Consider the following 144,179-nt stretch of genomic DNA (forward strand, 5'->3'; position numbering starts at 1 on the left):
AACTGCGATAACTCCTGCGTCCACCATGAGCACGTCTTCTGGTTAACCCTCTTTTTCCTAGAAGACTTATATGACGCTTTTATTATAGCATTTTGAATATAGTTCACTTGATGAGAAATAGGTGAGGTTTCAAAAGAAGCAAGTTTCTGTTCGTCAAGGTCCAGAAGAATGGAAGAGTCAAAAGCATTCCAGTCAATGTTTCTGATGGAAAATCTTATTAATTCTGGCTGTGAGAAAGTGTGTGAAGATGGAACGGTAGAATCAGGGGAAAGCATATAATAGATGACTCTATGGTCACTGGTGCACCAGTCCGTATACACGGTCCAGTCAGTAAGCCGCAAATCGAAGTGAGAGTTTGTCATCGTTATATCTATATTAGATTCTCCTGCATAACTTGAGAAAGTATGAGGGTGATTAGGCTTGTTGTGAATTGAAACACAATGATTAATTATGAACTCCTCCAAGAGAAGGCCACGTGCATCTGTAGAAGAGCTGTGCCAAAAGTTTGATTTTGCGTTGACGTCCGATGAGATCAATATATTGCTGTTCGGTCCCAAAGTATTTATGACAGTCTCTAGGTAAGCAAGAGAGTGATTAAAGTCCTCCGATGGAGGGCAGTAGAGAGAAATTAAGTAAAAATTCATTACGGAGTGTGTGACAAGAATGCAGGTAGAGAACTGAGTGCAAAATCCATGAAGAACCGTGATGTCTAAAGAGTCATTAAGAATTAATATACAAGATTTGGGATTCTGGTCAACGGGTTGTATTATTCTCATTTTTAACGAGTAACCCAGGATTTTAGACTGTGGTCCAGACTGGACGCGTGCAAAATAAGGCTCTTGTATAGCGACAATGTCGATACAATTTGTCTCGGCAGAAAGCCTAATCTCGTCAGCTACTGCCCGAGATCGCTGCCCATTTATCTGCGTAATCCTCAGACGGTCTTTCTCGAATTCGTGGATGTACGATGTGAACAAGTTACTGGATGTGCCATACTGCCTTCTCAATTTCCTCATTGCTCGCATCGCCGTTCTGCGTGTGTACATCGCCGTCACGAGGGTCAACGAAGTGGTTGCGGGGATTATTTACGGAATGCACGGAATGAACTCCATTTGCGATATTAGCAATGTTTCCGTAGGCGGCCCATCCGTCTGAAATGCTGTGTGTTCCTGGAAGAATATGGGCACGAATTCTCTCTTGTAACGTTGGAGCTCTTCGATCCGCGACTTCCACGAGAAAGCGTTTTCCGGAACCTCTCTCAATGCCTCCAAAAATCCAATGATCCTCACGCCACTGCCCTCTATGGTACTTACGGTGGAAGTACTTGGATTCATTGATCTCCACAATTAGTGGCTCTCCACTAGCATCGAATCCACCAATTTCGCCGGACTGCCTTTCCACCCAGCTTTCACATTCATCACGACAAAAATTGCATCAGTTCGGAATCGTATGTTCACTTTTGATTCGTGCTTCGTGAGCAATAGCGTGTTGTGGCACACCCAGAGCCCAAAAGTAAATTAGACTTACCAGCTGCTGTAACGTCAGATGACTTTTTTTCAAAAAAAGAGCCATCTCAAACAGCTTTGCAGGCCCATCTTCGGTCGTCGATCCCTTGTCTTAATGCGATTAAGGATGCTGACTGGTTACAATTTGTACACGTAACCGTATTTTTCAGCAGTCTCCAGCATGCCAACCACCGTAAACAATCGTAAGTTGTCTCTTTTCGGAGCAAATTTATATCACTCGTCATCGCTCTGCTCCGATCTCTCCTCTACTTAGTATTTCGTCGGCATTAACGATCGATATCGGTGCACGTCTTTGTCCAGCCATCATTTCAAATTCCCAATGTTCCTGTTTTTGAAGAAATAAAACAAAAAAAAAAAAACTTATGTAATCAAACAAAAAAATTATGAAGTCATCTAGTCAAACAAATCAAGTCATTCAAACCTACCTTTCAACTTTAAAGATCGGCAGGAACCAGCACAGAACTCGTAAGGAAAGAACAAATTACAAAACACAAATGAACGAAGAAACTATATATCGAGAAAGCACGATTAAAAGTCACATGATAAAAGTACGTGCTTTAATCATGTGACTAAATCTCTAGAAAGGTCAATCGTTTGAGATTTGTCTTGTTTCTGTCAATCAATGTACTTCTTTCCCACGCATGCACCCCGTCAATTATAAACCGCACTTTAATTAATCTGCAATTCGTGCATAAAATTAACCATTAACATTAGAAATACACCTACAAATCCCAAGATTTCATTGCCAAAGAAATAATAAAATGCGTAATTCACAAAATGTACACATGAATTTTATATCTATATACCTATCTATAGATATTATGTATTCATAACAAGTAGTGAATAGAAACGACATAAAAAGACCGGCTTTGTCGGTCATGGCAGAACCGACCATAATGAAATGTAGATTAGAGTGAAAATGAAATAATGCTGACCACACATCAGATCTCTTAACAAACTACAGCCATCATCAGGAGCATAATTCTCTGAATGGAATTCTTAATTTTTTTTTTTTTTTAAATTAACACAGTATATACAAATGATTATAATGATTTATGCACCAACATCGAGCCATGATGATGAAGAGGTTGAAGAAATGTATACAGAAATGGAGAGTCTTCTAGACGAGCAGAAAACCCACTACACTATTATTATGGGAGACTTCAATGCTAAGGTTGGAAAAAGACAAAACAGCGCAGAAAGGGGAACAATAGGAAATTTTGGAATTGGTGAAAGAAATGAAAGAGGTGAAAGACTTGTGGAATTTGCAGAATCTCAAGGATTGTCAGTAATGAACACTTTTTTCAAGAAAAAGGGTGAACAGAAAGTGGACATGGAAGAGTCCAAATGGATTAACTACTAATGAAATAGACTTCATCCTCACTAACAGAAGATATATTGTGAATGATATTACTGTCCTGAATAAGGTAAATGTTGGAAGTGATCACAGAATGGTAAGATGTACACTTGATATAGATGTAGGAAAGGAAAGGAAAAAACTGACCCGAGTAAATAATACAAAGGTCTTTGAGATAACAGAAGAGGAGAAAAAGCAGTATGTACTGGAACTTAAGAACAAGTATGAGCTTCTGCAGACTGCTGAGGACCAAGATATCGACGAGGAATATTACAACTTTTTGAAAGTGATAAAGCCCAAGAAACCTATAGGGAAAAAGAAATCCAAAGAAGAAAAAATTAGTCAAGAAACACTTGTCATGATGAACCGAAGACGACAAATGAAAAGCAAGAAAAACACTGACAGGGAGAAAATTGAGTATACTGAGTTATGCAAAGCCATTAGAAAGAGACTCAGAGAGGACATAAGAAGATTTAACACAAGAAAAGTAGAACAAGCATTAAGGGAAAACAAAGGAATTAAATCAGCAGCCATGAGCAGTAATACAGAAAGACAAATGATACTGAAACTGAAGAATAGCGATGGTGTACTTATAAACAGCAGAGAAGGCATAATTCAAATAGCAGAAGACTACTATAGAGAATTATACAAGGAGAGGGAAATGATGCCAGCAGTGGGGAAGATGGATTGCAAAGTAGCAACACATACGACATACCCAATATTCTTCCTGATGAGGTAGAACATGCATTGAAGAAAATGAAGAATCAGAAAGCCCCGGGGGAAGATGAAGTTACTGTAGAGTTGTTAAAATTGGGAGGAAGAGACATAACACAAAAACTGGCAAGGCTCTTCACAAAGTGCATTAGAAAAGGTGTGACACCTAAGCAGTGGAATAATGCAATCATAGTTTTGCTGCATAAGAAAGGAGATAAATTGGAAATTATAGACCAATTAGCTTGCTATCCCACATCTACAAGTTGTTCACAAGGGTCATTACTAACAGATTAGACAGAATGCTTGATGAGAATCAACCGAAAGAGCAAGCTGGCTTTAGGACAGGATTCTCAACTATGGATCACCTTCATGTAATATCACAGCTAATGGAGAAAGCAAATGAATATAAAACACCATTATGCCTGGCATTTGTGGATTATGAAAAGGCATTTGACTCCATACAGCATAAGGCAATGTTTCGGGCACTGGAAAGACAAGGCATTGATACCCATATATTATGATTTTGAAGAAAATATATGAGAGTGCTACCTCCTTTATTAGACTAGACAAAGACAGTAGGAAATTTAAAATTGAGAAAGGAGTTCGACAAGGAGACACAATATCTCCGAAGCTGTTTACTGCTGCCCTTGAGGAAGCTTTCAGAAGATTAGACTGGTCGCAGAAAGGAGTCAATGTGAACGGAGAGTACCTAAACCATTTACGATTTGCAGATGACATTGTGGTCATTAGCCACGATCCCAACGAATTAGAGGAAAATCTTAATCAGTTATGCACAGTTAGTAAGGATTTTGGACTAAAGATGAATATGGCTAAAACAAAAGTAATGATGAACAAGTATGCCACAGAAAGGGAAATAAAGATTGAAGGAGCAGTAATTGAAAAGGTGGAGTCATATACTTATCTGGGACAAGTCATTAGCTGTAATAATGATAAATGGCTGGAAGTCAAGAGAAGAATAAATTTTGGATGGATAGCATTCAGGAAATATAGTCACATACTGAAGAGCAATATCCCAGTTTGTCTGAAACGTAAAATAATGAACCAATGTATACTCCCCACCATGACTTATGGAAGTGAAACTTGGGCACTCACCAAAAGAATGGAAGAGAAGCTGAGAACTACACAGCGAAGAATGGAACGAATCATATTGGGAATCAGACTGTTAGATAAGAAGAGAAACACATGGATTAGGCAACAAACTCAAGTAAAGGACATTCTTATCAAAACTAAAGAACTAAAATGGTCCTGGGCAGGACACATAGCTCGAAGACATGATGACAGATGGACTAAGAAAATAACAGAATGGTATCCAAGAGGAGCTAGAAGAAAACCTGGAAGACAAAGGCGGAGATGGATAGATGAAATTCATGAGTTTGTGGGTAGTAAATGGATGGCCAGTGCTCAAAACAGAAGGAACTGGAAAGTTGCTGGAGAGGCCTTCATCCTGCAGTGGATTGAAAATGGCTGATGATGATGATGATGATGATTATACAAATGATAAGAAATAATAGGAAGGAAAACACAGTCATAAAGAAGAGATAGCGACCTACCTCTAATACCCCATTCCTTCCCAGTAATCCTTGCTATAATGTTAACAAATTTTGCAAACTTTTCAGATAGAAAATTGACATGGGTGTCAAATCTAAAACTTCTGTCAATGAAGATTCCAAGAGCTTTATCATTCTTAACGGATTTTAAACTTTCCCAGTCAGCACATACGGACAAATAGGTTCCCCTTTAGCGATAATATTATTGTTTTTGACCTAGATATTGTTAATTTATGGACGGCACACCAGCATTTAGAACTTTTATTATTTCATTAGATCATTGTTCAAATTGTAGCTGTGAAGAGACTTCAACTAAGATTACTAGGTTATCTACAATCATATGTACATGACTATGTTCCTTCCGTATACAATACTCTAATACCAATTTCCACACTAGTGACCAAAAAACTGACCCCTGCGAGCATCCTCGAATAACAGATCTAGTTATCGAATTCAAACTAGACTTAACTTAAAATAATCCACTATGACACTATAAAGCTGATGGGAGCATTTTGCGAGGCGAAGCATCAATAACACATTGACATTATCATTGATATTGATATTTGATAATATCCCAAAAGATATTATCAAAAGCCTCTTCAAAATTAATTAAAATGCCAAGAACATATTTAGCATTTCAATCTCTAATCAATTTCACTAAAGATTTTAATACATCCTCTGTATCACGACCAGGAGTAAAGACATATTGTTTATTTGAGAGCCCCAAATTTTCTTGCGTATATTGCAATATTCGCTGTGAAAGCATGCGTTCATCGACCTTGCCAAACCTGGAAGAAATGTATAGGGCTCAGATTTAGGTTTTTCTGGTGACTTCAAAATGATCTTAAGCAGAGTATCCTTCCATGGCGAGAGAAAAATACCTTCAAGAATACATTAATTGAAAACAAGAAGATTCTCAGGAAACAGGTTAAAGAAACGCTTAATAACTTCCCCTGCAATGAGGTCCATACCAGAACACCTGTTTTTTCAATGGAAGATCTTACCTGAGATAAGATCTTCCATTGAAAAAGGTTCCTCTTGAATAACGCTAACACAACCACAATCTAACCGATCAGTACTATCAGAATGTTTCCCCCCCCTTATCCATATGGTGATCAGGTATGACATTAATACTGCCCAGCCAATCTAGAGTTTTAATCTCCACAAAGCATAGAACTTAACACATTCCAGATGTCTTTAATCGGAGCAATATGGCCTTAGTTGCTAATGCTCCTAAAAAACAAATAACAAACAAACAAACAAACATGGCTTTAATTTGTGCAACACGACGTATAAACAATACCCCATGGATACTCATTACCAGTTGTTTGCACTAAGTTTTTCCATGCATCAAATTTCCTTTTAGCTATTAAACGGGTTTGTTTTCTTTTGATCAATTGATACTGAATTTTCAACCTTGTAATGGATTCCTTGTTATCTCACAATTTATGATATCGGAACTTCTTATGCGCCTTTTTCATCTCGCTACGGAAATTAGTAAGATCAGAGGTCCACCAATGCACTTGAGCACGTCTGTTTTGCTTTAATTTCACTTACTCCTTCGAGGCATCAAACAACTTCTGTTGTAATAACTGAACCAAATCAAATGCATTAATCCTATCCAACTCAGCTAACGACATTTCACCGAAAAGTGTCCTAACAAATCTGTCAAACTTACCACAGCGTGCTTGATCACAAAACTTCGAAGTTGTAATTAATGAGGCTCAATAAATCTACTTCTAGCACAGCCTAAGTTGAAAATAATCGCTCTGTGATCGCTGTTAATTTTTACGTGGTTTAACTTGCCCATTAGGTATGAAATTGAAGGCCGTATTATTGGCTAATGTTACATCTATGTTAGACTCACCATTAATTAATAGTGCAAAGCGTCGGTTCATAATCAGATTTATTAATGATCTCAAGTTTAGATGAGGATATCAGCTCTTCCAATGACATGCCTCCGGCATTCGTAAATCTAGAATGCCATAAAAGATTTTAGCATTTGAATCCACACAGATAATCACTTTTCTGCCTTTCAATCGGAATAACGCCTCTTCCAAATAGCTAAGAGAGCAATGAATGTCCGCATCAGGCTGACAGTACAAAGATATAATGAAAAATTGTCTCCAAATAGTTTCAATGCCAACGCAGACTTCATGCATTGTACATAAGGAATCAATTCTGGTCAGAACCAGATCAGAGCTGAAAATTAGTATAGCAGCCCTTAGTTTGTCACAGTTCTTTGAGAAAATTCTAATAGAGTTGGGATATCCAGTTAGGGCTTATTACATCTACATGTCTTAGAAGTGTGCCCGTACCTCTGACAATTATAACAAAAAGTAACCAAAGGAAATTCGTTAAACTTGTAGGACATGAATCCAATAAAGATTCGTGTTTGTGTATCAAGAAACTTTAACTCTACAGGATATTTCCAAGTTCAATTTAATTCCATTTTTGTTTTCATTAGAAAACTGTATTTTCTCCTCATCACTGACATCATTTCTTCATAGACCCATATATTCTCAATTACATCACTTACAAATTATTTTCAAACCAAGCTTCTTAGGCCTCGTAATATTCAATCTGAATTTCTTTATGAGGTAATTTTTCCTAATATCCTCAAGCTCCTTGTTATACTCAGTCTCAATCCCAATACTCTTCTCAGGTAGTCTTCGAATTCTCCTAATTCGTACCTGTTTAAGCCAGTTTTCCATGATTTTGAGACCGCTTTTCCTACATTCATGGTAAACTTAAGTTTAGAATCATGCTCAGGCCTCATCAGAAGTACATTATTAGAACTAACATTTCTAAGCCCGTTATTCTGATTTCATAGCTGCCATAATTAGTTACGTCATACTTCCAATTTTCCTTTTAACACCATTTTTAACAACCTCAATGTATAGCTTTCAAGTACAACGCAAACTCCTAATTACCGCTAACAAACAAATTCCTCTAACTTTATTCTCATACATGCAATGACAACATTGATTGTTCATTTCGGAAATCGTTAAGTGCTTGTTTCTGCTTATTTTGGTTATTCAGTCCATCTCTACTAAACAACTGTGAATCTATTAAACCTGGCTCATAATCCAGTTCATTTTCTACCAAATTTTGCGACTGATATCCAGCAGCGTATGAGACATACTGATATTTGGCAGCGCCAATGTTGAGAGAATTATAAAAATTGTCATTGGATTATCAAATTGTCACTGAATTATCAACTGGATTCGTATATTTACTGCCAATGTTTATGTCCATTTCTATATTCCTGTTGACTTGTCTCATTTCTTCTCGATTATCCTTAAATACCTCTACTTCATTTAATACATTATTCAGATTTTTGTTCCGTTTATTGGCCCTTCTCAAAATAAGAGATTTATTCTTAACCATAGTAGGGCCGACCGGGCTAGCCGGGTGGGTAAAGTGCCTGCCTGGCAACCCAAAGGTCGCGGGTTCAATTCCCGCCTCGGGCTTGGATATAACGATAGTGCCGCACAAGCGGATGGATCTCACGGCCACGATAGACGGAGGAAGCAGGAAAAAACTGGTTCCTTCATGTATTGCTCACATCATACGATAAAAAAAAAGATATAAATAAATCGTAGTAGGAGTGCCCATAGAGCTCTCTCCTTCGTCACGATAAACACGTGTACCACTTCTTGTCATTATACAATTCTCTCAGGGGTTCTGCTTCTGGATGAATCTGATTTAGATGTCGACATCCAAATTACATTCCATGGCCCTGCCAGAAGCAGCCATAGCCCAATCAACACTGCATTGTTCAACAGAAGGAGGGTCATGTTGCTTAATACTGTCAAATTTGGCCCCTTTAGTCTTTAGCTTATTACTTTGCTTTGAAACTTTCTTAAATATCTTATCGGAACCCTTACTATCAGAATCGGAAAACTTGTCACTGTCTTCCAGAGGTTCGCTAAAAAACCCATCACTCCATACAAAAAGGCTCAATCATGAGGAGTTCTTGAATTTTTTTAACAGTGGATTTCCTATTTGTTTTGTTACCCTCACCTGACACAGTATCTTTGCTGGAACTCATTTTATTCATTAACGAGCTTATTAATCAAAATTCAATTATAATACGCAGTGCCGCTACAATTTCCAAAAATGACTTCTTTTGAGTTTAGCGATATTTCCTCAGATTTATAACATGACACACAAAATAGTAAGGTCAGAATAGAAAGTTTCCACTGACTGCGTCAGTGGCAACTTTCCTTGATAAAGGTTCCTCAATCTCCAAAACATCACGATTTTAAATTATAGCCAGATAAAATTTAAAGTATTTACGCTATGCTGCAGGATAGGCAAACAATCAACTGACCATTAGAATGAAGAACGTTCCAACTGTCAAAATTACTCATGTCTATAAGTAGTATTTAAATACTACCTGATATCTTGAAAAAAAAAAAAAAACCCTTTAACCCTAGCACAACATAACTTCATTAACAAAGATGATCAAGGAAATCAAATAACTTCTCAATACCATATTTCCAACATAAAATTCAGGAGTACATAATGACCGCCTTTAGCATAGACAGCAGCCAGTTACGCCACCTCAGTGCAATTCGTCAACTACGTCGAGAACTACAGACCTGCATTTCGGTGCAACTCCACAGCGATATCCAGCTCTGGTTTTGCTTTGCACCTCGCACTAATGCTCGAACATGCCGATTTTGGAGTATGAGGTTTCGCTCTTTGTTACCTTTTGCAGATTAGGTCTTCCTTTTCGACTCCCATGCAGACATGACCTTGGAAACTGTTCCTCGTGAAAGACTAACGAGTTCAGCTGTTTTAGTGACCGAAACTCCTTCCGAACGCTCTCCAACAATCTTACCCCTTTCAAAATCGTTAAGGTCTTTTCTTGGCATGATAGCAATAATTACGTGCAGTTAGGCTGGATTTGCCTTTACAGATATGACGCTAAGCATGCTGGGATGTTTTTTGCATGTTTCATGCCTTCGTCAGTGGCAACTTGACGCCGCTGTTTAGCATAAACTTAACGCTTTCCGCAAACCTCTGTTTAAATTTTTTTTTTTTTTTTTTGGGCCATTATTGATGTTCTCAAAGAGCAGGCAAGAAAAGCACATATTAAGTCGTAGTATAATCTTCGGCAACTTTATTGCTCTAGTCTGTGGCATGATTTTAGTCTGACTTTAATTTAAAAATAACACACTATAAATAATTTATAGTTTATGAAACTAATAAAACAACGTAATATTAATCGTAATATTAATTGCGCTTATAGAAAAACTACTAATCACCGCCTGTATAGTCACTAAATCTGTATTGTATCAATTGCGGCAGATTTTTTTTTTTTTTTTTTTTTTGTTAGTTGTTGGCGCATCGGCTTCTGTGGCCATAATGCACCTCCCAAGGTTTTTGCATTTTACTCTGATTCGAACTCGCGAGCTTTGGGTTGTGGGAGCGGATGTGAATTGCAGGTCCCCATCGTGGTTCAGCGAGACCACGGATAGACGTGGAGTACAGAACGGGCAACAACTTGAAGATTACTTAGCGAATAGTCCATACACAGTCCTCAACCGAACAAACAATCTAGCAACATTCTCTAGTTCGATAGGGGAGGCCACAAACGATGTCTTTCTGGCTACCAGATCCCTCACTGGCCACCTAACATCATGGACCGTCCAAGAAAGTTGGACTACATCGGACCACAGGGCCATCACGTTTGAGCTCCAATTCTCCCTTAGTCGACATCAAGCAGCTAGGCAGGCACAGCCAAGATATGCCATAGAGAAGGCAGATTGCCCACTCTTCCAAGCCACACTGACCACAGCAGCCCAATCGCTGAACATTATTGGACTCAACCCAGATCAGCACCAGATGCCGGCCGCTGGTCTCATCACTGAAGCTGCCAACACCTCTATTAAAAAGAAAAACCCAACCCGGGGGCTGTACCCTGGTGGTCTCCAGAGCTACAGAGGATTAGGCAGGAGGTGCACAGGAGAAGGAAACTCTTCCAGCGGGCAAGGCGCTCCTAGCCGGCAGCAGCAGTGAAGGCTCTAAGACAGAACTTCCGAGACGCAAGAAACCGGTACATTACAACCATACGCCAGCGTAAGATGCGCAGTTGGTAACACCTTGTTTTTTCTACCACTGGGAATGATAACCCCTGGGTTGTGGTATACAGAGTAACCACAAACAAACTCCCCAGGGGTGAGAACATACCAGCGACGAGGACACGGCAGAGTACTTATACCCGGACCTGGCAGGAAACAATTATTACCATCATGGATACCATGCTTCAAGACCATCTTGCCCCCTCCACCCCAGAGCAGTTAATCGTCTGTGGGGACAATGAAACCTACTGCACGACTGCAACAGAAGATCCTTTCACCAAACTTGAACTGGAAACAGCTGCCACGAGGATTAGAAACAAGACGTCTCCTGGCTCTGATCTTTTGGAGCCAGACATTGTCAAGAAATCCGTCGAAACCATTCCAGAGGTGCTTCTTTACCTATACAACCACTGCCTCAAAGAAGGCCTGTTTCTCCAGGCCTGGAAAACTGCAAACTTGTGCCTCATTCCCAAAAGTCCCAACAAACAACTAGACCTTCCGGGGTCATACAGACCCATAGCACTCTTATCAGTCCTGAGCAAGCTCTTTGAGCAGTTATTAAGAAAGAGAATAGGGATCCACTACACTGAAGCTGGCCTGCAGTCACCCCAACAATATGGATTTAGGAAGGGATGCTCAACCCTGGATGTCCTGGAAAATATTACTAATGCCGCAACTGTCACAGGTCAGAAATACTTTCTGGTCATAGCAATAGACTTTGCTGGGGCGTTTGACACTTTATGGTGGCCGAGCGTCCTGGCTCGACTCCGAAAGGCCAACCACCTACCATCAAATCTGTATCAAGTCGTCAATCCTACCTGTCGAATAGGTTCGTTACAATCAGAGCACCATATTCTTCAGTAACAAGAGAAGCATTCAGAGGATGCCCAAAGGGCTCAATCCTGGGTCCACTCCTATGGAACCTGGGTTTAGACGTCTTTTTGAACCCCTCGGCGATGTCGTTCCCCTAGCCTATGCGGATGATGTGGTTCTGATGCTGCCTGGGCAATCTAGGGCGCAACTCGAGAACACCGCCAACAGAGTAATAGAAACTCTAGAGGACTGGGCTAACAACAATAACTTGAAGATCTTATCCTCGAAGACAAGATCTATATTATTAAAAGGAGCCCTAGACACCAGACGACCCCCTCAAATCCAGATACAAGGTAACACAATTAAACTTACCACCGAATTAAAGCACCTTTGAGTCGTACTAGACAAGAACCTCAGCTATACACCACATAAAGTGCACTTACGGAAGAAAATTAGAGGATACTCCGCACTTTTTGCACGAATCACACGCAAGGAATGGGGTTTGAGGAGGAAAATCCTCAGCCTCTACTATAAAGCTATTTTCCTGCCAGCGATTACATATTCTGCGGGAATATGGTATCGCAAGGCTACCACTGCAGTGAACCGGAAAAATTGGAGACTACGCAGCGACACATACTCATAACCATCTCGAGAGCATGTAACACTGTAAGTACCGACGCACTCCAGGCTCTAACGGGATCCCACCCTCTGGACCTGGAGATTGTTAAGCATGGGCTACTCTATCAACTGAAGAAAGGCAGAACGGCAACATGCCTCGACTACACCATAGATCTGTCAAATGATCCCAAAATATAAATGAACCGTCTCTCCGCTTACCTCCAACAAACTTGGCAGGCCCGCTGGGAGACCTCCAGCAAAGGTGCAATAACTCGAAAATTTCTACCCAACATACAACTGGTATACCCGAATTATCCACCGTGGCTCTCACTAGGACTCTACACCACCTACCTGCTGACGGGACACGGGGCCATTAGAGACAAACTACAAGGATTTGGACTGAGTGATACGCCGTTTTGCCTCTGCGGTGAACATGAAATGTGGGAGCACCTAATGTACAGTTGCCCACTATATGAGAACCTCTATTGCAGGTTCATTACTTGAACACAGCTTAACCTCCGTAATCAAGAAGACCTCGCCATAACTGAAGTTGACACATACAAGGCATTCGCGCAGCTGGCCCAGGACTCTCCACAAGGAGAAGGGCGCTCCACAGCCTCAACCACTGCAGTAAACAACCATGTCGTGCAGACCAGCAGAAGGTCTACACAACCAAGGAAACCTTCCCAGATGATGAACTGACACCAGGATGAAACAACTAAGGAATTAAACCTCTCAACTGAGTCTACCTGAAGTCACAATCTCTATGACAACCCACAGATGTATCCACCTGACGTGTCAATCTCATTCAATACATGAACATAACATGAATAAGGTAACTGGACCTGACCTGAAAGTGACCAACTAAAAAAATAATAAAAAATAATAATAATTATAATAAAAAAAAGAAATCACACTGTGACAACCTTATCCAGCACATGCATTTGACAACCTGAAAAAGACAACAAGACTACCATGCAAGGGCTCAGAGAAATGACTGCAACACATCGCTGCCACCTAGCCATATGGCGATCTGGGCTGGTAACCTTGACCAGCCTGCTTTCACTCCTATTCCTTGGCAGGGGGGTGGAGATGGCTCGCTGTCTTCTCCTCCTTCTGCCATCCCCCTTTCCCTCTGGTGGGGCATGGGCATACCCCACTGATTGCAGGGGCTATCTACCCTATTGGCCCCTTACTTCTCTTTCCTCTCCCCAGCCTTCAGACTCCCTACCCTTCTCTTGACTATAGACCGCGAAAGCCCCACACGTCCAAATCTAAATTAACACCAAAATTATTGCCCGCCCCATTAGGCCTCTAGAACTTTGTCATTTTAGCGTACAACCCCATGGTCATTTCGGCAAACAAACCCCACATACTACCTCTTAATAGCGATCTCGCAATTATACCACCGCGATTACCTTTTTTTTTTTTTTTTTATAGGACCCATCCACTGAAATCCCAGGAAATTAGGCGGCGGGACCTGCCAGAGTATAATAAATTTCAAGGTACACCTGGCCATCCTCCTCGTTGGCATAATACGGAAAACACCGGGTCCCATCAGGGGCTCGACGGCCAATAGGCCAGAAGAACAATGGGCACACATGGTCCACACACTTTTAAATCTCTGGTCTTGACAGAGTACTGTCCCTCGATACAATGAACACTCGCGGAGATGGGAGAAATTCCTGGTGCCATTTGACCCTCAACATACTTTGTACTTTGTACCTTTGGCTAGCCCGGTCGGCGGCGGCAGAATGCCAATATTCTTATATCGGTACAACACAATGGTGGCAGAAGTCGACTTGGGTTTCGAATGCCAAGCAAAGAACGAATTCACCAACCTCATGAGATAAACACAACCAATGACCACGCTGCTAATTTCAAAATTTAATCATATTCGTAAAAGATAACAAGTTTTAAGCAATAAAGAGAGTTCCAGTGAGCAGCTCTCAAAAAGTGATCCGATCAGAAGCACTTTGTTAAATCCTAGGATTTTGCGTTCGAAAAAGTCCGAAATATCCATAATTTTTAAACTCATTTCCTAAAGAGGTATGATTTTGATAACTTTTTTGTTGTTTCCGAATTAACAATTCGAATTAAACACCATGTTAGGTAATATGCATGAACATTTCTTTCTGAAACATTTTCGTGTGCAATTGCATCCTCCAGGAAGAGAGAAGTCTCACAGCTCCTGTTATGCTGATTTCTTTGAAGACTACATCCTTAAAAGATTGTCAATAACAGTGCGAAATGGGAAGCAATGATAATTTCCTGCTTCACTCACTTTTCCAATTTTTAAACAACGGCATCGGGGGAATATGTATATCCTGCAAAATTACCAGAGTACTCTCTATATTCTGAATAAAGGAATAAAGTTTTCACTCATATCTGTTTATGTTTCTATGATTTCAATGTTTCTGTTTCTACACTACAAGCTGTGACAAAAACCTACAAAAAAAATAATAACAAATAACCTTACTATTTTGAGTTGTTGGTTTTTACAAATAGTCTTCGTCATCCTTTTGCCAAAAGCAACTTGCAACTAAAAATTAACCGTATCAGAGTGGTAAAAGTCGTAAATAAAGGGAAAGTGTTCAAATTTCGGGCTTTTTACCAACGCAAACAGGTAAATTTATCGTATACTGTATACACACACGCGCATACACACTGAGTGATCACTGAATTATGACCGCCCCTATCAAAACTGAATGCAACCCGTTGACCACGTGAGGTAGGAGAGTGGGGGTTAGTCGACCTACGTAGCATAGATAAGGTGTCAGTGGTTCTGTAGGCAGTAAAATTCATAGCGTGATGAGTAAAAGGAAAGATTTATCGGACTTTGATAAAGGACAGATTGTGGGTACTCGACGAACTGCTGCCCCAATTTCCCAAATGACTGAACTGGTGGGGTGTTCAAGAGCCGCCGTTGTTAAAGTGTACCTTTAACTACGGACTGGGGTCAAAATGGTCAAACAATGACCCGACGGCAAAACTACAAAGGTCAGAGAAAGGTTGATGTTAGAGGTGAGCGCAGGGTCCGACGACTCGACTCGAACAGGCATAGCACTGTTGAAGAGTTCACTACCCAACACAACATGGGCCAACCAGGAACAATATCTGGCATGACCATGCGTCGCACGCTCGTACATATGGGCTATACCAACAGATGATCCCTACAGCATCTGCTAACCAAGGTTCATCGGCATAAACGACTCGCCTGGTGCAAAGAGCATGCAAGTTAGACGTTGGAAGACTGGAAGAAGGTGTGCTGGTCGGATGAGTCACGTACTTTACTCCACACCGTGGATGGTCGTGTACGGATTGGGCGTCAACAACATGAGGCTCTTCATCCATCATGCATGGTATCAAAATTGCAGGCCGGTGGAGGCGGTTGTATGGTGTGGGACATGTTTTACTGGCAGAAACTTGGACCTCTTTTGCATGTGGAACAACGTATCAGTGGTCTCCGCTTTCGTCAACTGCTTGCTGACTATGTACACCCCGCTATGTTACACTTTTTCCGGAATGGCGATGGTGTCTTCGAAGATGACAATGGGCCGAGCCATAGGGCACTTGTTGTGCAGGAATGGTTTGAGAAACAGTTGTTACTTCTAGCCTATCGATTGGCATCCGAACTCCACAGATATCAATCCTATAGTGCACTTGTGGGACTATATGGAAAGGCACATCAGGCATCTGGATACACCAATCACCTCCATACCTGCATTGCTGACCGCATTACACACACACCTTGGTTGGCCATACCTCCCGACATCTTGTTAAATCAGTGCCACGTCGGATAGCTGCTGTACTGAGGGCAAAAGGAGGACCTGCGAAGTTTTAGGTAGGTGGTCATAATTCAGTGTGTATGTATATGACGTAGCCGAGTTGTCAGGAGCGTGGGTTTCAATCCCGTGACTGCTAAATAAGATTAACGTTTGTAGTGATTGGTTTATTGTGAACTGTGCTAACCTGGTGTCGTGCGGATTATATATATATGTATAAATTATACATATATTTGAATAACTTTTAAATATAGTTGGAAACGGAATCTTTCATAAAAAATATAAAAGGTACAACATACATCAGAGGCAGCAAAAAGCATTCTTCTACATGATGCTTGAAATATAACCATATAAATAAATTAGAATAAGGATTAAAATAAAAATAAAATAATGCCAGCAGTATGGCGAGAAAAGAGCAAAAAAAGCGAAATTTAACCTAAATTAAATTAAATCAAACCAAGCAGGGAGGGAAGAAATGGGTAACAAAGTTTACCCTTTTTATTTTTTATGAAAGATTCCGTTTCAAACTATATTTAAACGTAATTCAAATATATGTATAATTATATCACATGACAGTAGTGGGCAAATTGCTAACGCTGCGCCTGTGCTCATTATTCGTCTAAATAAACTGGTTAAGATTACTTTTGTCAGTATTGTGGCTTTGCACAGGAGTGCTCGTATCTGTTCTATTTTTAATTTTCGCTGCATCAGGACCATCGCTGTTCAATTCCCCTTCATTGACGGTTCATTCTGGGGATCGGGTGGCGGACTGATCTTTCGATGGATTCTCCTTTGCGGAGATTTGTCCAGCGTTCGAAATGCAGCGATTCAGTGGCCATTATTGGCCTTGTGGTCCTCTGTCGAGATGGCGCGTAATGGTCAGCCTATTTCTGTTTTGTTTTACATCTCTGTTGGTGACATTTAACATAAATGTGAACCTGGTGCCCATCAGAGGGGGCACCGTTAAATTTTTATTTAATTGGCTTTTAAAATTCAATGAATTATTATTCTTACATTTCGATTTTATAAATTATTTTAGAGTTTCTGCTGCAATATTCTTACTCTTGTTACCCCTCTCTTCCCTCCCTGCTTGGTTTGATTTAATTTAGGTTTAATTTCGCTTTTTTCGCTCTTGTCATGCCATATTATTTTATTTTTTATCCTTATTCTAATTTATTTGTAAGTTTATATATATATATATAATCGATTATTGAATTCTTTGTCATCGAAAGGATAGTAAAAATGTGGGAGGAGAACATATGATAGTTTAACAGTTTTATATATTTGCGAGTTTCAAATAAAAGGCACTGTGGTCTTCTGTCTCTTTCAGTTTTGAGCAATTTTTCGGCTGGACATTTTTGGCCAAATAATAAAAAAAAAAAAAAAATTAATTTGTTTTAAAAATTCGACTATACTATTTACACTTTTATTTTTAATTATAAATTTTTGCTTAATCAATATATATTTTAAAAATCAGCCAACAGTTACTGCTGCTACTCGATTTATTGTAAAAGTTATCGCGTACAGAACCGAATAGTATATATTGCATACTTCTCCGCACGCTTCATCCGTTTTCGTTCAGATAAAATCAGTTTTCGTGCTCTTCAAAATAAACCCATGACGTTTCCATAAACTGAGAATAGGGAAGAACTCTCCTTTTGAATGAAAAAAAAGAAAGAAAAAACAGTTTATGAGGCTAATTTTAGGAATTGTAAAATAGAAATTAACATTTCGGACCAATAAAATAGCCTAAATTAAAGAAATACGTGGAACTGAGCCCCAGTTGTCTTTTAATTGAAGCGCATTGCACTTGAGACTAATTTTTGTAATGAAACCTTTAAAAATTTCTTTGTTTGTTTAGTTTTTTTGTTTGTTTATATATAATTTTTTAATTTTCAGGAAAATAATGGGCAAACCGCGGACCCGGTAAGTACTGAAAGCCTTTTAAAATTAGATTGTAATAATATCAGTTATTAATACTTTTAAAATGGTAAGAATACTTTATGTATTCAAATTAGGAAATTCTGATGGAATTTTACTTTTTTGCTGTGACAGTCACATTACCAAGCGTTTTGGTAAGTAAGAATTACTTATTATTTCTAGCATTTTATGAAATTATTAATATTTATTTAAATACATGCTTCTCACACAGACCCTAAATAATGATGAGAATATTGAGAATTAAAATATATACAACATTTAGATTAAGAAAACAGAGTAATTAATTGATTTTAAGTGTAAAATCAATGCTGTAATTATTCAATACCTGAAGGAAACGAAATAGAGAACTACCAAGTAAGTGATGAGTACGAGGAACAGGCAGTGAGAAATCAGTTTTATGACGAAAATTCAAACGGGGGTATAGCGAAAGGTATTTGTTCAAGAAGAGTGAAGAATCGATAACATAGTTTATGATGTTGTCGACAAAAAGTGACTCATGGAGTTGTCGTCTAGAGTGAAGAGGAATGATTCTGAAGGGACCACAAAGAGCTCCATAATTTCGACGGTGAAAGGCAATGTGATTTCGATAGCATAAGAATTTAATTTGAATTCATTCACGTCGGTGAGAAAGATATTATCTAGGAATCGCGAAAAAGGGTTAGAACTTTCACATTTCTAACCCTTTTTCGCGATGGCATGTTACATTAATGATTAGCATCACAAATAGAAATATAAACAAAAGATATTTATTAATAGTTAAGGCAACGCTCAGTAATATTTCACAGGTGCTCTCAAAATATTCCAAATTGAGCATTTCCAACCTTCATACAACAGTTTTGGTAAACACCACAATTATTGCTAAAATGTTATCAGAATTTGCTTCACTTTATCATTTTAAATGGAAAACAAAATGAAAAGTTCACCAGGTGTAAAGTAATATTTAGTTGAATCGCCTCTGGCCCTGATGACAGCAGCACACCATCTAGGCATTGAAAAGATCAATTTCTGAAGATAATCAACTGATAGTTCGTGGTTCCAAACACCAATTATGAAGTTCACGAAGGGTCTTTGATTTCTTTCTGGCAACTGCAGATTCCACACGATCCCAACAGTTCTCTATAGGATTCAGGTCCGGGCTGTTTTCTGGCCAGCTAACAGTTGTAATGGACCGTTCTTCCAACCATTTTTTTCACCTGTAACAAATGTAAACACATTGCTGTCGAACCTCTAATGTAGAAATGAAGCTAAAGTAACTACAGAAGTGTCTACCTACACTTTTCGCCTGATGACAAGGAGAACAGTCGTCCTGAAAGATGCAGTTACTTGGCAGCTTGAAATGGTTGGCAGCAATTTGCCTTCCAATATAGTCAGGTATCCATTGACATTTACGGACTGCATTCACTGAAAATGCCAGGTATCCATTGGCATTTACAATGAAATTCCCTACCAGCCAATTGGCTGGTTGGGAATTTCACTGTAGACACCATACAGTCTGAATGGTATTCTTCACCGCGTCTACGGCGAATCGTTTGTCTCCCATTAGAGCCATGCAGAATGAATTTCTTCTCATCCGAGAAAATAACTGACTTCCACTGCTCGGGGGTGGTTCCATTTTACATGCCTGTTATACCAAATGAATCGGGCCATTTTCATTTTTTGTGTGAGGAGGGGCTTCTCTTAGGGCTACAAGTCCATTTTTTAAGAGGCGTCTTCTGACTGTTTCTACACTTGCTACCACTCCTGTATGTTCTTCCCATTCTCTTTGCAGCTCAGACGAAGAAGCTTTAGGGTTTTTAAGGCATAAGTGCTACAAAATGCGGTCCGGTTTTGATGTAGAGACTCGTTTGGGTCCGGTTCCTTTTTTCCTATCAGTAGAACCAGTATTCTTGAGTTTGAAAGAAATCCACTCACTGTCGACTGATTTACAAGATACTCTATACGCAATATGACGGGAAGAACATCCTTCCTCAAGTAAAGCAACAATAGCACTCTTTCTTCGTGGCGTCAACTGCACGTAACTCGCCATCTTGACACAAGCAAGGAATGACTGCAACTCTTGCAGAGCGTGCTTATATAGCTGAAAGTAACAGCTGATGCAATATTACGTCATCACCCACGCGTGTCAATCTTATCTGATACAATCTGTAAGTAATATTGCTATATACTTATTCGGACGACAATTACAATTTTAAGGGGTGATGCACTTTCTTTGAACACCCGTGTATATGATGTTGAATTTGTATTTGGTGTAGTTTGTTGTGGTTTTTCATGTGTTGCGAACCATTATGTTGTATGTAATGGTTTCAGATGTTTAACTATTTTATGGAATGCATATAAGTTTTTGTTGTATTTCTTTATAAATATTGAGTGTAAATCCTTGCCATTCTAGTTGCCTCTGCTTTTGAATTTACGGATTATTTGAGTTTTTAATTCTTTGGAAACTTTGAATCTATTTGGGTGGTGTCCATATGTTTTTCTGTTGATTGTTTCTTCTTGTGAACTTTCACTTATAGAAGCCACTGATTAGGTGTATGTATGATTGTTCGTTTAAGGTATGTGTATGCAAGCTCATATTACTGTTAATATGTATATTTTATAGTGCTAAAGAATTACTGCTCGTTGCTTTGATATTATAGGTATATTTTGTGAACTTGTATTGAAATTGTTGACTTGTATATATGCTATATGTTTTGTAGTTATGTATACAGGCATTCTTTTGCTGGTGCAAGTTACTTTATTTAATATGGGTTACTTGTTTCTTCTCCTTATGTAATTGTACAATAGTATGATTGATAGTTTTTTTTTTATATTTTAATCTGTTGGTTTTAGTGTTTGATTTGCGCACTTGGAAAATAGTCATGAGGTTGTTGAAACATAATTTTGGATTGGTCGTTTTGCTGCCTGATTGGATCAAATATGTCAAATTAATTATTGTTAACTCATAACACATGGCGTTTGTGTATGTTTAGCATATCTTTGTATGTATAATATTGTATAATCTTTATTATTCATTTATTAGTCATTTTTCTGAAGATGTATATATTTGACTTCTTTCTGTCATACTAGTTTGTATGATGTTGAGACTTGCTGTAAGTTTTCTCCACTCTCCTCTGTTCTTTTCTTATTTTATTCTTTGCGCTTCTTTTCTGATGGATCCATCTGAGTTCCCTCACTGTTCTATTCTTTACTTCCCTTACCGGTGCCCATACTTCACCAAACTATTTCATTTTTCATATTTCTTCTTTTCCATCATATTTGGACTTTTCCCAAGTTGTTGAGCTTGATGCCAGTTTCGGGGGTGACACGCGGTGACCTAATGTTTCCGCTTCTCATCCACTAAGAGCCAGGCGCCAGTCGCGACACAACAGAACATACACTCTACACTTACACAACAAAATGTTACATAAAAATGGCCGGCATTGGCTTTTACCTCACCACAAGATGTTTACCAGCGGCTAATGGGGGAAACCCCGGGTTCCGCTGATCAACACATCAATATTATTTATTTCTTTTAGTGTAACTGATACAATCAAAGAATGTAAATATGTAATAACTATCACAGTCAGTAGCGGTCCCACGATTTTCTAAAATAGTTAAATCACGTAATGGAGGGGGGAGGGGGGGCTAAAACAATATTTCGGGGAACCAAAGCTTTAGTCATCGTGTAAAAGTAAAAATTCCGCATTTTTTTGACTATGGGATTCTACCTGGTACCTCCCTTAATCATAGTGATTTATTCTTTCAGATATTGAAATGCCTTTCTGCATTTCTATTGAAATTCAGATATGCAAATGCCTTTCTAGAAGTTGACTTTATTTTTGCATTTTACTTGTCTCGTTTTAGGCATGTTTTCCTATCATTTGCAATTCGTCGACTGAGTGTTGTTTGGATGGAAACTGCCGACCATTAGGTGGAGAAGGTAACATCATTATTTTGGTATTTTTAATTTTACAATAAAAATATCTGGTTGATAATTTTATAGCAATTTTATATAAAATTTTATAGTAGTTACAATTTTACTATTTCAAGAGCAGAAGAATTCATTTTATATTTATTTAAACATTACCTTATTAATGCATATTTTAACACGAGTATTTACTTTTAGCTTTGATATTTTTTTTAATTATTAATAACAACAAGATAGTAACGAATGGGCCTAGTGTACTGGGGTCCATGGATTAAAACACTTATACGTTATACCTCAGTTTAATGTAGAAAAATAAACTACATTAAACTGAGGTATAACGTATAAGTGTTTTAACAACAAGATACACAACAGATAACTATTAACAGTGTATCTGAGATCTGAATAATGAACACAATTAATAACAATAATAAGAGATCCAACAGGAAGATAAACATTGATATAGATTTAAAATTAAAATCATATGTATAAAAGAGGATTGCATTAAGTTACCGGTAAAATAAATAATAAATTAATTAGAGAATAGAAAAATAATAATAAAAAAATTAATAATAAACTACAATAATTAGATGAGAGCTAGTCACTTTGCAGTTTAAGAGAAGAAGCAAACTTGTGGATGGAGTTCATCAGTGGTTGGGAGTTGTCAAAGAAGGCAATGAGAGAGTCATTTGCTGATTTGAAGATTCTGTTCAGTGGACTGAACTTCATAAAGTCCATGGAGGCAAAGTCAAGGCGAAACAGTGTAAGGTTCCTGACTTGTCTACAAAGAGCATTGAAGTTGATTTTATTAAGGATTGCTTTGGCTAGAAGGGTGATGTCAACCATAACTCTTCTAGTGCACAGAGGCCTCAGATGAAAGTAATCACACAGCAATTCATAGTACACTGTGTGATGAAATAGAGAATAATGGAACGTAAGGTAATGGACAAAATTAAATTTTTTTTCAAATAAAAAAAAAAAAAATTGCACTGCTTCAATTTTGTTAAAGTTTTCGTGTCAGAATTCCAGATGGGTGAGCTGAATTCAAGGATTGGGAGAAATATAGTTTTATAAAGGATGACAGCATATCTGTAGTTTTTGAACTTGTTCCGTTTGATAAATTCCAGTGTTTTGAATGCATTGCGTGATTTTCAGGATATCAAATTTCGCACTGCTGGAGAAGAGAATCCCGACGTCGTTAACTTGGTCACACCTTCCGATGGTCACAGAGTTAATAGTGTACTCCATATTTATTAGTTGTGGAGATCTGCAGGATGAGAAAGAGATTACTTTGCACTTCGAGGGGGTTGTAGGCAAAACATTCAGAGATAGCCACGGAGAGAATTTATTGAGGGCGCATTGAAGCTGTTGAGAATCCGTTATCTCCTACATTGCTGAGTAGATTTTAAGATCATCTGAATAGAGAGCAACTTGAATATTGGAGGTGCAGATGGAAGAAGGAAGATCATTTATGAAAACAAATGAAAAGTGGAGGATCTAGGGGAGAGCCTTGACGTACTCCACTTAGTGGTAAAAAACGGTCCGAGTTCACTTGATTGAAGATAACGCTGAAGGAACGATGCGTAATATAGCTGCGTAGCCATGAGAGCAGAGGGTCACGGATACCATATTGCTTAAGTTTTTCCAGAAGTTGTTCGTGCGGACTTTATCAAATGCCTTAGATATATCTGCGTAGACTGCATCAACTTGAAGGTGGTTATCAAGGACTTCAGAGGTGTATTGCCAGAAAGGAAAAAAAATTGTGACTACAGACTTGCCACTGCAGAAACCATGTTGGTCCTGATCAATTAAAGGCCTGAAGAATTCGAAGAGGTGTTTGTGTACTGCTTTGTCGAAGGGTTTACCAGACTGTTTTGCAACGACATGGGTCTGTAATCAGTTACATCATTTTTATCACCTTTCTTGAAAATTGGAACTATATTGACCTGCTTAAAGTGCTTAGGATACTTACCCTGCCTGAGAGACAAGTTGAAGATCCGCAGTATGAGGGGTTTTAAGGTAGCTAAAGTCATTTTCCAAAATAAGCCAGGAATGTTATCTTGACCTCTAGTATAGTCATTTCTCGTGCTTTTTAATGCTGACTTTAAATCTTCATCTGTGATAAAGATGTTGATGACAATATCATCTTTAACAGGTGAGAAGTTAGGAAATGAGACAGGTCTCAATGTATCATTTGTTTGGATTCTGGAAAAATGTTTAGCAAACTCTTGAGCAATACTGAATTCGTCCGATAAGAGAATTCCATCTGCGTCATGGAGTTGTAACTTTCTACTGGTTATATTCTTATTCTTCATGAAATTCCAGAATGGTTTAATATCTCTGTGAGTAAGTAAACTATCCTGAACTGACTCTGTATACATATTGTAAGATTTTAATATGAGGGTTTTCACTTCTTGGCGGAGTTGGCTGAATATTTCGTCGCATCGACTGTCACCTGATTGGTTATATTTGTTTCTATAGAATTTTTTGGATTTAATTTTATGTATTAATTCGCTGTTATACCAGTGCGGGTAGGTAGAGCGTGCCGTCAAATGGGAATGTGGAACAATGTTAGATATAATTGAGTGGACACAGTTGATCAGGTTATTGGTGAGCACATCGATGTCAGTAACAGCATCAAAGAGCTGTTTGTCCATATTACTCAGAGCTAGGTTGAGCAGAGGCCAGTCAGCCATTCTGAAATTGAATCGTGGAGAACGGAAGCTGCATTTGAAGTTATGAGAGGTCACAGTGATGTCAAAAGTAATTGGCAAATGATCCGAGTGGAATATAAGATTGTCTTTCCGAACCTCTATATGAGTTGAAGAGAATATTAGGTCAAGGTAGGCATTTTCTCTTGTTGGAAAATTGCAAACTTGTTCAAGACCATAGCTGTGAAGCATGTTAAAGAGAGCCCTAGTCCGCAGTGATGGAGAAGCTCCTAAATTGGGCAGTTGACAGTTAAAGTCAGCCTAAACCATTGCTATATCAGCAGATTGAATTAGCGGGAAGATAGATTCCAGAGAGTTTTCTAAGTACTGAAGGTTACTATTAGTTAAGGGAGGTGGAATATAAAGTAATACTAATAAAACTTTTAACTTGACAAGATGGAGAAGGCAATATAATGATTCAGTATTTGTGAAATATGATAATTTCATAGAGTATATGGTTAGAATGTATAATAGCTTCTCCGCCTCTACGAGATCCTCTGTCCTATCTATGGATTGTATATTGCCTATCTATAATCTCCTGATCATCAATATCTATGGAGAGCCAGGTTTCAGTGAGCAGGTAATGTCGTAAATATGTGAGCCTTGGATTTCTCTAAAGTGGTTTAGGTTCTAACTATACTCCTGCAATTCTGAAGGTAAACACTGAACAGTTGAGATCTGAGGATTCTATGACGAGAGGAGAGCATAGTATGTGTAGATAGCAGGGCCACTGATTGCTATGCATTTGGAGATGAGATTTTGGACTCCCTTGGCGGTCTGTCCGTGAAGTTTTACTAGAGTCCCTGATAAGGGGGATCTTAGATTCAGCACTTTTTCTGTTTGTGATGGAAGGCATGTTATTATAAAAGAGCGGTAGGCGGAACACCAGGTCTTCAGAGAACGGACATCCACACCGAAAACATATTCTTATTTAATTTAGTTGATTAGATCTTCAGATTTAGTGGTGGGTCCAAGCCTAGAAACAAAAATTTGGGCTTCAGTGGGAATAACTGTGATACTGTACTTTTGTTTGAGTAATTGAGATTTATCTGCGTTAGTTACATTCTGAGTTTGGTGCATTTTGGCTGGAAGCTTGGAGAGAGTAGCTTGAGATATAGAGGCTTCAGCATTTTCTGAGGGTTTGTTCTGTTTGGATCTTTGGTGTGGCGTTTGAGACTGACAATCAGAAGCAGGTTTACTCACTGTGGCTTCAACCCTATAGACAGGTTTGAAGACTTCATTGGATGTGGCAGCAGTTATTTTTGCATATGTTGCCTTAACTGATGTTGAAGAGGATTCCCCTTGGTGATCTGATCTTGTAAAGTAGAGGTACAACAGAAGTATTCCGTAGAGGAGAGCAGGTGGTGGGAGCGGTTCGATTTACATCAGAAGAATCATCTGACAGTGTCTGTTTGGCAGTAAATTGCTCTGTTGAATGACTTGAATCATGAATGTTAGCTGGCTTTGGCAAATTAATATTTGCAGCAGTAGGAGTATTGAGGCCGGTGGAAAATGAAGATCTGGTCTCAGTATTAAGGGTATCGTCAGGTAATGATGAATTTTTGTTCACTTGGAGAATAATAGTTTCAAGAGTAGGGTCAGAGTTCTTCCTAGCTTCCCTTAAGTGGCAAGACGTAATTGACGTGAGCTTTTTAATTTGTGCGTTGATGTCAGAAATTTCAGCCTGTTGATTATTTAATATTGTTTTTATGCTACGAATCTCCGTGGATAGCTCATAATTTCCTTCGTTGAGTGTATTGGAATCCAGGGTAATATCAGATTTTGCAGTATGAGGTACACTGGTTAGCTGAGTTTGATGGAAAATTTTCTTCATAGTACTGAAGAGTAGTTCCTGGAATTTATTTGATTGTAGAATAGAAAAGGTTGGATTCTGAGTATCAGTAATGAAGGAGTTAGCGCTGAGATCTGACAGCACAGATATATTTGTTTGAGTTGATGCATCTGAAAGTTGTTGCGACCCCGGAGACATATATGAACTTAGCACTGTTGACGCAGGCATTCACTTTTTATAATCCCTTGTGAAGAAGCAACAAAAGTTATTTTATCACAAGGGCTATTTGAAGATACTGCTTGAAGTAGTTTAAAGAATATATGTATAGTATGGTAGTAGTTGTACATCATCGACAAACGTGTGGATGTTTATGCAAACTGAATAGTCGCTCAGATTTAATAGATTAACATGATCAGAGCCAACATGGAAAGCGAGGTTGAATAGTGACAAATGCAAATTTAATTATGTATAAGTCTGCACGTGGGTAGCAGTAATCCTAGAGTAATGCCATTCGGGTGGTCCACACTCAAAGTGGTTTATACAGAAAATGACCTAGGGTAATTGTACAGCCAAGCATGAAGTTCTTTGAGCAGTGTGAACAGACTGTTAGAGCAGCTTCTGTCAATATACGTGATTTTTCCAAGAAGGTGATTGTCCCGTTCTGTGTCAGGCCAATAGTCAAGTCAAATCTGGAATAGTATTAGTATTAGTATTAGTAACGGCCGCATGGTGCAAGAAAGCCTATGGCTTATGCTGCACCAGCCAAAAAAAAATAAAAAATAAAAAATAAAAATAAAAAAATCGGAACAAAACAATGATAAAAACAAAAAAAAAAATAAATAAATAAAATAAATAACTAAATAATAATAATTAATAAATAAATATATATATATAAATAAAATAAAATATAAATAAAAAGGAAATTAAACCTATCATCCTATGCGCTTCCCTTACCCGAAGGTACTATCCAGATGACCTTTGAATTTCCCCAAACTGTCGGCCTCTACCACCCATGAAGGCAACTTATTCCAGTAATTTATAACTCGCTGGCTAAAATAAAACTTCCTGCAGTCCAGTCTAAACATTTCCCCCCTTAACTTGAATTTATGTCCCCTAGTTCTAGCATCATTTATAATCTTGAAAATTTCGTCCTCATTCATTTTACTGATGCCTCTCAGAGCCTTAAACACCTCAATCAAATCTCCTCTAAGGTGTCTAGTTTCCAAACTCTGCAACCCACATATTCGAAGTCTTTCTTCATAAGGACGCCCTTTTTCCGATCTCACCAGGCGAGTTACCCTTCTTTGCACCCTTTCAAGAAGCTCAATGTCTTTCTTTAGGTGCGGTCTCCATACTTGAACACAGTATTCCAAGTGTGGTCTAACATAAGACTTATATAATGGGATTATCACGTCCCTATCTCTACTTGCAAAAGTTCGATAGATCATCGATAGGACACCATGGGCCTTCCTTGCAACCTGTTTACAATGCTCAGAGAATTTCATGTCTGACCGTATCGTAACACCCAAGTCCCTTTCCTCCAGTACTGGGTTTAGTTGAACTCCACCAAGTGAATAGGTTTTTTTGGGATTACTGTTTCCCCAGGTGTAATACCTTACACTTTGTTGGATTAAAGCACAGCTGCCATTTTTCTGACCATTCTTGAAGTCTATCTAGGTCTCTCTGAAGAAGCTCAGCTTGACAGTGATCATTAACTACTCTACCAATTTTAACGTCATCTGCAAATTTAGACATCACGCCCTCTATCCCTTCATCAATGTCGTTTATGAAAATTAAAAACAACAGTGGTCCTAATACTGATCCTTGGGGAACCCCACTTCTTACATCAACCCAATCTGAGGAATAGCCATTTATCACAACCCTCTGCCTCCTGCCCTGAAGCCATCCTTCTATCCATCTAAGGATTTTCCCAGTGATTCCAACCTGTTCCAGCTTATAAAGCAACCGCTCATGTGGGACTGAGTCAAAAGCTTTGCTGAAATCTAAATAAACAATGTCGAAATTATTCCCTAAATCCAGCTCGTGAGTGACCCTTTCGAAATAGCGAACCAGATTTGTTAAACACGATTTTCCCTTTACAAAACCATGCTGAGTATCCTTGAGAATTTCAATTCGATCCAAATGATCCTGAATTCCACCCTTGATCATTGCCTCCATGATTTTCCCTGCTACTGAAGTCAGACTGACAGGTCGATAATTTCCAACTTCACTTTTAGAGCCACCCTTATGTATGGGAGATACATTTGCACTTTTCCAATCCAAGGGAATCTCCCCAGAGTCTAGTGATGCTCGCATAATTAGCCTCAATGGTTCAATGCACTCGCTTGCCGCCTCTCTTAAGATTATTGGGTATATTCCATCAACTCCAGGAGCCTTACTGGTCTGTAGGCTCGAACGTTTTTTCATTAAATAATCTTGCGAAATTTCAATATCATTAATTACTCAAAGAGGTAACTACCGTCAGGGGTAAAGGAAAGGGTTTTTGCTTCCGTAAAGGGGAGTACAGTGGTCTCAGGCAGTTTTTAAATTCTGTACAGTGGGATCAACTGACGATGTTACAAACAGTAAATTCTAAGTGGGAAGCATTCAAGGAATTAATCGTGGAAGCTACTAGACTTTTCATACCGATGAAGAAATATTGTTCAAGGTTTGGGCCTGAATGGTTGTCAAATGAACTAATGAGACTCGTGACAGAGAAGAAAAATGCATGGGATGCATATAAATTATCAGGCGACGCAGAAGCCTGTAGCAGATATAAGCTGGTCTGTAATCAGGTCACAGAGGAGGTTCGGCGGGCGAAGGCGGATTGCGAGAGGTCTTTGGCGGGGGATGCTGAGAAAGACAGCAAGGATTTCTTTACTTATATGAACTCTAAAAGGAGGGGGATGAATCTGATTGGTCCACTTGACATCGATGGTTCGACTGTTGATGATCCTGCTCAGATGGCGAACAGGCTGAATGAGTATTTTGCATCTACATTCACACGTGAGGAATTATTACAGTTTGAAAATGGAAGAAGGTTATCAAATTGTAGCAGTGTGCTTAATGATTTTGTAATAACTGAGAGCAAAGTGGAGGAGAAATTGTTGAAGTTAAACATAAGAAAGGCACCTGGGGTGGATGGGATCTATCCAGTTATATTGAAGGAGGCGGCAAAGCAACTAAGCAAACCCTTAGCCATGGTTGTGAGAGCGTCCTTGGATTCAGGGGAGGTTCCCACGGACTGGAGATGTGCGAATGTGTCCCCAATTCACAGGGGAGGTTCGAAGGGTGACACGAGTAGTTGCAGACCAGTTAGTTTGACTTCTGTTCCGGGTAGAATAATGGAGTCACTGGTTAAAGATGCATTGCGGGATCGTCTGGACAGGACTGCAGCAATAATTCAGACGCAGCATGGGTTTGTTGGGGGAAAGTCTTGTCTGACAGATTTGATTGGTTGCAGAGGAGCTGGATGCGGGAAATAATTTTGATATCATATATTTGGATTTCGGGAAGGCTTTTGATGCTGTTGCGCATGGGGGACTGCTGCACAAATTGGAGCAGAGTGGTATTGAGGGTAAGTTGCTGCAATGGATGGAAGGATGGTTAAGTGGGAGAAGACAGAGGGTGGTAATCAATGGGTGCTGCTCTTCGTGGACTGATGTTATTAGTGGAGTCCCACAGGGTTCGGTGTTGGGTCCACTGTTGTTTTGTATATTTATCAATGATATTGATGAGGGTATATCAGGCTTAATGTCGGAGTTTGCAGATGACGCGAAGGTTGGCAGGGTTGTTAATGACAGTAATGGCAGTGTGCTACTGCAACAGGATCTAGATAATTTGGGCAGATGGGCTGAGAGGTGGCAACTGAAGTTTAGCCTTGACAAATGCAGAGTACTGCATATGGGTAGAAGTAACCCGAGAGAAACGTACCAACTGTGTGGTACTACACTTAAGGTGGTAGAAAATGAAAAGGACCTGGGAATAATTGTGCAGTCAGATATGAGGTTTTCTGAGCAATGTAGACGGGCTGCTAGGGCGGGTCATGGGGTTTTGTCAGTGATATATAGGAATTTTGCTAGCAGGGAAAAGGAGGTGATTGTCCCTCTGTATAAGGCAATGGTCAGGCCACGCCTTGAGTACTGCGTACAGGTCTGGAGGCCTCATTTTAGGAAGGATGTAGATTTGCTTGAGCGTGTACAGAGAAGAGCAACACGATTGGTGAGGGGAATGAAGGGATCCTCTTACCAAGAGAGGCTTAAGTTCTGCAAATTGCAGTGGCTGGAGACTAGGCACCTGCGCGGTGATCTGATTGAGGTCTATAAGGCCTTGAATGGGTTGAGCACGCTGAATTCTGATGGGATCCTCCCACTTGTTCAGAATACGAACCTACGGGGACATAAGTTCAAATTAAGAAAGGATAGATGTAGAATAGATGTGCGGAAATTTGCCTTTAGCCAGCGTGTGGTTAACTGCTGGAACAAACTTCCATCTGTCGTTGTGGAAGTTGATAGGTTAAATAAATTTAAGGAGGAACTGGACAGGCATTTGGAGGGTATGGTGTGATTTTTTTTTTTTTTTTTTTTTTTTTGGCTGATGCTGCATAAGCTCCTACACTTGCTTTCTTGCATCAAGTGCCACTACTACTACTACTACTACTACATATTTTTTAACTTCGCTCCCACAATTTCCCATTGCCACAAAAGGCTTTTCATTTGTAAATATCGATGCAAAATAACTGTTGAGTTCATCTGCAACGGCAGCTGGTGTATTTATTACTGTCCCCTTTCCCTTACGTAAAGGTCCGATCTGGTTTGTCCTGCTCTTCTTGGCATTTATATATGTGAAGAATTCTTTATCCCCCCTCTTTGCTCTGTTTGCTAGTGATTTCTCATAAACTGCCTTCGCCTGTCGAACCTTTTCTGTGGCTCTATTACACATCACCTTGTAGCTGTTATAGGCTTCAGTACTTTTTATTGCTCTGTAACCTTTCCATGCCACCTTTTTCTGCTCAAGTAATGTGGCAACTTCACTATTCATCCAACTTGGAACCCTTCTCGTGGAGTATTTTTTTAATGGTATATACGCATTCAAGGCATCTGTGATTAATGTTTTAAAAGCGTACCACAGTTCAATTGTATTCATTCTCAGCGCGATATCTACCCAGTTAATAGAGGCCAAGTAGTACCTTAAGGCATCGTAATTTCCTTTTCTGAAATTAAAACCCATTCCTTTGCCTTTTACTTCTGCTACCTCTCTCGTCATCATCCACCGTAGAACTCCGTGATCACTTCCTGCTACTGGTTCCTCTACTGTCAGCCCTGTTATGTCATCTGATTCATGTGTGATGATGAGGTCTAGGATATTCTTTTCTCTAGTACTTTCCCTGACATGTTGATACAAATAACAGTCATCTAGTTGATTTAAAAATTTTGTTCCGCATGTCGAGTTTCCTTCCCATTTACTCCAATCAATTAGAGGCAAATTGAAATCACCCATAATAAGGCATTGACGCTTACTTGCCCATTCCATTTGCATGTAGAGGCTTTCGTCATAATCTTCACAATCACCTGGTCTGTAGATTACTCCTACTCGCATTATACCTTTGTTTCCAATTATCTCACACCATACAGACTCTATAGTAGCATGTGAAATGTCTGAATCCGGGAAAGCTATCGTCGCACTCAGGCTGCTTCTGATAAGAAGCATTACCCCAGCACCCCTTCTATCTACTCTATCCTTCCTAAATACATTATACAAGCCGTACTGAAACTCATCATCCCAAATTTCCGGGTGGCACCACGTCTCTGTAAACCCTATTATGTCATACAGGTTTGTTTCCAAACCTGTATGAATACTTCATACAGGTTTGGAAACCTCCTTCTAGGAAAGATATAGGATCTTTTGGGACGGGTGTAGCCAAAAGAAGCAAGATTGATTGGGACATAAAACGATATTCTTCCGGAGAAAGAATTGTGGTCTGGAAACTAGGCATTTGCGTGGTCACCAAACTTAAGAGTATGAGGCTTTAAAACGATTAATTAAGATAAATGCTGTTGCTATTTTTACCTTTTATCTGATACAAACAAGAGGAGAAACTAAAATTGAAATAGGATTTAAAGAATAAATGGGTGGAAATTTGAATTCAGCCAAAGAGTCAATTGTTGGAATAAACTTCCACTAGCCTTGTGAAGGTGGGTAGTTCGAATAATTTAAGTCTTACTTTAAATCTAACTGCGTTTGATTTGATCATCTCAGTCCGTGCGCTACTAAGAACTTACACCTGTTGGAGGATACATCACACTATGACCTTCGTACAATGAATGATGTTCCTACTATATTGCTTCACTTGACCAGATTTGTAAAGCTAACATAGCCAAAATATGTGAGTTTTGAAAAAAAAAAATCTTTTATAATAAAAAAAGAGTTTTAACAAATTATTGGCAGGACGATGCTTTTTTTTATTGGTGCTGTATACGTTTTATTTCCTTGCACCTTGTTGCCAATGCTAATACTAATTCCTGATTGGTTTTCGTATCTTCTCCTATCAAAGTTGTACGATGTGATATGCATCTCAGAGATTTGGCTGTTCTCGCGTTCTTCAACCTGCTTGCTTCTCTGGAATTTTTTGCCTTCAGAGAGCGGAGAATTGGTTGTGTTGGCATTCTCTTCAATACACAAATTTTCACCGACTAGCTCAGCAACTCTGAAAACAGAACTGTTTCAAGCAGCAAGGGTCTCACTCAGCGTCCAAGGCAACAGACTTGACGTGTGCACAGTCTACACCCCCCCGCCCTCAGTTAAGAGCACTATACAAGAGGTCTCCAACTGGATCATTAATCAGTGTCACCCCCAAAGCAACATTACTTATGTGTGGAGACTTCAATATTAACTCAGGCCAACAGTTTTGGCAGATTGTTATCCTACAATCTGGCTGCAGTAGGTCTGACCCTCCAGAATTTTGCCTCTACCAGAGGCACTAACCAGTTTGATCTAATCCATGCAATAGACACCCTCACCTTTGACAGCCAGCCAGAAATAGCCTTCATGTCAGACCACTTACCAGTAGCTCTCTTTCTCTCAATTATGTCCAAGACATCATAGCAACACCAGGTACAAGTTAAGAAAACGGTAAAACCGTGATAAGCCCTTCACTGCTCAATCAACAGAAATGCTGTTTTGCAGCATCCATTTTTCCTTGGGATGCCCTGAACCAATGTCACCCACAGCTAGGCTGCACTCTATTACCTGCTGGCTGAATTCTATTACCCGAACTGCAGCGTCAAAAACTGTTTCAATCTCTCTCTCAAGAGGATGCCCCCAGGAATCGGTTCTGGAACCCCTCTTCTCGAACATAGTTTTGGACAGCTGGCTCACGCAAAAACCTGACAAAATCTCTGCCTTCGCCTACGCCGATGATTTGGTTCTTCTAATCCCTTTTATACCTGAAATCCCTTTTGTACCTGAATTAAAACATCTTGGCGTAATTTTAGATGAGAGGTTAACCATCTTCTCTCATATTAATCTTCTCGCCTCGAAGATTAAGAAATGCACTGCAGCAATGATCCGCATTTGCAAATCGGACTGGGGACTAAATAGGAAGATTCTCTTACTATATTGTACAGCAGTATTCGTACCAATTACATGTATCTATGCAAAATGGAAAGCCACATCAGACCCTCTAGACAGGATTGCATGCTCAAGAACCCGTGATCAGTTTATCAGAAGCAAACATAAAGCCATGAAAGCTACGGAGGCGCCAACTCGGGCCCTCTGTGCATTGATTTGGTAGAATTTTAAGCTTTTTCGTACTGCGTCTATTAGGCAGCATACCCATAATCTTTGCCGGTTTGGTATGCGCTCTTCGCCTTTTGGTAAATTGGGCATTTGCTGGCCGTTATGGAGTGGCTGTAGTCTTTTTTGTGCCTTGCGGTTTGCACATACCGGCTGAGCTAGTTCGTTAGGACAGTTGGCAAATTTATGTCTTTTCTTCCCACAGTGGCGGCATGTCGACTCAGTTTGAGCACATGTGTGAGTAGTATTGCCGAAATGGCAACACTTGTAACACTTGGGAACAGACACATGCCCCTTGAATCTGTGGCTTCCCCAACAAATGAATATCTTGCTTTGTGTACTCAAGGTTTGCCTCACCTTCGGGGCCAATTCAATGACCCAGTGATATTTGCTACCATCCCTGGACTTGGTTTGGTATTTGGGGAAGATGAGCGTGTCTGAGCTGCAATCAGGAAAGCTCTCTTGTAGGTTCCTGTGGTATATTTCTTCCCTTAGTCTCCCGGGCCAGGTTTTTATCTGTCATAGATTATAATTGAGGGACCTTACCTTTTTGGGGCCTCTGATACAAGTCCTAGTGTTGGTATTTTTTGATTGTTCATTAGGGTCTCTGCATCTTTTTTGTCTCCGTTTCGATAATTATCTCTACTTTTCTTGTCTTTCGAATTGATTTTTATTGTTTTCAGATCTCCATTTAAGTTTGCAGTAACCGAGGTCTTGATTTCTTCGCTCGATTTAGGGGCATCTTCTGTTGCTGGCTTAAGGATGACGAGGTTTGGTTGTGGTAGGAGCGTCTTTTTCCTGGGTAGTAGAACGCTAGGTATTGTCACATTGTTGGGTGTTTTGGAGCTCCTCAGCGCTTCTGCATATGAGGGGATGCGCTGTTGCATTTGTTTTCCCCGCTCGTCCAGATAGGCTTCCTGTTTTGTTTGTGCCTTTTTCTGCAAGAGATGTTCACTGACCAAAATCGATTCCATCTTATTCCATATGGTGATTATTTCTCCGCGTAGTTCTGTAGTAATCCTGCTACTGGATTTGGCCATCAGCTCTTCCGGTTGCGTTCGTAGGAAGCGCATTTTTTCCAGAGTTGTTCCATCTGGGAGTGTTGGATCCAGTGAGGGGGGTTCGGCTTGTCTGACCCCCTCCTCGGAATGATCCGCCTGGGTAACAGCATTATCGCTAGGATCTTTGGCCTTATTTGTACTTCGTGTCGCCCGATCATTCTTGGGGAAAGTCTTCTTGTATCGTTTTTTGCTCATTAGGCCTGCAATGGCGTCGTCTGAATTGTCAGATATCGTATCCTGTATAGCGGGTTTGTGCACACAGGTTTCCTGGACCTGGATGTTGTGGTGTAGTGAAGTGTAAAGTGTATTGATGTCTAACGGCACCAGGGGTTTCCCTCATCTCCGCGCAGCTTTCATTGTAGGTGTACCAGTTCACTGGGAAGGCCAGAGATTTAAAAGTGTGTGGATTTTGTATATGTGTAGTGTTGTGTATCGTTGTTCATCTGGCCGTTTAGCCGCTGGAACCCTACTGAGGCCCTACGTTGCCCACACTTGGCCTCGTGGAGGCAGACCAGGTACACAGAATGAAGTTTTACTCTGGCAGGCCCTGCCACCTAGTTTCCTGAGTGGCTAGGGCCTAAAAAAAAAAAAAAAACTCGGTAGGGGTGAGCGCTGGAATTAGAAAAGCCAATTGAGGTGTATGCGGTTTAATTTGGACGAAGTTAAGTTTTTGCAGTTTGTGTGGGGTTATACGCTGGCGTATTAGGCAGAGTAGGGGGGACCCTGAAGGCTGGGGGAAAAGACAGAAGTATGGGGACGATAGAGAAGGCGACCCATGGATTTTCAGTGAGGCAGTCCCAAGCCCCACCAGGAGAAGAATCAGGGTTGGCAGGGGTGGTAAGGAGACAAGACTGTCTCCTCCTCCCCACCAGGGGAAAGGGAGTAAAGGAACCAGGCAAGGGAGCCCGGTACAGATCGCCATTAGGCATTGACAGTTGTGAGCACTTGGGGGTCCAAGTGATCTGAACCGGACCTTCTTTGGTGATCTTTTACAATGTAGGAGTCAGATCCCAGTCGCAGGGTCATACATGAATCAAGTCCTGTGTCGGGTTGTCTCTGGTTCAGACGTAGGTCTTCCTGGTTGTCAGTTCCCTCGTGAACAAGGCTGAATGATGGTCATGTTCGTGGTTGTGGGTTATTTGGTACAGTTTTCTTGTGTATTCCGGTTTTTCTCTATTCCTGGTTTTGCGATTCATCATCAGCTTCTGGGTGCTGTACATGGTGGTTTGCTATAAGTGCTCGCCTTCTAGCAAAGAGTTTCTGTGCAAAAATGGTAAGGGCTTTGTATTCTTGTTCCGAGTCGAGAAGATGCTGTTCCATGTTCTGCGGGAAGTAGGTGACAGCAGTGATGAGCCTGCATCGCAGGTCTTCATACTGGTCGCAGTCATACATGAGATGTTGCCATGTCTCCTCGTAGCCACAGAGGCAACGGGGATCCTCAGTGATTCGGAAGCTAGATAGTTTTGCATTAAATGGCCCGTGCCCTGTGAGCAGAAAGGTGACGTGGAGCCCCGGTTGGAACCAACTCGGGAGTTTTGGAAAGACTCTGTTTACGCTAGGGAGGAACTTCTTGGTGATTTCCCCTTTAGTGGATTCTGTCTACCGATCCTGCTATTCCTGTCGGAGGTGGTCGAGCAGTCTGGTTTTTTCAAGCTTACTGTTGGCGAGATCCAACGTGAAGTTCAGTATAGTGCACGGTATTTCTTTTGCCATATTATATGTCAGGGCGCATCTGATGATTTCCAAGTCCAGCGGGAGGACTCGGGCCAGAACCTGGAGTGCGGGCGTGCTGACTGTGGAGACAGCTCGTGTGATTGTCAAAATTATTGACCGCTGGATGCTGTCCAAGGTTATTCTATTTACCACTGTGGTTACCTTTTTTTACCAAACTGGTGAAGCATATGTGATGACCGGGATGAAGGTAAATTTGTAGTAGAGGGACAGGGTCTGCTTGTTTAGCCCCCAGTCCCTCCTGGTCACTCTTGCGACCAATGCAGAATATTTCCGTATCTTTTGTTTAATGTACTTTAGATGGGGCTGAAAAGACAGATTTTTGTCAATGATGATTCCGAGATATTTGATTTCTGTTCCAAGTTTTATTGTGGTGCCTTGGATTTTTCACTTGCGGTGGTCTGGCAAGGTCGAGTCTGCCCTTCAGGAGTACCGAGCAGGTCTTACTTGGAGAAATCCGCAGGCAATGGATTGTAGCCCAGTTTTGCAAAATTCCTATTGCGTGGTTGGCTTTTTCTTCGATCTGCGCTCGTGAGTCAGCAGCAACAGTTATTATCAAATCATCGGCGAAGGCCTGGGCGCCGACTTCGCCAATATCAAGGGCCAGGAATTCATCTAAAATTATATTCCATAACAGCGGTCCTAGGACAGAGCCCTGCGGGCACCCCCTGTGGATTTGTCTGGTTAGCCTCCTATACGGTGCATGTACTTCGATCGTTCTCTGTGTTAGAAGAAATCTTTATTGTACAGTAAAGATACAGATACAATAATGTGCCCGCCACAGCCAGGAGGCCAGGGGCTTGACAATGATATGGGGTAATATAAAAATATGTACAATATAAAAATTTGTACAGTATAAAAGATAACATAACAATTAAAAACGTAGCATTAGCCATTCGATAGATATGAGTATGTACATAGTTGTGAGGCAGACAGTACACCAAGGTATGTACACGTTCATATGTACAAAGCACATATTTAAGCATATTCACACAAGTCAGAATATTTCAGTGCCAACTTGATGTTTGGTATTGCATTTTCTTGTGAGACAGTTCGTCGATTTGTCTGCGACGTGTCGTTATGCGCCTCATAGGAGATAGCAGATGGAGATATCGGTATGAGTCGACATCAGGGGCCAAACAAAAGGGGAACAAGTTCGGCCAACGAGCGCCTGTAATTGCGATCAGAAGCGAATTTCTGGAGGTAACTCCGATCATTAGCAGGGCTTGTACTGTAGGAAGTACTTGTCCAGGTAGGAATCTGTCACTGATCTTCAGCCTGTTCCGTTGTAGCTGAAGAAGAAGGGTGGCTCGTCAGGAAGGAAGTGGAACATGCCACTGGCATATATCCCAGAAGTCAGGAGAGTTGATTTTGCCAACCAGCATTTTGACTGTGGTCACAGTTCTCCTCATGCTGATTATTTGAAGCAGCCGCGGGATTTGGAGTTGGTCGGCCATGCTGGTGGTCCTCTGCTGAGGGGGGAGTCGATGTTTGTGGGTTGCCCACTTCAATATCCAGTATTCACTGGCGAAACAATGGCTATCACAAACACCACCAATACCAAGTCTGCACCCAGGAAGACGCTACTCCCTACACCACATCTTGTGGTTCTTAAACCAACCACTACTGATACTCTTAAAACTAGCGAAGAGGTCAAGAAGAAAGTCATTGACTCTCTGACGCAAGAATTCAAAACAGCCAAGATTAGAGCCATCAGGAAAACGCGTAACACTGGGGTAATAATCGAGACGGAAACAAAAGACGATGCCAACTCGATCATAAATAACGCCAAGATACCGACGCTCGGACTCTCTGCTGAGCTGCCTAGAGAAAAAGGCCCCTCAATTGTTATATTCGGCATAGACCCGGATCTGACCCCCACTTCCATCTGCGAGGAGATATACACAAGAAACCTCCAACAACATCTACCAGACAGAGACCACGCAAGTCTACTGGTACCTAAACACAAAACCAAGAGCGGGAATGGTAGCTCAATAAACTGGGTGGTCGGACTGGCCCCCGAGGCATGGAGGGTGATAACAAAACAAGAGAGGATATATATAAACTGGAGCTCCCACCGCTTCAGGGAACACATCGCAGTCCCAAAGTGCTTCCGGTGTTGCCGATTTGGCCACACCACCTACACGTGCGTCCAGCAGGAGCCAACTTGCGGACACTGTGCTGAGAAGGGGCACAATTATGCAAACTGTCCAAATAAACAAAGCGACCCAGCCTGCGCAAACTGCAAGTGGCAAAAACTCCCCCACACACATTCAGTCAGAGATAACAAATGCCCGGTATATATTAAAGCAAGAAGCGCCCAACAATCAAGAATATATTATGGGGACTCTTCCTAAAAGTTACAACAACAGCTGCATTAAATTCCTCCAACTTAATGCACAACGAGCCATCGCTGTAGCGGGACAGATAAGGAAAAGGGCCGAAGAAGAAAATCTAGACATTCTCCTGCTGCAAGAACCTTATACCTGTGCAGGTGCTGTCCGAGGATACCCACCCAGCTATAAAACTGTCCAAATGGATGGAGCAACCCCATGGGCTGCAGTTGTTGTACGAAACCCCAACATAACTGTCACCAAGATCTCACACCTGTGTCACGAGTGGGCATCCTGTGCACACATCATAACTTCTCTAGGGGAACTCTACATTATTTCCCTGTACTGTCGTCCAGAAGCAGATATCCTCCCGTACATTCAATATCTGCATAAAGTGCAAACCGAACTAGCAGGAGCCAAGATCCTTGTATCCGCCGACTTAAACTGCCGCTCACCTTTGTGGCACAGTGAGACCCCAGAGCGTAGAGGCTCCAGAAATGGGCAACACATGGAGGAGTTCCTGGCCAATAGCAGCTTTGTTGTCATAAATCGCTCTAATAATCTACCAACATTCAGTTCGACTCTCTGGGAGGCCACACTGGATGCCACCATGGCAACTAGATCCCTAGCCGGTCACCTCAATGACTGGAAAGTGCAGGAGGATTGGACCTCCTCCGACCACAGGGCTATCACCTTTACTATGCATAGGTCACTCCACCGTACTCAGACAAACTGTTACAAACAGAATAGATATGCTGTCAACAAAGCAGACTGGGGAAAATTCAAAGAAGCCATCACTAGAAATGCACAAAACTTGCCATCCAAACAGCTCCACAAACAAACTCCGGACCAACACCAACGCGCTGTCACCAATGCCATTGTAAATGCGGCTAATCAAGCAATCAGGAAAAGGACCCCTCGGCCGGGAGCTGTCCCGTGGTGGTCGCAAGAACTTGATATTTTAAGAAGAGAAATGAACCAGAAGAGACGCGCCTTTTTAAGAGCCAGACGGACCTGGCCCCCCCTTGAGGTGGAACCACTCAGGCAACAGTACAGGGAGGCCAGGAACACCTATACTGCGACGATCAGGCAGCGGAAAAAGCTGTCCTGGGAGCATCTGGTCTCTACTGTCGGCAACTCTAACCCCTGGAGTATCATCTATCGGATAGTCACAAATAAGCTGCCAAGGGGGGAGGTAACCCCTTCCACCATCACTCCCCAGGGTGCCATGACCAACAACTGGCACGACACTGTAAAAAATATACTAGACGCCACTTATAAATCCATTGAAGGAGACAACACTCCTGAACAGCAACTGCTATGCCAAGCCAACGATGCATACAAATCCCCCAGGACGGAGGAGCTATTCACCCAAGCAGAACTCCAAATTGCTATTAACAAGATAAGAAACAGGAAAACCCCAGGATTAGATATGCTCGAGCCGGAAATAGTAAGGAAAGTGGCTGAGTACACCCCGAATCTGCTCCTGGACCTTTACAACCACTGTCTCCACTCAGGCTGGTTCCCTACGGACTGGAAGGTGGCAAACATTAAATTGATCCTTAAAAACCCTTCAAAACCACAGCACAAGCCGGACTCCTATCGGCCAATAGCTCTCCTGTCTGTGCTCAGCAAAGTGTTGGAACAGCTGCTCAGACATAGGATTGAATCACACTACCTCACAGCTAACTTAACAGCAAACAAACAGTTTGGCTTTAAACCTGGAAACTCAACCCTCGACGCACTGGAATATATCCTTAACATGGCGGAGAGCTGCCGACAAAAATACTTTCTCCTCATCTCTATAGACTTTGCGGGGGCATTCGACGCCCTCTGGTGGCCGAGCGTCCTCGCAAGACTCAGGGCAGCCCAACTGCCATCAAATCTATTCAGCTGCATAAGAAGCTACCTAACAAACAGACGGATCCTGGTACAGGCCCCTTACTGCAAGGTAGATCAACAGATACACCGAGGATGCCCCCAGGGCTCAGTATTAGGCCCCCTCCTGTGGAACTATGTACTGGACGAGTTCCTCTCCCTCGACTTAGGGGGTGTACAGGCATTGGCCTATGCAGACGACCTGTCCCTAGCCCTTACTGCAGATTCAAGAGCCCAACTAGAAACTCTCGCGAATGCAGCAGTAACCACACTGCAAGGATGGACGGAAAGGCATCGGCTCACCATTTCGGCCACCAAGACTAAATCCATCTTACTCAAGGGCTACCTAACCCCAACTAGACCGCCGCAAATAAGAATCAACAATAGGACAATTAAGCTAGTCACAGAACTAAAGTACCTGGGAGTTATCCTGGACCGTAATCTGTCTTTCACCCCACACCTAAAATATATACAGGCTAAGATGAAAAAATACGCTGCCATGCTTGCCAGAGTCACACGTTGCGACTGGGGCCTGAAAAGGCGCACACTTGCGATCCTTTATAAAGCAGCCATTATCCCAGCAATCGCATACGCCTTCGGTGTCTGGTTCCACAAAGCCTCAACAGCGGTAAACCGCAGACGACTGGATATCATACATAGACCCATCCTATTGACCCTCACCCGAGCATGCAAGACAGTCTCTACTCATGCACTACAAGTGATCACAGGCGCTCTCCCTCTTGATCTTGAGGTGACTCGCAATGGCATGCTTCAGCAACTCAGACGTGGCAAAGTCACAACCTTCCAGGACCACACTACGGACCCGGCTAATAACTGTAAAGTTGAGAAATACAGGCTGCAAACGTACTTGACATCGATATGGCAACAACGGTGGACGATTTCTGACAAAGGAGACATCACGCGAAGGTTCTTTCCGAACTTGCAAAAGGTGTACCCAAAATATCCGACATGGCTCTGCCCTGGTCTCCACGTCACCTACCTTCTCACAGGACATGGAGCTATCCGCCACAAGCTAAACCTCTTTGGACTGACAGATAACCCAGCCTGCGCATGTGGCTCCCTCGAGACCTGGGACCACCTGCTACACGAGTGTGAACTGTACGAAGATCTGCGTGGACACCTCATCACACGAGTCCAGTTCAACCCCAAAAATCAGGAGCACTACCTACTGGAGGACGAGGGAACCTACAATGCCCTAACCAACTTTGCTCAGTGCCTCTTTGAAAGACGCCAGACTCTTCCTTTGCCGGAAAACCTAGGACAACTAGGATAAATACAACAATCACAACAAATGACGAACCAAGATAAAACTGGACTGTGCCTGAACTGCACTCTCCCAAATACTGACCGACAGAGGACACCGATTCCATTTGAGAACTGTTAACCAATCGTATTGACTACAATCGGACCTTCGGGAGTCCACCCTGACTGTGACTGAAGCCTATCCTACTGAATATCGACCAGAGGACGGACCTGGATCCCACGAGTAACTACTTAATAAAAGACCAAGCATGATCTGCACAAATGTCAGACAGACCTGGACTGAAAACCTGGACAGAGATATCTTCACTCCACTCCTGGGAATACCAAATGGGGCAGCCCTGACGCCTTGGCACCCGACTGAAGCCACTCCACATGTATGCCCTGTTGGCGAATAGGCCAGCTCCCTTGCCTGGCCTACTTTCTACCCTTCCCTGGCGGAGGATGAGGAGACAGCCCTGCTGTCACCTCCCCTTCTCGCCACCCCTTCTTTTCCTTCTGGTGGGGCATGGGCATGCCCCACTGTAAACTGGAGTTGTCTTCCCTATCGGCTCCATACTTCTATCTATCTCCCCCCCAGTCTTCAGTCTCCCTCCCCACTCTACCTGCACACTAGTGAACGCCCCACACAATCTAAATTCCACAACTGAAAATCAATTTCGCCCACCATTCTTTTGACCTCATAGCACTTCCTCCTCAACGTGATCACATTTTTATTTATTTATTTATTTTTATATATATATTTATATATATATATATATATATTTTTTTTTTTTTTTTTTAGGTCCTAGCCACTGAAATCTCAGGAAATTAGGTGGCAGGACCTGCCAGAGTGAACTATATACTAGTGGATACCTGGTCTGCCTCCACGGGGCGAAAGTGGGGCAACGTCGGGCCTCAGTAGAGGTCTGGCGGCTAAATGACCAGATGAACAACGGTACAAGGCATCACACATATACAAAGTCCATACACTTTTAAATCTCTGGCTTTTCCAGTAAACTGGTTCACCCACAATGTAAACTACGCGGAGATGGGGGGAACCCCTGGTGCCGTTTGACCCTAAACACACTTTACACTTTACTTTACACTTTATTCACTGGCGAAGATGGGCTTCATGAGAGAAGGTACTGCGGATGCCCATATTTCAGAGGCATACAGAAAGGTAGGATACAGAACGGTTTCCAGATATCTGATTGTGGTTCTTGCGTCTGTCTTATGAAGAAGATGTTGACGGGCAATCCAGCGCATTCGGCTAATCTTGCGTAGAACACATTCGATGTGACAGTTGAACCTAAGGTTTGGGTAGAAGGTTACACCGAGATCTTTGTGTTTAGTTACACTTGGAATAACTGCACCCTGCAGTGAGGGTTGTATGGATGTGGGACACTTCTTCAGAGAAAAAACCATAATAACGGATTTTTGGGGATTCAGTTTAAGACCGAAATGGTTGAGATGGTTAGAGAAAGCTGTGATCTTATTACAGATTTCCGATGTGATCACTCCCCTGTCGGCAACTCCCGATTGTGTTATACATGTTTAGAGGCACTCCAGCCCGCCTAAGTCTGGAGAGGACGCTCGGCCACCAGATGGCGTCAAACGCCCCCGCGAAGTCAATACTGATAACAAGAAAATATTTGGTAGTACAGGATTCTACTTTATCCAGCAGTGTCTTGAGAGCTTCGATCGTGGATAGGCCAGGTTTGAATACAAATTGCATTGTTTGTTAGGTTTGCCCCTTCGTAATAGTGGAGGAGCCTCTTGTGCAGCATTCTCTCGAATAGTTTGCTTACAACTGGGAGTAAGGCGATCGGACGGTAGGACTCTGGTTTTTCTAGCTGCTTTGATGGATTTTTCAATTTAAGTTTGATGTTGGCAATTTTCCAGTCATTAGGAAAGGTTCCTTCTTGGAGGCAGGTGTTATATAGCGTGAGTAACAGATCCAGGGTGTATTCCACCGTTTTCTTCACGATTTCCGGTTCAATTAGGTCTGGGCCAGGGCATTTTTTGCTTCTGATTTGCATGGCGGCCGCATGCAGCTCATCCACAGTGAAGGGTGTTTCTTGTTGGTCAGTGAAGTATGAGTCATTTTCTTGACAGATCCGCAGTTGTTCTGGGAGGGTAGGAGTTACCTGTTCCAGGAAGATGGTGTTTAGGATATTGGTCACCGTGTCATCCCACGTAGTGGTCAGGGTACCTAGCGGGGTCATTGTTGCTTCTGCAACTTCTCCTCTGGAGTGTCTGCTAGTGGCTACTTTATAAACCAATCCCCAGGGGTTAGCGTTTCCTGCTGTGGAAACAAGATTTCCCCCAAGTTTTGCGCTTGGTGTCCTTTATTAATTTTGTGTATCGATTCCTTACGTCTTTATACCTGTCCCTCATGGCCGCGACCTTAGCGACCGGCCAAGATCGCCGGGCCCGTTGGAAGTCCTTTCGTCGTCTCATTACTTCATTTCTCAGGTTTTCAGTGTCGGGGGTCCACCAGGGCATGGAGCCTGGCTTTGGGATTTTCCTTTTCATTGCCTGTTCGCTAGCTTTTATGATGATTTCAGTTACTTTTCTTCGCAGGTCATTTGCCTCTCTGGGTCGGCTCGCAGTTTGGTAGTGCTCCCCAACCTCAGCAGTGAGTTTTTCCTTGAAAGTTTCCCAATTTGCCTTATTAACTGCGAAGCGGTTTAGTGATGTTTTTGTCATCGGGGTTCTACTGAGTTGGTTCTGTATCTGGTATGTAATCACTCTGTGGTCGGACGTGGTCCATGAGTCTTGGACCGTCCAGTGTTTAATATATCGTGCGACGTTCGCAGTTGCGAGTGATACATCTATTGTGGCCTCCCACAGAGTGTTACAGAAAGTTGGCAGTTGGTGTGGCAAGTTGAGGATCTCAAATGTAGTGTTTGTCAGGTGATCTTCCAGGATCTGGCCATTTCTCGTGTCTCTCCTGTCTGGGGTCATGCTGTGCCAGTCCGGGGAGCGGCAGTTTACATCTGCCCCTATGATGATCCTCTGATTAGGCAGTGTGTCCAAGAGGGTCTGAAGATATCTAGTTGCGAGGGTTATATCCTCCCCTGCCTGCAGTACAGGGACACCACAAAGAAAGCGCCCAATGGGGAGATAATATGGGCACAAACAGCCCAGGCTGTGCATAGTTGAGATATTCGCGTTACTGTAATGGCTAGGTTTCGGATAATGATGGCCGCCCAGGGGGTATCTTCGTCAGTTTGGACGATCTTGTAATTGGCTGGATAATCTCGTACTTTTTAACATGCGTGTACGGTTCCTGAAGGATCAGTATGTCTGTGAGTATGAGGTTGCTTTCGAGGTTGCTCGACCACTGCTCGAGCTCGTTGTGCATTGACTTGCATGATTTTTAACAGAGCTGTATTGTAGTGTTTAGGCCTAGTCCCCATAATTTATTCTTTGTTGGTAAAGACTCTTTGTTTTGAGATAGGTAGGGCATTTGGGGACTCTGATTGAGTGGTTATGCTCCAGTCTGAGTGCTTTGCACTTTACGCAGGTCGGTGGTTTAACCCTGTTTGGACAGTTGTTATATTCATGCCCTTTTTCTGAGCAGTGGCCATAGGTGGCAGCAACCTGGGTGCATGTATGGCAGGTGTGGAAATACCGACAGCATCTATAGCATTTGGGCACGGCCACGCGCTCCTGGAAGCTATGACTTCCCCATTCGATGTAGATCCTGGATTGATGTTTCAGTGTTTGCCAGGCTGCCGGCGCAATCTCTACAACCCAGTTTTTGTTAGTCCCGGTCTTCGATTTCGTTGAGTACTTGCTGTACCACAGCCTGAGGTTCCTGATCTGGCAATGCTCCTAACAGGTTCCTCGTATATATTTCCTGTATTAGGATTTGTGGGGTGACTTCTCTGTCTACATTAAAGATAATAATTGATGGTCCTTTCCGCTTTGGTAGCTCTGCAGTCAGACCCATCTAGTTATCTTGGTGTTGGTCAGGATATTCTCCATGTCTTTCTCTGTCTCCGTTTCTATGACAATACCTACATTTCTTGTCTTTCTTATTGCCTTAATATTGGTAGTTTTGAAGTCATCTTTGAGGTTCGACATAACTTTGTTTTTCAGCTCTTCACTAGTCAAGGTTTCGCTGGTCTCTGTAGGTCTTATCACTACCACATTTGGGGTTTTTATCAGTGGGGGTTTCCTTGGTTGGGCACTCATGATTGTAGTATTTGCAGTGTTTGAGTTCCTCAGCGCTTGTGCGTATGTGGGAGCACGCTGTAGCATTTGGTTTGTCCCACATTCTAGGTATGCCTCCAGTTTTGTCGTAGCTTTTTCCCTTGCCTTGTCAGTCTGGAGGAGCATGGTCTCCAGTTTTGTCCAGAGGGACACTATCTGCCCCCTGACGCCAGTTGTGACCCTGTTCGATTGGTCTTTGAAAATGTCTTCCAGGGCAGTTCTAAATATCAGGGTTTTTTCCAGGATAGTGCCCTCAGGGAGAGTCGGATCCAGAGGTTTTCCTGTTGCTTTGGGTCCTCGCTTTGGTGGGGTTGCATGCTGTTTCCATCCTGCACATCCCTGTGCTCAGTTTGGCTCCTAGTCTCTATATTGAACTTCGGCACCGTTTTCTTGTTTTTTTCTGTACAGTTGGTGTGTCTTCTACGTTATTCGTATCATTCTCCTGCTCGGGCTGCCTTCGCTCATTCGGCTCGACCGTGATTTCGGTTTGTTTTCCACTCATTGTTAATATAGATGATAGTTTCCACGAAGTTTGCAGAATTCCGGATTACCTAGGTGAAGTGGTTAATCGATGCAATATGTATGTAAAGTGTAAAGTGTGTTTAGGGTCAAACGGCACCAGGGGTTTCCCCCATCTCCGCGTAGTTTACATTGTGGGTGAACCAGTTGACTGGGAAAAGCCAGAGATTTAAAAGTGTATGGATATTGTACATGTGTAGCGTTGTGTACCGTTGTTCTTCTGGTCGTTTAGCTGCCAGACCCCTACTGAGGCCCGACGTTGCCCCACTTTCGCCCCGTGGAGGCAGCCCAGGTACCCACTAGTATATAGTTCATTCTGGCAGGTCCTGCCACCTAATTTCCTGAGATTTCAGTGGCTAGGACCTTAAAAAAAAAAAATGATCGCATACGCGTCGGGGGAAGCGCTAGAGAGAAGTCCAGAATGTTCGGCGAAATTAATTTAGATTGGTCACTTTAGATTGTGTGGGGCGTGTTCACGTTGCTGTCAGATAGAGTGAGGAGAAGGCTGAAGACTGGGGGGGGGGATAGATAGAAATATGGAGCCGAAAGGGAAGGCAACTCCAGTTTACAGTGGGGCATGCCCATGCTCCACCAGAGGGAAAAAGGGATGGAAGAAGGGAGAGGAGACAGCAAAACCATCTCTTCCCCCTCCCACGCAGGGAGAGGAAAAAAATAGTAGGCCAGTCAAGGGGATTGGCCCAGATCGCCAATAGGGCATGGATGCAAGAGGCCACAGGCCAGGTGCCTAGGCAACAGGTTTGTGCCATCCGCGAACCCAGCGAGGGTGTTTCCATCCAAGGTTTTGGTCTAGGTTTGGTAATGATTTATATAAGTTCTGGTTACGTATTCACTCATGGGATACAAGTCCCGTCCGTTGTTCAGCGAATTTGTCCTCGTCGGTGGTGACTCCGTCCATAGATCGGCAAGTAGGAAATCCGGACAGTCAGCCAGGATTTTGGTGGCGGTCCATGCAGGTTATGTCATTCGTTGGTTCAGTTCTCTCATGGGATCAATGTCCCGTCCATGGATCAATATTCAGTTTCAGTATGTATGCTGTTTTATTCTAGTTGTTCTGGGTTTGGTGGCATAGGTAGAGTCTGTCGTCTTTCAAATAAGCACTGTGCAAAGTTAGTGAGGGCATTGTAGGTTGCCTCGTCTTCTAGTAGGTGGTGCTCTTGGTTTTTAGGGTTGAAGCGGACTCGTGTGATGAAGTGACCCCGAAGATCTTCATACAACTCACACTCGTGCAGCAGGTGGTCCCAGGTTTCAAGGGAGCCACGCGCACATGCTGTTAGTCCGAAGAGGTTAAGCTTATAGCGGATGGCTCCATGTCCAGTGAGAAGGTAGGTGACATGGAGACCAGGGCAGAGCCATGTCGGATATTTTGGGTATACTCGTTGCAAGTTTGGGAGGAACCTTCGGGTGACGTCTCCTTTGTCAGACATCGTCCAGCGTTGTTGCCATATTGATGTTAAGTAGGTTTGCAGCCTGTACTTCTCAGCTTTACAATTACTTGCTGGGTTCGTGATGTGGTCCTGGAAGGTTGTGGCTTTGCCGCGTCTGAGTTGCTGAAGCATGCCGGTGCGAGTCACCTCAAGAGGGAGAGCACCCGTGATCACTTGTAGTGTTTGGGTAGAGACTGTCTTGCATGCTTGGGTGAGGGTCAATAGGATGGGTCTATGTATAATATCCCGTCGTCTGCGGTTTACCACTGTTGAGGCTTTGTGGAACCAGACACCGCAGGCGTATGCGATTGCTGGAATAATGGCTGCTTTATAAAGGATCGCAAGGGTGCGCCTTTTTAGGCCCCAGTCGCGACGTGTGACTCTCGCAAGCATGCCAGCATATTTTTTCATCTTAGCCTGTATATATTTTAGGTGTGGGGTGAAAGATAGATTACGGTCCAGGATAACACCCAGATACTTTAGTTCTGTGGCTAGCTGAATTGTTCTATTGTTGATTCTTATTTGCGGCGGTCTAGTTGGGGTTAGGTAGCCCTTATGTACGATGGATTTGGTCTTGGTGGCCGATATGGTGAGTCGATGCCTTTCCGTCCATTCTCGCAGTGTGGTTACTGCTGCATTCGCGAGAGTTTCTAGTTGGGCTCTTGAATCTGCAGTAAGGGTCAGGGACAGGTCGTCTGCATATGCCAATGCCTGTACGCCCCCGAAGTCGAGGGTGAGGAACTCGTCCAGTACACAGTTCCACAGGAGAGGTCCTGAGACAGAGCCCTGCGGGCATCCTCGGTGTATTTGTCGGTCAACCTTGCAATAGGGGGCCTGTACCAGGACCCGTCGGTTGGTCAAATAGCTTCTTACGCAATCACAGAGGCTTGTCGGCAGTTGGGCAGCCCCGAGTGTTGTGAGGACGCTCGGCCACCAAAGGGCGTCGAACGCCTCCGCAAAGTCAATAGAGATGAGGAGAAAGTATTTTTGTCGACAGCTCTCCGCCATGTTAAGGATGGATTCCAGTGCGCCGACTGTGGAATTTCCTGACTTAAATCCAAATTGTTTGTTGGCTGTTTAGCTAGCAGTGGTATAGTGCACTTCAATCATCTGTGTGAGCAGCTGCTCCAGTACTTTGCTGAGCACAGACAGTAGGGCAATTGGTCGATAGGAGTCTGGTTTATGCTGTGGTTTGGATGGATTTTTTAGGATCAATTTGATGTTTGCCACTTTCCAGTCGAGAGGGAAACAGCCTAAATGGAGACAGTGGTTGTAGAGATCCAGGAGCAGGTCTGGGGTGTATTCAGCCACTTTCCTAACCAGCTCTGGCTCAAGCATATCTAGCCCTGGAGTTTTCCTATTTCTTATCTTGCTTATGGCAGTTTGTAGTTCTGGGTGGGTAAAAGGCTCCTCCGTTCTGGGGGATTTGTATACTTCATTGGCCTGGCATAGCAGTTGCTGTTCAGGAGTGTTGTTGCCTTCGATTGTTTTGAAAGTGGCGTCTAGTATGTTATTAACTGTGCCATGCCAGTTGTTGGTCATGACACCTTGTGGTGTTACGGTGGAAGGGGTTACCTCCCCCCTAGGCAGCTTGTTTGTAGTTATTCGGTAGATAATGCTCCGGGGATCAGAGTTGCCGACAATAGAGACCAGATGCTCCCAGGACAGCTTTTCCCGCTGCCTGATCATCGCAGTATAGGTGTTCCTCCTGGCCTCCCTGTACTGTTGCCTGAGAGTATCCGTCTCAGGGGGTGGCCAGGTCCGTCTGGCTCTTTGAAAGGCGCGTCTCTTCTCGTTCATTGCTCTTCTAAGCTGGTTGAGCTCTTGCGACCACCACGGGAGAGCTCCCGGCTGGGAGGTCCTCCTCCTAATTGATTCATTAACTGCGTTGACAATGGCATTGATTACAGCGCGTTGATGTTGGTCAGGGGTCTGTTTCTGGAGCTGGTTGGATGACAGGTTGTGTGCGTTTCTGGTGATCGCTTCTTTGAATTTACTCCAGTCTGCTTTATTGACAGCATATCTTTCCTGCTTGTAGCTGTTTATCTGGATTCGATGGAGTTGACCTATGCATAGTTGAAGGTGATGGACCTGTGGTCGGAAGTAGTCCAATCCTCTTGCACCATCCAATCGTTGAGGTGACCAGCTAGACACCTAGTAGCCATGGTGGCAATATGTATGTAAAGTGTAAAGTGTAAGTGTAAAGTGTATTGATGTCTAACGGCACCAGGGGTTTCCCCCATCTCCGCGTTGCTTTCATTGTAGGTGTACCAGTTCACTGGGAAGGCCAGAGATTTAAAAGTGTGTGGATTTTGTATATGTGTAGTGTTGTGTATCGTTGTTCATCTGGCCGTTTAGCCGCTGGACCCCTACTGAGGCCCAACGCGCAATATGTATGTATTGGGAAAGTGAATGCTGTGAAAAGCAGGTGGTCGGTGCAAGGCAATTACTGTCAGAGGCGTAGAGTGCGCCCAAGTAGCGCTCGCTAAAGAGAAGCTTAAGCGGCAAGTGACCTTCAGCTATGACTGTGAGTGTGGCCCTAGAAGTTGAAATGCGCCTAGCAAGTGGTGGCGGTGACGAAGCTACTGTCGAAGGCTGTAGATGGCAACCAGGAGCTCTCGCTAATAGAGGCTTAAGCATTAACAACCTTTAACAACCTCGCTAATAGAGGCTTAAGCATTATCACCCTCCCCACTCAATAATGCAGATCACTGTAGTCACACCGTCCAGTTCAAGAACAATGGGTGAAGCAGTATGTGTGTCGTCGCAGGCCGTCCCAGTGTAGCACGGCGCAGTAAAAAAATAGTTCTCTACACTAAGTACATGTTCAAAGCACACGATTTTACACAATTCGGCGGTTTACGGTACAGTTTGGTGGAGCGGTCTTTCAGCTCAGTTTTAAACACAGTTTGGGCAACTCCTCAGTCAAGTGTAAACTACCAACGTGGCTTCTGCTTTACATCAGTGCCTCTCTATGGCCCTTCTACCAGTCACATGGTGACCATTGTAGTCTGACAACAAAGAACACAGGTAGATGACTTTCATCAACCGGTGAAATACCACCACTTTGCTTATTGGAGGCTTGAAGTGGCGAAACCCATGTTTAGTCTCTAGAGGAAAGTTTCCGGCATTCCCCTCCCCCCATACTTCTCCTTCAACCCATGCACGGTACTGAGTACTATAGGTTTTGATGCCTTTCGTGTTTGGGGTTTTCATAAAAAAAAAAAAAAAAAAAAAAAAGAAACGCTGGCAATTTACTAAATTCCAAATAGATAATAAAACTAATCTCACCTACGGAATCCTCCAGTTAAGCTCTTTCAGGTGGAACACTTTTTTAAACTGATTAAACATTTTAAACACTTATTTTCCACACAAATTCAGGAGCGCGAAATAACGTGTCCGGCCTATGGCGGCGTGGTGACCCGGACCACACACAATAGCGCCAGTTAATAACGGAAATATCCTAGCGGAGAACCCAAAAAATAAAAAATAAACTTACTCCCACGATAGTCCACACGACGAGGAATCGGTTACTATATCTTTTAAAACGAAACTCATTGTTAACATTAATTTTTTAAAAGCAACAATCTGGAACAGTAAACATGTGCGACTAACTAAGTACGTAGCTTCATTTGCCGCTCTCCCCAGGCAGGAAGGAGAGGAGACAGAGACTTTTCTACTCCCTCCCCTGCCTGGGGATGGGGTTTTAAAGGGAACCGGGTTAGAGTACCCAGTTCAGATCTGCAATGGCGTGTTGGCAGCAAAGCCGCAGAATGGCTTCATCGGTGTCATGTCCAAGCAGTGTCGAATCCGGTATGAAGGTTAAGCTGCCCATCCCGCTCCAGGGGTGGGATATGTTAGCTGGCAGTGGGGAACCCACCAGGCGAAGGGGTGGGAGAGACACACATTTACTTCATTCATAATTTGCATTCTCACTCTACTTGCATTCTTTTCTTTAAAATACTTTTTTTCTTATTTTATAATCTTTTTTTTCCAAGTTATATATACTATATATACAGGGTGTCTCAAAAATACACGGCATAATTTCAGGAATGAGTTCTTCATATGTAGACAATAAAAATGTTTTATATCAACATAGTTCCGGAAATGCTTGGTTTCCGCGTTTTGAATGTCTGTCTATGACACTTAACTGTCCACATCACCTTATAGTAATTGTTCAAACCTTCTGCTTGAATACAGGTCTCACATCGACGTCTCATGGACTCGCGAAGACGATGCCAAATTCCTGGCATGTTTCGTATTGTCTCACAACCTGCCACAATTCGATTGCGGATAGTTTCCACATCAGCTACCGGAGTCGAATACATCAATGACTTTAAATGTCCCCACAAGAAGAAATCTAATGGGTTTAAATCAGTGAGCGTGGAGGCCAGGCAGTTGGTCCACCTCTACCTATCCACCGACCAGGAAACCTTCGATTCAGGCAATTGCGGGCTGGGTGGCTGAAATGTGCTGGAGCGTCATCGTGCATGAAGTGTGCTTGTTGATGAATGATCAGTGGCATGTCGTCAAAGAAATCAGGCATGTTGTTTTCCAGTAAGTTTCTGTATGCCTGTCCTGTGAGTTTGTTTGGAAGTACATGGAGCCCAAATAACTTATCACAAAAAAGACCCGCCCAAATGTTGAGGCTGGACCGCTGTTGGTGATGTGATGCAAGAATTGCATGTGGGTTATCACAATCAGCCCATACATGCTGATTGTGAAAGTGCTGGATTCCATCTCGTGTGAACTGTGCTTCATCTGTGAATATCACTAAGGCAGGAAAGTGAGAAGTTGTACCATACTGCTGCAAGAACCACTGGCAGAACATTACTCGCGCAGAGTAATCTGCTGGTAACAAGGTGTGGGGGAGTGAGAAAAGTCTTTATCTTTACTTTTCCTTTGTTTCCTGATTGTTATTATTAAATATCTTATTTTGTTCCATAATAGATATATAGACCCCTTGTCTTTTATCCCCACTTACACATCTGACCTTGGATTCACAGGAGAATTTCAGGTTCAAGGGAGCTTCTCAATTATGTATAATTCCCTTCGGAAAGGCAGAGTGTTCAAGAAAACAAACTCACTAATTAATAAATAACATAGTTTATTTACATATACTGTATATACAACAAGATAAATTGATCAAAACTAAGGCACATACTAATATTATTCAAATTTGCCTATGTAGCATCAGATATATATGCAATTTAGTACATTGGGTTTACACTAGAAGGGTTACTTCTTTCTACGCAACAAACTCAATATCCTTACAGAAAACTTCTATAGTTTCTTCTTTTTTCACACATGAACAATAAATACTTAAGAGGTTTAGTTAACACCCTTTCTCCTATGTAATTCAAATCCTTACCTTATAAATTGATTTAGGAATTTCACTCTTAACTTCTGATTTATTTAGAGCCTCTTTTTTGCCTTGGGGAATATAATTTCACAAATTTGCTCTAATCAAGATAAATCGTACATTTAACATCAATTTCTGGACTAATGCTTGTCCCAAGGGTTAGCTACATTCAGAAGGCTATATCTTTCTCTGTATTTCTCTACCCTTCCCTTCCAAAATATATCATACATATATGTTAGACAATAACTAATAACAAATATCCAATTTCTCGCCTTTGCCTTTCTACATATGTCTAATTATACAATAATCAAAACCCATAACTATCATCTAACTTCTCTATATTTATATTTTTGTACACCCTTCCCTTAACATCTTTCTAAACTTCTACTAATCTGATATTAGAGTTCCTACAGTCCTTTATAGGTAAATGAGAATACTATATAACTAGTCACTTACTTAATTTTTCGAATCGGACTTCTCTGTTTTGGGGTCTTCCGCTCCTTGTTTGGGACTGTCATCATCTTTTGCCAAGGGCATTCATCTCAGGACTTCTAGGGGATTTTCGTGCGGGTCACAGTTCTGCTACTCTGCTTAAACTCACTACCACCTGGTCTGGGCTCGCTCTTTGACGTACGGTCCTACTCCGTCGTTATGAGGACAGCTATCTTTCCTTCTGCTTTGCTCCGTCCGCTCTAGGCTGGCACTTTGCCTTCACTGCCTGTTAGTTTCGATACAGGGGCTACTTTATACCGTCTGGGACATCGGAACTCATGTCTTCATGAAAAGGGGCTTCCTCCTTTTCCAGGCGCTTTTGCCTTCGCTGATTTCTATCATTCTATTCCTTTACTTTCTCCGTTACTTTTTCTCTCTCTCCCACTTCTCCGCTCCACCTTTTCTTAAAAACTCATTCACAAAAAGAAAATTTCACAGGGCATCTCTCTCTCTCTCATTTCTCCCGCTCCACCTGTTCAAAACTCAATTACACTAACACAGACAACAATCTCAACTCTGTCTGTACTAAGTCATTCTAACTAACTCCGACAAATATCTCAACTTCGTCTCTCACTAACTCATATTTACTAACACCGACAAAAATCTCAACTTTGTCTCCCACTTACCCATTTTCACTAACACCTTTCTAACTCATATCAACTAACACCGACAAAAAACTCAACTCTTTGTTTTTTTGTGTCCCCCGGTTCTCTCTTTTTGTTCGTCTTAATTCTGTACCGCCTCCATATGTCAAGCCCGCCCTGGTTCCGGGTCTTAACCAATGTTCTCATTTCATCAAACCTTTCTCACTGTTCTATTCGCCCATGTTATCCTTTCCCAAGCTGTCCCTTCATTGCGCGATCCAACCTCTCATTTTAATAAATTTGTAAATTTCCCAGGCTGTCCACGGCTTTGAAGTCCGCCGCCATTTTCACAATCCTCTGGTTACTTTTAGCACCTTTACTTCATAAGATCTACAAAACTTGCCATCACCGCCAGCCAGACGCCAGTTTTAATTCTACTTCGAGCATTTGTCAAGTAACCACTTCCCGTCTCGTCTCCAGATGTTACCGATCAAAGGAATGTTTCGACAAACTCAGTCCACTGCCGTATTGTTCTTTCAGAGCCACCAATTTTTAACACTTATTCACCAACAGCTGCTGCTGCCTATTGCTGTTGTTTTGGTTTATTCCCGTGTGCTCGGAGCTGAAGTGTAACCCATCTGCTACTAGTCTTTTCTCATGCTTACCCTTTTTGTAACCTTGTCTAATTTAATCCCTAGTGAGTGAAACCTTACCAGTCACAAATATTATATAAGACCCATTATCTTATATAATATTTGTGACTGGTAAGGTTTCGCTGCCCCATATTGTTATACCAGGAGCTTTATTTTTAATTAATCTCTCCTGTGTATAAAATATTTTTCTCGTAAGATTTTATATCTTACAAAGGACTGTACCCGTTTCAGATGGTAAGGATACAGTTGGTGTTCTCGCAACACTCTCCAAATAGTCGAACATTGAACAGCCAGTTGCATTACTGTTCTGCGTGTGCTGATTCCAGGAGTGGCATGAACAACATCCAAAATCTCCTCCTCTACTTTAGGAGTCGTAGATCTTGGTTCGCCCTCTGTCGGCAGCACGAGGTGTAAAGGTCCCATGTTCACAAAGGCGGCGATGGATACCTTCAAATGTTTTCCTGTCTGGACATCTTTCCTGGGAACCTTTCGTGGTACAACCGACGAGCCTCCAGAACATTGCTCTCTGCCAAACCGTACATAAAATGCATATCCGCTTGCTCCTGATTTGAGTACATGGTCGGAATGGAAAACCACCGGATTCTGTCATCAGTGATGAAGGAAATCATCACTGACTTATCACCTGCGGGAGATAAGACTTTCCGATTAATAAGCATTTCCGGAACTATGTTGATATAAAATATTTTTATTGTCTACATATGAGGAACTCATTCCTGAAGTTAAGCCATGTATTTTTGAGACGCCCTGTATATATATCTATTTTTTTTTTTCACTGAACTTATTCGTCTTTTTCTCACACACCAGGAGGGGATACAATGATGTGTCGTGTAAATTTAAATACTAATTAAAACTAGGGTTAGTGTATTTAACTGTAGCATTTATGGTTTGTGTTCTTTTTCTCACACGCTTACACTTTTATTCATTCTTCTAGCTCTCATCTCATTTATTCGACTCTTACTTTCTGCACTGCACACTCTCTGGGCACCTCAACTTACTGTTATTCTTCAGTTGTGGTGCAGGCCTAGCCACAAGTTTTTTTTTTTTTTTGAAGGCCAGGGGAGAATGCCGTGATAGTGTTTATGTGGTTACTAAATGTTTGTTAGTATAGTATATATAAAGTAATGTAAGTTATTTTTAACTTTGTATTCTTTCGGCCAATTACATTTACTCTTCCACTCATTCTCATTCACTCTCTTTCCCTCATGGTAAATCACTCTTTCTTTCATCAAAACTTTCCCTTTTACCATAATTCCTAGTTCACTCAATACACAGCCTATTCATTCTATCTTTCATTCTCATTCATTCATTCTATCTTTCATTCTCATTCATTCATTCTATCTTTCATTCTCATTCATTCATTCTATCTTTCATTCTCATTCATTCATTCTATCTTTCATTCTCATTCATTCATTCTACATTGCATCCCTTTGCTACTAGCTTACTGATATTTTTCAGCTAATCTGCTTCGCGGGCTGCCTGTACATCTCCCTCCCCTACATGGTTACTTTCGTGTGGGGTCTCAGGTTCCTACACGGGGCAGGGTAATCCTGGGGAGTTTTGTCATATCAGGTTTCTGTCAGGGCGCTGCTGCTATCCTGACAATTTTTAAGTCATTGTCTGGGCGTGGTGGGAAACTTGGGCAATTTTAACTATTGATTATTCTTCAATTGCTGGGGTGGGGGCTGAACTGCCATTCTTTGGATTGTTCTGCGCATTTCGAATATTTTCTGTGCGAAAGATGTAAAAGCTTTATAATTTTAATTTTCTGTGATGAACAGATGTTCTTTTCGCCTGGGAAGGGGGGCCAATCTGTGCTGTTAGTTCTGTTCTGGGGATGTCATAAATTATACATTCATATAGAATGTGTGCCCAGTCTTCACTCTCGCCACAGGTGCAGTTTGAGTCATTAGTCAGCCCTAAGGAGGTTAGTTTCGCCTATAGGGAGCTGTGACCTGTCATTATAAATGTTGTAAAAAGTCCAAGGGCATACCACTTAGGTGGCCTTGGGCTAACCATTGACACCCGTGGCAGAAACCGTTTGGTAACCAGAACTCTGGTTTCCTGCTCCCACTTTGTTTGCCATAGCTCATGGAGCTTTGTGGCTATTCTTTTTCTTTCATCATTGAAGGTGTTGTTTGTATCAAGGGCTATGCTCCCATCGGAATATGAAGCCTACATAGCAATGCTCCCATCGGAATATGAAGCCTACATAGCAAGTAATAATCCTAAGCCCAGAATGTGCTTAGGATTGATACTTGACATCATAAAAGTTCACAGCATGACATCATAAAAGTTCCACGACGGAGAGCTCGTCGTCAGCAGATCCTACTAGGGTGAGACAGCTCGAGTTTGCATTTTCGTCAAGGTTTGCACTAAAATCCCACCTGGATGAGAAGGAAGTATCCAGGTCAGCAAGGAGAAGAGAAGAGAGGTTAGGAACACATTAAGTGATGACTCAGAGAAGCAGGCTGGAACTTTATATGTGACTAGGAGCTGGTTTTTGGATGGTTTGTGGAGGAGTTGATGCCAGGATAAGGCGTCTTCGCTTGAAGAGAGAATTAGCAAATGTTGAAAAAGCTCTGAAAGCGTGTTTGGAATTGATTAGTGCACTAACAGGTTGCATGGTAGACAGGTCAAGTCCGGTGGGGTACGTTCCAACCCCAACTGGGTTCAGCAAGTTAATTCTTTAATTTTTATTCTAATTACAGAGTTGAAACTCGCTATAGTTGGAGCCAGAACTGTTTTCTTGAGTTTTCCCACTTCAATTTTCAAAATATTTTATTGCATTTCACGCATGTGACAGAAATGTGAAATCAAGTATGCATTTTTTAATTAAGCCTTTTCAATTTATTTTTCTACCCCTGCCCAAACCAGCCTAGAGCTTGGACAAGTGAACATGTGTTTATGTAAGGGACGGCTCCTAGAACGTCAGTTCAACTCCGCCTCGTATCTCTGTGAAGAACAGTATCACTACAAATGGGCCAGATATGTGTGTGACGTCGGTTTGCGTGTGTGTTCTGTTCTGGCTACTTGGCTACCCAGAAGCATCAATGACCAGGACAGATGATTCTGGGTACTCGTCCACACCACGGGAAGGTGGGCCAGTACCAGTAGAGATGACACATATGGTCTCAGAGTATGAGACGAAAAAAAAAAAAAAATTTCCTTCTCTGGAAAAAAAAAAAAAAAAACCCTTAAGGAAGAGAAAGAAAAGAATAAAAATAATTAACTAAGATAACAAAAAAAAAATAATAAATAAATAAAATAAATAAATAAATATACTAAGTATAAAAAGTAAACTGCAGCCATTATCAACCCACTGCAGGATGGAAGCCTCCTCAACAATTCATGCTGAGGGAAATGGACCATAATCTGCCACGCTGGTCCAGTGCGGGTTGGCAGATCGACCGTATTCAGCAGTCAGGGGCTTGAACCCCGGTCTACTCAAAGAGCGTGTGCTACTGCACTCCCGCTCCTGCCCACTCGGCTACGGATATATATATGTTGGTTTTTAGCATATATACGCAAACATACATACACATATATACCAAAAAGTGAAAAGGGAAAAACCAAGGGGGGGAAGAGAGAGATAAAGAAAGAGTAGATCTTCCAGTTGTGCAACCAGTAAGAACGGCAGCATCAAAACAGTTCGGTGCCTCCAGCCAGATGGATTTGATCAACCTCGTATCACTGGAATCATACTTTTCCTTAGTTCAAACACTTCTTTAGCAAATACCTGGAGCATCTGAAACTTACTACAGTCTCTTAAAAATATAGCTTCTTCTCCTGGAGCTATACTCTCAAGAATTTCACGTATCGCTGTCGTGGCATTGTCATATATTCGACAATCATATAGTATGTGACGCCAGCCCTCCCTGGCCCCGCAAAAACAAAGGTCCGTGTTACTTAGTCCTAATGCGTATAATTTCTCATTCATTGACCCGTGCCCTGTTAACAAAAATGACGACTGTAAACTAGGTGTAAACCAATTGCGAACCTTTTTATCATTCAGAAAAGTCACGTTCGGGAAAGTATGAAACCCAACACTTCATTCGTTTCATGATGTAAAGCGCGTTCATTTCTGTTTACAGAGAAGAGTAGTTCTCATTAACAAGTTCACCGTACATGAGCGAACCGTGGGAAGCGCGTTACGTCATAGCGTCTCCGCGCGGTACGTCGGGCCCGCTAAGAAAAAAAAAAAAAAAAGACAAACGCAAGCTACTATTAGTTGACATAAGAAGCAATAAAGCGAAACAGTAGCAACAACTGCATATTTTTTACAGTTGTTGCTAACATTAAATCTAATCTGTTAAAGCAGATTAGATTTAATGTTCCGTACAATAATAATAAAATAATGTAATAAAAACAGATATAATCATCATTATAGAATCATTATAGAACGAAGAGAAAAAGAGACATAAAATGTCTCTTTTTTCTCTTCGTTCTTGCACTGTTTTCATTTGTCCAACCTATTTTATCCACTTCATTCACTTAAAATATTTGGATTGATTGTGGCAGTTCTAGTATTCTTCAACGCTTTTTGGGACTTGTTCCCTTTTGAAAACAGTCCACACGATTTTCTGCTTCACCGGGCACATTCCCATTCTTCTTCTATTGCCCTCCAGTTCATTTAATGTACAAATAATGCAACATAAAAGAGAAACAAATATTAGCTCAGGTTCTTTCAACCAGTATGTAGTTATTCAAAAATAGAACTCAAATTATATGTCTAAAGTTAATGCATGTCTACAATAAAATTAATACATTTCTATAGACCGTATATCCCTATAGAACGATTCACGTTAACAAAGATTCTCTTACCATTTCATGTTTACATTTCACATCAATTCTACATTAATATACATAAATCCCAGTAATATATATACACTGGTGTTCAAAGAAAGTGCATCACCTAAGAATTTCACATTTCTAACCCTTTTTTGCAAGGGTATGTTACATTAATCACTAGCACCACAAATAGAAATATAAACAAAAGATATTTATTAATAGGTAAGACAAAGCTAAGTAATATTTGACAGGTGCTCTCAAAATATTCCAAAATGAGCATTTGCAACCTTTATACAACAGTTTTGGTAAACACGACAATTATGGCTGAAATGTTATCAGAAGCCCTCAATTTGCTTCAGTTTATCATTTTAAATTGAAAACAAAATGAAAAGTTCACCAGGTGCAAACTAATATTTAGTTGAACCGCCTGATGACAGCAGCACACCGTCGCGGCATTGACAAGATCAATTTCTGAAGATAATCAACTGATAGTTCCTGGTTCCAAACACGAATTATGAAATACACGAAGGGTCTTTGGTTTCTTTCTGGCAACTGCAGATTCCACACGATGCCAACAGTTCTCTATAGGATTCAGGTCCAGCCGGGCTGTTTCCTGGCCAGCTAACAGTTGTAATGGACCGTTCTTCCAACCATATTTTCACCTGTAACAAATGTAAACACATTACTGTCGAACCTCTAATGCAGAAATGAAGCTAAAGTAACTACAAAAGTGTCTACCTACACTTTTCGCCCGATGAAAGGAGCAGAGTCGTCCTGAAAGATGCAGTTACTTGACAGGTTGAAATGGTCTCTAATGGTTGGCAGCAATTTGCCTTCCAATATAGCCAGGTATCCATTGGCATTTACGGAACTTTTTATAAACTACTCCGCGATACGAAATGCACCCCCATATCATTTGGCTGGTGGGGAATTTCACCGTAGACACCGTACAGTCTGGATGGTATTCTTCACTACGTCTACGGCGAATCGTTTGTCTCCCATCAGAACCATGCAGGTTGAATTTCTTCTCATCCGAGAAAATAACTGACTTCCACTGCTCGTGGATCCATTTGACATGCTCCTTAAACCAAATTAATCGGCCTTTTTTCATTTTTTGTCAGAGGAGGGCCTTCTTCTTAGGGCGACGCGCTACAAGTATATTTTTGAAGAGGCGGCTTCTGACTGTTACTGCACTTGCTACTACTCCTCGATGTTCTTCCTCTTCTCTTTTCAGCTCAGACGAAGAAGCTTTTTACGGTTTTTAAGGCATAAGAGCTTCAAAACGCGGTGCTGTTTTTGCGTAGAGACTCGTTTGCGTCCAGTTCCTTTTTTCCTATCAGCAGAACCAGTATTCTTCAGTTTGGAAATCTACTCACTGTCGATTGATTACAAGACACTATATGACGTCCTCACGTTAAATAACAATAGCACTCTTTCTTCGTGGCGTCAACTGCACGTAACTCGCCATCCTTACACAAGCAAGGAATGACTGCAATACTTGCGTAGTATGCTTATATAGCTGAAAGTAACAGTTGATGCACTATTATGTCATCACCTATACGTGTCAATCGTATCTGATGCAATCTGTGAGAAATATTGCCATATGCTTACGTTATTCGGAAGACAATTACAATTTTAAGGGGTGATGCACTTTCTTTGAACACCAGTGTATACATTTTGAGTGTATTACAGGTTGCCTGCAGTCCTTTACATTGGTTATCTTCTTCCTTCCTTGGAGAAGAATTATTCCAGATGAGAGTTTCTAAGTTATTATTATTATTATTATTATTATTATTATTATTATTATTATTATTAGTTTATTATTATCAGTTTATTCAACAAACACTCCTGTACAGAAATTATCTAGGAGGGTGGCTGATACATACATCCAACTAAACTTATTAGAGTGTAACATAGGATAAAATATCAGCAAATACATAAGCTATATAAATGTAGAGGAAAAATTACATACATACAGAAATCATACATTCATAGAAAAATTACAAAACATTACACATACCTAGAAAAATGACATTGTCGTTTACATTATGAATTGGCCCTGATTGTCATTCTCTAAACAAAAAGGAATACCCTCAGTCCTATAAGAGTCTTTTGGAAATATAATATATCGTCCGTTTAAGATTTTTATGAGTTCGAGGGCACTTCAAGTCTTTCTTGAATTAAGTTCTTCATCATATTTGTAGTTTCGTATACAGATCCACTGCAGTGAGCTTTCTGTAAGTTTTCTTATGGCAGTACTTGTCCGGGTCTATTTTGAGGTCTCTAAACAGCTCCAGGGTATTGGCAGGAAACATCCGCCTTAATTCCTCCGTGCTATTGAGAGCGCTTCGGAGACTATGAGGGTTGTGGAAGCCAGCTGTAGGTTGGGGCCTTACTACAAGATTTTCAAAATGAGGGGCATCTAAACTCCCAGTTAGAAGTTGTGCTAGAGTGCAGATGTTACGTATTGTGATCATCTGAATCCACGGAACTATGTTCAAGTGTGCATACATTATGGATTTTGAAATTGTGAAGGACTTCCCGGCAATCCTATTTAACCACCGGAGTAACCAGTGTTCCAGGCTGAGAAATTTCCTAATATAAGTATTTGGAGTAGAGGACCAAATTGTCGAATCATACAAGGACACAGGAACAATCCATCTTTGGATATATTGGGTCACTAGCTGCTGGTTTCGAATCCCAGTTATTTGCTGTGTTACAGCCCATATGGCAGCAAGAGTTTTTGTTCTCGTGTTCTGAAGTCCAAAGGTAGTAACTGCTGGAGCACTACACAAATCTGCAGATCATAAAAGTTAAGGCACTGCACAAATCTTGTGTTTATCAGTATAAAACAATCTTCTATTTATTAAAGGTAGCACTATATGTCACACAGATGGCACTGATAGAGTCCTCCAAAACCATGATGTTTGCTAGGAGTCAAAACCGATTCCTGATTCTTCTGAAGTACAACCCGAAGTAGATACATCTTGTATCTCTTAATCTGCGTTTATTGACACTCTTCACATGGTCCTTGAGGCTGTCGCAGACATTCTCTTAGATATGCCAGACAAACTGTGCTTGCTACCTGGGAGTATAAAACGCTGATGGAACTGATATTCGGGTAGCACTCAAGACAATTGGACCCAATTTCGGCGAAGTCCGGACGGTCTGTGAGAGCCAAATCCTCTGCTTGCAACTTTACGATGGTGGGACTGTTAGTAATCCTGGGTATAACCCCCATGCCCAAGCACACTGTGGGTGACCACCCAGGTGTGAACCAATGTAAGCAGCGGTCGAGGTGTGGGGCCCACACCACACAGAGCAATGCCGCCCCTCTGTATTACCAGGCAATACTAGGTAGTAGATGACTCTCATCAACCGGTGCAATACCACCACTGTGCTTATTGGAGGTTTGTAGTGGTGGAACGCATGTTTAGTCTCCAGAGCTAAGTCTCTGGTCAACCCTTCCCCATCTCTTCTATCATGCAGTATGATTGATGACTTTTGAGGTTATGATGAACATCATGGCGAGATGCAATCTTCCTTATATTTCGAGGGTACAGCTCTAAAACGGTATATGCAGGCCGACCGCTAGTTAGTACACCGGACCGAACTTATCGGTAACTCTCTAGGAGGTTTCCTTGCTACCTATATTCTGCTAGATAGTGACTGGAGGGAGTCCGAGTAGTGTGTATTCGGGGGGGGGGGGAATTGTCGACTTCAGGTCACGTTATGCAAATAACGTGACCTGGAGTCGTTATGCAAATCGAAGCAACTGCAGGTGAACTACGGCATGTGCGCAGTAAAAAAAACCCTGATACTGAGATCCGTTAATCAGTGTTACTTTTGTTCTTTAGATGGGAAATCCATCGATCTTCAACGAGTTGGACTAAGGCCAAATTGTAATGGCCAGACGCAAGGGTCAGAGCACATCCCAAACGACATGGCTGGTAAGGTGCTCACGGTTATTTGTGGTTAGTACCTACTGAAAGTGGTCAGAGGAGGGAAAACCCACGAACTGCAGGTGAGGTATTGGTATTTGGTATCAATACCAATACCTGCGGTTTGTGGGTTTTCCCTCCTCTGACCACTTTCAGTAGGAGGTTTTGGACGACCACATCTCATCTATGTTCAAGGTGGGTGAAGGCTCTCCCTGATGGTACGAGGTAACAAAAGGGCGACTGTGGCGCAACTCGCCAGTAATTGGAATGTTGGTGATGGAAATAATGTGTCAACATAGTACATCGAACCCTGCCGAAAACGGGGCTGTGTGGCCACAAGCCACTCCAAGTGCCCATGCTAACCACGGTTAACCGGTGACAGTGCCTACAATGGGCACACGAGTATCGAAACTGGACCTTGAGTGACTGGAAGAAGGTCGCCTGGTCCGATGAATCTCGTTTTCTGTTGCACCATGTGGACGGTTGGGTACGTGTATGTTGTTTACCTGGGGAAGTGATGGCACCTGGATGCAGAGTAGAGTGTGTTTAGTGTCAAACGGCACCAGGGGTTTCCCCCCCCCCCATCTCCTGTGTTATACATTGTGGGTGTGAAACAAAACACTGTTAATGCCAGAGGTTTAAAAGTATATGGATTCTGTATTTGGGTAGTGTCGTGTACCGTTGTTCATCTGGTACCCCTGGATGCATAGTGGCATAGTATTTAGGTTCAGGCGCCACCGGTGGTTTCCCACATCTGCACCATATGTACTCTGTGATGAAATGAAGAACTACTGCACAGCCAGAAAAAAAGTGTAATGTCTGGTTAATATAGTATTGTGCTTTGTTCTGTTGTTGCGTCTGGCTGCTTGGCCGCGGGGCCCCTACTGGGACTCCACGTTGCCCGCCACAACCACTGGGAGGTGAGCCAGGCTGCCCATTATACTCTGGCTTCCTCTGCCAGGGTTGCCTGAGCTTCCTGACAGAAGCCATAAAAAAAAAATAATAATAAAAATAATAATAAAATAATAATAATAATAAAAAAAAAATAAAATAGAAAAATAAATAAAATAAAAAAATAATAAAAATAATAAAAAAATAAAATAAAGAAATAAAAAAAATAATAAAATTTTTATTATTTAAAAAAAAATTTAAAAAAAATGAAGAGAGAAAAAAAAAAGTTAAGAGAGCATATGGGGGGGGGGGTAAGAGAAGAAGAAGAGGTCAAATGTGGGGAACAGTAGTTGGAGTGGACCAAAGAGGGAAGGCAATCCACTCCAAGGAAGAGGATGGAGAAGGGAGTTGAAAATTACAGGAGCAGATGCTCCTGTGAGTATCCTGCACCCAGGGTAAATTGCATTATTCTATCCCAGTAGGGGATCGCAGGGGTTGCACATTATTCTGCTCTGCCCTGAGTTCCGCAAGTCTTGCTCTTCTACAATTGAAAACAGGCTGGGCGTAGCGTGTTAAGGCTAGGTATGTGGCCTCTTCTTGAAGTAAAGTTGACTCCTGATTGCGGGGGTTTCCTTGAATCTCTGTGAGGAATTGAAGTCTGGCATTGTCATAAGTGAGACACTCGAACATAATGTGTTCCCAGGACTCCTCTTCACCACAGTGGCAATATGGATTATTTTCTGTTCCCATGGCTGTTAATTTTTGCTGGAACGGTCCATGGCCTGTAAGCAGGAAGGTGACTTGCAATCCAGGCGAGTACCAGGGAGGAGGCTTTGGGGAAGTCCGACTAATTGAGGGAATAAACCTTTTGATGATTGCTCCTTTAGGCGTTGTGTCCCATTTTTCTTGCCAGAGGTTTTGTAGGCGGTCTACAATTTTTCTTCTTTCCTTCTTAGGGTCATTTGCATGGTTCAATTGCAGGTTTAACAATTGCGTTGGGGTTCCCTTCTTCAGTCGCTGGAAGAGACCCCTCTCTACAACTTCCAGATAGAGAGGTAAGTATCCTGCAATGACTTGTAATGCAGGGGTGCTGACAGTACAGAACGCCCTGGTAACCGATAATAACATAGATCTTTGAATGGAATCAAACTTGCGCTTGTTCCTTTCCAGGATTGCCTTTTCACACCAGATGGAGGCTCCATAGCACAAAATCGAGACATATACTGCCGTATATATTAATGATAGAGCTTTATTCTTTAGGCCCCAATCCGCTCTACTAACCCGCCTTATCATTGCAGTGTATTTTCGGATTTTAGCTGACAGGTATTTTAAGTGGGGATGGAAGGATAGGTTGGCGTCTAGATACAGGCCCAGATACTTGATTTCTGTGTAGAGACGGATTGGGGTGTTGTTAATTTTCATCACTGGTGGCCGTCGGATTTGGAGCTTTCCTTTTAGAAGGATTGACTTTGTTTTTTCACTGGAGATTGTTAATTTGTGCATGGCAGCCCAGTCTTGAAGTTTTCCCAGTGCAAAGTTGGCTTAAACTTCCAATGTGGCTCTTGTACCAGAATGAATAACCAGTACAAGATCATCAGCAAAGGCCAGGGTCTTGACCTCGCCGAGATCCATCCCCAGAAATTCATCCAAGACAATGAACCAAAGAAATTGCCCAAGAACAGAGCCCTGAGGACAGCCTCGCAGTATATTCCTGATGACTGTTTGGTATTTGTTGGTTACCTGCACTGTTCTATTACTGAGGTAGGACTTTACACTGTTCTATAGACTGCTGGACGTCTTGGCCTGCCGAAGTCTTTGAAGTATGCTGGGCCACCATAGTCGATCGAAGGCCCCCGCAAAGTCCACCATTATGGCTAGAGAGTATTTAGATTCTGTCTGGGTAGCTAGAGAGATTAATCTGTGGATAGCATCTTCTGTACTGCAGCCTGTTTTAAAACCAAATTGATGCGGAGATGGTAATTGTTGCTTTTTGTAGTAGTCGGTGAAACGGGAGAGCAAAAGACGTTCTTGGAATTTGGCCCTAACAGGAAGCAGGGCTATTGGTCTGTAAGAAGTCGGTACTTGAGGTGGTTTTTTCAGGTGTTTTAGGATTAACTTGAGTGTTGAAATTTTCCAGAAGTCAGGAAATGTTCCTTCATCTAGGCATCTATTAAATAAACTTAAGAGAGTTATAGGGTAGTATTCTGCGAACCTTTTTACTATATCAACTTCCAGCAAATCCAAGCCTGGGGTTTTACTCTCCTTCGTTTTGGCCAGGGCCAAATTTATTTCCAGGGATGTGAAGAGCGGTTTACTAGTATCTGATATGTATGCCCTGTTCCAGTCAATTATTTCTTGTTGCTCCATTGTCGGTGCCAACTCATCAGTTGGGTAGATATTGTCCAGTATGTTGTTGAGAGAATCAGACCAAGAGTATATCGAGGTTCCATCCGGCCTAAGTGTGGTTTCCAAAACTTCACCTCTGGGTAGCCTGTTTGTAATGATCCGAAATACAATGCCCCATGGATCGCCATTTCCTACTGTGGAAACTAGAGTTTGCCATGACTCCTTACATCTGGGTATTTCTTTGGAATGTGCATTTCTTATCACACGGTAAGCCTCCCGTGCTGTAGCTACTTCTCTCGGGGGAAGGTGTACACGGGCTCGTTGAAATGTCTTCCTGGCTAAGTGGACTCTTATTCTCAGATCTCGCAAATTTGTATTACACCAGGGGACCGCGTACCTGTATTGTCTTCTACGCGGGATGGAAGCATCACAGGCACTCCTGATGGCAGCTGTTACCTTGGTAACGCTTTCTTCAGGTGTGAGTGTAATAGGTAGTGGAATGTCTTCCGGAAGAAACTTGACCAATTCCTCTTGGAATCGGCCCCAATCTGCATTTTTGGTGTTGTATCTCACTGTCTCTAGGAATTGGTGGTGCACGTTCCACAGAACGAACGAGAGAGAAGGTGATTGCTCTGTGGTCTGACGTTGTCCATGACTCTTGAACAGCCCAGTTGATCAGTTTACTTTGAATGTCAGGTGTTGCTACAGTGACATCAATTGTGCTCTCCCAGAGGGAACTGCTGAAGGTGGAGAGGTGACCTGGACGATTCAGGATCCGCAGACCAGACAAAACTATGTAATCTTCAAGTCTTGTACCATTTCTGGTTGGTGTTCTGTCTGGAGTTGGGCTGTGCCAGAGTGCTGAACGACAGTTAGCATCCATGCCTATCAGCAACCGCCCACCTGGGAGGAGGTGGAGTGCTTCCTGGATGATGGAGATTGCAGTAGTAATATCCTCACCAGGGTGAGAATATAGCGAGAGAAGATATAGGGACCCGAGAGATGTCATGATCTGCGCACAGGCGCTGAAGAAGAGGCATAATGGCGCGATTTTAGTCACCGTTATTTCTGGACTCCTCACAACAACAGCAGCCCATGGATGGTCTTCCGTGCAGTGAATGATTTTATATGAAGTGGGATATCCCACGACAATCGCAGAGTGAACGTAGGGTTCCTGCAACATCATGGCGTCAATTTGATTTTCCTCAGCTTTGATCTTTAGCTGGTCTGCGACTACTCTCGCTCTCTGCGCATTTAGTTGCAGTAACTTGATCTCTTGTTGTCTGTTTCTTGTGGGGAATCTATCCATAATTTACTCTCATTTGGTAAAGGCTCTTCACTTTTTTGTATACCGGGCAGTTTGTGTCACGAATCGAATAATCGTGTGGTGCCCTAGCTGCCGTACAGTTTGCGCAGGTTGGAGACTGTTCTTTGTTGGGGCAGTTCTTAAAAACATGGCCCTTTTGAGCACAGTGGCCGCAGGTGGTCTCACGCTGGTTGCAGGTATGGGACGTATGCCCAACCCAAACCGGAGACACCTATAGCACTTAGGAACCGATATGTGCTCTTTAAACCTATGGCTGCCGCAGCCAATATAAATTCTATTTTGAGTTTCAACAAGCTGCCACACTCTTGGGGATAGTTCAATTATCCAATTAACATTTGTCGGTGATTTCGTTTTAGTTTTTTGGTTTGATGTCTTCTACCGCAGTCTCGTCCAGTAGATACATACTCAAGTTTTTATGGTAGATCTCTTCTTTGAGTTCCTCAGGGGTCATATTCTGGTCTATATCGAAAAGTATAATCGACGGCCAATTTTTTGGGGGGGTTTCAGCTCTTAATCCATAGTTGGTCATTTCTGTGTTATTTAAGATGGTTAATGCCTCCTCCCTGGTACCAGTTTCAATTATGACTCCGGGGTGTCAGGTTTTCCTGATGCTCTTAATTCTGACGGTTTTCATCTGGTTCTTCATATTTTTTGTTAAGGCGTCTTTAACTGCATCGCTAGTTTCCAGTTGAGCATATTCAGCTGGTTTAATTATAATTACATACGACTCAGGCTTCTTGGCTATCCTTTTATCTTGTACTTTTTCAGGTAAACTGGTGGTTGATTGTGTTACACCATTCCTCAACGCTTCTGCGAAAGAGCGGGGGCGTTGTTGCATTTGATTTCCTCGCTCCTGTGTAAGGATGTCAATTTTGGCTTCTAATCTTTCATGTTCTACATGGAGGTTTAAAACCACTGTCTCCATTTTGCTGAAGATACCAATTAAATCAGACCTGATGGCAGCAGTGATCCTGCTCGATTGCTTTGCCATATATTTCTCTAAGGACACTCTGATTGTCTTAATCTGATCAATCGGAGAACCCGTTAGTGGGGGATCTTGACGCTTAAGCACTTGACTTTTAGGTTCTTCGCATTCTGAATCGCTGCAGGACTCATTTCCGCCCTCTACAGGTGTGTCTTTAGGTGTTGGAGAATCTGTAGCCGATATCATTCTACTTCTCTCCTTTTTCTTGAAATTATCCTTGAAGGGCTTGTTTATCTCTTCTGCTGCAGAGGGAGCTTCGCTCCTGGATCGTGTAGAGTAGCTTACACGTTCATTTTCAAGATTTTGAACTTCTTTCTCACTCGTATTTATTTCGATAGTTACCCAGATAATTTTGGGGAGAAGCAGTCGGTTTTTTACGAATATAAGAATTTAATCACAAGAGTGTTTGTAACTGAAGAAAACTGTTCTGATAATCTAAGCTGTATAGCAATAAACAGTGTATTATTTAGATTGTGCTCCAACCCCGTGAGCACAATCTAAATTTAACCTTTTGCATCAGGGCTGACCACAAACCGAGGGGAAGACAGAAGGTAAACCGTGTAGTAGCTTTGACCGTGGCGGGAGGTTTAAGTGACAAGCTATAGTCCTATAGTCTTTGTCCTTCTGCAGGCATATGCAGAATAAACACAACACAGAGAGTTAAAAAGAGTTAACGTATGATCAATGAAAATGTGAAAAAAAGTAAATTACCTTTTACTTTTTAGCAAGCTGATTTAACCCTCGTAGAGATAAGATCTTGACCGTCTTGATGATATAAAATATAACAACTGTTCTTTCATTATGAACACTAAAATTTCATTAGAGGACGGAGCTAAGAAATACTGAACTTCCAACAAGTCGCGCACGCCTACTCCTCACCTGGATGCACCGTGGGACGAAAACAAAACGGTGGTGGCAGTGTCATGCTTTGGGCGATGGTCTGCTGGGATATCCTGGTCCGGTCATCCATGCGCGGACATTCTGACTTCTACCACCTACCTAAACATCAACAACGGTACACGACACTACACATTTCAAGATCCATACACTTTAAATCTCTGGCCTTTACAGCAAACTGTATCACCACACACAAAGTAAACTACGTGGAGATGGGGGGAACCCCTGGTGCCGTTTAACACTAAATACACTTTACTTAAACATCATTGTTGACCAGGTACACCCTTTCATGGCAACAGTCTTCCCCTCTGGCGGTGTTGTCTTTCAGCTGGATAATGTGCCATGCCACACTGCTCGGATTGTACGAGACTGGATCGCGGAACACGAGAAAGACTTCCGCGTATTGCCCTGGCTTCCAAATTTCTCAGACATCCCATCGAGCATCTGTGGTTGGTGTTGAAACAGCAACTCCGATCTGCAGGGTCTCAACCTCGAACCTTACAGGAGTTAAAGAATCTGCTGGTTCTGTTGGTTCCACATACCAGAAGACAAATTTAGTAATCTTGTAGTGTCCATGCCTTGCTGGGAACGACCTGTTTTGGCTGGACGTGGAGGACCAACATCATATTAGATAGGTAGTCAATGTTTTGGTTCATTGGTGTATATGTTAGTACAAAACCACAATATGAGAGAACCACAAAAGAGTTGTCAAACAATCTTATATATCCAGAGATATATTTTCTCTGGCTTTATATATAATCTTGTATATAAAGATAGAGAAAAAATCCCCACACTAGTGGAAAAGGCCCGGGTTCGAATCCCGTCGATGACGCCAGGAACTTTAATGGGCGCGAGGAATTTTCACTCCATGGCTGAGTTAATCGGTCTCAGGCGTAGATAGCAAGGTTTTTCTCCCAGAATCTGAGGTTTTTTGTCCAGCAAAAAACAGACAAATAGACCATAGAACACACGCAATTAACAGACATATGACACACAGCATGGCAGATGAATTTAATTATTCGAGTGGCCTAAAATTAGAGACAAAATGTAGAATTTGGAAAAAGAAGTCTAATTAGGCTCACTCTGCCAGCCAGGACTCAATCACTCTAGCTGTCTGGCTCAGACCATGAGGAGGTACAACTCTTCAAGGACTTTGTCAAGCAGGCAACAATGAGACAAAGTAAATTTCTAATCAACACCAGAGGAAAATCGCTGTACTGACAAAAACCAACTACTCTGCAAAATCTCTTGGCATCTGGGCTCTCAATAGGGATATCAAATACTTCAAAAGTTTGACTCAGCTCAACCAGAGTTGCTCTAGAGAGGAAGAGCATCACTCAATCAGGCCTTACTTGAAGGTCATTATAATTTTAACAGTCTAGCACAATGTGGAGGCCTGTCTTCGGCTCTCCACAAGAGCAGTGGTCTGGGGTCACCAACCCCAATTGGAACAGCTACGACCTCAGTCCATATCAGGTCAGGACAGAGCAGATCGCCAGTCCAAACCGGAGCCATTGCTTATGCCAGCTCATGGTGTGAACGTAGGCGATAACGGAGTGCAAATGATGTTCTTTTCCAGAGGTAGCCATTGGTTCTTCAGTATTGTTTCTCATCATTAATTCACCTCTGCTCTGATGTTATCTTAAGGATCGCATCTGCCTCAACCGGGCACGACCAGATGCCATTATACCAGTCCAAAAATCCCTCTCTTCAAGGGGTACTGTAGGCGGGTCTTAGCAACCAGTGGGTCAACCGGCAATTTTCCGGCTAACACACAGAACGCATCAGTTGCCACTGTCCTACAGGCTCTAGTTATACCAAGAAGAGCAGGCCTCTGCGCAGAGATAAGGATCCGATGGACACGAAAGTGCTCGACTTTCCCTCACCAAGCCCCAGCCATATATGTCAGGATTGGGACAAAGGCGTTATCATAAAGGAGGTGGAGGGCCCCTTCCCTTAATGCCCCAATCCACGCAGGTGACTCTCTTGAGCCTCGCAATATGCCTGCTTCACCTTCTGTCGCAAGTAACCGGCATGAGCCAGTAACGTCAAATTGAAATTTTTATATTAGCGATACCAGTAATTTAATACATTAACCCGTATTTGTGTCTGCAAATTGCATGTGTTCTATGGTCGATTTGCCTGTTTTTCTGAACGAAAAAACCCCAGTTTCTCGGGGGAAATACCTTTGCCATGTATGCCGGAGACCAACTAACTCAGCCACGCAGTGAAAACAAGCCCATTAAAGTTCTTCGCGTCATTGACGGGATTTGAACCCTGGCCTTTTCCACCGAGTGTGAGGAGGACGGTGATGCAGAACCACGCAGACAGCCCGTAACATCAGCCGTTCCTCAAGGTAAACCTCTCGGAGGGATAAAGTGGTGGCTGCGTCCTGAGGTGCCTCCTCAGCAACACAGGCTTAGACTTGTGCACAGAGACTTTCAACTTTTGCATCGAGGCCCAAGATATTAGTTCATTAGCATTAGCATTAGCATTAGTAGAGGCATTTGATGCAAGAAAGCAAGCTTATGCAGCATCAGCCAAAAAAAAAAAAAAAAAAAACACTTCCACTTCACCCCTCTGTTCGTTCGAAATACCTGTCCAGCTGAGCCTTAAACTTATTTAGGCTATCAGCTTCCACGACAAGGGATGGAAGTCTGTTTCACCAACCAACCACCCGCTGGCTAAAGGCAAATTTCCGCACGTCTATCCTACATCTGTGTTTCCTCAATTTGAATTTATGCCTTCTCAGGTGGTTATTCTGAGCAAGAGGAAGAATCCCATCAGCATCGAGCATGCTCAAACCATTCAAGGCTTTATACACCTCTATCAAATCACCTCGCTGGTGCCTAGTCTCCAGACACTGTAATTTGCAAAACTTAAGCCTTTCTTCGTAAGAGCACCCCTTTGTTCCATTCACTAATCTTGTTGCCCTTCTCTGTACTCGTTCCAGCAGCTCTACATCCTTCTTGAAATGAGGCCTCCAGACCTGTATACAGTACTCTAGGTGTGTCCTGACCATTGCCTTATACAAGGGAATAATCACCTAATTATCCCTGCTAGAAAAATTCCTATATATCATTGACAATACACCATGAGCTACTCTCGCAGCCCATCTGCACTGCTCAGAGAACTTCATATCTGCCTGCACAACCACCCCCAGGTCCCTTTCATTCTCTACCACTGTCAGTGTAGTACCACAGAGTTGATACGTTGCTCTGGGGTTGCTGTTTCCCATGTGTAGTACTTTACATTTGTCAATGTTAAACTTCATTTGCCACCTCTCAGCCCATCTGCTCAACCTTTCCAGATCCTGTTGCAGCAGCATAGCGTCAGTAGTGTCCTTAACAACCCTGCCAACCTTTGTATCATCTGCAAACTTGGACATTAAACTTGATATCCCATCATCAATATCATTCATAAACACCGAAAACAACAACGGACCCAACACTGAACCCTGAGGAACTCCACTAATAACATTAGTCCACGTTGAGCAGTGTCCAATGATTACCACTCTCTGTCTTCTCCCCGTCAGCCACCCCTTTATCCACAGCAGCAATTTGCCTCCAATGTCACACTGGTCCAATTTGTGCAGCAGTCTTCCATGTGCAACAGTATCAAAAGCCTTTCTAAGATCCAAGTATATAATATCAAAGTTATTCCCTGCATCCAGTTCCTTTGTGACTGCATCATAGTATCCAATCAAATTGGTCAGGCAAGACTTCCCCTTAACAAAACCATGCTGTGTCCGAGCTATAACTCAAGTCTTGTCTAAATGATCCTGCAGTGCTTCTTTAACTAGTGCCTCCATTAATTTTCCTGGAACAGAAGTTAAACTCACAGGTCTATAATTACTTGTGTCAGCCTTTGATCCTCCTTTGTGAATTGGGGTCACATTTGCACATCTCCACTCTGTGGGTACCTCCCCTGGGTCCAAGGAAGCTCTCATAATTATGGCTAAGGGTTTGCTTACTTCCTCTGCTGCCTCCTTTAATATAATTGGATAGATCCCATCCACCCCGGGTGCCTTTCTTGTGTTTATCTTCAACAATTTCTCCTCCACTTTAGTCTCATTTATTACAAGATTCTCTAGCTTTCTGCTAGAGTTGAATACACCTCTGGCATTCCCCTCGCTAAATAACTCCTCATGTGTGAATATCGATGCAAAATATTCATTTAGTTTGTTAGCTACCTGAGCAGGATCATCAACAGTTGACCCATCGATATCAAGTGGACCAATCTGATTCATCCACTTCCTTCTAGAGTTTACATAAGTAAAGAACTCTTTGCTGTTTTTCTTTGCATCCCTTGCCAAAGATTTCTCGTAATCTGCCTTCGCCTGCCTAACCTCCTTTGTAACTTGGTTACAGATCAACTTGTATCTATCATAGGCTTCTGTGTCACGTGTTAATTTGTATGTATCCCATGCATGTTTCTTCTCTGCCCTATGCCTCATTAGTTCATCTGACATCCATTTAGGCCTAAATCTTGAACAATATTTCTTAGTTGGTATGTAAAGCCTAGTAGCTTCCAAGATAAGTTCTTTGAATGCTTCCCATTTTGCATTTGCTGTTGGTAACATCATCAGTTGGTCCCACTGTATAGAATTTAAATACTGTCTCAGTCCATCGTAGTCGCCTTTACGAAAGCAATAACCCTTCCCTTTACCCCTAATGGTAGTTACCTCTTTGAGTAAATCCCACTTCAGCACACTGTGATCACTGCCACCTAGTGGTTCATTTACCTGCAGATTCGTAATGCATGAAGAATCATTGCTGATAATGAAATCAAGAGTATTCCTCCCTCTAGTTGCCTCCCGAACATGCTGATGTAGAAAACAATCATCCAATAAATCCACAAAAGCCCTGCTAGTGTGTGAGTGACCAGCCCCAAATTCCAGTCAATATCTGGGAAATTAAAATCTCCAATTATAAGACTCTCTGATTTACTGGCCCACTCTATTTCCCTGTACAGTTTCTTGTTATACTCATCAGAGTCATTAGGCCTATAGCACACTCCTACTCTCAATTGTGATCTCCCAATTCTTATGTCACACCAAACTGACTCGACACTGCACTGTCCAGCGATGTCCACTTTCTTCACTTCCTTGGATTTTATGTATTTCTTAACTAATAGCATAACCCCTCCTCCCTTCCTATCCAGTCTATCCTTTCTGTAGACGTTGTACTCCCCAAATTCCAGTTCTGCATTCCTTATATCTGTGTGACACCACGTCTCTGATATCCCAACAATATCTGCCTTTGATGTTTTGAACAATACTTCAAATTCATCATATTTATTTACTAAACTCCTAGCATTGGTGTACACGCAAGTATACATGCACTTATTTCTATTCTTAGCTACCGTAACACAACCCATGTGTTTACTTGTACCGCAATGACTTCCAGCAGTCTCTGAAATATCCTGCATCTTGTTTTACAGGCTTCTGCTCATTCCAATAGAAGCAGTGCAAGAATCTCTTTCACCTCTGTCAGTGGCTACTGTTAATCTATTCGTCTTTATCTCCCCCCCCAAGCTAGCAGTTTTCCGACCCACCTAACACTGCCTCGATAGCATCAGCAAATATTCTTGCACCTTTTCTATTTAAGTGTATCCCATCCCTGTAGAAGCAGTCTCTCCTGTTAACAAGTATAGTCCAGGCTGAAAAAAATTCTACCCCTTGAGCCTTGCACAATCTTTCCAAGGCCGAATTGATCGACAAGGCTCTCATCATATACTCCGTTCTATCGTGTCTGGGCAGAATTGCAGACACTTTCAAATTCAACCCTATAGGGTTTTAAATTCAACCCTATTTCAAGCAGGCTTCAGCACGCTCCAACTTCTTGCTGGAGTTTCTCTCCACAAGAAGGATGAGATAATCTGCATAAGCTATCGTAGTGGTAAATTCCACATCATGCAAGGCAGGATGCTCGTCTAGAACAAAGTTCCATACAGCTGACAGCTGGTCCCTGGATCGAATCCTGCAGATAGCTTCTCCCAACAGATTTATGAATCCTTTCATAATGAGATCTTACAATGACTAACCTTTGATGAAAGTAGTCTTTCTGAAGACGGTAAAGTACACCAGGAGAGCAGGATGCTTTAGCTATGCAGATTATAATGTCCCATCACAGAGCATCGAGCACTCCTCGAAAGTCAATAAACAAGCCCAGAACATATCGTTCATCAAACTCATTGGTCCAGGTGATAACCTTATATATGGCGTCCTCCGGTTAGAAGCCCTTCTTAAAAAGATATTGATTTAGTGATGGAAGACCCCGCGCATCACAGTAATCGACCAGATGGCCAAGGATCAACCACTCCAAAATCTTGCCCAATACAGGCAGCAGAGCAATGGGAAGATATGATCGAGCCTCATTCAAAGGTTTCTCCGGGCTTTTGAGAATCATTCTCAAAACCGCCTTCTTCTAGAGCAGACGGAAACTTCTTTCGGCCAGACAGGCGTTGTACAAATCAAGCAGTGCTGCAGGACTCACCTGCCGAACTTGCTTTACTATGGCAGAATCCAGAGAGTCCAACCCCAAGTCTTACCTAACATAGTGACTTCTGATACCGTGTGAAGCTCAGCCAGCGAGAAGGGAAGGTCGCTCCGTTCTCCATTATACAAATCATTCAAATTGCTAATACGTGCCTGATTGTTCCTTATTATTTGGAATATTGAGGTAACAAAATATCAATCATTTACACATACAGGCAGTTTTCGACTTTACGAGTTAATTCATTCCTAGCGCGCGGTCGTAAAACGAAAACTCGTCAAGTGGGAATTTTTATCCCATAGACATAATGTTAAAAATAGGGGTTGCATTATCAACAATGAAATTAGTTTAAATTCAAACAATTATTGATTTATTCATAGAAATGAAAACGTAGCCTGTAAAATCAAGCAAATTATAATAATAGAGAAATTATTTATAACTTACAAATCTTGAAGAATATTTATTCTTCATCATCATCATCGACTAAATGCACATTCGTTAATCACTCATTGGTTCTACACTCGTTGATTTGTTGTTGCACAAGGAGTCGTCCTCTTCAGAACTGCTTCAAGAGGCGTTAGTTTCCAAGATAATCTTATTTTCTTTATAAATTTCAATAGATGCATAATCATTTTTAACTATATAATATCGGTGTAGATACACCATAGTTAACCCATAAATTTGAACTACGTAAGTAGTGTAAAAGGCATCGTTTTAATTGTATCTCATATTGTGGGTGCCGTCACAACTAGATAGTTGGTATTGTACTACTTCAAATAAATAACGCTTCTCTATAGAGAAGACTACTGTTATTTATTTTCAGAGGATACCACCACCCAGACGACCGTTTCGAAGTTGTGCATTTCGTTTTCAAATACATTATTACCACACCCTTTGGCATCTCTCATATTGTGGATATAACTGCGCAACTGTGATGGCAGGGTATCTTCCCGCAGTCCAATAGCTTCGAAACGATCGTCTGGGTGGTGGTATCCTGTGAAAATAAATAACAGTAGTCCTCTCTACTAGAGAAGCGTTATTTATTTGAAGTAGTGCAATACCAGCTATCTCGTTGTGAAGGCACCCGCAATATGAGATACAATTAAAACTATGCTTTTACACTACTTACATACTTTAAATTTATGGGTAAACTATGGTGTATCTACACCGATATTGTATAGTTAATTACCAAAACCCATGAGGATTATGTCTTGTGCATTTCGTTTTCAAATGAATTTTTTAACGGAATGCAGAAATTGCAACTAACACGATTTGCGCAGAGTAACAAGTTTACGAAGCTTAAAAAAGGAATGAAGAGAAGATTCTGAAAATTTATTTGTTTTTTTAATACGATTGAAGATTTCGGTAAAGGGCAAACACATTTCACCATAATAACGTAAAAACCCACACAATTCCAACTATCGGTATTTTCGCAAATGCAGTAACATAGTTTGCTACCCGTTTATAATTGCTTACAGTAACAAAAAAGCCCAATAAACCGGAAAGTGCAAATTGTTTAATGGTAGTGACCTCCAGAAATGTGCTTTAGAATAATATCTTAACGCCATTCAAAATTGGTTCTTATAACGTATGATAAAGATGAAAGCGTAATTCGTTTAAGGATTTGAATTGATAACTAATACAATTTACACTTTGTAAATTTCTTTATTGCAGGCAGTGATTGGTTACATGATTGCCTGATGCAATAATACCCACAACAGCGACAATGCTACAGGTTTAACATTAAATAACTAATACAAGAAAAATTACTTAAAACATATATTAGGACATAATACGTATAATTACATATAAAATTAATATTAACATGTGAAATGAAGACACGTGAAAAGCGATGAAAAGACGATGGCAGTCACTCGATTGAAGACGAAATCTGGTCTCTGATGATGCGTCTTCTGTACGATTTGTCCTCTATGAACTTTTTGTAGTCCACATCTATCTCCTGGACGTTCTGGAGCATCTCCATGGGCAGGAATCAATCCTCTATTCTGAGCCTCCACGCCACAGACTGCAGAGAGGGGAGGGCTCTTAAGGGATTGGGGGATCCTCCAATTGCACATCTGCCAAAAATTTGGCGTATTGACTTCACCCGCTATCATTTTAATTGACACAAGCAAGCGGAGGGCAAATGTTCGTTTGGAGACTTTTCTGTAATTTAGAAGTTGGGTGATATCTGAAGTATGTATGAGTAGTGGCAGTTTATGCTTGAAGAGGACTCACCGAAGAAGCCAGTACTCATCAGATGCAATGGTTTTTAGCGTGGTTTTCGTTGCCGACGCCCAGATTTCTGACCCGTAGGTGATGGCTGGCTGCAGAAACCGGTATATGTATTGGAGCGTGTACTCAGGCTCTGTGACATGAAAGAGGTGTTGTTTGGCACGTCAGCTTGCTCTGCAGACCTTGTTGTGAATGTCTGCAACATGGTGTTTGAAACTGAGTTTAGGGTCGAATATAACGCCGAGATCTTTGTGCTTGATGACTGGGGTAATGGGGGGGTTCCGTGGATTTCCAGGTTTAATTGCGTTGGGTTTGATTTGAGGGAAAATACCATTTGTGCAGATTTTTTTGGATTTATCTTAAGAGAAAACTGTGCCAAGTATGTAATCAGATTCCTAAGGCTGTTGATAATGGTTTCAGAAACAGAATCAGGTCAGGCGGTCCCGTTGATCCGATAGAGGAGCTTCAAGTCGTCTGCATAACTGATAAATTCTGTTTGCTGATATAGGAATGGGTGGATGGCAGCCGTAAAGAGGAGCCCTGAGAGAACTCCACCTTGGGGTACACCTACACAAACTTTCCTTGTGAAAGATTTTTTATTCACAGTCAAGTGAAGGACCCAGGTCGTAAGTAGCGACTTCAAGAATTCCAGTATATTGCCTTTTATCTGGTATCCATCCTCACAAAGTTGCAGGAGGGGCTGGATAACTATGCTGTCGAATGCAGACTGGATATCCAGATAAACAATTGCCATCTCAGCCCTATCTTGTAGAGCCCCCAGAATGGTGTTGGTGGTTTGCAGTAGGTTGGTAATGGTGGACCTGCCTTTCAAGGCATAGTGAATGTATGGTGATTCACATGGCAAAACCTGGTTGGTTAGAATGGGAAGACGGCACTTCTCCATGACTTTGAGGAGACATGAGGCTTTCATTATTGGCCTGAATTGTGAAATTGATGTCGCTCCTTGTGTTTTGGGAATTGGTCGGACAATATATTGATTGCAGGCTGTTGGGAAACTTTGCGTTGTGACGATTCCATTGAAGATACCTAGGAGTGCATCAATGATGAAAACACTAACGCTCTTAAGAATGAATTGTGGTACCCCATCATATCCAGTGCAAGGCGTTGGTGGGATACCATTGATGGCCTGGACAAGCTCTCTTTTTTAAAAACCTTTTAGAGAGTTATATAGCAAAAATTTCACCTTCCTAGTTCGTGAATGAATTACCAAAAAGCAACATGTTATTGGGTTCACATTACGATATTTTCGCGATACGATGGTGTCGCGGTATTTCAAATGCGGTATTTATGAATGTTTAACATTCATTTTTTGCAATTAATGTTCATATTTTCGATTTTGTTGATACTTGAAAATAAAAAAAAAAAAAAACCCAAAACGAGAACTGCCGGTATTTATCCAACTCAGTACAGAACCTTGAATAAGACAACACTCTTATTGTATGTTTTTTTGCATGTTAAGCGGAGTCGTTTCCCACGCAGCACAAAACACGCAGAGTAACATATATAAATACTTCGTTTACAAACGTTCATTTGAACTCACTTCGATATCTACACACACTGGCAGCACTCATATAAGTACATACACTTGCTCACAAGTGTGTGCGTAAGGCATTCCGTGTCTTATGCACACACAGAATGTCTTACGCACACACATAAACATTCTAGTTAATACGTAAGAGTAGCTAACTAGGTAGGAAACATACTGTATTCTAGCAAGTCTCTCACTTTTGAGTATAATCACATTCGGGTCTATTGGTATAGATAGGGCAAGATATTACAGTATAGGCTGTATTTGCATGGTTACTTCTCGCTTTAAAGACTTTCTGAGCAAAGTCAGAACACTATATAGTAAGTGTACCAGAGATGAGTATATATGCTTTCCTCCACGGTTTAAAGGACCAATATTGGTTATAAGCCTATATCTGTGGGGTTGGTAATTGGGGCAGTCATAAAAGGCCTGACGTAGCCCAGTGGTCAGGAGCGAGAGTGCATAGCACGCGTTCCTTGAGTGGACCGGGGTTCAAGCCCGTGACTACTAAATACGATAAATATTTGTATTGACGATTTATTGTAAACTCTACTGACTTGGTTGTCGTGCCGGAGTAGAAACAGAAAATTTATTTATTATTTATTTATAAAGGACATGACGGCAATCGTCATCGGTTCCATAGGTACACTTTGGATCCTGGGTTAGATTCGGTTGAACAACTTTGCATTCAGATAGCCACGCCCTCACAATAAAAATGTGCTACATAGACCAGGGGCAAACATAGGAGGTGATTTGAGGAGACTAGGGTTACCTTGTGCAGGAAATGCCATGTAACCTTCCCTTTCATAGACTCTTCCCATTTCGTGTCAGATTAAGGAATATATCCTTTGCTCTCTTGCTTCATGTCGGCTTCAATATCCAGTTCAATCTGTGTGGTGGTGGTGGTTGGGAATTTTAATCTGTAACTTTGATCTTCCAGATCTAGCGGCAACATACCAGCCAGGACCTGCAATACAAATGTACTGACCATACAGCATGTTATTGTCAGTAGAGTGGTACGTTCGATTGATCCTGCTTTTGTTCTATGATTTCTAAGAACAGTCCTAGCAAACCAAATGCCAGCATCGTAAGTAATAACTAAGTTGGTTTTTTTTTTTTTTTTTTTTTTAGGAGCATTAGCAACTAAGGCCATATTGCTCCGGGGAAATGCGGTGGTCATTCCCTGACCTTTCCGCATCCTCCGTATTTTGTGGTGACGGGTTCGAACCCCGGTTTAATCAAGAAGCGTGTGCTACGCACTGCTGCTCCTTCCCACCTGGCTGCGGAGGCGCCATAACTAAGTTGGAAGATTGCTTTATAAATGAGGACAAATGTCATCTTTTTAGACCCAATTCGTCTAGCATCTATGCAAACATAGTTGCTGATATTTTTTACCAACTGACGTCCAACTAATGTCCATCTTCTGATGTCCAGTTTTTCTATAATTAATAATGATTTTTCTTGATGCTAGATATTGTCAGCTTGTGAATTCTAGCCCAATCCACCAGAATTTGCATTGCTTGATTTGCCTGGATTTCTAATTGGGCTATGGAATTTTCTTTGAGAAGGAGCACCAGGTTATCTGAAAAAGCGACCTTGTGAACGTCACCAATGTCCATTCCCAGAAATTCCTTCAGTCTCAGGCCATGATAGCCACTGAAACCGGTGAGAAATAATGGGCAAGACTACCGTGATTCTCTGGTTGTAACTGTGTTTTTTCTGCTTTTAAGGTAGTCTGTGATGCTGTTATATAAATTCTGAGTTATTTTACACTGGCACAATCTCCTAAGTATGCTGAGCCATCAGAGAGTACTGAATGCCCGAGAAGAGTCAATGGAGATGGCCAACAGGTAGATTTCTTGGGTATTCTGGTTTGGGAAGTGTTTGTATTGGATCTTCTGATTACCGTTAATCAATGGAAACATCTAACTTTCTATCGTCGTCGACCAAAAACTTCCCTTCATGATGATAGTGCATCCAGACAATGAGCAATGCTACGAAGCTGGGCAGGTTGCTAATTTGTTTTCAGAACATGACAATGAATTCACCTTCCTCTGATGGCCGACCAGCTCACTCCATCTCACCCCAATTGATCATGTTTGGAGCCTACTAGAAAAGGTATTTCGGTGCTAACGACCAGCCACCTGACAATGTGCAGACATCACTGGACACATTTTGCAATTCATGTGTAGCGCTACCAAGGTCATGTAGGATACCCTACATGACCTTGTGGATTCAATGCCAAGATGTAGGGGTTGTATTAATTGCAAAAGCTAATCTCACGAGGGGTTAGTTATAAGCATTTGCATTAACACCTGCTGAGTTGCTAATTCAAAGAGAACTCACTGTACATACTTCCCATTAAATGATCATGGTAACTAATTTTTCTTCATACTTACCAAATTCTTTGGGAAATTTTCCCTCAAGGAGGTCTGGTACAGATGTACCATTTTAATTCTAATTGTTCTTTTCTTAAAGTTGGAACATGTTTTCTGATGTCAGGGCTGGTCCTTGACTTCATGGGTAAGAGAAGTAATGGGAAAAAAGGAGAGCAAGGAGAAATGCTCCCTGTATGGATTGAAGTTAATCTAAATTCATTATTTGCACATACACACTCTCTCTCTCTCTCTCTCTCTCTCTCTCTCTCTCTCTATATATATATATATATATATATATATATAACCATACAAATAAATTAGAATAAGGATCAAAATAAAAATAATGTATATAGAAATCTGTGACATTATACCATTACCTCTTGGAGTAATTCATTAATTGTAAGTTTTTTTTTTGTTTTTTTTTGTAGATGCCACGTGTGATAATTCTGGTGTAAACGCCTGTCCGTGTCAACTTGGTTTTAATTGCGTTCCGGAAGGCACTGTAAGTAAAATTTAATTTTGTTGAAATATATGCATAAAATTGTGTGGTATGAATAATATATTTTTTTTGTATGTGGTCACCCCTTTACCACTTCAAGGACATGCAGATATAGTGGAGCCCGTGACCACCAAATACGGAGAATGCGGAAAGGTCAGGGAATGACTATCGCATATCCCCGGAGCAATATGGCCTTAGTTGCTAATGCTCCTAAAAACCAAACAACAACAACAACAGACATAGTGTTTAAGGGTCAAGTGGCATCGGTAGTATCACACAACTTCGCAATCAGTTCTTGTGTGTTGAATATTGTAGCCTACAAGGGAGAGATAGTTTGAGTGATATGTGGTTTATGTAGTGTAATGTTGGATTATGTTGTACACCTGGACTCTAAGCCTAGGGGGCCCATGGAACACCACTGACCCCTAATTTCTTTACCAGGCGTGGGAAGCTGGGCCAGGCAGAAGCGATTAGATTCTCTGCCAGGGCGAACAGAGGCGTCTCCTGAGCTTACCAGAGAGTGCCAAAGAAGTGTTTGTTGGAAGAGAGGGCGGGAGTGAGAGTTTGTTTTGTATAATTGGTGAAAGTGGATCATAGGAAGGTTTTCACCAGGAACTGGAGAATAAGGGAGAAACATGGCACTTCCGCAGAGCCTTTCCACCCTCCAACGGAGAGGGTCTCTTGAGAACAGCAGAAATTGTTGAGGGTGGTAGAGCCCACCAGGCGATTCTGTCCATTGCCCAAGAACACCTTGGGAAAAAGAAAAACGATAGTAGATGAGAAGCCATTATAAGCGTCCATTGAACCCGAGTCTCCTTCTATCCCAACAGAAAATATGAACACAATTGCATCAGGTGTCTGACATCAGAGGCGCTGGTGTCTCCTCTTTGCTAGTTAGATGTGTTTTTAATTGTAGTGTATTTTATGAGTTGCCATCCCCCAGGTAAATTGATGACACCAGAGACCGTGGCAGTAGGCATGTCAAAACGTGTACTGCAGGTGTGAGTAAAATAGACTTTTCATGAGACTTCATGTAAATGTATAAACTTGTGTGTCTTCTTATGTACTCCCCTTTTCAGAAGAGCTGCATGTCTAAACGTGTAGTTATATATATTAGAAGATGAAATGCACAAGGCATAATTTCTTATGAGATAAGGAAATTAACTGTATAATATCGGTGTAGATACACCATAGTTTACCCATAAATTTGAACTACGTAAGTAGTGTAAAAGGCATCGTTTTAATTGTATCTCATATTGTGGTTGCCTTCACAACGAGATAGCTGGAATTGCACTACTTCAAATAAATAACGCTATCTCATTGTGAAGGCACCCATAATATGAGATACAATTAAAACGATGCCTTTTACACTACGTACGCAGTTCAAATTTATGAGTCAACTATGATGTATCTATACTGAATTTATGTAGGTTATATGGGTAAACCGTGAGAGGTCTATCACAAGACATGCCTAAACTCACGTGTGGTTATTGGCTCTATGTGTTTGTAATTAGGGCATAGTGAACAAAAAGTAGATATTTGCTCTTAATTAGAGTTAAGTGAAATATTTTTTTAGTGTAGCAAACAACATGTAAATTCACTTTTTATCATGTGTTGTCTTAGAAAAATCACAAACACCAAAGACAATTTTGGCTTATTTTAACAAGTACATTTACGAACAAAGAGTATCATTTCCAGTTGTATTGAAGCACTCCATCCTCCCGTATTTATGTGGTTACTCCGAAATAATAACCACTATCACAACGATCACAAATATAAGCAGTGCGATGATTTCGGCAGTCTCCATTCCTTCCTTATCTGTGGAGAGAGAGAAATAAAACAATGTTAGTAGACTATTATAATCCTAAAGTAATAGGTAGTTTGTAGGGCTTATGTCGCCGTCGTCTTCTTGATGGATGGCCCTGTCCTCTTTGGTTACGTGGCACGTCTTGGTTGGGTTGGTTCTCTTGCTCGATTCAAGACGCCATCTTGTTTCCTCTCGTTTCTGTGTGGCGACGCCCTTTCTCCGTCTAGTCACTCAACTCACTATCTTTAGGACAAAATCCCCGCCCTCGGTCTCCAGAAGTTATATAACCCCTGTGACTGCAGCAAAGGATTAGCGCTGTGTTAAAGGATCGGACAATCGCGAAGCGTCGACCCGATCCCCCGCAATAACTTATTTTAGTTGGTTCTTACCTGTGCTGGTGTGATTGGATATGGGCAGAGAGGATGAGACTTAGTGAAACACATAACAATATTTATTAACACAAAACAAACTATATATACAACACTTGCACTCTGCTTAAATGATCAGTTTAAATAGTGGCATTCAGGCATTAGTTACATTCCATAATGTCAATGTGTGAATCAGGTATTAAGCTAGTACATTCTGCTCTTCATAGAAATTCTGTAATTTATCTTGCAACATTAACTCTTCACAATTCTTACCTTCTTGTAGTGTACTAGATTATTCTAGGTTAATCGTCCAGAATGCTTATAGACCTTTTTTGTACTCCTCATATTCTGAGGCTAAACGCGAGTGGGTGTGTTTAATTCTCCTGTCCGCTAGTTATCTCTCAGTGCATCCTTCGTCATCATCCGGAGCTTGGCGCTTGATCATGCTCGATTAGGCTGCACTATTCTTATGGACATCAGGATGGGGATTTTCGTGTCTATGGGAGCATTCTAGTCGTTTAACCTACAGTGTATTAACATGTAATTCATTTGTGGTTAGGAAAGAAGCATTGAACAAGTTATCATTTTAGTTTCGGTTTCGGATTGTTACATTCACACGAATAATATAATTGCTTACCAGTTAATTTGTTCGCTCCTGGGATTCAGTAATACGGCCTCCTTCTCTTCAGCGAAATCTGGGCGGGGTCCTCTACTGGTTTTCGGGCGACTTTTCTGGTGGCCGCTCTGCTCCTTCTCAGCCTTTGTCTCTCGCTGCTCTGGCAATCATTCGACTCGATGTTCATCTGCGAAGAGCCAACTCTCCTCTCCTCGGTGTCCTCTCTCGGTCTCCGTCTCCGTCCGAGTCTGTCTCCTTCTCTGTCGTAACCCCCTCTCCTTTGTCTAACTCAGTCCTCCTGTATATATCCCAGACTTGGGCACTACTTTCCCTCTCTAACTTTTTTCTTCGTTGATTACTCAACAATGAGGAATTCTTCGCTCCCTCCCAATGACAGTGGGGAAAGTCGTAAAGATGACAAAGTCCTGTTCTTTTAGTTGTCCAAGTCTGCGTCACAGGCAGGTGTGAGCCTGGTTTCGCTATCAACCTAAACCTTCCATTTTGTTTATTATCGTTAGCGCGGGGCCGAAGTTCTCGCTGACTCTTTCTACCCCCGTTACGATCCCCTGTTCAGAGCGAAAGTAAGTTTGTATTAGTCATGGGCTCTTGCCTTCTCATTGGTTCACTCACATCTTCTCTTCAATACTTTCGGTTTGGCTTTCCCTAACTCGAATATTACGAATTCTAATTGAAAACTGTTTTTCGATAATTTCGCCCTAATATCCTGAATATCGGTTTTATTTATTGAACAAAGAATTAGATTTATCCGATCGTCGTGAGCTGAGAATTTATCAGTCTCACAAGTTTCAGTTCTATTAATGCTCTTCAAAAACAAGCTGAATTGCCTAGACATGTCATGAGCGCTTTCCTAGCTAATCAACCGACTTACGCGAGAGATCGACCGCAAAGGATTAATTTTCGGAGGAACCAAACTAATGTTCCCGGACTTAATCATACTTTCAAATGCAACTTGCGTGACCTGCCAATGTAAATGATGGATATCGTTACCTTCTGATTTGTGTGGATTGCTTCTCGCTGTTTGCTTGCGTCAGAAAACTGAAAGGCGAAGAATCTAATGAAGTGGTGGAGGCATTCAAATCTATTTTCAAAGAAGAAATTCCATTTTGTGTTAATACAGACCAAGGAAAAGAATTCACTAATGCTCCTCTTCGGGCGTTATTCAAATCACTTATTAAATAAATTTCTGTTTATACTCCGGCACGAGCACACTGTCAGAGGAGTTCACAAGGTAGAGAGAATACAAGAAACAGCACCGTATTCAGCAGTCACGGGGTTGAACCCGGGTAACTAAAGGCACGTGTACTTATTCACTCGCTCGCTTGACAACTCGGCTCGGCTAATATCAATTTCTACACAACGAGATCAGAAAAGAAAGCTGCTATTGCTAAACGATTCATACGAACACTGAAAGAAAAAAATTATAAGTGGGTTTCTTATTCCAAAAGTCAGAAATATATTCACGTACTCGACGACGTTGTGCCTACGTATAATCGTACACCCCACCGCCCCATAGGTACAGCCTCAGAAACGTTACCCTTGTTAACAAAGAAACAGCGTAAACAAGACTCTACTCCAGCCGAACCTAAGTCCAGAATCCGAAATTTAAAATCGAAGATAGTTGTTTTGATTGGCTCTTACCCTTTCCGCAGAGTTTACTGAGAACTGGACGAGAGAAGTGTTTACTGTTTCTCGAGTTCTAAAACGTAACCCCGTTGTTTACAGTGTAATAGGCCGCGATGGTGACCAATTTGAAGGAACGTTTTATGAAGCCCAATTACAGAAAGTTAACTTCGACGATAATCTCCCTCTGACGTCTACCACGTTGAAAAGGTGCTTAAACGCAGTGACTGGGAAAAAAACCTTGCTATCTATGCTTGAGACCGACTAAATCAGCCATGGAGTGAAAAAAGCCCATAAAATTTCCTCCCGTCATCGACGGGATTCGAACTCTGGCATTTTCTGTTCAGCGTGAGGAGGACGGTGCCGATACCACTGTGCTACTGCGCAGAAAGTCAGATTATCACGAAACTTCCAGTTGACTACATGCTTCAAGATTGACTCGGTATAAGTCATAATGTCATCAGGGGTAGTACAGTTGGTAGGATCGCCACCCTCCCCACTGCTGGTGGAAAAGATCTGAATTTGAATCTTGGCCATGACTGGAGGAATTTTTATGGAGCTTTTTCACAATGAGGTTGAGTTAGTCAGTCTTAGGTAAGGAGAGCATGGCTTTTTCTCCTGGAAATTCGATTAAGTTTTTCGTTCAGAAAATCGATCTCAGAACATATGCGATTTACAGAAAATATACACAGAGCAATATGGCCTCAGTCGCTTCTACTCCTATAACCCTACTACAAGAACAACACCACATCATAACATCAATAAATTACTCTCCTGACAGAGAAAGGTAGGCAGTTGCTCTGAATCATTTAACACAACCATCTCCGAGGAAGTGTGAATTTATGTGTACCCTGTCTATGGTGGCTCCTAGACTAATGCCATCTATAACTAGTGTCATTGTGATGAAATACTGAAACTCTCTAAACGGGTCTTACATGCAATTAGTGATTGTATCTGCAGTGTTAATTAATGTTCTGAGCGTCAGGCCTCTTTCTCACCAGGAGCAGGACCTGTTTCCAGTCTTTTATTGCATCAACTCGAGGTAGTGCAAAACCTGTGGATACATTGACACTGCACTCAGGTTTCCCAGTCTTGAATACTGTACTAGTTTTGCCACTGGCCCTTTTCTACTGTCTGTGTGCAATGCACAAAAACATTCACAGGAGGTAGTGCTATACATGTGCGTGCTAGCAAAATCCCATAATCAGTAAAAAAAAAAAAACATAAAAAAATATAAAACTACTGGTTGGTTGACTCCAATCAAGAATCAAAGCAGTAAAAGTAAAGTTGAAAATATTTACATACAATATGTACAAAGTTAAGTGAAAAGACAGAAGAGTGTAATCCTTAACCATATTGTGGTAAAAGTATGGGAAAATTGAGCTCTGTGACCTAAGTTTAGCCCTCATGGAGAAAACAGCAGTAAGAGTTTTGAAGTGCTGCAAAGTTATTGGGATTATCCAGTAGGCTTTTATTGTTGTATTGGGTGAGGTCAGAAACATCTCTTAATAGTTTAATTCTGTGCTGAACATATAACCCGCATTGTATCAAAACATATATAATATACAAGTCTCCTCTTCACTGCAATTGCAGAAGGGATCAGGTTGAAATTCATGTTGGTAGAGTTTTCTCTCAAGAAGCCACATCCTGTCAAAAGAAATGAGGGAACCATCGATGGAGCAAACAACTGATTCGCCAGCTTGGTTGCTGGATAGCTGGCTTGTTGAATGTATTGTCTTGTTATTTTTCCGAATTCATTTTGAGCCCAACGATTTTGGCTAAACATAATTATTTCATTCCCAAAATTTAATTTTTTCATGCTTCAAGTCATTTGAAGGATCGCAATCTATACCAAAAAGGTCAGTTTGAAGTCCATTTTTTAATCTTTTTATAGTTCTTTATAAGAGACATAACGTCTAGGGGAAGGATGCCAGCTAGTACTTGTACTGCATTATTTTAAATGATATTAAGGAACTGTAAGGATAACTGGAAGCACGGATATCTGCACGGAAACCAGTTTCGATTTAATCACATCATGATGACATACATTGCTTTTTAGCAAAGTAATAGTTGTATTGGGATACAGTTTGAACCGAATGCTTTTCAGTACACGTGTTTGACTTGACTGTGGTCTGAGGGGTAAGGAAAAAATGTTTATTTTGACGGTGTTTCTTATTCTCTCGATAGATGGTGCTAGTTGCAATTTCAGAATTGAATGTTAATTTTATTTTTCGGGGGGCGATCTGCGATCATTATCGGTGGCGAGTGTGACGTTGCCTCGCGACTGTCCAGGTTCCCCCGTTAGATTTGGGTTAGACGTTGGTTTTGAATGTATTGTGACGTCATAGTGATTTTTTGTGAATAATATTAACGTTAATTTTGTGGCAATGCATTGTGTGTGTTAATAGAGAAGGTATATTTTGGGGATGCTTATGCTTTTGGGGGGACGGCCGCCGACCGATGCGTCGCAGACGCGGCACCTTGTATGCCGGATGAAAACCAATGCAGGATGAAAAACTTTTTTTTTTCTGAAAGCTAAATTATTTAATTGCTGCTAAGAACGGTACAGGTACTAGAAACAATAATTCCCATCATGGCGACATGGCCAGGAGTTCTTTGGCCTTCCCAGAAGTTCTTGTGTGCGACGGAAAATCATATTTTTTTTAAATTTTATTTAATTTTTTTTCCCTGAAAGATGAAATCCTTGCTGTTGCCATCGATGTTGGTACCCGAAAATAACACTGTATGCGTTCTTAGTTTTTGTTGTTTTAAGTTCTACCTGTTCTTGAAAAGCTGAAAAATGAAACCTGTGTATGTGTACTCTATCAAGTTTTATCTGCAATAATTATGTTATTTTCTCAAAAATTGTAATTTGTGAATATCGAGAACTAGACAATTCAATTTTATTCCGGTTATATTGTTGTTCTTTGGAATTAAAATAGATATTTTCCCCCTGAAAAACCTTTTCAGAATACATATTTCTACCTTTAGCTCTATCCACAGTAATTATGTTTAGGAATCACAAGGACTGATAAAATTTCAAATGCAAACTATTCCGAAACATTCAGCCCTTTATTTGCACTTCTCTTTTGGGGAAAATTTGCAAAATACACTTGAAATTCTCGATCCTAACCATCCACACGCACACACACGAAAATCACATGGGGATTGATTCTACTACATGGTTAGATTTTAGTCCTTTTTCAGTTGATTGAATGTAAATCAGTTTACTTACATATTAACAGCAGAACACAAATTCAACCTGCCCCGAGATACACTTTTGCCTGCGTTTGAAAACTTCAGCCGACGAGTTGTACGAATCGACCCCTTTTGATTCTAACTGAGTTGAAAAGAACATAGCGAAGAACATTCCAAGATTTCTGTCCTTTTCTCATTGTTGAGTGGAGTGAACTTCTCAAATGTAATGGAAGTGGTTGTTTACACTTTTTCCAGAAGGTTCAACACTAAGATTATTTTAATTTTAACCAAGTACGAATTTATATAGTCACAACAATGCGGGGTGGGGGGGATTAAGATGTTAGTTTTATTGTCAACAGTTAATTTTTCACTCCTAGTATTTAGGCTTACTAACCACAGGTGCTTTAGAATTTTCAAAACGAAAAGTTAAAAAATATATATATTTACAAGCGTAATAAGGGGCCCCATGAAGCAGACGCAGTGTATGTAAGTGGGATGAAAACCTTAAAATTAGTATTTCTCTGTTGATCGAGGTATGGCTAACATTACGTTTGTTGATCTTATATGGAGTAAACGGACACTACCAGTTTCTGCAGGGTTAAAAACTTTAAATTTAGAGAGTGTGTGTGATTGAAAACATTTTCATGTGTGATTCCACTGTATCTGCAATGCACAACCACGTGTGTCTGTGTGTTTTCAAAATATCCGGATTGACTTAATGGTAAAAATTTCTAAAGTTAAAAGTTTAAGATTGAATTTAAAATCTAATTAAGCTTGCTCTTAGTAAGCGTAGTTGCTGATAACATTTACAAAAGCCAAAAACTATTTAACAACTAAATAATATATAGCCTCTAAAGCTTTTGTTTTGGAATCACACAGACAAACTGAATCAAAAACTCACCAGGACTGCTCCACTGTGGAAGCAGAATTGTGCAGTTGCTTTGCAAAGCACAAACATACAAAACGATAATTCACATACATTACAAGATTTTCCTATTATTCACTGGAAATGTATTTGCAAGCTTACACATTATGAAACAAACAAGAAAACATATTTTTGCATTTAGTTGGATGAAAGCACAACACATATACAACTTCAACTGACAGAAAGAATGCAGTTTCTTTTTTTAATCCCTTTTGTTCACTTGAATATCACTAGTGAAAACACCCCTGTACACGCCATTTCTACCAGTTTGACTGATATCTGCACAAGAAGAATATAACCTTGAAGAACCCAATACGTTCGAGCCTCGTTTCCGGTCAGTTTGAAGAGAACGTAAGTATCCGTTTTTATCTTAAAGACATGTGAATACGACTTTCTGACACCTGCAAAATGTAGTCTATATGAAAAACTTACATTTTCCTGGTATTAGGTGAATAAAAAATTGATATACTCCAATGTATACAGAATAAAATTATATGTGATAACGCATTTTCGCTTCTGTAATCTGTATTACCAGTGACATTTTTCATTTAATTAAACACGAAAAGGGTAAATTCTTATTTTTCTCCTGAGTTTTCATTGAAAAATGTGCATTTATATCGGAAACAAACACGGGATCTATTTTAACTATTCACACATCTTTGCAGCCTACCGAGAAACAGATAGTAATCACATTTACATCATAACCCCAACAAACAAATAGAATAACACTTTTTAAATCTCCATATCGCTCGAACATTCTCAGAACTACTGCTACGAGCTGTGACATTGGAACTTATTCTTGTCGAAATTCCGAAATACTACTATCACGAATTACACTGCAAATATCGGTCTCGAAATTATGAAAAACACAAATTTTTAACGGGTAAATTTTCATTGCTGCCGTTTCGTTTTAGTCTGTGTAACGAATAGACAGTGTCTATATGTGACTATGGTGGTTAGAAAAGTTCGATCCCGAACGGAATTTTGAACACGAACACTGATTGGTCAGTTTTTAAAAACAAATTAAGCACTGTGATTGGTTTCCATCTTTTTTCCCCTTGGGCTGAGGGGGTCAGGGAAAAAACGGATTTTGGGAGAATATATACGAGTGAGTATGTTTATTTGTAAAGTTTAAATTTCATGTACACTTTTTCCCTCACACTATACTTCCAAACATCAAGTTTGTTTCAAACTAAAATAATGACTCTTGTTTCCAAAAAAATACAAAACTGTTTTTTTTCAAACTTTGGAAATTTTTAAGCTTCAGAAATCATACTTATTTGTTGATATACATTTTATTCTTGGGAATGATTTGTGCATGTCAAGCTGCCACCACTGCCAGCCTTCTGCACTTATATTTAGGAATCATGCAGACAGATAGAAATTTCAAAAAATTCGAACAGGCCAATCACGTTGCATTTTTTTCAGAACATCAGCTTTACACATCTGATAGTGTCATGTTTGTTTTGAAATGAAACTTCCTGTTTTTGGCAGTTAAGTTCAAAGTTGTAAGAGCTAACCACCATTGAAAAAATTTGATTGGACAGACTTTCGTATTTCGCTGTCCAGATTTAAAAGTCAGAATTAATTAACTAATTTTCTGTAGCTTAATTCTAAATGAACAACGCTCACACAGTACATTGAAACTGGCAAATTTGCACGCTCGTGTTCACACAACGAATATAATTCCATTTAACTGGTATATAGGTAGTCAATAAAACTAGGCTTTTGTAAATTTTGTGTCTGCGTTTTATTTTTTTTTTATTTTAAGGATAAGAAGTGTTGACAGAATAAAATTTTAAAAATTAACTGCTAAAGAAAAAGTTAACTGTTTAAAGATAATCGCAAAATAAACTTTGTCTGATTACTCAAACTTTGGAAATTTTAAATTTCAGAAAACACAGTAACAATATGAACTTACATACTGTCGACTGTTCTTGTATGCAAAGTTTGTGTGGTTCCCACTCGCATGTAATTTCAAGTTCAATCCACAACATTGAAATCAGAGAAAAAGGACAAAATGTGTTTCTTACTATGAAAGAAATTATTTGTGTCATTAGGAAATCGCATTACGATTAAAACACATAAGGGGACAGTTCGAGCCATCCGTTTCTCTCTCTCTCTCTCTCTCTCGCTGGTTTTGTGGTTTCAGTTGTTAACAGAAGATGTTAAAGTAGAAATTACCAGCGTTAAGTCACACATTTTGATTATCGCCACAAGAATAAAAGTTAGAATTGCACCTTCACAGGTTAGAGGAGGTGTCTTGGACTCTTAATCTCTATAGTCGTGAAAGAGATGGTGATTGCTAATATCTGTGCAAATGTTTCCCTCATTTTGAATTTGGTTTAATATGTGTTGTTGTGTTTAAACTGAAAAAACTTTCAAAAATTGAAACGTCAAAATTCGATCTTTCTTTTTCTCTAATTTTGAAAGCTGATATGTTTTTTAACAAGAGTGTATGGAATGCAAATAGCTGAAGGGCATAAGTTTGAAGAAATTCAAACGGAGGCAAACAATAATAATTTCAAAAGCGCAGGTTATGTGTTGGAACATCAAAAGTTGACTTCTTACACATTTCGTATTATTTTCAACTTGAACTTTGCTACTACTACAGGGAAAAAAAAAAGACTAAAGTCACAACTTTGGTAATTTTCAGTTCACTTTCCTTCTTGTGTTAACATTAGTGAAGAATTGTTATCATTCGGTTTTAGAGATAAGAAACGCTACAGAATAAACTTTAAAATTAATTGCCAGGCTTAACTGGTTTGGAGTGATTCATAAAATAAACTTAGGCTGATTCTAGTTTGAGTTTATAGAGATAAAGTTTGCATGGTGTATCCATGAACATGACAGTCGTTGCGAACGCATGATAGCATTCATTTACATAGGTTTGTTTAATTTTACATCTCTTAAAAACTATGATATCTCTAAATAGGCCTACCAGGCTGGGACCATTCATATTAAACAAGTTAGATTTTTACACCAGCCAGAATTAACTAAATAAACTTCAATCTTGTGACTAAAACACTTTATTTACAATAAAATAAAATAAAATACGGGCGTATAAAATGAAATGAGATAAAATATATAGTAAAACTGATGTGATTTAATTTACAATAAAATATAAAATATGATAATAAAAGCGATAAAATCAATTAATAAAATACCGTAACAACTGTAGCTTTCGGGAATATCAATCCCCTTTCTCAACAGCATATTTCTGCTGTGTGGCACATCCTTAAATAGCAGATCCACGACACTCATCACATGGTTCCTCAAGAGTAAGGCCGGAATTTTCCATTTATGCACCGGAACCGGAAATGGCTCGGGAGCGCGCTAGCTGAAACCGTTCATCTCGCCCAAGAACCACGGTTTTCAAGAGAGGATGTAAACGTACACCCTTGTCTCTATTAATGGATTTGCTAGCTGCCGCGATACGTAGACTCTCAAGCCATTTACGGTCCCAGAACCCCTGAGCATGATCCGTGATGACAGCATCCTCCGGGGAGATTTGATGTTGCTTCTCCCAAAAATGTTCTGCCACGGCAGACTTCCCATAATTTGCGGACTTTATTGCATTCATATGCTCCCCCAGACGGTCTTTCAGTCGTCGCCCCGTCTCACCTACATAACACACCCCACAATCTGGGCATTTAATCTCGTATACCACCCCACTATTGGCTTCTTTGGTTATGGGGTCTTTGACACAAGATATCACTGTGTACAACCTCCGTCCAGGTAGCTGCACACAGCGTATCTGGCACCCCCGAATTACTCGTGCAATGTGGTCTGAAAGGCCCGGATAGTAGGGAATGTATGCAGTGCTCACAGGGGCGAACGGCTCGGTATGGGTGGACTCCGCTCCTCTAATAATTCTGTCCGACAGCCTCTGGGGGTTGCCGCATTTCTTGAGATCTGCCGTGACACGAATAATTTCGTTATCTCTGTCCTCGAAGGTGCTACAGTGGGACCACACCCTATCTGCTAAAGCCTTGACAACACTACCCTTATGATGGCTGGCTTGTGCCGAGGTATAATGAGTATATTGACCTCGGCACATGGGCTTTCTAAAAACCCTGGTCTTGAGCCTACAACCATCCCTAATAACCAACACGTCAAGGAATGGTAGGGTTCCCTCTGCTTCCACCTCCGAAGTAAATTTAATAAAAGGGGAGAAGCTATTAAGTACTTCAAGTATCTGATCCTCCCTCCCCTTTTGTATAATGGTGAATGTGTCATCAACAAATCTTTTCCATTTATGCATGGGAAATTCCAAACCCTCAAAAATTCGAACTTCCAACTCTTCCATAGCTAAGTTGGCCACTATGGCACTAATGGGGGAACCCATGGCTGTGCCCTGGATCTGCTTATACATGACATCTTGGAAAACCATGGTGGTACTGGATAAACAGAACTCCACACCCTCACAAATATCATTAACACTAAGAGGAGATCTAGTACTTAACAAAACATCCTTTTCTACATAAGGGGAGGGAGGATCAGATACTTGAGGGGAGGGAGGATCAGATACTTGAAGTACTTAATAGCTTCTCCCCTTTTATTAAATTTACTTCGGAGGTGGAAGCAGAGGGAACCCTACCATTCCTTGACGTGTTGGTTATTAGGGATGGTTGTAGGCTCAAGACCAGGGTGTTTGGAAACCCATGTGCCGAGGTCAATATACTCATTATACCTCGGCACAAGCCAGCCATCATAAGGGTAGTGTTGTCAAGGCTTTAGCAGATAGGGTGTGGTCCCACTGTAGCACCTCCGAGGACAGAGATAACGAAATTATTCGTGTCACGGCAGATCTCAAGAAATGCGGCTACCCCCAGAGGGTGTTGGACAGAATTATTAGAGGAGCGGAGTCCACCCATACCGAGCCGTTCGCCCCTGTGAGCACTGCATACATTCCCTACTATCCGGGCCTTTCAGACCACATTGCACGAGTAATTTGGGGGTGCCAGATACGCTGTGTGCAGCTACCTGGACGGAGGTTGTACCAGTGATATCTTGTGTCAAAGACCCCATAACCAAAGAAGCCAATAGTGGGTGGTATACGAGATTAAATGCCCGGATTGTGGGGTGTGTTATGTAGGTGAGACGGGGCGACGACTGAAAGACCGTCTGGGGGAGCATATGAATGCAATAAAGTCCGCAAATTATGGGAAGTCTGCCGTGGCAGAACATTTTTGGGAGAAGCAACATCAAATCTCCCCGGAGGATGCTGTCATCACGGATCATGCACAGGGGTTCTGGGACCGTAAATGGCTTGAGAGTCTACGTATCGCGGCAGCTAGCAAATCCATTAATAGAGACAAGGGTGTACGTTTACATCCTCTCTTGGAAACCGTGGTTCTTGGGCGAGATGAACGGTTTCAGCTAGCGCGCTCCCGAGCCATTTCCGGTTCCGGTGCATAAATGGAAAATTCCGGCCTTACTCTTGAGGAACCATGTGATGAGTGTCGTGGATCTGCTATTTAAGGATGTGCCACACAGCAGAAATATGCTGTTGACAAAGGGGATTGATATTCCCAAAAGCAACAGTTGTTACGGTATTTTATTAATTGATTTTATCGCTTTTATTATCATATTTTATATTTTATTGTAAATTAAATCACATCAGTTTTACTACATATTTTATCTCATTTCATTTTATACGCCCGTATTTTATTTTATTTTATTTTATTGTAAATAAAGTGTTTTAGTCACAAGATTGGAGTTTATTTAGTTAATTCTGGCTGGTGTAAAAATCTAACTTGTTTAATATAAAAACTATGATGTCCACACCCGTCGTGGTACATTGTAGAAAAATAATACTACTGCTTTTTTAAGACTAACACTAAAATTAACGATGTAGACCTGACCAAACAGCCACAGTTCAAGCTGAAAATCAGGTAGGTAAAACTGAAAAATAGACTTGAACATCCAAAAACGACGGGAGCAGTAGGTGTGTGTCATAACAGAATGAAGTTATGTGAAGTTAATGCAAATTACTCTTAGAAACACGCTTATCCTTTAAATATAATCGTACATTAAAAAAAAAATATATATATATATATATATAGATATAAAAGTTAACATTTTAGACACTAATCCAACGATTGAAAAGGATAATTTCAGAAATAAGTATCCTACAACGTGTTTGTAGGATTATAATGACTCCTTCGAATCTGGACTCTCTTTTGAGACTAATGGAAAGGCATCAGTCGTGCGTCTGATTCACAGACTGCACTTAAAGGTAGTGCTTTGTTGTTTGGGATGAAAAACTTATCGACATTATGTGGGTGAAAAACCTTAACTTAGCATTTTCTTCTTGACAAAGTTCCTTGCTGCTGTTACCAAAAGTGCTACCTCCTTATGCAATGTGAAAAACCGAAATCGACATGAATGTCAAACACGGAGGAAACGTGGATGGGGGTTGTCGCGGGGACAGACAGTGTACTCTTGTGGCCCAAATCAACACTAACACGGCATGCTTTACCGACAACCATATAGGGAACAGGGGAATGGACAATAACTTGAAACTGAAATGATGATACACACTACAACTATGAGTCACTTCCGATCGAGGATCAAAATGTCTAACTTAACGCTGGTAATTTCTACTTAACATCTTGTTTTACAACTAAAACCACAAAATCATTGAAAGAGAACCGGATGGTTCGAACTGAACACTTATGTGTTTTAATCGTAAGCGATTTCATAATGACACAAAGAATTTCTTTCATAGTAAGAAACACATTTTGTCCTTTTACTCTGATTTCAATGGTGTGGATTGAGCTTGAAATTATATGCGAACGGGAGCCATACAAACTTGCACACAAAAACAGTCGACAGAATGTAAGTTCATATTGTCAGTGTTTTCTGAAATTTAAAATTTCCAAAGTTTGACTAATCAGACTAAGTTTACTTTGTGAATCTCTTTAAACAGTTACGTTTATCTTCTTTAGAAGTAAATTTTTAAAGTTTTATTCTGTCAACGCTTCTTATCCTTAAAATAAAAAAACAAAACACAGACACAAAATTAAATTTACAAAAGCCTAGTTTTATCAACTACCTATATACCAGTTAAATGGAATTAAATTCGTTGTGTGAACACGAGCCTGCCGATTGGCCAGTTTCAATGTACTGTGTGAGTGTTGTTCATTTAGAATTAAGCTATAGATAATTAGTGAATTAATTTTGACTTTTAAATACAGACAGCGACATGCGAAAGTCTAAGTAAAATTTCAATGGCGGTTAGCTGTTACGTCTTTGAACTTAACAGCCAAAAACAGGAAGTTTAATTATTTCGAAACAAACACGACACTGTCAGATGTGTAAACCTGATGTTCTTAAAAAAAATGCAACGTGATTGGCCTGTTGAATTTTTTGTAAATTTCTATCTGTCCGCGTGATTCCTAAATATAAGTGCAGAAGGCCGGCGGCGGGGTCAGCTTGACAATCACAAATCATACCCAAGAATAAAATATATATCAACAAATAAGAATGATTTCTAAAGCTTGAAAATTTCCAGTTTGAAAAAACAGACTCTTTTGTATTTTCGGAAACAAGAAGTATTATTCGAGTTTTAAACAAACTTGATGTTTAGAAGTATATAAAGTATTCTTGAAAGTTATTGGCAGTAACCAGGGTTTCCCCTATACCCGCCGTAGGTTAGGCATGGCGCCAAAAGCCGGCAACATAAAAAAAAATTAGGTAAGAAAGATTCAACTAAGGATAGAAAAGCAATGTAATTAGTGTATGTAATATGTTGTTTTTGTTGTATGTATGCCAGAACCTGGCATTTAGCAGCAGAGGGCTAAGGGCTAAGAGCGCCGCAATCCCCCGCTCCCATCCCGACAGCGAGGAAGCAGCCAGGAACTACTACTAGCAAAAACTCTTAGGGGAAATCTTAGAGAAAACAAGTCGGATTTCCCAAGAAGAAAAGAAGAAAAATAGACTAGTTGGAAGCGAAATATTAAATTTCTTTCATCTATACAGAAGTAAAAATAGTAATTAAGATCAATCAAACCCAAGCTGAACTCAGTCTTGGGGAAAAACATAACTTCTTGTTAAGTGCCAAAATTCATAACGCCAACAATGAGACAAAAACATCCAAATCAATGGTAAAATAAAATTAATTTGGTAATATCATTAAAATATTAATGTCGGTTAAGAGTATAAAATAGCTATTTACAATATACACTGTACAATCTGAATAACAATCACAAGAAAAGCAGGAAACAAGTTTCAGCAGACATTCAAACGCAGACAAACAAACTAAGAAAACAAGTAAGCAAGCACGAGGAGCACACTTTAAATCAAAAGCCCAACAATTAAATGTTGGGCTTTTGCAGCCAAATCCTCCTTCACGATGGTGGGACTGTTAGTAATCCTGGGTATAACCTCCATGCACAAGTACATGGTGGGTGACCACCCAGGTGTGAACCAACGTAAGCAGGGGTCGAGGTGTGGCGTCCACACCACATGGAGGAACCCCGACCCTCTATGTTACCAGGCAGTACTAGGTGGTAGATGACTCTCATCAACCGGTGAAATACCACCACTTTGCTTATTGGAGGCTTGAAGTGGTGGAACCCATGTTTTGTCTCTAGAGCTAAGTTCCGGTCAACCCTTCCCTATCTCTTCCATCATGCAGTATGATTGATGACTTTTGAGGTTATGATGAACGTCGTGGCGAGATCCAATATTCCTTATATTTCGAGGGTACAGCTCTAAAACGGTTTTCGCAGGCCCGCCGCTAGTTAGTACACTGGACCGAACCTATTGGTAACTCTCTAGGAGGCTTCCGGATCAGCTAGTGTATAATCTTGCTACCTCTACTCTGTCAGATAGTGACTGGAGGGAGTCCGAGTAGTGTGTATGCGAGGAGCATTGTCGAGGCCACGTTATGTCAAGGATCTGGGTATATTCTTACCACGTGTACGCCATATCCAAAAATTTCATTACTTCATACAGCATGTCACCCTCTCACGTTTTCTTACTATTGAATACACCATGAATTGCCAAACTAATAGAATAAGCTTATCTGCGAAAAGATCTAAACCTCCCAAGCACTTCCTAATTCATTTCACAAATATACATGGTCTCAATTCTAATCTCAACGATGTCCATTTCCACTTGCAGTCTGCCAAATCCCATGTACTTTTTCTGACAGAATCTCAGTTATCGGTTGATTCAACTACTGCTCATCTCAGATGCCCAAATTATTCGCTGTATGATTCCTTTCGCCTCAAAGGTGGTACTTGTGCATATGTCCGTTCTGATATTCCCTGTCAGAGACTTGGCAATTTGGAATTTCCTCTCTTTGATCTTCTCTGGCTTAAAATCTCTCTACCTCACTGTGTCAAATTCATCTCTTGTCTCTACCGTTCTCCCAACTCCACTAATCACTTGGAGCTCTTTGACTTCCTCTCTTTGCAACTTGACTTTCTCCAGTCCAACTTTCCTAACAGTGAGGTAATTTTCCTTGGTGATATTAATGTTCACAACTCCAGCTGGCTTCCGTTTTCTAGTCACACCGACCCAGCAGGTCGAGATGCTGAGGCTTTTGCAATTACCAATGACCTAGCATAGATTGTTCATTTACCTACAAGAATACCGGACAATCCTAATCATACAGCCAATACGCTTGATCTTTTTCTCACAACCCTTCTAAGCACACGGTCGAAGTGAGAGGTCCTTTAGGCACTTCAGATCACAACTTGGTGATTGCCTCTTCTCCAATTGAACCTTTATCTCATGGCTATTCCCAACCTCGTGTTGTGTGGCATTACAAGAATGCAAAATGGGATGACCTGCGAGACTTCTTTTCTTCTTTTCCTTGGTCGGATTACTGTTTCAAAACTTATGATGTCAACGTTTGCTCAGATCGCGTCAGTGAAATTATTCTTGCAGGAATGGAATCCTTTATCCCACACTCCACTTTAAAATCTCGTCCTTTATCCGAACCTTGGTTTTCCAATAAATGTGCTAAGGCTGTTCAAGAGAAGAATGTTGCATATCGTAATTGGCTTGTTTCTAATTCTTCAGTTTCATTTTCTGCCTACACCAAAGCTCGCAACATTTGTAAAGCAGTTATTAATCAGTCCAAACTTGAGTTTGAACAGGCTAAGAGTAGAAAACTTGCTTCTTGCCCTGATGGTATCCGAGCATTCTGGTTTCTTGCCAAAGCTATTGGCCGCAACTTTTGCCCGTCTCTGCTCCCACCTCTGTCCAAACCAGATGGTTCTGTTGTCACTTCAGCCAAGAATAAAGCACACCTGCTGGCTTCCCATTTTTCTTCCAGCTCATGTATTAATGATCTTGGTAAAACACCTCCCACCATTCCCAATATGCTCCATTCAATGCCTTCTGTGGTCTTCCATCAAAAGGATATCAGAAGGAGTTTGATGAATCTTGATGCTAAGAAAGCTCCAGGTCCCTATTTTATTTCTCCAGTTGTTCTCAAAACCTGTGCTCCTGAACTTACTCCTGTTCTTTTCTGTGTTTTTTCACTTTCTTATTCCAAAGGTGTTTTTCCTTCTGCTTGGAAATTTGCTCATATCCAGCCAGTTCCTAAAAAGGGTGACAAATCCCTCCCATCCAATTATCGTTCCATTGCAATTACTTCTACTCTTTCTAAAGTAATGGAGAAATCAATTAACCGCCAACTCTTAAACTACCTAGAAACCTTCTTTCTGATCAACGATCGGCAGTATGGATTCCGTCAGTGTCGATCCACTGGTGATATTCTGGCTTACGGTACCCATTTATGGACTAATTCAATGGAAAGGTTCAGTGAAACACGAGTAGTTTCTCTTGACATCTCAAAGGCTTTTGATCGTGATTGGCATAAAGGTCTTCTAAACAAGCTTCCATCCTATGGTTTGCCAACTGTTTTTAGTAATTGGCTATCCAATTTTCTCTCTTATCGCTCACTGAAGGTGATGGTAGATGGCACTCTGTCTTCTAACTTCTCCACTAATGCCGGTATCCCCCAAGGTTCAGTTCTTTCCCCCACTCTTTTCCTCTTGTATATTAATGACCTTCTTCCATTAACTGGAAATCCTATCCATAGTTTTGCCGATGATAGCACATTGCATTCCACTTTCCATTTTGAGAAACCTTGTCCTGCTCAATCAGCTTCAACTTCTCGAAAATCTGCTACTAATTCCTTAAATACCGATCTTCAGGTAATTCTCCAGTGGGGCAAAGACAACTCAGTTGATTTCAACCCTTCTAAAACTCAGTCTTGTCTTATATCTCGCAAAAAGGATTCTTCTGCTCCTATGCTTATCTTTAGTGACACTCCGATTTCTAGGCAAAATGATATATCTCTTTTGGGGATTACCCTGACTTCTAATCTCACTTGGCACAAGCACATTACAAATATTGCTTCCTCTGCATCTAAAAAACTTGGTTTTCTGTTTGGCTCTCGGCGTTCCTTTTCTTCCAAGCAGCTGTTCACTCTGTATAAATCGCAAATCCGCCCTGCCATGGAATATTGTTCCCACATCTGGGGTGGTGCCCCCAAAACCTCTCTCAGGCTTCTTGATTCCATTCAGAAGAGGGCAGTTAGGTTAATTAATGATTCATCTCTAACAGAGTCTCTCCACTCGCTTTCTCATAGACGTACTGTTTCTGCTGCATGCCTCTTCTACAGATACTTCCATGGGCACTGTTCTTCTGAATTGGCTTCTATAATTCCTGCTCTCTCTTTCAAAACAGTCCGAACACGTGCCGCCCCCAGCCAACATCCATTTACTGTCCAACGTCAAACCCACAGAACCAACTTTTCCTCTTCCTCATTTATTCATTCAACCGCCGTTTTCTGGAACAACCTTCCTTCATACGTATTTCCTGAAAATTACAATCTATAGAAGTTCAAGTCCAATGTCAACAAATATCTTCTTTCGTCTTCTCAACCTCCAACCCAAGCACGGTACTAAGTACTAAAGGTTCTAATACCTCTCGTGTTTCGGGTTCACATAAAAAAAAAATTAAATGACTAAAATTAGAGGCACCTACTAATATAGTAATTCAAACAATATATACATTTAAAGCCTGTCAATGTAAAATATCAATTTGAACCCAAAAGATTCAACCAAGCACTGTCAACTCATCAGTACAACATTAATCTATTTACAGGGTAATTGTAATCAAAAATTTACATTAGTTTAATTGCAGGACAATGCAAAACAACATATAATGTATATGCATTCAACAAATTAAGAGGCAGCCAACCCGACGCAGCCAATAGAACAGAGTACAATGCATCTAATTTAAATTTACTGATAAACCCAACAATATGAGCTATAATCTACACGCAAAAGAAAAATCAAGTAATATGGGAGCCATGAAAGGCAGCCATAATACAGAAAAACACATCCACAACTAATATGTATAAAATATACAATAAGTCAGATAATATCAGGTAAATAGTAAGAACTATCAACCAGGAAGAAACATTAAAGAAAGAACATAATTTGGCCTGAACTTGGTCAATTCCTTGGCTCTGACAAATTCTGGGCACAAAGGGTCTTTAAACGAGTGTGCAGCGTTCCTCTTACTGGCCCTACAGTTGTGGCAGGACTATCAGGAGTAGGACAGGAAGAGGCCTGGTGACTTGAAAGGCCACAATGTCCACAGGTATGATTGGTTTTCCTGCGGAACCTAGCAGATTGCTTGTACTGCAGGCATTTGAAGCATCTTGCAGCTATGAAAAATTCTTTAATGGTATGTACTGACCATCCTAGGTAAATGCGTCCCTTCATGCCAAGTAAATGTGATATAATTCGGGGAGAAACCTCAAGCACCCAGTGCCGATTGCTCTTATTTTTGGGACCCATCTTAAAGCGTATCTTAATTTCGTTGTTAAAATCTGTAAGGGAGATGGTAGAATTATCGAAGTTTTTGTCAAAGAGATCTCCAAAAAATCTTGATCACTAGTATCGTGTGGAATGTCATAAGTAATCATAGTGGGATTAAGTTTCTTAGGGGAATCAAGCTTGAAACTCATCTCATTCAGTTTATGACATTGTTTAAGACTGTACAAATCCACCAAAGAAGCCGTCTCGATAGCGACACCTTTGTCCCGAACCTTTCTGATAGATTTCATTTTTATATGTCTTAGGTCTGATTTCAAGTTTTAAGTGATGTCCACAGAAATTTCTTCACTAGTTTGTAGCGAACAATTTTCGTTGGCTTTCACAAGTACTACGTGTTTAATTTGTGGACCTGAAGGTAACAAATCCTCATCAGACTTCTGGCACACATTAGTAGATGAAACACTGGCATTAGTAACCACAGGAATAGAAGTAGGCACGAAGGTAGAATTAAACTTGGTGTTTAATTCTGTAATCTGTTCATCCTTAGAAACCAACTTGGAATTCAACTCAAAAATTTGTTCATTCTTAGAATTTAAGATATTGACCAGTTTTTCCATTTCTTTATCTAGTTTTTCTTGTGTGATTGCACAGTTTAGGACAATGTCCCCAACAGAAGACCAAATACGCCAGGAAGCAGTAATTAATTATGGTGAAACAGTTGCACCTGCCTGAAAAACCTCTATAAACTGTTTTCTATACTCATGAAATGTGAATATTATCTCCATTTTATCTTGGAGGTTTGATTTATCAACTATAAATACACTAGGCTTTGTATTTACATAAGGTGAATAACCAATGACAGCAGGACTAGTGGCAGGATGGTCCCCACTGAGAATATCAACTAAATTAACCACCGGATTTATGTCTTTACTAAGATGAGGAGCAGGAGTCAAGTTTCCATGCATGTACCCAAGGGAACAACTTGAATCGCTAAAGCTACTACTAACCATAATAACCTAAATCACAAGATAGCACAATTTACAGTCAACTAAATAATAATATTTATTTTATTTTCAACGCCAGGGGTGCTGAAGACACAAATCAGTAAATCACTTTAAGGTGTAACCACCTACCAAGTATGAACCCTAATAGCTCAGTAGAAGTGGTGTTCATTGCTCAGTAGAGGTGGGTAAAGTGTATTAGTTCAGTAGAGGTGGGTAAAGTGCCAAGCAAGCACTTTACCCTAAAACGAATGGTGGACCCATCAGTTAAGTGTTTGGGTAAGGCGACACCTGTGGTTTCCCATATCTGCACCATCAGTACTCTTGTAATGTATACAGAATTCTGTAAAAGCCAGAAAAGTGTAGCCTGTTGTGTGTGAAGAGCTTTGTGTTGGGTTCTGTTGTAATGTTTTGGCTTCTTAGCAACAGGGCTCCTAGTTTGACTCCACGTTGCCCGCCACCACCACTGGGAAGTGAGCCAGATTTCCAAAGTACTCTGGCTACACTCCATCAGGGGCAGCCGGAGCTTCCTAACAGAGATAAAAAAAAAGATAAAAAAAAATAATAAATAAATAAAAATAAAATAAATATAAAAAATAATAATAAATAAATATAAAAAATGGTGAGATTGAGTGGGGAAGACAGTACGAGTACGAGAAGTGGAATCAAAGTGGGGAGGAGGATGAGGAAGGAAGGTATCCTCCAGAAGAGCAAAGAGGTGAGAAGGAGAAGTGGGAATCACTTCTGGCATTGGCGCCTCCGTAGCCAGGTGGGAAGGAGCAGCAGTGCGTAGCACACGCTTCTTTATTAGATCGGGATTCGAGCCCATCACCACCAAATACGGAAGATGCGGAAAGGTCAGGGAATGACCACCGCATATCCCAGAGCAATATGGCCTTATTTTGCTAATGCTCCTAAAAAAACCAAATAACAACAACCCTGGCATTGGGAGCCCACCCGTTGCCAGGGTAAAGAAGACAGTTTGCAGAACAAAGGAGGTCTGCTAAGGAGAGCACCATGTTGTCATACCATATCTGGCAAGCCAGATTTCAGCTCCACCCGACCAACCCTAAGGTATTCAGGTGCAAAAAAAATAAAAAAAGAAGCAGAAAAGTGCGAAGAGTTAGTGTCATCAGTTGGGTTGTCCTGGAATTGGTAATGTGTGCGTCAAGTGGGTAGAACACCTTCTCTGGAATACGTCTTGAGCGAACTCAGTGACAGCTATATAAAGTTTTCTTCTGTGAGAAAAAGGTGCTCAGAATTTCGGGGATTTTCCTGTATCTTCGTAAACAGTCTAGTCCGGTAGTCGTCATACTGCGGACAGAGGTACATGATATCTTCCCAGTTTTCTTCCTGACCACACAGACAGAATGGGTTTTCTTCAATTCCAATATATCTAAATGGGACATGCCCTCTAAGCAGGAACGTGACTTGGAGATCTGGCACAAACCAGAGAGGAGGCTTTGGGTATGTCAATGATACAGTTGGAATAAAATTTTTGGTAACAGCACTTTTTATTGTCGAATCCCAGTGATCTTGCCATATTTCACACAGTTTGTCTACTATCCTTCTCTTTTCATATTTTGGGTCATTTGCCATATCAAGCTGAATGCCAGCGACTGTGCTAGGGATCCCTTTTCTGAGTTTATGATATAGTTTGCTCTTCATGACTTCAAGGTGGAGGGGCAAAGAGCCAGCCAGGATCTGGAGAGCGGGGGTGCTTATGGTGCAACAAGCTCTTCTGATGTTTAAAAGCATAGAGTGTTGGATAGAATCCATTTTTCTGAGATTTCTGTCAAGGATAACTGTGCGACACCACACAGCTGCACCGTAACAAACTATGGGAAGGAAGATAACTCTGGATGAGAGAGAGATCCCTCCATTTAAGCCCCCAGCCTGCCTGGCTCACGCGTGTAATCATGGCTATGTACTTTATCTTAGAGGCTGTTTACTGCAAGTGGGGAAAAATGTTAGCTTTGCGTCTATCGCGATTCCGAGGTATTTAATCTCAGAGTAGAGCCTAATTGGGCTGTTTTCAATCTTGGTTGTTGGAGGTCTTGAAATCTGCAAGGTTTCCTTCAACAGGATTGACTTGGTCTTTTCACCGGAAATGGAGAGTCGATGTAAGGCAGCCCAGTCCTGTAATTTTCTGATTGCATGGTTGGATCTGGATTCGAGCTATGCCTTAGTCTCAGCACGAACTATCAGGATGAGGTCATCAGCAAATGCCATAGAGGAGGCTTTTGCTTGAGGTCCATCCCCAGGAACTCGTCCAGGACAATGGACCAGAAGAATGGTCCCAGGACGGAGCCCTGAGGGCAGCCCTGTGAAACGTGCCTCCTGAAGTGCTGAAAATGGTAACAGACTGAAACATCTGACGGAGCCTCCTAAGGATGCTTGGCCACCATATTCTATCGAATGCTCCCTCGAAGTCAACGGTTATTGCCATAGAGTACTTGAAATCTGTGGTTATAGCTGAAGAGATCAGGTGGTGAATTGCGTCTACTGTTCTGGTTCCTTGCTTGAATCCGAATTGGGTCGTTGAAGCTAGGCTCGCAGCTATGTAATGGCTGTTGAGTCTATAAAGTAGCAGTCTCTCCAATAATTTAACTAGCACGGGGAGGAGCACTATCGGACGCATAGTGTTAGGGTCGGGCGCCACCTGTGGTTTCCCACATCTGCGCAATATGTACACTGCGAAGAAATACAGAACACTGTAAATGCCAGAAAAAATGTAGTGTGTTGAATGTGTAGTATTGTGTTAGGTTCTGTTGTGTGTCCTGGCATTTGGCTGCGGGATCCACGATGGGATCCCACGTTGCCCGCACACACTACTAGGAGGTAGCCAGGCTGCCCATTATTCTCTGGCAGGTCTCTGTCAGGGTCGCCTGAGCTTTCTGCACGGAGACCAATTAAAAAGTAATAATAACAATAAATATATATGTATATAATGAAATAAATAAAAATAAAAAAATTAAAAATTAAAATAAAAATATATTAAATAATAAAAAACTAATAATAATAAAAAATAATAATAAAAATAAAATAAATAACTAATAAAAAATTAATAATAAAAATAAAATAAATAACTAATAAAAATTAATAATAAAAATAAAATAAATAACTAATAAAAAATTAATAATAAAGATAAATAAAAAATAAGGTAGAGTGCGGCAGTACAGGGTGTACGGAAGAAGATGGGGGCTGCAAGTAAGCGTAAGGGGATGTAGTTGAAGGCATCCCCTAAATTGACAGTGGAGCGTATGCTCACCAGGAGAAAAGGGGGGAGGGGATAGCTCCAGAAGAGTAGAAAAGCCACTCAGCGAGAGTGCTGAGTGTGACTTATATTTTGCGGTGGAGTGGTCAAGACCACTAGAGCCTACCCAACCATGTGGAAAGTTAGCAGGTAATCCTACCCTGGATGTTCCAGGGTTAGCAAGTCGATTCTGGTAAAACGGTCAGGTACAGATTTTTTGTTTCAAGTTTGAACAAGTCCCTTACACTTTGTATCCCTTGAGAAAAGAGGTTCTGTGCGTACTCCGTTAATAATATGTAACATTGTTCTTCAGAAATTAACAGGTGCTCCTGTCCTTGAGGTATGTGTTGGAGTCTGGTGTGCAGTGTTCCTCGAAGATCGTCATAAATTGGGCAGTTATAAAGAAGATGGTCCCAATCTTCAATTTCTCCACATGTACAGTAGCGGTTATTGATGATTCCCAAGGTAGTCAACCTATGATTTATAGAGCCGTGTCCAGTTATAATGTATGTACAGTAGAGGCCAGGAGAGAACCAAGGCGGCGACTTTGGATAAACCAGTTTGACATCCTGGATGAATTTCTTAGTTATTAAGCTCTTGTCCATCTCCTCCCATCATGTCTGCCCGATTTGTAGTAGCATGGCAGCTTCTTTTTTTGCTTACTTCTTCTTTCTTCTTTTCTTGCTTACAGTCAGTGCGGATGTCGATGGTATGTCCAAAGATGGTAGGTGGGATTTCCCGCAACAAGCAGTAGTGCAATCCTGGACGGATAACCTCCACGTCAAGAGTGAGGACACCTGTAAGAACTTGGGGGGCCGGAGAGCTTAGTGTGCAGCAGGCCCTAGTAATGGCGAGCAATATACTCCGCTGAATTGTTTCTAGTTGGCATTTTTTGCGAACAATTATTGCTCTATGGTACCAAATTCCGGATCCGTATGTAATAACAAGGAGGAATATAACTTTATACAGGAATCTGATTGTTCTCCGGTTCAGACCACAGTCACGCCTGCTTACTCGGACGATTAGAGCTGCATGATGTCTGATTTTGTTCTTGAAGGTATGAGAGGTGCGATGAGAAGGAGAGTTTCGAATCCAGGATGATACCCAGGTGTTTTAGGGAAGTTACCAGCTTAATGGTTTTTCCTTGTACCTTGATCTGAGGAGGCCTTGTTATTTGTAGTGTGCCTTTGAAAAGTATGGATTGTGTCTTCTGTGGAGAAATCCGGAGCTTGTGTAGAGTCCTGTAAGATCTGTAGTGCTCGATTTCCAGTGGCCCTGAGAGCTGCTCTGGTGTCCGCTGCGATGGAGATGGTAATATCATCTGCGAATGCTTGGACAGTAACAGGGCCCAGATCCAGGCCAAGTAACTCATCATGGACGATGTTCCAGAGGAACGGGCCGAGGACCGAACCCTATGGGCAGCCTCTGTAGATAGATTTGGTGAGCTTCTGGTATGGTGAGGAGATGGTGATCTTCCTGTTGGAATGGTAACTTTGTATACACTTGTATAAGTTGGCTGGTATGCATGCAAATCTTAGCCAGCAGAGAATGCTTGGCCACCAGAGCATGTCAAAGGCCCCGGCAAAGTAAATGGTTATGATGAGGAAGTACTAGTAATTAGTGCTGGCTGCAGCTTGGGTTATTTGGCAGAGAGCCTCCTCTATGCAGCGTCCTGGGCGAAATGCATACTGTGAATTGGATTGTAGGCCAGCTTCTGTGTAGTGTGTTAGGAGGCTGGTATGGAGGAGGCGTTAAAGTAGCTTGCTCAATGTGGACAAGAGGGCATTGGGCTGTTATGAGTTAGGCTGTTCTGGAGGCTTCGATGGGTTTTAGAACTTTGGTTCGGCTATTTAGTGTTAGTCAAGACATCAAAGGCGGATATTGTTGGGATATCAGAGACATGATGTCACACAGATATAAGGAATGCCGAACTGGAATTTGGGGAGTACAATGTGTACAGAAAGGACAGACAGGATAGGAAGGGAGGAGGTGTTATGCTGTTAATTAAGAAAAACGTAAAATCAAAAGAAGTGCATCCAGTTGATATAGATGAACAGTGCATTGTTGAGTCAGTTTGGTGTGACATAAGCACTGCAAAAGCAAAAATAAGAGTAGGAGTGTGCTATAGGCCTAATGACTCGAATGAGTACAATGAACAATTGTACAGAGAAATAGAGAGGGCTAGTAAATCGGAATGTCTTATAATGGGGGATTTTAACTTCCCAGATATTGACTGGAACTTGTGGATTGGTCACTCACACACTAGTCAGACTTTTGTGGATTTGTTGGATGATTGTTTTTTGCAGCAGCATGTTCGAGAGACAACCAGAGAAAGTAATACTCTTGATCTGGTTATCAGCAGTGATCATTCATGTATTAGGAATTTGCAGATAAAAGAACCACTAGGTGGCAGTGATCACAGTGTACTGATGTGGGATTTACTTAAAGATATAATTACCATCAGGGGTAAAGGAAAGGGTTTTTGCTTCCGTAAACTCGAGTACAGTGGTCTCCGACAGTTTTTAAATTCTGTACAGTGGGATCAACTGACGATGTTACCTACAGTAAATTCTAAGTGGGAAGCATTCAAGGAATTAATCCTGGAAGCTACTAAAAGGTTCATACCTATTAAGAAATATTGTTCAAGGTTTAGGCCTAAATGGTTGTCAAATGAACTAATGAGACTCGTAACAGAGAAGCAAAATGCATGGGATGCATATAAATTATCAAGCGACTCAGAAGCCTATGGCAGATATAAGCTAATCTGTAATCAGGTCACGAAGGAGGTTCGGCAGGCGAAGGCAGATTACGAGAAATCCTTGCCAAAAGATGCTAAGAAAAACAGCAAGAATTTCTTTACTTATATAAACTCTAAAAGGAAGGGGATGAATCTGATTGGTCCACTTGACATCGATGGTTCGACTGTTGATGATCCTGCTCAGATAGCAAACAAACTGAATGAGTATTTTGCATCTACATTCACACGTGAGGAATTATTAAGGTTTGAAAATGACAGAAGGTTATCAAATTGTAGCAGGATACGTAATGATTTTGTAATAGCTGAAAGCAAAGTGGAGGAGAAATTGTTGAAGTTAAACATAAGAAAAGCACCTGGGGTGGATGGGATCTATCCAGTTATATTAAAGGAGGCGGCAAAGCAACTAAGCAAACCCTTAGCCATAATTATGAGAGCGTCCTTGGACTCAGGGGAGGTTCCCACGGACTGGAGATGTGCAAATGTATCCCCAATTCACAAAGGGGGATCGAAGGGTGACACGAGTAATTACAGACCAGTTAGTTTAACTTCTGTTCCTGGTAAAATAATGGAGTCACTGGTTAAAGATGCATTGCAGGATCATCTAGACAAGACTGCAGCAATAATTCAGACACAGCATGGGTTTGTTAAGGGAAAGTCTTGTCTGACAAATTTCATAGGATATTATGATGTGGTTACAAAGGAACTGGATGCAAAAAATAATTTTGATATCATATATTTGGATTTCAGGAAAGCTTTTGACACTGTTGCGCATGGAAGACTATTGTACAAATTGGAGCAGAATGGTATTAAGGGTAAGTTGCTACAATGGATAAAAGGATGGTTAAGTGGGAGAAGACAGAGGGTGGTAATCAATGGGTGCTGCTCTTCTTGGACTAATGTTATTAGTGGGGTCCCACAGGGTTCGGTGTTAGGTCCACTGTTGTTTTGTATATTTATCAATGATATTGATGAAGGTATATCAGGCTTAATGTCGAAGTTTGCAGATGATACAAAGGTTGGCAGGGTTGTTAACGACAGTAATGGCAGTGTGCTACTGCAACAGGATCTGGATAATTTGGGCAGATTGGCTAAGAATTGGCAACTGAAGTTTAACCTTGACAAATGCAAAGTACTGCATATGGGTAGAAGTAACCCTAGAGAAACGTACCAACTGTGTGGTACTACACTTAAGGTGGTAGAAAATGAAAAAAAACCTGGGAGTAATTGTGCAGGCAGATATGAAGTTTTCTGAGCAATGCAGACAGGCTGCCAGGGCAGGTCATGGGGTTTTGTCAATGATATATAGGAATTTTTCTAGCAGGGAAAAGGAGGTGATTATCCCTCTGTATAAGGCAATGGTCAGGCCACGCCTTGAGTACTGCGTACAGGTCTGGAGGCCTCATTTTAGGAAGGATGTAGATTTACTTGAGCGTGTACAGAGAAGGGCAACAAGATTGGTGAGGGGAATGAAGGGATCCTCTTACCAAGAGAGGCTTAAGTTCTGCAAATTGCAGTGGCTGGAGACTAGGCACCTGCGCGGTGATCTGATTGAGGTGTATAAGGCCTTTAATGGGTTCAGCATGCTGAATTCTGATGGGATCCTTCCACTTGTTCAGATTACGAACCTAAGGGGGCATAAATTCAAATTAAGAAAGGACAGATGTAGAATAGATGTGCGGAAATTTGCCTTTAGCCAGCGGGTGGTTAATTGCTGGAACAAACTTCCATCTGTCGTTGTGGAAGTTGATAGGTTGAATAAATTTAAGGAGGAACTGGACAGGATTTGGAGGGAATGGTGTGATTTTTTTTATTTTTTATTTATTTATTTATTTTTATTTTTATTTTTTTTTTTTGGCTGATGCTGCATAAGCTCATACACTTGCTTTCTTGCATCACATGCCACTACTACTACTACTACTACTACTATTCTCCTACTTTCTGGGAAGGATCCTTGGGTTAGACATTTATTGAACAGGTTAAGCAGAAATTGTGGATTTTTCCTGGGCGACCTGTTTTTAGTATTCCTGGTTAAATGCGATCCAGTCCTGGTGATTTTTTATCCTTCATTTTGCCAAAGGCTTGCTGCAGTTCTTCAGTGTTAAATTCTTCCCCGACAGAGTCAATGTGGTAATTGTCATTATCTTGACAAATTTGCTTCTGTTGTGTTGTGAGATGATCGGCGTCGCTGATAAAGAGAGTGACCAAGATACTCATCATGGATTGCTCCCATCACGTTGTCATGATCCTCGTGTTATTGTGGAATGGACTACTTCTCCTCTTGGCAGTTTGTTGATAGTAACTCGGTACACCACTCCTCAAGGGTCTGAGTTACTAGTGGTGGTAACCAGCAGTTTCCTTGTAGTTCTTTTTCGCTGCCTTATCATGGAAGTGTTTTGGTTCCTGGTCCTCTTGTAGTCTTCACGAAGGGCTTCCACATCAGTAGCTTGCCAAGAGGTGCGAGCTATCTGAAAAGCTTTCGTCTTGTTATGAACAGTCCAGCGTAGGCGTTCGAGTTCATGAGAGCACCATGGTACAGCATCTGAAAGAGGTTTTATCCCTGGGCATAGATTGATTGCAGGAGAGGGTGATGATGTCAGTGACAAGCTTTTGATACTGCTCGGGATTCAGGGAGAGGATATTAGAAGGGTGGGTGATCCATGATTGTTGACTGGAGATAGGTGGGTAGCAGCTCCCAATTGGCTTTGCTGATGGCATAGCGGTTGATATCGTAGTGCGGAGTAGGAGTTGATTCTATATTTCTTGTGAGGCTGTATGTAATTGCTCTATGGTCGGAGGTGGTCCAGGCTTCATTGACCTGCCACCCCAACACCTTACTTGAGATTGATCTTGTAGCAATTTTTATGTATATTGTAGAGTCTCTCATAGTACTGGAGAATGTTTGGAGGTTATTGGGCCTGTTTATTATATTTAATGCGATCTTTATATTTAATGTGGCTAGAAAGTCTTCCAAAAGCCGCCCATTATGGCAACCAAGTCGGTCAGCTGTGAGGCTTTGCGAAGCAGGAGAACAGCAGTTAACATTTAATTAGTCAGCGGGTGGTTAATTGCTGGAACAAACTTCCATCTGTTGTTGTGGAAGTTGATAGGTTGAATAAATTTAAGGAGGAACTGGACAGGCATTTGGAGGGAATGGTGTGATTTTTTTTTTTTTTTTTTGGCTGATGCTGCATAAGCTCATACACTTGCTTTCTTGCATCACATGCCACTACTACTACTACTACTACTACTACTACTACATCCTCCCCCAGGATGATTTTAGCGTTAGGTAGAGTAGTGGTAACTGTTCTTAGGTAGTCAATCGCTGGGCCGATGTCGTGACTGTGTCTACAATAGAGCGATATTAAATAGAAGGCACCTAAGGGGCCAATTACATGGGCAGACACTGCCCAAACTGTGCAGAGAGAAGAGATTTTGGTGACCATTATGTTCGGGTTTCGGATGACTATGGCAGCCCAGGGAGTATCTTCATCTGCTCGAATTATTTTATATGTAAGAAGATAACCTCTAACTTTTTTGGAGTGGGTGTATTGTTCTTGCAGTAATAATACATCAATGTTTTCTTCATCTGCCTTTTTCCTTATTTCCTCCGCTACTGCACGTGCTCGCTGAGCATTCAGTTGTATAAATTTAATAACACTGTTGTTGAATGGTTTAGACCTGACTACCGGCCTCCGTAGCCGAGTGGGCAGGAGCGGGAGTGCAGTAGCACACGCTCTTTGAGTAGACCGGGGTTCAAGCCCCTGACTGCTGAATACGGTCGATCTGCCAACCCGCACTGGACCAGCGTGGCAGATTATGGTCCATTTCCCTCAGCATGAATTGTTGAGGAGGCTTCCATCCTGCAGTGGGTTGATAATGGCTGCACTTTACTTTTTTTTTACTTACCATAGTCGATCTTCAGTTGTTGGTTTCGCTTTCCCTTGATGTAAATAGGACATTTGCTGTCCCTGATTGAATGGGATGGATCCATGCAGTTTTACTGCTTTGCAGTTTGCGCACATCGGAGCAGATGAGTTGTTTGGCCAACTGCTATAACCATGCCCTTTTTGGGAACAATGCCCACAGGTAGGTTCCGTCTGTGTGCACGTGTGGGTGGTGTGCCCAAAACGACAGCATCTGAAGCATTTAGGAACAGCAATGTGTTCTTTGAAGTGGTGGCTGCTCCAACCAATAAAGATCCTGTCTTGAAGTTTTAGTTGGTTCCACGCTTGTGGAGATAGATCCACTACCCAATTGCAAAGGTTGGGAGACTTTGACTTGGTGCAGTATTTTGGTTTTATGTGCTCCTTGTCTCTTTTTTCTTTGGTCGAGTCTCGAATGTTCCTGTGTAAAATTTCTTCAGCGATGCTGTCTGGAGTAATTTCCCTGTCCAAGTCAAAAATAAGAATTGATGGGCCTTTCTCCTTGGGGTATTCTGCTCTTAGACCGAGGGAACTAATTCTAGGATTAGAAATTATTGCCTGGGTCTCTTGTTTTGTTGCAGTTTCAATTATGACACCAGTGTTTCTAGTTTTCCTGATGGATTTTATTTTAGTTGTTTTAAGTCGTGAGCAAGCTTCTGAACCACAAGAGTTTTAACTGATTCGCTCGAGTCTAGCGATGAGTTGTTTGTAGCTTTCAAGCGCTATCGGACGGTACGATTTCGGGTTTTTTGGTGGTTTGCCTGGGCTTTTGAAGATTAATTTAAGGTGAGCATTCTTCCAGGTTGACGGGAACTCGCCAGACTTGAGGCACCTACAAGCAGCCACAGAGGGTAGCACTCTGCAATTTTTTTAATGATATCTACCTTCAGTAGGTCATGGCCTGGAGTCTTTCCTCCCTTAGTCTTGTGGAGGGCAGCTTGTAGTTCATCCATTAGGAATGGTTCTTCAACGTTGTCTGAGGAGTAGTCATTGTTCATGGTGACAATTTAATTTAGGTCGAATGTCAGGGTCACTGTGATTGGGAAAACATGTTTAAAAGATTCTTAACTGAGTCTTCCCAAGTCATGGTAATAGTTCCATCAGGTTTTGTAGTTGCATTTAAAGTTTTTCCTTGGGGAGCTTGTTCATGACCATTATGTACACGAGTCCACAGGGGTTATTATTTCCTGCAGTAGTGACAAATTGTTTCCATGAGGCTCTTTTGCTTTTTCGTATTGTCTCAGTATATGGATTTCTACAGACTCTATAAACTTCCCTGTCTGTATCCACTTTTGTCTGGGGTAGTGTAGCTCGAGCTTTTTAGAATTCCTTTCTGGAACGGTGAATAATCTCGGGGAAAGGACAGACTTTTTGAGATTATGCAGCTCTGCGTTCCTAAAGGTTTGATTTTATTTGATTTTTTATGGCGCATTGGCAGCTAAGGCCATAATGCGCCTAGTCAACGTTCCTAAAGGACTTCCTTTTGGGGATAGATTCAGTGCATGCTTCTTGAATCATTTTGGTTAGTTCAGGTCGATTCTGAATGATAAGAGGAGTATATTCAGATAGTTTTCTGTTGAGGCTTCTTGAGAGAGAGTCCAGTTAGCTTTCTTCATGCAAAAGCGAACAATATCCTGCTGCTTAGTGGAGCACTGTCAACAGTCTGACTAAGAGAGAAGGTAATGGCTCTATGCTCGGACGTTGTTCAGGATTCCTGAACTTTCCATTTCTTAAATTTTGGGGCTATTGAAACGGTGGCCAGAGTGATGTCTATTGTACTCTCCCAAAGTGTTGAGCTAAAGGCAGGGAGATTTCCAGGCCGATTGAGTCCCTGAAGGTTTACTGCTGTAATGAAATTTCTGAGGTCCTCGCCGCTACCTGTCCCAGTCCGGTCAGGTGTGGTACTGTGCCAAAGTTGAGAACGACAGTCGGGGTTTATAGCGACAAGAAATTTAGCGCCAGGGAGAGTATCCAGAGCTGTCTGAAGATTTGTTACTATAGCGATTTCAGCACCCAGTCTAGAATAAACCGAAAGCACGTGCAGGGATCCCAAGGCTGTGGAAAGTTTGGTGTAGGTACTGATAGAAATGCAGAGGGATGTTATATTAGTAACGGTTATTTCAGTATTTTTCACTGTTATTTGCAGCCTACGAAGTTTCAGTTGTGCACTAGATTATTCTGTAAGTAGGAGGGGAATACAATTATATTGCCATTATATGTATAAGGTTCCTGTATAAGAATTACGTCAATTTTTTCTTCTTGTGCTTTATGCTTGAGCTGGTGAACTATTGTTTTTGTATGTTGCGCGTTAATTTGAAGAAAATTGATATCGGGGTATGTTATGTTTGTGGGGTGACTGTCCATAGTTAGTTCTATTTTGGTAAGTAATCTTGACTTTGATATAGGTGATACAGGCTGGATCTTTGATGGAGTGGTCGTGTGGCGGTTTGTTGCTCTTGCAATTTGCACAAAGTGCAAATTGTTCTTTGTTAGGGTATGTGCTAAATTTATGCCCGTGTTGGGTACAATGGCCACAGGTTGACCCATCAGTCATGCAGAATCGTTACCAGCCACCAAACAACCAGACCCCAGTTCAAGACCAGGTAAAAATAAATTGAAAATGAAATTAAGAAAATTATGCTAACGTCATCTATGGAGAAAAAACAAAAACAAAATAATGGCGATCCGAAACGCCTTTTTTTCACCTCCTCATCCGAGTGGCAAAACTAGTATATCCACAATCGGTTCATATCTCGGCCTGACACTACAACCCTTAACAATTCTGTGTCTCCTGGGTGAACCAATAACATCATTCCGCAACGAATATCGTTTCTGCAACGACACTTGGTCAATCACCTTCGTCAATTGTGAGGCTATTAGCAAAGTCCTCTAGGCGTTATACTATATTATGTATATATTTGTTTATCAGCTATAGTCCGTTCCTCCTTGAAGGATATCTAACGCTCAGGCATAATCGGGACGTAGCTTTCCTACAGCAGAGTGCCCAGAAGGCACCTTTGTCCTCTAGAAATTCACAGAAAATGGGGAGCCCCCTTTCTTATTATACACTCTATAAGAATGTCCATGTTTGCCACAGTGACCACAAATAGAGACCCTAGTCTCTTAACTGGCATCAGGTCATCTCTGACTCTGTGTGAGCTCCACTCCATGTGAACTTGAGACCTAGCTATCAATATCTTTCGTACTTGGACTGAAAACGGATGCGATGTGTCTCTGTGGTGATATTAGCATTAGCATTAGTAGAGGCATATGATGCAAGAAAGCAAGCTTATTCAGCATCAGCCAAAAAAAAAAAAAAAAAAAAAAACAACCACTATTCCCATTTCACCCCTCCGTTCGTTCGAAATACCTGTCCAGCTGAGCCTTAAATTTGTTTAGGCTATCAACTTCAACAACAAGCGATGGAAGTCTATTCCACAAACCAACTGCCCGCTGGCTAAAGGCAAATTTCCGCACATCTATCCGACATCGGTCCTTCCTCAATTTGAATTTATGCACTCTCAGGTGATTACTCTGAGCAAGAGGAAGAATCCCATCGGCATTGAGCATGCTCAAGCCATTCAAAGCCTTATACACCTCTATCAGATCACCTCGCCGATGCCTAGTCTCCAGGCTCTGTAATTTGCAAAACTTAAGCCTTTCTTCGTAAGAGCAACCCTTTGTTCCATTCACTAATCTTGTTGCCCTTCTCTGTACTCGTTCCAGCAGCTCTACATCCTTCTTGAAATGAGGTCTCCAGACCTGTATACAGTAGTCAAGGTGTGGCCTGACCAATGCCTTATACAAGGGAATAATCACATCCCTGTCCCTGCTAGAAAAATTCCTGTATATCATTGACAAGACACCATGAGCTACCCTTGCAGCTCGTCTGCACTGCTCAGAGAACTTCATATCTGCCTGCACAATTACCCCCAGGTCCTTTTCATTCTCTACCACTCTCAGCGTAGTACCACAGAGTTGATACGTTGATCTGGGGTTACTGTTTCCCATATGTAGTATTTTACATTTGTCAATGTTAAACTTCATTTGCCACCTCTCAGCCCATCTGCTCAACCTTTCCAGATCCTGTTGCAGCAGCATAGCATCAGTAGTGTCCTTAACAACCCTGCCAACCTTTGTATCGTCTGCAAACTTGGACATTATACCTGATACACCATTATCAATATCATTTATAAATACAGAAAACAACAATGGACCCAACACTGAACCCTGATGAACTTCACTAATAACATTAGTCCACGTTGAGCAGTGTCCATTGATTACCCCTCTCTGTCTTCTGCCACTCAACCATCCCTTTATCCATAGCAGCAATTTGCCTCCAATGCCACACTTCTCCAATTTGTTGCGCAGTCTTCCTTGCGCAACAGTATCAAAAGCCTTTCTAAGATCCAAATATATAATATCAAAGTTATTCCCTGCATCCAGTTCTTTTGTGACTACATCATAGTATCCAATCAAATTGGTCAGACAAGACCTGCCCTTAACAAAACCATGCTGTGTCTGAGATATAACTGAATTCTTGTCCAGATGATCCTGCAGTGCTTCTTTAACCAGTGCCTCCATTAATTTTCCTGGAACCGAAGTTAAACTAACAGGTCTATAATTACTTGTGTCAGCCTTTGATCCTCCTTTGTGAATTGGGGTTACATTTGTACATCTCCAGTCTATGGGTACCTCCCCTGAGTCCAAAGAAGCTCTGATAATTATGGCTAGGGGTTTGCTTACTTCCTTTGCTGCCTCCTTTAATATAACTGGATAGATCCCATCCAACCCGGGTGCCTTTTTTATGTTTATCCTCAACAATTTCTCCTCCACTTTCCTCTCAGTTATTAGAAAATCATCTAGCTCACTGCCAATGTTTACTTCACCTACGACATTCCCCTTCCTGAATAACTCCTCATGTGTGAATGTAGATGCAAAATACTCGTTTAGATTGTTAGCCATCTGAGCAGGATCCTCAACTGTTGAACCATCAACATCCAGTGGACCAATCTGATTCATCCCTTTCCTTCTTGAGTTTAAATAGGTAAAGAACTCTTTTCTGTTTTTCTTTGCATCCTTTGCCAAGGATTTCTCATAATCTGCCTTTGCCTGCCTAATCTCCTTTGTGACTTGGTTACAGACCAAATTATATCTATCATAGGCTTTCATGTCACCCATTAATTTGTATGTATCACATGCATTTTTCTTCTCTGCCATATGTCTCATTAGTTCATCTGACAACCATTCAGGCCTGAACCTTGAACAATATTTCTTAATAGGTATGAACCTTTTAGTAGCTTCCAAGATTAGTTCCTTGAATGCTTCCCATTTTGAATTTGCTGTTGGTAACATCATCAGTTGGTCCCACTGTATAGAATTTAAATACTGTCTCAGACCATCATAGTCGCCTTTACGAAAGCAAAAACCCTTCCCTCTACCTCTGATGGTAGTTACCTCCTTGAGTAAATCCCACTTCAGCACACTGTGATCACTGCCACCTAGTGGTTCATTTACCTGCAGATTCTCAATGCATGAAGAATCTCTGCTGATAATCAAATGAAGAGTATTCCTCCCTCTAGTTGCCTCCCGAACATGATGATGTAGAAAATAATCATCCAATAAATCCACAAAAGCCTTGCTAGTGTGTGAGTGACCAGCCCCAAATTCCAGTCTATATATGGGAAATTAAAATCCCCCATTACAAGACTCTCTGATTTACTGGCCCATTCTATTTCCCTGTACAGTATCTTATTATACTCATCAGAGTCATTAGGCCTATAGCACACTCCTACTCTCAATTTTGATTTACTTATGCCTATGTCACACCAAACTGACTCGACACTGCCCTGTCCATCAATGTCGACTGGCTTCACATCCTTGGATTTTATGTGTTTTTTAACTAATAGCATAACCCCTCCTCCCTTCCTATCCTGTCTATCCTTTCTGTAGACGTTGTACTCCCCAAATTACAGTTCTGCATTCCTTATATCTGTGTGACACCACGTCTCTGATATTCCAACAATATCTGCCTTTGATGTTTTGAGCAATACCTCAAATTCATCAAATTTATTTACTAAACTCCTAGCATTGGTGTACACGCAAGTATACACGCACCTATTTCTATTCTTAGCTACCCTAACACAACCCATGTGTTTACTTGTACCGCAATGACTTCCAGCAGTCTCTGAAATATCCTGCATCTTGTTTTTCAGGCTTCTGCTCATTCCAATAGAAGCAGTGCAAGAATCTCTTCACCTCTGCCAGTGGCTACTGTTAATCTATTAGTCTTTGTCTCCCCCCAAGCTAGCAGTTTTCCGACCCACCTAACACTGCCTCGATAGCATCAGCAAATATTCTTGCACCCTTTCTATTTAAGTGTATCCCATCCCTGTAGAAGCAATCTCTCCTGTTAACAAGTACATTCCAGGCTGAAAAAAATTCTACCCCTTGAGCCTTGCACAATCTTTCCAGGGCCGAATTGGTCGACAAGGCTCTCATCATATACTCCCTCCTATCGTGTCTGGGCAGAATTGCAGACACTTTCAAATTCAACCCTACTTCACGGCTTTTTTTCAACAGTGACCTGTACTTGTTAAGTAATTCCGCTGGTATTCAGGACCGGACACATGTCCTGCCTACTTGCTCACTCTACAAAGACCTTGGAAGTGAATTAGTTCATTGTATCCAACCAATAATGGAGAACAATCTATGCATTTTGATCCAGGATGCCAAAAACTTCCGAATTTCAGACATTCTGAGACAAAGTTTTAAGTGAAGACTCATCTTCAGTACTGTAAGTAAGTGATTGTATATGTGTGACACTGTTTGTGAAAATAAGACTCAATATTTTTGGGGCCATATTAATATAAAATTAATTCGAATTGCTTAGTTGTTAATTGTATATATGTAAATTGCAAAGGTTATTCTTCACCTATTGTGAGTAGTGGTGATAGCGGTCTTAAGATTTATGTGTAGACCTTCATGTTGTCTAAGATTTAGATTTACTTTGTGGCTTAAGCTTATTCAATGTATGTAATTGTTTTTTTTCCCCCTCAGGTTGGACAGCCTGAGAAATTTTGTCCATTGGTATTGCACTCCCTCCAATGGACAACCTGTTTGTCCAGAAACCACTAGATAGCAGTACCTGGCCAGGTACTACTATCTAGTTCTATACGTGCCTAGGGGTGGACACTAGGTAACAAATGACCAGGTATCGCATTCAATAATTGAGCCTTTTGGGGCAACAAAGAGGCCAGTAGACAGGCATACTGTTTTCCAAATTAGTTTCTAAAGGTGGAGTTTGGAATACGCCTAGGAGCCACCCAAAACATGTTATATATCTTTATGTATAGTATATATATTAATTTCTTTTGTGTATCGGGAGATGTCTAGATCTCAAAATTAAAACTTGATTTATCTCTGGTTTTATTCTTGTTCACAACACTAACAGAAGAACGATACTACCCTTTCTGTATCCCACTGACCAAAAGTTCCTTTGCAAGAGCTCCATGAAGCACAACATTCCATAGAGCGATAGCAGTGAACTAGCCTCAGTAGGTCCCTCACTTTTTGTTACCTCCAATACATAAATTCGAGACCAAGGTATCAAAATCTTCCTTTTATCGAGAGATGTCGTCATAACAAAATTCAAACCAAAATTATCTCTGGTTTTATTCCTGTTCACAACAGTAAGAAAACAACAAAACTGCTCTTTCTGTACTCCACTGTCCAGGAAGTTCCCATGCCAGGGCACCATAAAGAAGCAATTGTTTGTAGCTTCCTTGATGATATCAAAAACCACTCTTCTAGGTCATTGCTGTAAACACTTTTCAGTCTCAAGCCCAAGCTCAACAGCCTTAGGACAGTTCATAATCTTATTCAAAACCTATCAGTAGTAGCCTCCAAAGCCACACGCTTATCACAAATACAGTGAAAAAAAACTGTATCACCTTAAAAAGTAATATTTGTAGTGAAACGTATAAGATATTGTTTGATTACAGTCATTTTGTTTGTCGCAAAGCAAAGGTATTGCGTCAGATAACTCTTCTGTTGCATCAGAAAGTAATTGCAAGGTATTGCATCAGAAAGTAATTGCAAGGTATTGCATCAGTCGTTTCTATAAATACGGCGTTGGAAGGGTATACTCGCTTATTAGTATCCTGTTTTGCAGAGATGTAAGCATGGCTCCATATGTTCAGTTGACACCAATAAAAAAATGTAGCTGTTGCTCTGTCCTAGGAAGGGCTTTCTACGTATGCTATCGCTGATAAAATAGACTGCCACCAATCAACAGTGTCCCAGGTGCTGAAATTAAAGCGTGAAACCGGTGATGTGAAGAGAAGATCTGGATCAAGCCGCATGAGAGTGAATACACCTTTCCAAGATCGATATTTGAAACGGCTATGCCTACGTAATCGCTATGCTAGTGCTCCTGATATAAAACTGGACATTGAGATGGCCTCTTGTGTTGAAAGAAATGCCAGAATGATACCCGCGCAGACCGTCTTTGTATAGTTCGAGCACTTGTTTCAACACCAGAGGCCATCTCAAAGTCCAGTTTTAGATCAGGAGCACTAGCATGGCGATTACGAAGGCATAAAAAAAAAAAGTAAAGTGCAGCCATTATCAACCCACTGCAGGATGGAAGCCTCCTCAACAATTCATGCTGAGGGAAATGGACCATAATCTGCCACGCTGGTCCAGTGCGGGTTGACAGATCGACCGTATTCAGCAGTAGGGGCTTGAACCCCTGTCTACTCAAAGAGCGTGTGCTACTGCACTCCCGCTCCTGACCACTCGGCTACGGAGGCCTTACACCGTTTCAAATATCGATCTTGGGAAGGCGTAGTCACTCTCTTCGTCCAACAAAACAGGCAAATTGACCCATGGGAAAAAGCGCAAGTCCTACGTGCGCAGCGGTCTCTTATAATAACGTACGGTCGTGAACACCACAAAGAATCCCGCATCCACTGGAGGAAAGTGTAATAGCAGTGGATGCCAGCAGTTCCCCTACCCAGGAAGCCCAATTCTGGGTTCATGCAGGTGAAAATCCCGTCTCTAATAAACTAGAGACCAGCGAATCCTGCCCCCGAGGGGCTAGCATAAAAAAAAAAAAAAAAATTGTTCCCAAAGGGACTAGCATAATTAACAATTTAAAAGAAAAAAATAAAGGAAGAAAAATAAAAATAAAATAAATGAAAATTTTAACCTACAAAATACTACGTTTCAAAAAAAATAAAATAAAATAAAATAAAAAAAAACAAAAAATAAATAAATAAAAAATAAACAATAAAAAATTAAATGAAATAAAAAAATAAATAAAATAAAAAATAATAAAAATTAAATAAAATAAATAGAATAAATAAATAATAATAATAAATTTAATTAGATAAAATGTTAAAATAATAATTATTATTAAAAAAAAGAGCCGACCGGGCTAGCCGGGTGGCTAAAGTGCCTGCCTGGCAACCCAAAGGTCGCGGGTTCGAATCCCGCCTCGGGCTTGGATCAAAGTACTGCAAAAACCTTGGGAGGTGCATTATGGCCACAGAAGCCGATGCGCCAACTACCAAAAAAAAAAAAAAAAAAGAAAAAGAAAAAAGAATTAAGGAAAAAAAAGACACAGAGAGAGATAATAATAATTAATTAACACTATCATAGGGAAACAATGAACCTGAACTTAAACACAGGTAGTCTGTGGTGAAAGTAGTTTAGTTCAACACAGAAGTCAGCTCAGTAATCCGCGTCTCGTCTGTTAAAAACCAGTGTAGCAAATTCCTGTAGAGCTGAGAAGGAATTTCGACTTACAATAAGATATCTTTCATTTCCAGGAGAAAAATTATGCACTGTACTCGATAATGTTTGTCTGAAATCTTGGTAAACTGGACAAAAGAATAACACATGATTCCAGTCTTCAGAGGCATCGCAGAAACAGGTATCTGACGTAGATAGATTGAATTGTAGAGGACGAGCGTTCAAAGAACTGTGGCCAGTTAGAATGTACATGCAAGAATGGGTAGCAACAAAGCTGATTACTTTTTGAGTTGTTGTTATTTTGTTTTTTTAGGAGCATTAGCAACTAATCAAGAAGCGTGTGCTACGCACTACTGCTCCTGCCCACCTGGCTACGGAGGCGCCTTACTTTTTGAGGAAGTGAATTTAATATCAGGTATAAAACATCTGGTCACTGCTCCTTTGGTCGAAGAATTCCATCTCACTTGCGATCTTTTATGAAGCTCAGTCCAACATTTCGCTTTCTCATTCTTTGGATCGGCAGTGGTATCATAGCCGAAATCGGAATAAGTTAGAGAATATCCTTTACGAATATAGCAAGCAAAGTCTTTGTACGTAAGATCCAGAGGTAATAAGCCTGTGATAGCTTGTAAAGATACAGTTGAGTCTGTTCTACAAATTCTCAGGAGAGCTAGCAAAAAGGTCTGTTGGACACTGTCTAGTTTGGTTTGAACTGTAATAAGTTTGGTTCTGTGAAACCATATGCTGGCTGCAGGTGTAACGATCGGAATAAACACTGTGTATTATAGAATTCTGGTGGTTCGCTTTTTTAAACCCCATTCCTGCCGAGATGTTTTGAATAACATGGCCGTAAAAGTTAACTTTTTTGGAAAGATTCTGGACGGGTGGAAAGAATGACAATTTTTCATCAAAAATTATATCAAGATGCTTATGAGTGGTAAAAAGTAGCAGAGATACTCATTAAATTTGACAACCGGAGGTCTATTATGGTCTAGTTTTCCGTGAAATATCATCATCTTGGTTTGAAATGGTGACCTCTCTTAATTTATTTTTCCGAGTCTAATCCAGCAATCTATTGAGTACAGAGTTAGCCCGTTCTACCAATTAGGACATGGAGTTACCATGTACTAAGATGGAGAGATCCTCGGCAAAGGCAATCATTTGCGTCTCGGCCGAGTCAGACGGAGAAGACATCCAATAATCAAGGATGAGGTTCCACACAAGGGGGGTGCCAAGATGCCAATGAATTTGACCTGCATGGCTCGAATGGGAAGCGATATATCAGAAGAAGAAAATCGGAGGCATGTCATTCTGATTGCCTGCAGAAGACAGCCAATCATCTAGGACGAGGTTCCACAAAAGGGGAGGCGCAATATGGCCTAAGTAGCCCTTGCGCCAGAAATAACCATATCAATACCACAAAAGGGGGCCAAGGCGCCAATGAATTCGACCAGCAAAAAAAAAAAAAAAACCTGCTATTTTCAGGCCACCCGAATAATTAAATTCATCTGCCGTGCTGTGTATTATGTCTGTTAATTGCGTGTGTTCTATGGTTGATATGTCTGTTTTTCTGAACGAAACACCCCAGTTTCTGTGAAAAACCTTGCTATCTACGCCTGAGACCGACCAACTCAGCCACGGAGTGAAAAAGCCCATTAACGTTCCTCGCTACATCGACGGGATTCGAACCTAGACCTTTCCCACCCGTTGTGGTGGAGGACGGTGACGATACCACTGTTCTACACACCCAGAATTCGACCTGCATGACTCGGATGGGAAGCGATATGTCAGAAGACGAAAATTGGAGGCATACCATCCTGACTGCCTAACACCGACTGTAAAGTTCCTCGCCAGTCAATGGTCTGGGAATGCATAACATGCAAAGCAGTGGGGCGATTAAGTTTATTAACGGAACGGTGAATGCAGAAACCTAAACAGCTATCTTGGAGGAGTGCCTGAAACCTTTTATTAGGAATAACTACACAGATGTCCAAAACTGCATTTTCTAACAGGACTCAGCACTTTGAAACACGGAAAAATTGGTAAGTTTTATGCTATTTAGATTTAATGAGGAGTTTGGCTTCTTTTCTCACAAGGCTAAAAACATACTTACACCAAAGTTTTCCATCGTTTTTCTCCCTTAAGGTGCAGTCATACCTCTGAAATGCTGGCATTACGGTGTACAAATTGAAAATTGCTGGTACATAATGTCATCTAAACCAGCTCACAAAAAACAAGCACGATTCAGCAGCAGGAGAGCAGTGTAAGGGGAGACGGAGGTCTGCACTCTAATGCGGTTACGCGTTTTGAAGCTCAGCGCTAAGAGCCAAAAAATATAGTGTTCGTTACAGTGCACCATGATGAATCAAGTACCAGAAGATTCCGTTTAATACCAGCGATCCAATGATGGAACTATCCTCCAACTCTCTATTACAGGTAAAATTTTATTATCATTTTTCTGTTGCATATATTGCAGACACCACAAAAGGCTTATCATAACCACAGTAAGCCATTCCCCGAGTAAGGCTAAACTGTGTATATAGAAACCTCACGAGGTCAAGGTTGCCACAAAACAGCGCCGATTTAATCCCTCAATCATTAAGTGGGGTAAATTCCCTAGTGGCCTCCTCCCTAACATCTAACGGCCAGCAAGTTCAAATAAGTCCATTGAGCGTCGCCTTAGAAAATCGTCTTAAAGTAACTACTATTTTTAGCTTAAACTTAAAAGTCATTTGAAAGCAGGATATTCTATGTTCACTATACTGTAGGAAAATTTGTGGAATTTGAACATGCCAAGTTCTATTCAGAAGAATACCATATGTGCCACAAAAATCACGTGCAGTGCCAAAAGCCTGCGGCGCTCACCGTGCAATGTGTCAGCTGCTCACTCAACTTAGGGACTTGTTGTGTTTATAATCTTTCAAATTATCATTAGCTAAGCGAAAATCCTACTTGTGCCAAGCTTGTAAAACACCTGTACGTAACAAAGTACAAGCAAATAAAAAGTCGAAATCGAAAGGAATTGAGACCCAACATAATAACTCCGTTAATATAGATAAACCTAAGCCGCTGTCAATAACAATCGATGGGAACGGTGATATCAGTCCTGCTGTCGTGTTCATCTCAGAGAACTCTGTAAATGAAAACGAAACTCCATGTGAGGAGCCAACCATCAGTGAAGATTCTATGGATGGAGGCGTACTAATTGGTCAGAAAACAGACGGTTTGATATTGGAGAAAACACCCAGGGTTTATACTAACGACAAAATAGCTGGCGAACGCAGTGCACCTGCCATTTCTACACCAAACTCTGCAATGAATTTATTTTAATACTGGGATACAATCTCCTGTAAATAAGAGTTATGTTGTTAATACTAATGGCAATCTTACAACCCACATTAGGCCAGTTATCTCCAGAACGCAACTCCACAGAAATCGATGTAGACGACGGCATATTAGTGATAGTATTGTATATGCCAGCCGTCAATGAAAACCTGGCTGATGCGGGTTCTAACAGTGAAAAGAGTATTGTAAACTTAAATGAATTTCAGTGTTCAATATGGCAGTCCCAAATAAACAACAGCGGGAGTCTAGATGTCTCAAGTGAAACACCCAACTCGGTTGTGGAAGCTTGCCTAGCAACCAACAAAAACTTTGACCATCGACAAGCAGATGACAAAAAACTAGATCTAATTGTGAATGAAATAAGGCACCTACAACCACGAAATCAAGCCGGAACTGAGCATAGTTCAGAACGGGACACTTTATGTTTAGCCCTTCCAAGCTTTGAAGGTCGCCCGCTGGAGGAAACATGTCCCTTCCTTGAAAGTATTGGGCATATAACCTTCCTTCTAGGGGCGCAAACTGAAGATCTCAGGGATGAAGTTTTCTCTATGCGAGAACAAAATAAAACAAGATTTATTTTCAATATTTTCTCGCATATTTTCAATATGCGAGAACAAGCATATGATAACAGACGTCTTTGACTTATATAAGTCTAACCACAATCTTGAACAGAAGCGATTAGCAAATCCCAAGCACCTCATCCAAATGGTTGAGACAATGAACTGTCACAAAGAGAGAGCCAGTATCACCTCGAAAATGAAAAAGGACAAGTGAGCCTATCAAAGGTTAATGATCGACTACACAATACTTCTTCCAGAAAAGAACACTCTACCTCTATACATAATTGCCTATGTCCTGACCACCTAGCACAACTCTCAGGGAACCTTAGCCGGTCGGAACGAGTACTTAGGGTGCTGACGCTACCACTGCAAACCAACCTTAGTAATCTAACTAAAGAAAACCAACATTTAAGATTCCAAAACCATGTAAATTTAGACAAAATAAATGACGTAGAAACACTTCAAACAATTTGTTAGTGAAATGGGAATTCCAACAAGTCAACATTCACTAATAGAACCAATATTAAACCATCCTTACCCCAACTTCAAGGGCCCACTCTGGATGGTATGCCTGCTACCACTGAGATTCCACTCCATGTGAATGAAGGAGAGAATGGAAACGAATGTGCCGAACTTGAGAAAAAAACAAAAACATGCCAACAACAACTCGCTAAACAAAATTCGTACTCCACTAGGCTGCCATGTCCGCGAAGACGTGATACACCAGGTTCCCCAGCAGCGACTGAAGCATCATGTACAACAGGAATCATAGTCCCCACCCAGACCTCTGTAAGCCCTAAAACAAGCATAACGGATTCGACTTTAATTGAGTATCCCACATTTGCGGAGACAGTCCAAATACCCGTAGTCGAAAACCAAAGTAAAAAATTTAAGCATGTCCCATCGAAAGCTAATCTCTCTCAGCGAACTACTAATGTATCAGTTGATACGAACCTCCTATTGATTACTCAGGCAAGAAGACTGGCGGACATATACCATATATCAGCTGTTCGCACCAGAGAAAGGATCTTCGTATCCAGACTGGGCCCTGAGACAAGAACAGAGAGTATTAAAAGTCTCTTTTTGATGGAATATGGGTTTGAAATGGGCGTAAAGAAATTAAGAACCAAATACGTGCTATGCCTCCTTCCTAGTGATATGCACATCTAACGCGACTAATACTGTCAAGAACCAGAAGAACTGGCCTCCTGGAACACTGGTTAAGCATTTTAAAGAAAGCCGCCTCGTGAGGGCGCACAGACAAAATTGACAATCTAATCCAACGTAGCAACTAATGGCTAGTTTGGAGACTGAATCAAAAACTATGCAATTGCGATATTTCTACAAAATGTCAGGAGTTTATCTAATAAGCTCCACTCCCTCCAAACGCTTTTATCTCTCAGAGAAACTAATCTCATCTGTTGAACGGAGACCTGGCTGACAAATGTGCGACAAATTGATATACTTCTTAAAACTACCCCTTACAAAGGTATCGGGAAACAGAGAGGTATGGGACGAGGAGGGGGCGTCCAAATATTCTTTCCAATACAGTAGCAGGAGACTAGAGTTAAACTAAGCCAGTCTAACAACTTTGAAGCTTTGTGTGTAACACCGGTGAACCGACAACTGAAAATACAACTCTGTTTGGTTTACCTCCCTCCTGACCATTCCGAAGTTACACGGATTGAACTCCAGACCTGGTTAGTAACAAGCCTAGCCCCTACTCAACAAACTGTTGTAGGTGGAGACTTCAATATGCCAGTCCCAAAACATGTAAAATCTCTACAAGACTTAACGTTAACCTTGAATTCTTTAGACCTCAGGAGACATATCACACCGCCAACGAGAAAAGGTCAAGCTTTAGACCTAGTATTCCCCAACTTTTGCAAATGTAATAACATACCCAACCCTTTCACATTCTTATCAGACCAGTCACCTATCACCTGTACCTTCTCCATACCAACGTTATCGGGAAAGAAAATTAGAAATTACAATTCGGATACTCACTCTGATCTGATTTTTTCTCCAAAATTCTGTGAAACCTGATATAGTTATCAACCATCTCTCCACCATTAATTGGGGTAATTTATCTTCACTATCTGTTGAAGAGGCAATCCAGACCCTAGCTGAGCAGTTGAGACATATCGCTACGATCGGAGCGTCTAAACAAGTCAGAATTACTGAGAGAACCCAGCCGTTGTTCCATTCGGATATGAAAATTGCCTTTAGAAGTAAGCAGAGAGCATATAGAAAATGGTTAAAATCAAGAAGCAGTACAGACCACGAAACCTTTAAAAGAGAGAGAGCTCGTTTCCTTCGCTTCAAGAGAGGAGCACATGAACAGTATATATTATCCCAAATTACAAAAACCAGGAGAATTTTCCCAAAGCGCAACAACCATCTCAGCGTGGATGAAAAGCTATTTGACGAGTGAACTCGCATATCTTTCGATCATCAAGATGCGACCACTGAAGTTTCAACCCTACCTAGTGTAAACCAGAACACTCTGCCATGGATGATGTTATAATCACTAAGCACCAGCTCATTGACGTGATAAATGGCCTGCCCAACAAAGCGACTAAGGGCCCCCAAGGTATACCACTATTTATAGTTAACGGTATACCACTATTTATAGTTAAGGCGTGCTCTGTGTACATTGCATATCTTCTCTTAAACATCTTCCAGAAGATTCTAAAGACAGGCTCCATACCGGAAATCTGGAAATCTTATTATGTCAAACCAGTCCCTAAAATTGAAAATCCCAAGATTCCTAAGGACTTCCATCCAATCTCCATAGGATGCACATTATTAAAGATATTTGAAAAACTAATACGCCCAGTGATTATTCAACACTGGTTTGCTCACAGACCACCCTACCTCTACATAGTCCTGCACCATAGGTCCACGACCTCTAATCTCCTCAATACTCTCTTCATAGCACAAAAAGCCTTGAATGACAGAGCCCAACTGGACATAATTTTCGATATCAAATATGCCTTCAATACTGTCTCCATTCCTACTCTTATAGGCATCTTAATAGAATATTTCAAAGTATCTAACCAAATTGTCAGCATTCTAAAGTCTATAGCGGAGACACTTAATTATAGCCAACGGAACTCACCAGAAAACAACCTATGCAACCAGTGGTGTACTTCAAGGTGGGATGATGTCGAGAACCCTCTTTGCAATCCTACTTGAACCATTCCTCGCAAAAAATCCAAATTTTAGTTCCTTCGCTGATGATCTAAAATTCTTTATCAATTCAAAAGACCCAAAGCAGCTACAAAAAAATAATAATGAAACCTCCAAGCAAATTCAATGGTTAATTGACTTTCTACAGCGAGCTGGACTCCAACTCAACAATGCCAAGTCAGTCCACATGACAATCACGAAGAGGAAAGTCAAGAATGACATTCGAGTTACAGTTATTGGTGAGTCAGTCCCCAAAGTTTCATCTCATACTGACCTTGGACTAACGTGGGATGAAGACTTAAATTTCAAGGAACACTTCCTAAAGGCAAAGAAGAAGACCTATGCTGCTTTCTGGGCTATCCGCCAGGAGCTCGCAGGCTATCACAACACCAAACTGATTGGACAATACATTAATAGATGTCTCACACCCATACCACTATATGCCTCAGAAATCTGGTCCCCTGCATCTGCCTCTCGATGTAATAAATTTCTGTTAATGGAATATTGGATTCTGCGGTGGCTGAACCGTCTGGGAGGGAACCCCTTCACCATCTCGAAATCCATTCTCCTAGTCAACCTAGGCATGATCTCCTGGAAGCTCACTGTCCTCAAAAAAAAAAAAATATGTCAACGCTCACCAAGCTGCTAACTCGCCATATTGATGCCCCATCAATAGAAGATATGATCGCACTAACATGAGGATGAAATAGAAACCATCACCCACTTAGGATGAAGCTATCAAACTTGGACTCCCAAAAGGAATGTTCCCATGTAACAACGTTGAACACTTCAACGCCTTCTCCATTGATCCGGTAAAGTTTGATGTCAATAAAACCTACAGAAGCAAATTATAGACCAAATCTGTACTAAATCACCAGGATTGTTGTGAATATTGAGCAGTTTTTATTAGAAATTTGATGATATGAACAATTAAATGCAATAATGTAATGAATATAAATAAATCTGTTATGTTAGTTGCTGATAAAGAAGTTAATTTATGTATTTAACTCTTCAATTATTAAGATCTATGTTATTTCAAAGTGAATACAATTAAGCAAATGTATATATCTATTTAATAGTTATTATTATACAATAATTATATTATAAAGATCTGAAAATTTGTATAAAAGTGAATGCATATTTTAAAATTTCTGTACGCCGTCCTAGCGAACTTGCTGTACAGGGGGCGAAACCTGTGTTAATAAACTGATAGTAAGTAAGTAAGGAATTGGGCAACCGTATATCCAGAAGTTGATTAACTCTATGCTAGATCGTTGCAAGGCTGTAATTGCAGCTTGAGGAGGAACAGCAAACTATTAGGGAGTTATTTGGCTGAATTACAGTACATAATGTACTGGTGTACAAAATTTAAAGACCAGTCAGGTTTTCACCTGAAGCTTCTTATAGGAGTGCCCTGGATATGGGAAAAGCCTACCAAAGGAACCTCGTGTGGTAGAGAAATGATGAAGGAAACAACGCCGACACAACAACGGAAACAAAATGGTACAGGGACTTAATTCAAAAATGGCAACATAGCACTGGCTGTCATGATACAGATGCATCACTACCAAAGATGGAACAAAGGGAAGAGGTGGTCCTCAGTAGGAGATATGGCCACCCCTAATGTCAATGCAGGCTTTGCACCGCCTGTCCATACTTAGAACAATGCTGTTGATAAGTTATTACGATAACATCGTCCATTCCTCTCTGTCAGCGCCATCTTCAACTGGTGAACATTTTTTTGGTGGGTGTGGACGTGCCGCTAGACATCTCCCCAGAGCGTCCCATATGTGATCGGTGGGACAGGCAGGCCAGTCCATAGGAACAATGTCCTCACTTTCCAAAAGCATATCAACAACTGCAGTGCGATGGGGTGTGGCGTTATCATCCATAAATACGAACTCGGGGCCAATGCCACCTCGGAACAGACGCCATGTGGGGAAGGATTACCTCAGTACAGTAGCGTGCACCGGTAACAGTACCGCCTTCGAGTATCTAGAGTTGTGTAAGTCCATCCAAGATAACGCCTCCCCAGACGAGAACACCCTGACCGCCATATTGATACCTTTCAGTGATGTTTGCGGGGGTGATACCGTGTACCAACCTCTCACCAGATTTGCTGATGTCCAGAATCGCTGCTTAAGTAAAGATTTTAGGTGTAACCTTTAGAGATAGTGTTGGTCCTTACGTTTTTTGCACACCAGTGTACTATTACGTTAACTGTTCATTTCAGTTTGTACACCTAAATGCAATAAAATGTATGTTTGGTTGTCGTGATTGACTTTTGCATGATTTTTCATATTTCCATTAATTACGCATTTTACCCTTTTGGACGATATTTGTGGCACTTAGGTATATCAAGTGGAGTCTTTTTATTGGATTTCATTCATAGAGATATATATCCCATCTAAAAAATGCATTTCAAACATTTCTGCAACTCATAATCTAGCGAAAAACATATTATTTGCAAAATTCACAAGTAATGCAGTTTTTTTTTGTCCACCACTGTAGCTATAACAGAAATCACATCACTTTTGTATCAGGTAACATAGGACATATGGTCCTGTGAAGTTCCATTTTGTTCTCCTCACTGTTCTGATACTTGCCCGTATTAGTGTGAATGATAACAGTCCAAAATTTGGCCCTATCTCCAGAAACCTGAGTACGGGCAATGTTAGCATAAGTTCATGTGGGAACCACCTTCATCGAAGCCATCTCTGAAAGCTTGGTCTTAAAAACTTTATTTTTCCATTGGTCTTTAGAACAGAATCTTACAGATCACCACACAAAGTTATGGCCACAGTTATTGCTGTCCTAAATATATACAATTCATGTCTAATGAGGAGAGACCGAAATTTCCCTCGAACCTCTCTTAACTTGCTGAATTCCTCAGCACTATATACTACACTATATCTATCACCTAAGTAGTGTCACTCCCTACCTGGGATCCCCCAGGTTCTGGGAAAATGACCTACGCAGATTCTGGTCCATCAGAAATCTCCTGCTCACTCAAAACAATAGAACTTGTCCTAAATTGCTTCCTTAGTTGAGGTTGCAATCTTGCAGTCTCCCCTAGAGGTATAACTCACCAAATTGGAGTGAGCAGAGGTTTAAGTTTAACTTTTGGTGGTTTTAAACTTACACAAAATAAAATAAAATTACAAACAGAATAATACAAATACATCTAATATACACATAACTTAAATATAGATTCTTAATTAGATCATATGATAGCTAATTGAAACTCAAGCAGAAACAAATCAAAAGAATATGTGGAGTTTAGAAGCAGACCCAAAAGAATTCACTCTGTCTGCTGGGGAGAGCACCAGCTTCTCGGCCCAGACCACATAGAGGTGGGACTTCCTTGACGGGTTTTGTCCTATGCGGAAAATTCAAAAAAGAGAACAGGTTGAAAACCAATGATCACAGAGCACAAGTATTCCCTGAAACCAACCACTGGACAAAACGAATCGGGACAATCCTCGGCAATCAGTGGTGTCCAAGACCACGATCCAAGGAATTATTCTTCATGTAGGTTGCACTAGGTCCCCCTACTTATAGTTAACGTTTACCAAGAACGCTTAAACTTTGCATTTTAATTGCGTTATTGGGTAATTGACGAGTGGAAAAACAATTCTCGTTTCCTATGAGTCACGTTTCCTGCAATGCCGTGAAGGTGGCTGATGAAGAGTTTGGTAAGAAACTGCTGAGACCAATCACTCCTCCTCGTTGAATAGAAACAAGCAAGAGGCAACAGTGTTTTGTTATGGGTAATGTTTTCTTGGAATTTTTTGGAGCTCTCATATCCTAAGACCGCACTCTGAATGCTGAAATCTATCTATCTCTTCTTGCTGCTCATGCACACCCTCTCATCCTGACTGTCTCCCTGGCAGGCAGACACATATTCCAGCAGGATATTGAGTCCAGCCACATTGCTGGTGTAGTTTGAGAATGGCTCACCAAAAATTAAACTGACTACTAGTATTACCTTGGCCACAAGGTTGATATGTGAACACCATAGACCATCACTAGGGTTACTTGAATCGACAGATTCGTCATTTGGATCCTCCACCATTGACTAACACAGATCTGCGGGATGCAATCTTGGAGATATGGCACACCACATCTCCTGTAACATTTTTTCACTCCCTGGCTGAGTTACGCGGTCTCTTGCGAAGATAGAAAGTCCCCCCCCCCCCCAGAAACTGTTGTTTTTCGTCCAGAAATCAGAAAAATCAACCAGAGAACACTCGCAATTTACAGACACAATAAACATGGGTATGTGTAATAACTTACCGGATGACACTAATGTAATTGTAGGATAGGTTAGTACTTGAGGCAAGAGGAGGTAGGACAGATTAGTACTAGAGGCAAGAGGAAGCCGTACTCACTATTAGATAGATGGTCATACTGCTTTGATTGGGATACTGTAATTTTGTATGACTTATGGTTTGTTAGGGTTGTAATGGACAGTGGGAAACTACCAGCCTATGGATATAACCAGGGAATCAAGCTCCCTAGGCCTGAATAGTGGATAGAGAAAGCAACAGAATCATGGCAAACAACACACTGAAATCAGAAGTTCACAGAGGCATAATCTATCGAATTAACCGATTTCAGATTGGATTAATGGTGTCAGTTAAGTAGACGAAATACTGAAAATATGAAGAGTGAAGATTTTATTTATTTTCTGCTTATCAAAATTGGGCCACTGGACCCTAATCCCTTCATTCGGCTTTTGTGTCAAGGAAGCCAAATTTCTCACCTATGTATAGTTTGGGAATAGGTTGAGGTCGTTTTGCCTTCAAAGTCTCTAATTATTCAATTTTTCAGATGCGTAGAGATACTGATAATAAAAGGTTCGATTGTCCGCACTTTCACGGTCTATTTTCGTACTGAAAGTCAAGTACAGATTAGCTATTAAATTCCTTAGGGTATAGTTGGAAAATTCATTCACAAATTTTTACCGTGACTCGAGTTTACAGTTATTATTGAATTGAATTGCATTATTATTTTTAATGCTCTTGCAATTTTGATGTAATCAAATGACACCTTCCGTTCAATGAATACTGCAGTATCTTAGTCCGCTCGTGGGCTCAAAGTGCTTGATGCACATTTCTTACAAAAATTGGAACCAATACTAAATTTTAACCATTATTTCATTAATTTATTTTAAATATTTTTACTTAATATACATATACATATCCCAAGAGAGCAACATGCTAGTAGGGCAAATCAGTGTGCAACCATTTAATGTTAAGGAAAGCTTTACTTACAGATTTCTACAATATCAAATTTATAGGTATTAAAGGATTAGAAATGTAGATAATTCCCACGCTACAAGTGAATTTAAGCAAATGCCTCTTCTGTGGTTGCAGAAGAAGCAAAGGAGAAATGCCAAAATTGCCAAAGGCCAAACGCTTTTTTTTTAAAAATATTTTGCAGAGATAATCTGTTTCCTATATTCCATCAATTTGCATGAATATCTCCTCTGGATATTGCCTGTAGCGGGAATCGTTTTCTGTGGTAACTAAAACTAGGATTCGATCGAAACTTTTATCGCTTCAGCGCTCTGCGTTATTAACTTTACTAAAAGCACCTAGAACAGCGTCTACAAACGCCTTACAGGTAATTGCTGATATCATGCCATTGGATTTATTTATTGTCTACAGATTTTTTTGTACAAATTGAAAAAGGTTATGTTGTTAACGTTTTTGGATATCACAATCGATTTGGAGAATAATATTAAAGAAGAAAAACAACGAATATGGAATAAATTAATGGATTTATGGCTGACCAGATGGGAAAGTGGTGATGTTGGAGCTGTGACGAGGAAATATATTCTCCGGGGGAACTATGCATTGTCAAAAACCGTGGCTTGCGTTTGCGCCATCTATGTATACTTCTGTTTTGTTAACAGGACATGGCTCACTTAGGGCCAAATTATATGAGAGAGGATTGGAGGCAGATCCTTTCTGTACATGTGGCGAACAGGAGACTTGGGTGCATATAATTTTTTTATGTCGAGAGTATGAAGACTAAAGGCAGACTTTGATGGCAAATATTCCTGGCTTATCGTTTGATATAGTACATTTACTCATTGCAAATCGTGACTTTTTTAATTCATTTCTGGAGTTTTCAGCTGCTGGTTTTGCAAGAAGAACTGTTCTCAGAGCCTCTCTTTGAGAAGCAAACCTGGTGACTGGTTCGTCTTCATGGAGTTTCCCTATTGGTTTCTACCTCTGGCTAGTAGCTGGAGTGCTGAACCTGATTCATGGTGTTGGGTCTGGTGCTCTGGTTAGTTGTCTTTTGTGCTGCGATCATGAATACTCTCTTCTGGATTCTGGGGTGCTGGACCTGATTAATTATGTTGGGTCTGGTGCTCTAATGGTTCTATTATCCATGGCGTATAGTTGGAGATTTGCTGGATAGTACCTTTATTGGGTTTGCACGTTCCAGTGCATGTAGAACAGCAGATGAGGAAATATTCAGTCGAACTGTGATTTTTGAAGTTTATAGTTGTGCTATCCAGACTATTGAATATTATTGTTGTTTTATTATATATATATATTTTTTTTCCTGATGGCTCCCTGGTATGGGCAATCCAGGGAGCGGGATTGCTGGCACTCACTGGTATTGCACTACCTCCAGTGGGTGCGGGATTTAATGCGCCAATTGCGCTACAGCAAACTCAGACCCAGGTAATTCAACATACGTTTCCAGGACTGCTTGGTTAAGACTATATATTTAGAAGTTCTCAAGGTAGAGTTGGGCTTATTCTTAGGAGCTACCCTGATTAAAGAACACACTTACACACGCACGAGTGTTTAATGATATGTACAGAGCATCTAATTATATGTATATATATCTTGTATATAAATCGTGATGTCATAATCTTGACACTGTATATTGTGTGTAATTAATAAATGAATGAATGAAAATGAAATGTAGCGGGAATCGTGTCTGCGCGGGTATCGTCACCGTCCTCTCCACACCAGGTGGAAAAGGCCCGGGTTCGAATCCCGTCGATGACGCAAGGAACTCTAATTGGCTTTTTTTCACTCTGTGGCTGAATTGGTCGGTCTCAGGAGTAAATAGCAAGGTTTTCCCCCAAAAACTGGGTTTTTTTCGTCCAGGAAACAGGCAAATCGACCAGAGAACACCCACAATTTACAGACAAATAAATATGGATAGATGTAATCATTTACGGGGGAGCCTAATATCATATATCATAATTTTTTTTTTATTTTTTGTAGTGGGAATCGTCGTGCTTGTACATTTCTTACCTAATAAAGAATTTTATTATTATATAGGTCATTACACCAGCTTTAAATATATATGAAGGATTATGTGAAAACAGCGTGTTAATGAAATTTTAATTTGTCAATTTACTTTGATATTCGATCCCTTTGAAGTTCCAGTTCAAAGGGATTCCCTTTGAACTGGAACTTCAAAGGGATCGAATATCAAAGTAAATTGAAAAATTAAAATTTCATTAATCCTAGTTCAAAATCTGTGGTTGCAGAAGAAGCAAAGGAGAAATTTCCAAAATTGCCAAAATTCTTAAAAATTTACACAGGCGAAATCCTTTTTGTTTACTATTTTGTAGAGATAATTTGTTCAGAATATTTAAAATTAAAACAAAGTATCAAAGTGGTATACAATTGTGTATAACACTATTGTTTAATATGAATGTTTTTTGTTGAAGATTAAACGATTTCGTATTTCTTGCTTTGTTAATAATATTTCATGTAGTGAGTCAATGAGTTGAAGAAAACTGATTTCATTTTGCAGACCGCCAGATGTGAAAAAGCCTAGAAAAGAAAATAATCTGGTATGGAACAGAAAAGAAATATTGATTTCATTATAGTTCAGGAAAATAAATATTGTATTCCTCTAAAAATGCTATAGTTGTAAGAGCTATAAAATTCTAATTGAAACAAATAAATGATGTTTCATGCATTCGAAATGATCAGTTATTATCATTATTTATTTAGTTAATCACATTAGAATCGACTGAGCATTCATATGCTCTGAGGATATTACAGAAAATCATACAAAAACATCTATAATATACACTGAAAAGCCAGAATTCGTGGGATTCCTGGGCAAGGCGAATGGTGTCATCCCTCTCGCTAGTGAACGAACCACCGACCACTTGGCAGGTATATAGGTACACTGAATTCACGTAGACGGCAATTCGATGTCAGTATGGATAAACGTAGTGAGTGAACCGACTTTGAAAGAGGGATGATAGTGGGTGCCCGATGCATGGGGCACTCTATCGCGGAAGTAGTACAGAAATTGCACTATTCCCGTTCGACAGTATCAAGAGTTTATCGGAAATATATTTCCGCAATGACGTCTCATCGCGGACTGCGCTGTGGACGGTGGATGAACTTGGCCATCGACGTCTGTCTCGCATTATTTCAGCCAACCGGAAAGCGACTGTGGCACAAATCACCGTCGACTTCAATGAGGGAGGTGCAAGGAACGTCTCCACCAGGCGATCATTAGCTGCAATAGTCCTTGAGGTTGTCACAGACATTCTCTCAGATATGCCAGACAAGCTGTTCTTGCTACCTGAGAGTCTAAAACGCTGATGGAACTGATATTCGGGTGACACTTAAGTCAAGTGGACCCAATTTCGGTGAAGTCCGGACGGTCTATGACAGCCAAATCCTCTGCTTGCACCTTCACGATGGTGGGACTGTTAGTAATCCTGGGTATAACCTCCATGCACAAGTACATGGTGGGTGACCACCCAGGTGTGAACCAACGTAAGCAGGGGTCGAGGTGTGGCGCCCACACCACATTTAAGAACGCCGCCCCTCTATGTTACCAGGCAGTACTAGGTGGTAGATGACTCTCATCAACCGGTGAAATACCACCACTTTGCTTATTGGAGGCTTGAAGTGGTGGAACCCATGTTTAGTCTCTAGAGCTAAGTTCCGGCCAACCCTTCCCTATCTCTTCCATCATGCAGTATGATTGATGATTTTTGAGGTTATGATGAATGTCGTGGCGAGATCCAATATTCCTTACATTTCGAGGGTACAGCTCTAAAACGGTGTTCGCAGGCCGGCCGCTAGATAGTACACCGGACCAAACCTATTGGTAACTCTCTAGGAGGCTTCCGGATCAGCTAGTGTATAATCTTCCTACCTCTACTCTGCCAGATAGTGACTGGAGGGAGTCCGAGTAGTGTGTATGCGGGGAGCATTGTCAAGGCCACGTTATGTCAAGGATCTGGGTATATTCTTACCACATGTAAGCCATATCCAAAAATTTCATTACTTCATACAGCATGTCCCACCCACTTTTTCTTACTATTGAATACACCATGAATTGTCAAACTAATAGCGTAAGCTTATCTGCGGAAAGATCTAAACCTCCCAAGCACTTCTTAATTCATTTCACAAATATACGTAGTCTTAATTACAATCTCAATGATGTCCATTTCCACTTGCAGTCTTCCAAACCGCATGTACTTTTTCTGACTGAATCTCAGTCATCAGTTGATTCAACTACTTCTCATCTCAGATGTCCAAATTATTTGCTGTATGATTCCTTTCGCCTCAAAGGTGGTACTTGTGCATATGTCCGTTCTGATATTCCCTGTCAGAGACTTGGCAATTTGGAATCTCCTCTCTTTGATCTTCTCTGGCTTAAAATCTCTCTACCTCATTGTGTCAAATTCATCTGTTGTCTCTACCGTTCTCCCAACTCCACTAATCACTTGGAGCTCTTTGACTTCCTCTCTTTGCAACTTGACTTTCTCCAGTCTAACTTTCATAACAGTGAGGTAATTTTCCTTGGTGATTTTAACGTTCACAACTCCAGCTGGTTTCCATTTTCTAGTCACACCGACCCAGCAGGTCGAGATGCTGAGGCTTTTGCAATTACTAATGACCTAGCACAGATTGTTCATTTACCTACAAGAATACCGGACAATCCTAATCATACAGCCAATACGCTTGATCTTTTTCTCACAAACAACCCTTCTAAGTAAAAGGTCGAAGTGAGAGGTCCTTTAGGCACTTCAGATCACAACTTGGTGATTGTCTCTTCTCCAATGGAACCTTTATCTCATGGCTTTCCCAACCTCGTATTGTTTGGCATTACAAGAATGCAAAATGGGATGACCTGCGAGACTTCTTTTCTTCTTTTCCTTGGTCTGATTACTGTTTCAAAACTTCTGATGTCAACGTTTGCTCAGATCGTGTCAGTGAAATTATTCTTGCAGGAATGGAATCCTTTATCCCACACTCCACTTTAAAATCTCGTCCTTTATCTAAACCTTGGTTTTCCAATAAATGTGCTAAGGCTGTCCAAGAGAAGAATGTTGCATATCGTAATTGGCTTGTTTCTAAATCTTCAGTTTCATTTTCTGCCTACACCAAAGCTCGCAACAATTGTAAAGCAGTTATTAATCAGTCCAAACTAGAGTTTGAACAGGCTAAGAGTAGAAAACTTGCTTCTTGCCCTAATGGTAGCCGAGCATTCT

General features: G+C 41.2%; 1 long non-coding RNA gene across 1 annotated transcript; it reads left to right on the top strand.

Annotated features, from left to right (window-relative positions):
- The first annotated feature begins 18,369 nt into the window (after window positions 1-18,369).
- LOC150087400 (uncharacterized) lies at window positions 18,370-84,514 on the top strand. The gene is made up of 3 exons (XR_016546881.1): window positions 18,370-18,399; window positions 22,258-22,333; window positions 84,441-84,514. It is a non-coding gene; the product is annotated as an uncharacterized LOC150087400 (long non-coding RNA).
- Window positions 84,515-144,179: the final 59,665 nt, after the last annotated feature.

The sequence above is a fragment of the Mastigoproctus giganteus genome, chromosome 4, assembly GCF_048544385.1.
Source record: "Mastigoproctus giganteus isolate SK-2022 chromosome 4, ASM4854438v1, whole genome shotgun sequence".
Lineage (NCBI taxonomy): Eukaryota > Metazoa > Arthropoda > Arachnida > Uropygi > Thelyphonidae > Mastigoproctus > Mastigoproctus giganteus.